Source organism: Neoarius graeffei, chromosome 13 (assembly GCF_027579695.1).
Source record: "Neoarius graeffei isolate fNeoGra1 chromosome 13, fNeoGra1.pri, whole genome shotgun sequence".
Lineage (NCBI taxonomy): Eukaryota > Metazoa > Chordata > Actinopteri > Siluriformes > Ariidae > Neoarius > Neoarius graeffei.
Genome location: NC_083581.1, coordinates 2,151,942 through 2,282,911, shown reverse-complemented (window position 1 = coordinate 2,282,911; position 130,970 = coordinate 2,151,942). Strand labels below are relative to the sequence as shown.

The following is a 130,970-nucleotide window of genomic DNA, read 5'->3' as shown; positions in this document are numbered from 1 at the left end:
CGTTCCAGTTAGAACCCTTAGCTAATTATTCACTGAATCAGTAAAGAACCCCTGAAGAACCCTAACCCTGTATCTGATCATACGTTTTTCACACCGAGTGATATTTGATCACGTGAAGAACACGTGAAACTCCATTTCATCATGTTCTACCCTGAAAGTTCACATGAACTTAAACCATCAACTGGAGAAAACATGGACTTCATTCTACAGGAATGAAGCTAAAATTCCTCCACCGTGGTGTCGACTTCGGAGCCCGAGTCTGCGCAGTAGAGATGAGAGCTGAAGTCAGGTCCACCCACTCTTTTCTTAGCCCCACCCCTTTTTAAATCAACACAGTGGTTGAAATGATCAGATGAATACGGGCGCATTCTCACATTCTCTTTATTGCGTCGATCCTGAGAGATGAAACAGTTTCAGCTGGAGAGATTTCATTCATACAGATGTGCTTGCACCTTATTCATATTTAGTCATAATTGTGTTAGATTATGCAATGAGAATTGCATGAACGTATCCTAAACCCATGGGCGAGGACCCATTGGAGGGCAAGTCTGGTGCCAGCAGTTGCGGTAATTCCAGCTCCAATAGCGTATATTAAAGTTACTGCAGTTAAAAAACTCGTGGTTGGATCTCGGGAGTGGGCTAGCAGGCCGCCGCAAGGCAAGCCACTGCCTGTCCCAGACCCTGCCTCCCTGGCACCCCCTGGATGCCCTTGGCTGAGTGTCCAGTACAACCACCTCCTCCTGGAGGCAGGGCCCGGAGTGTTTACTTTGAAAAAATTAGAGCCTTCAAAGCGGTTTAAGGGGAATGAGGGTTCGATTCCGGAGAGGGAGCCTGAGAAACAGCGAACACATCCAAAGAAGGCAGCAGGCACGCAAATTCCCCATTCTCCTCACGGGGAGGTAGTGACAAAAATTGGATTGCTCTTGAATGAGACTAAAACAGAATATATTGCTTGCAATCAACCACCATCAGAACTTTTCACCTTAGAAGGCCATAAACGAAAAGAAGTGACTGAGTTCCAATACTTAAGATCATAGATCTCCAACTCAGAAAAAGACCTCAAAGTTCGGATCACTGAAGCACGGGCAGCACTGAAGAAAATGAGCACAATAAGGAAATCCAACCTCAAGAAAGAATTAAAGATAAAATTCTTCTGCTCAACAGTGAAGAGTGGATTGATGTACGGAGCTGAAACATGGATCCTAAAAAAAATCATGACAAAAACGTCTGGATGGTGCAGACACCAAGCTTCGAAGAACAGCACTAAATATATTCTAGAAGGAGCATAAAACCAACAATAAATTAGAAGAAGATTTACCACCAATAACAGCATTACAGAGCTTCGTTGGTGTTACTTATGATGACTGTCTTTCCATGAAGTTCCACGTAACAGCTACTTGTCCAGTTGCATTTTATCATCTTCGAAACATTGCAAAGATCAGAAAGTATCTTCACCTGATGCTACTAAGATTGTCATCCATGCGCTAGTTACCTCAGAGCTTGATTACTACACTGCCCTGATGACAGAATGCTGCTGCACGTCTTGTCTCATTGTCTTCCAAAGTTTGATCATGTAACACCAATCCTTAAGGAGCTTCACTGGCTCCCTGTGGATTATCATGTAAAGTTTAAAATTCTGATTCTGACCTACAAGACACTTCATGACATGGTTCCTGACTACCTCAGGAATCTAATTACTCCTTACAAGCCGTCACGTCCCCTCCATTCCTCCAGTAGGAATCTCTTAAAGAAACCTTGATTCAATCTCAAGACCTGTGGAAGTCATGCTTTTTGTGTTGCTGCTCCTGAACTGTGGAGCAACTTACCAGAACACATCAAGGACTGGACTAACATCAAGTGCTTTAAATGAAAGCTCAAGACGCATTTGCTTAATCAGGCCATTGCTTCCAGTGCTATTGAACTCACGGAAATGATGCTTTATACAGTAAGTCTGTTATCATCATCATCATCATCATTACATGAGCACAGATCGAAATTTATTGGGCATTGCTGGAGACACAAAGACACACTGCTGCTGCGGGAACCGTTGCATGGGACGAGATCAAGAGGCAGAACTCTTCTCATGTATATCGATCAGCTGGTACAGGATATGGGCATTCCAAAAGAAGAGCTGCCTGCTGCAATGGAACATCGGGGGTTTTGGAAAATTCTTGTCCTGAATGTGCGAGCGAGCTTGATTTGATGATGATGATGATGACACTGTCCATGTTTCTGAAGTGGATGATTCAAATAAGTAGGTGAATAACGTGATCATATGTGGCAAATAATTCTCCAACGTGATGTGAAAATAAAGGAATCATGTGGAAAAAAAAAACATGTCTTATGTGTCAAAAAATGAAAAGGTGTAAATAAATAAATTATGGTGAAAAAAAATCACACGAGAAAGAAAAGAACCATGTCAGAAAATCAGATGTTAAAATTAAAACCTGTGTATTACATTCAGAAATGAAGATAAAATAATAAATTGTGAGGAAAAAAAATCACAAATCCGACATGTGAGGAATGTGTGTAACGTGAAGTGTCTAAAAAACCATGTGATTAGTGATTATTAACGTGTCAAGCTCTTGTGCTGAAATGTAATCAGTCAGGGTTGATATCGTCTTTAAATCCAGTGAGCTAGGCCCATGTGCTGATTTCTGACTCACGTGAAATCTCCTTATCTCACCTTTAATTTGCTTTTCCTCACATTCAAACAAGGACGATGCAGGAAAATAAACCACACAGCACTCATTACATCATCGTCTCAACCCTATAAACATTAAAAATAATGTGGAAAAACTTGTCATAATTATGAGATGCTTTTTACAAAATCAGTGCCTTAGTTCATTCTGTTCTTCTCTTTATTACTGAAGAAAAAGGAATAAAAGCCCTCACGTGTCAGAGCTGCTCCAAAGATGTCGCTCTGGGGTAAACACAAACAAAACAAACCCACGGCCCGAGTCCTGTCCAAGTCAGACGTTTCTTTTTGTTGGAAGACTACACAGGATCTTCCCACAGAGCCTGAGGGAGAAAAGAAAGAAAGAAAGGAGAAAAAGAAAGAAAAGAAGAAAGTGATAGTTAGACTGCGGTCACCGAGGTATGCAGACACCCATGAAAGGCCTGCGTGCCTGTTGCATCTTGCAAAATTCACTTTATTAAACGTGGCTTCGAACTCAAACACTTATTCAGAGCTCAGCCTCTGTTCATTAACTCACTGAGTCATGAGAGAGCAGAGGGACTTCATCAACCCCAGCATTTTTATTCATAAAACATCAGGGGGTAATTTCAGCTCACACTTCTACACTGTAATTTACTGTAACTTACGCTTGGACTGATTCGCAAATCATCTCGTACAAGAAAGCGATCAAATAAGACATTATGAAGAAGAGCTTGTGACTCCGCCCATTGGTACTACTGATGGATGGGGTACAGGGGTGCCAATACTTTGTGCAGTGCACACACACATATCTCATCTCATCTCATTATCTCTAGCTGCTTTATCCTGTTCTACAGGGTCGCAGGCAAGCTGGATCCTATCCCAGCTGACTACGGGCGAAAGGCGGGGTTCACCCTGGACAAGTCGCCAGGTCATCACAGGGCTGACACATAGACACAGACAACCATTCACACTCACATTCACACCTACGCTCAATTTAGAGTCACCAGTTAACCTAACCTGCATGTCTTTGGACTGTGGGGGAAACCGGAGCACCCGGAGGAAACCCACGCGGACACGGGGAGAACATGCAAACTCCGCACAGAAAGGCCCTCACCGGCCACGGGGCTCGAACCCGGACCTTCTTGCTGTGAGGCGACGGCGCGAACCACTACACCACCGTGCAATATATATATATATATATATATATATATATATATATATATATATATATATATATATATATATATATAGTTTGATGCAGTTCTCTAATCAGCCGATCCCTTGACAGCAGCACAACGTATAAAATTCCACAGATCCAAATCAAGAGCTTCAGTTAATGTTCACAATGTTCAAACATCAGAACGGGAAAAATTGTGATCTCACAGTGTGACTTTCTCTCACTGTGGTATGGGTGTTGGTGGTTTGAGCCAGATGAGTGTGAGGTTTGAGTATTTCAGAAGCTGCTGATCTCCTCCTGGGGTTTTCACACGCAACAGTCTCTAGAGTTTACACAGAATGGTGCGGAAAACAAAAAACACTGAGCGAGTGAGCGACAGTTCTGTGGGTGGAAACAAACGCCTTGTTGATAAGAGAGGGTCAGAGGGGAATGGACAGGAAGGATATAGTAACTCATATCATCACTCTTTACAACCGTGGTGAGCAGAAAAGCATCTCAGCATGCAACAGCAGAAAGAAGAACACAACAGGGATCTTAGACTCAACAAGTTCCTATTAAAGTGGACGGGGAGTGTAGATTAATTTTAATTATATGTTAACAAAAGTTAAAACAGTGTCCACACTTGTAAAAATGTATAATGACTGGAAAATTACAAAGGTAAGAGTTAGGGGCGAGGCCAGGGGCGGAGTTAGTGGTGAAGATGGAGCGGAGTTACAACCCCGATTCCAAAAAAGTTGGGACAAAGTACAAATTGTAAATAAAAACGGAATGCAATTATGTGGAAGTTTCAAAATTCCATATTTTATTCAGAATAGAACATAGATGGCATATCAAATGTTTAAACTGAGAAAATGTATCATTTAAAGAGAAAAATTAGGTGATTTTAAATTTCATGACAACAACACATCTCAAAAAAGTTGGGACAAGGCCATGTTTCCCACTGTGAGACATCCCCTTTTCTCTTTACAACAGTCTGTAAACGTCTGGGGACTGAGGAGACAAGTTGCTCAAGTTTAGGGATAGGAATGTTAACCCATTCTTGTCTAATGTAGGATTCTAGTTGCTCAACTGTCTTAGGTCTTTTTTGTCGTATCTTCCGTTTTATGATGCGCCAAATGTTTTCTATGGGTGAAAGATCTGGACTGCAGGCTGGCCAGTTCAGTACCCGGACCCTTCTTCTACGCAGCCATGATGCTGTAATTGATGCAGTATGTGGTTTGGCATTGTCATGTTGGAAAATGCAAGATCTTCCCTGAAAGAGACGTCGTCTGGATGGGAGCATATGTTGCTCTAGAACCTGGATATACCTTTCGGCATTGATGGTGTCTTTCCAGATGTGTAAGCTGCCCATGCCATACGCACTAATGCAACCCCATACCATCAGAGATGGTATGATGGTATACCATCAGAGATGGTACCTTCTGAGCTGAGCGCTGATAACAACTTGGGCCGTCCTTCTCCTCTTTAGTCCGAATGACACGGCGTCCCTGATTTCCATAAAGAACTTCAAATTTTGATTCGTCTGACCACAGAACAGTTTTCCACTTTGCCACAGTCCATTTTAAATGAGCCTTGGCCCAGAGAAGACGTCTGCGCTTATGGATCATGTTTAGATACGGCTTCTTCTTTGAACTATAGAGTTTTAGCTGGCAACGGCGGATGGCACGGTGAATTGTGTTCACAGATAATGTTCTCTGGAAATATTCCTGAGCCCATTTTGTGATTTCCAATACAGAAGCATGCCTGTATGTGATGCAGTGCCGTCTAAGGGCCCGAAGATCACGGGCACCCAGGATGGTTTTCCGGCCTTGACCCTTACGCACAGAGATTCTTCCAGATTCTCTGAATCTTTTGATGATATTATGCACTGTAGATGATGATATGTTCAAACTCTTTGCAATTTTACACTGTCGAACTCCTTTCTGATATTGCTCCCCTATTTGTCGGCGCAGAATTAGGGGGATTGGTGATCCTCTTCCCATCTTTACTTCTGAGAGCCACTGCCACTCCAAGATGCTCTTTTTATACCCAGTCATGTTAATGACCTATTGCCAATTGACCTAATGAGTTGCAATTTGGTCCTCCAGCTGTTCCTTTTTTGTACCTTTAACTTTTCCAGCCTCTTATTGCCCCTGTCCCAACTTTTTTGAGATGTGTTGCTGTCATGAAATTTCAAAATGTCTCACTTTCGACATTTGATATGTTGTCTATGTTCTATTGTGAATACAATATCAGTTTTTGAGATTTGTAAATTATTGCATTCCGTTTTTATTTACAATTTGTACTTTGTCCCAACTTTTTTGGAATCGGGGTTGTAGAAGCAGAATGCTTGTTCATAACATTTCTTAACTTAAAAAAAAATTTTTTTAACTAATGCTTTCTCTGTAGAACTCTGTATTCATCCAGGGGACACTGTTAGTCACATGGACACTAACCTCCTGCAAAGCATTATGGGATCTCATGACAGCGCTGGATATTTATAACCATTATATTATGCTGTGGGTGGCATGGTGGTGTAGTGATTAGTACGGTCGCCTCACAGCAAGAAGGTTCTGGGTTCAAGCCCCGTGGCCAGCGAGAGCCTTTCTGTCTGGAGTTTGCATGTTCTCCCCGTGACTGCGTGGGTTTCCTCCGGGTGCTCCGGTTTCCCCCACAGTCCAAAGACATGCGGTTAGGTTAATATGGGACGGCCTTGGGCTGAGGTGCCCTTGAGCGAGGCACCGAAATCCTGACTGCTCCCTGGACGCTGTTAGCATGGCTGCCCACTGCTCTGGGTGTGTGTGTGCTCATTGCTCACGTGTGTGTGCATGTGTGTATTCACTGCTTCAGATGGGTTAAATGCAGAGAGGAATTTCACAAGTGTGTGATGAATAAAGTTGTGCTTTCTTTCTTACACCCTAATGAGGCACAAATTTCAGTAAATTAGTGTGAACAGGGTGTAAACATGAGTGTGTTGATAAAAACCCAGAAAATGAACAAAATTTTGTAGGTTTTGCAGAAAAATTGTCCCACAGAAGTACAGAGAAGGAAACAAGAGGACACTCAGGAGTCCACGCTCTATTACTTTATTATAACCTTAGTAAGATCTGAGCCATTTCCAAAATCACTGATTTAGTTTCAGTTTCCAACAAAATCCCAAAAAACCCCCAAAACATTTATATATTAAATGTAATTATAATTATTTTTGTACGAGAATTTAAAGATAGGGCGGCATGGTGGTGTAGTGGTTAGCGCTGTCGCCTCACAGCAAGAAGGTCCGGGTTCGAGCCCCGTGGCCGGTGAGGGCCTTTCTGTGTGGAGTTTGCATGTTCTCCCCGTGTCCGCGTGGGTTTCCTCCGGGTGCTCCGGTTTCCCCCACAGTCCAAAGACATGCAGGTTAGGTTAACTGGTGACTCTAAATTGAGCGTAGGTGTGAATGTGAGTGTGAATGGTTGTCTGTGTCTATGTGTCAGCCCTGTGATGACCTGGCGACTTGTCCAGGGTGAACCCCGCCTTTCGCCCGTAGTCAGCTGGGATAGGCTCCAGCTCGCCTGCGACCCTGTAGAACAGGATAAAGCGGCTACAGATAATGAGATGAGATGAGAATTTAAAGATAATTTTAACATATCCCTTAACTGCATGGTGTTGCCACATGGCAACAATTAATTTATTGCACTTTTCTAAGAGGCAGTACCAGGAAACCTAGGTTTTACAAGTTATTTGTGAAAAGAGGGACTTTTCTTTGGTATGAAACATAATTATCAGGTCACATGACCAGGAAATGCTGGTTGAACGTTCCTTTTCAGCAGATCCTTGACACCATTAAGGTCATCACTCCACTTGAGGGCTGTCAAAATCGATGCTAAGTATTTAGACAAAAAAAAAAACCTTCAAGAAAAAAATGAAAATACTATCTGTCAAAAGTAAACATTCATTTCTTATCATTAAAATAAGTTTAGATGTCATGAATTGTTTGTAAAATGGTAAAGTGTAATTGTTGCCATATGGCAACAACATTCAAATACTGTATGTAACTGAAGTTTGTTAATTCAGCTGAGTGGAAAGCAGGAGGTTTATATAGAACGAGGATATTCTAAGAATAAATTTACAACTTTTGATAATATACTGAAGTTAAAAATATTGTAATTGTTTGCTAGTTTGCTAATGAATGGAAATATGGTCAGGATAATATGATAATTAGGACAGTGTTGTTTTTATTACCATACAGCACCAATTACAGTTGGATTTATATTTTATTAGAGTAAATATTTGGTTATGAATTTCATTGATTACAATTAAGATTTTTAGGGAAAATCTTTGATTTTACAGCTCTTTCCACCATTTTCCATTGTTGCCATATGGTAATAATTTACCATCTACACTCTTTAATTTGTTTTTTTTCCCCAAATAATTTTTTACCCTTGTTTAACTCATATTAAGTAAAATAGATTTATAGTCAAACCTCGGGTCACAAACGTCCCTATTCACGAACAAATCGGGCTACGAACACCATTTCCAAACAAATTTTGCTTCGATTCATGAACGATGCTTCGATGCACGAACGCACAAACTGGCGGGCTTCCACACCATGTGAGGCATATGGCAGCATCAGTTGTACTCAAGGTGGCACGCTGTGAACATTGTTCGTCATTGTGTTGTGTTGATACGATTTCTTTTTTGCTTTTTGCATTACATTAACCCTCATTATGGCTCCCAAGAAAGTGAAAAGTGTTAGTGCTGTTAAGAAGCCTAAATGTATTACTGTTGAAACGAAGAAGGAAATAATAGTTAAACATGAACGTGGTGTTCGTGTTTCTGATCTCGCCAAGCAACTATCAACCACAAAGGTAAAGTGTACTGTACAATTATTATGTTTTATTTTAGTATTACTGTATTTTTCTATAATTAAAGTTATCTTTAATTCCTTTCTGTATTTTTTCCACACATAAGCCCATAAAAAGTTACAAAAAAATCTTTGTTTCTGGGGCCGGTGAATGGATTAATTGGATTTACATTAATTTCAATGGAAAAAATTAATTCAGTTCACAAACTTTTCGGTAAGAAATTCTGGCAAACCGTCCGGCGCCTCAGGAGGGGGAAGCAGTACTCTGCCAACACTGTTTACAGTGCGGGTGGGGAGCTGTTGACCTCGACTGGGGATATTGTCGGGTGGTGGAAGGAATACTTCGAGGATCTCCTCCATCCCACCGTCACGTCTTCCATCGAGGAAGCAGAGGCTGATGACTCAGAGGTGGGCTTATCCATTACCCAAGCCGAAGTCACTGAGGTGGTTTGCAAGCTCCTCGGTGGCAAGGCACCGGGGGTGGATGAGATCCGCCCTGAGTATCTCAAGTCTCTGGATGTTGTGGGGCTGTCTTGGCTGACACGCCTCTGCAACATCGCGTGGCAGTTGGGACAGTGCCTCTGGAGTGGCAGACTGGGGTGGTGGTCCCTCTTTTTAAGAAAGGGGACCGGAGAGTGTGCTCCAATTATAGGGGAATCACACTTCTCAGCCTCCCCGGGAAGGTTTACTCCAGGGTACTGGAGAGGAGAATTCGGCCAATAGTTGAGCCTCGGATCCAGGAGGAACAATGCGGTTTTCGTCCTGGTCGCGGAACACTGGGCCAGCTCTATACCCTTCATAGGGTGCTCAAGGGTTCATGGGAGTTTGCCCAACCAGTCCACATGTGCTTTGTGGATCTGGAGAAGGCATATGACCGTGTCCCTCATGGTATTCTGTGGGGGGTGCTTTGGGAGTATGGGGTTCGGGGCTCATTGCTAAGGGCTGTCCGGTCCCTGTACAAATGGAGCAGGAGTCCTGTTCTCATTGCCGGCAGTAAGTCAGACCTGTTCCCAGTGCATGTTGGACTCTGGCAGGGCTGCCCTTTGTCACCAGTTCTGTTCATAATTTTTATGGACAGAATTTCTAGGCGCAGCCAGGGGCCGGAAGGAATCCTGTTTGGGAACCACAGGATTTCATCTCTGCTTTTTGCGGATGATGTTGTCCTGTTGACTTCTTCAAACCAGGACCTTCAGCATGCACTGGGGCGGTTTTCATTCGAGTGTGAAGCGGCTGGGATGAGAATCAGCACCTCCAAGTCCGAGGCCATGGTTCTCAACCGGAAAAGGGTGGCTTGCCCTCTCCAGGTTGGTGGAGAAGTGCTGCCTCAAGTGGAGGAGTTTAAATATCTCGGGATCTTGTTCACAAGTGAGGGAAGGCTAGAGCGTGAGATTGACAGGCGGATCGGTGCAGCCTCCGCAGTGATGTGGTCGCTTTACCGGTCCGTCGTGGTGAAGAAGGAGCTGAGCCAAAAGGCGAAGCGATCGATTTACTGATCGATCTACATTCTGACTCTCACCTATGGTCATGAGCTTTGGGTAATGACCGAAGGAACAAGATCACGGATACAAGCGGCTGAAATGAGTTTCCTTCGCAGGGTGGCTGGGCGCTCCCTTAGAGATAGGGTGAGAAGCACAGTCACTCGGGAGGAGCTCGGAGTAGAGCCGCTGCTCCTCCACATCAAGAAGAATCAGCTGAGGTGGCTCAGGCATCTCTTTTGGATGCCTCCTGGACGCCTCCCTGGGGAGGTGTTCCAGGCATGTCCCCCCGGGAGGAGGCCCCGGGAAAGACCCAGGACACGCTGGAGTGACTATGTTTCTCGGCTGGCCTGGGAACGCCTCGGTGTTCTTCCTGAGGAGCTGGCCGAGGTGTCTGGGGAAAGGGAAGTTTGGGCTTCCATGCTCAGACTGCTGCCTCTGCGACCCGGCCCCGGATAAGCGGATGAAGACAAGACAAGACGAGAACTTTTCGGTTTGCGAACGGAGTCAAAGAACGAATTACGTTCGTAACCCAAGGTACCACTGTAATTTTTTAACATATAGGTAAGGATTCATGCAGTAGAACAATATTAAAATGCAAGTTCATGAATTCAAGTTTATGATTCTAAGTCAAATTCACAATAATTTACAGTCTGTGATTAATTTCTGCACATTTTCCCTCCAGATTTTGCTCCTGTTTTGGATTAAATCCAGTGAGATAATGATTTAATCAAATACAGACGTCAAAATCATACTAAATTCTTTAAAACCTGCCTCTAATTGAGACTTTAAAGCCAAACAAATCCATAAATCACTCAGACAGCAGCTATTAAATCAGCAGTAAAGCTTTTCCTCTGCTCACGATCCCATCTGTGAGTTTGGAATACTGCATCAGGAATAAAACACACATGGAGTCTTATTTCACTGCCACTTTTACATATCACAACCAATAATTCCTCTCAGGCGAATTCCTCTGCGGTCTCTCTCTCTCTCTCTCTCCCGGAGCTCAAAGGCACACCTAATTTCTCAGAGGAAATGTTTGTGGTTAAGGAAATTAAACTGAGTCCTTAGCATCACTTTGACTTTGACAGAGGTGCTGAGTGTGTAATTCAGATGCAGTTATTTCTGGTGTATGATGTGCTTTTCATATCACATGTGATTACAGGCTGCAGCATGAGTCTTAGTGTGGAGTGGGACAGAAAAAAATATCTTTTTTTTTTAACCTCCAAAAGAATGTTAGAGAGAACTGTGTGTGTGTGTGTGTGTGTGTTTCTGTTCAACTCGGCAGTTCAACAACCATATCATATAACTATATAAATAAACTCCATCAATATAACAATATTATTACGTTACACCACAGTGCTGCTGGATTCTGACTGTGATTGGTCAGAAGGTGTTGATTAATTTTCTAGAACGGCAGCTCTGACAGTAGTGCAGAAGCAAGTCACAGGTTTATATTAAGAGGTAAATTTGCAGGTTTGGCAAACTTACTTATTTGTTGTCTTAGTAAAATGAAGAGAGAGAATGAAGAGAAACTGGTGAGGGAGTCAGTGTTTAGTGCTAACGTAAGTGTCAACAGGAACGTGGTGCACCGTCAGGAATCTGGAACCAGACAAATGTTTGGGAAAAGCCCCCCGATGGCCCCAATCAGCACAATTTGCAATGACAGTTATACTGTAAACCCCCTTAAATCTCCCGTAAAGCTATTATACAGTGCACCGTCGCTGCCCCAAACCCCCTTCAGTGGATACTGTTAGTCATGGATACCGGCTAGCTACCTGTACTGTCTTACGTACATCATTAGGTGAACCATCAGCGCAATGAAACAAAATATAACAACTTCTAGCCTGTATGCTCAGAGATACCACAAATTGTTGTGTGTCTGTTTTGTTATTTATTGATTTGAAATGATTATTTTGTAGAAAGTTACTTGTTTTGCTTGTGTAAGACTTGTGGATGGGGGCGTCGTGGCTCAGGTGGCTAAGGCGCCATACCATAAATCCGGGGACCCGGGTTCGATTCCAACCCGAGGTCATTTCCTGATCCCTCCCCGTCTCTCTCTCCCACTCATGTCCTGTCTCTACACTGTCCTATCCAATAAAGGTGAAAAAAGCCCAAAAAATATCTTTAAAAAAAAAAAAGAATCTTGCTCACTTTCCAATTTGCACGATTACCGTTAAGCATCTAAAAGCCGCGCCCCTAAAATCTACCTGCAGCTAGGTTAACCATGGTTTCAGGAAAATCAGCTACAACAAAACAAGTATTTTCTGCTCTAAATATTATCTCAAAGAGTCAACATTTTTTCATATCGTCCACCGAGAAAAGACTGTTTCAAGGACGACGAGTTACAGTCAGCAGATAATGTTTCATCAGTTGTGGGTAATGTTAGCTCCAGTGTTAGCACACTCAGTGTCAGAGAAAAACTGAACAATTTAACACACAGTTGGTTAAATATTTGCTGAGGCTGTTTTCATGACCAAGCCAATATGTTTATGATTTGTAGGTGCTGTCAGGTGTCAGGTGAAACACTGGCAAAGAAAGTGCCTTGCATAACAGGCAAATAAATTTTGAAACAGTAAAAGGTGTATAAACAAAGCCTGGATGCTGATGCTGGAAACAGATGGTGAGTCAGGCCCCAGTGTGGAGTGCCAGGGTAGAGGTTTGCGTTTGGGGATCAGGGGTCTCCATGGGCTTCTTTGCCCATGAAAAAAAAAAAATCACACTACTAATTTAAGGCCAGACAATTGAAGTAACCCAGTAGTTAACAATAAAACTGTATCAGATCAGCAATTAGAATGTTTTAGTCCTCTTAGAGAAATTGAACTAACTTCATTAATTTCCTCATCAAAATCTTCGACTTGTGTACTAGATCCCTCACCTACACGACTCTCCAAACAGATAATACTAGAAGCAACTGAAGCTCTTCTAAAAATAATAAATTCTTCTCTTAGGCTTGGCTATGGGCAGCACGGTGGTGTAGTGGTTAGCGCTGTTGCCTCACAGCAAGAAGGTTCTGGGTTCGAGCCCCGTGGCTGGCGAGGGCCTTTCTGTGCGGAGTTTGCATGTTCTCCCCGTGTCCGCGTGGGTTTCCTCCGGGTGCTCCGGTTTCCCCCACAGTCCAAAGACATGCAGGTTAGGTTAACTGGTGACTCTAAATCAGACCTGGGCATTTTACGGCCCGCGGGCCGCATCCGGCCCTTTGGTTCATTCTGACCGGCCCGCGTAAGGTTAATTAGAAATTACAAAATAAACGTATTTCCTAATTTTACCTCATGCATGGACTGAATGTGCATTGCTTTTATTTTGAAGTTGTGTTCAACAAAAACGCAATGCGCACGACATGAACATGATATGAAATCCCATGAAACCTAATCTCGCGATAACTACTTCCGTAATTTGTCCAGACCAACCACAAACTTGTACGTCATCCTTCAAACGGTCCAGCCAATCACATACTGTAGTGTGATGTCACCAGCAGGCGCCGGAGCCCGAGCCGATCTGTAGATCTGATACCTACACCGAATCGACTGATGATCATCTGTCAGCTGTGCTTCGCATCTCCACCTCAGACATTCAACCTGACTCTGATGCACTCGTTAAAGACCAACAGAGACAAGATTTCTCTCACTGAACAAATAAAAAACTGAAAAACACCAAATGAGGTGATTAGACTACAAATGTGGGGATCATTATTATAATATGATGTATCTTGTTTGATATTTGGAGTAGAAAGACAATATTGTGATGTCTTTATTGTGTTTTGGGGTGAATGTGACTGAAAAAAAAATGGTACAAACGTTCACATTTTGTTAACCACTGTTTTGGCAAATTTGATTGAATAAATGACATTTTTTGTAAGGCAACCTCGTTTCTTCCATACTCTTACCAGTCTTAGCAGCTTGTAAAAACAATGTTATTTACTGCTTTATATGAAGAAATACAATTAATATTATGCAGAATTTAGTTCAGTCTTTTGGTCCGGCCCTCCACAAAATTTTCTGTTTCTCATGTGGCCTCATGGAAAAAATAATTGCCCACCTCTGCTCTAAATTGAGCGTAGGTGTGAATGTGAGTGTGAATGGTTGTCTGTGTCTATGTGTCAGCCCTGTGATGACCTGGCGACTTGTCCAGGGTGTACCCCGCCTTTCGCCCGTAGTCAGCTGGGATAGGATCCAGCTCGCCTGCGACCCTGTAGAACAGGATAAAGCGGCTAGAGATAACGAGATGAGATGAGGTGAGGTGAGGTGAGGTGAGGTGAGGTGAGGATCGGCTATGTACCCAAATCCTTTAAACTAGCAGTTATCAAACCCCTGATTAAAAAACCTGACCTTGATCCCTGTCAGCTGTCCAATTATCAGCCAATATCAAACCTCCCCTTTATCTCCAAGATCCTTGAAAAAGCTGTGGCACAGCAGTTATGCTCATATTTACATAGGAATAACATCCATGAAATGTATCAGTCAGGATTTAGACCTCATCACAGCACAGAGACAGCTCTGGTTAAAGTAGTAAACGACCTACTGTTGGCATCTGATCAGGGCTGTGTCTCGCTGCTTGTGTTGCTTGACCTTTGTGCAGCATTTGATACCATTGATCATTCCATTCTTCTGGATAGACTAGAAAATGTTGTGGGAGTTAAGGGAATGGCCCTCTCCTGGCTCAGGTCTTATCTAACTGATCGCTATCAGTATGTTGCTGTAAATGGCGATTTTTCTAGACATACTGAAGTAAAGTTTGGTGTTCCACAAGGTTCTGTCTTAGGCCCACTGCTTTTTTTCCTTATATATGTTCCCTCTGGGTGATATTATTCATAAGCATGGTATTAGCTTCCACTGTAAATGCTTCACTGTTCCAACTTTTTTTGAAAAGTGTTTGCAAGAACCAAAATTAAAATGTGTTTATTTTGAAAAAAAAATCAATAATGTGCTGTTGTGTTGTTTCGAGTGTAATATAGGTCAAATATTATTTACACATCATTGTTTTCAGTTTTAATTTCAATTTCAACATACCGTCCCAACTTTTTCTGATTTGGGGTTGTGTATGTATGGGTTTTATTGTATGATCATCATGAAGTTGAAAAGAATTTATTTCTTTTGTTGTAATTTCAACCAGAACCTGAGATTATTTATTATGCTTCAGTATCGATCAATGAAAAACCCAGTCTTTTAAAATTTGAGCAACAAATACCAAAAACAGTACAAATGGACCCTTTAATACTTGAACCAGTTTCCTGGTGCCATAACTTATGGTAGTTTACTTTGTTAAATAAAAGGCACCAAAAAAAAAATCACACTAACTGTAATTATGACCTGGCGACTTGTCCAGGGTGTACCCCGCCTTTCGCCCGTAGTCAGCTGGGATAGGCTCCAGCTCGCCTGCGACCCTGTAGAACAGGATAAAGCGGCTACAGATAATGAGATGAGATGAGACTAACTGTAATTTTTAAAGCAGCAGTATGTAATGTTTAGTGCCCTCTGTTGGCTGGGAAATAAAATACAATAGTAACAACTTTCCAATTTCACAAATTGACTCCGCCCCCTCTACTGAAACTTCATCTGTCCTGTGAATGAGTTGCCTTTTGCCTTTCAGGGGAAAAGGGGGTGGGGCTGAGTGACTGTCCACAAAAAAAAAATGTGAATAGAGGCTTGAATTGAAGAAAAGAACCAGGTACCTGGAACATGGTAATGTCGTGAGTCATTATCAGGTTTTGATGGGTGGGGCCAAGTGTCAAGCTGCAGAGAACATAGTGGGCAGGGCTAGATATTATTTTGAATATATTACAATATTGTGGTAATGAATTTGATTGTTTTTTTTCCTTGAAATGATGTGATTATTATGGTTTTAGAAACAGTTTTTCATTTCATTTCATTGCAACATTTCAACCTGCACCTGTATCTCTAATATTTTAAATAAATCAGGGCTGTCTGATTGGTTAAGGCTTTTTGCTAATTAATTAATACATTATTTCAAAAATTAGCAAGTCCATACTTCGGTATCACACACAAGCTGCATTACTGTAAAATGTTTATTTCTGTTTTAGTATTAAATGCAGCAGAATGAAAAAAATACTGAAATAGTTTTAAACTTTATACAGCCATTTAATATTTAAATAAAAGTAAAATGTTATCATATTTATTTATTAAATCGCACTTAGACGCACACTGTTAAATTTCTGTTCATTTATTTGAGCGGTCTTTATTCAAGGCTTTCAAGGAAAACAAATAACAAACTGAAACAACGTCTTTGAGATTTTCAGTGTAGAAGCTCATTATAGTTTCCACCACAGCAGCGCTGCTGAGTTCTGGACTCTGATTGGTCGGAAGGTGCTGATTAGTTTTATATAACAGCAGCTCTGACAGTAGTGCAGGTTTATATTAATACATTCTAATACATTGTTTCTATAGTAACAGCTCATTCACAGGGGTGTGCCCAGTGGACACGTGAAAGAATTGTTGCCATGGTGACACACTCTGTAACGTTTCTGGAAGGAGTCTCCAGTGTCAGCACTTTGTGAAGCTGGAACTTTAAGTTTTCCGACATCTTCAGGACAGAGGAGTTTACACTTCTTCTTCTTGACAGTTTCTCGGTAACGTATGAAAGTTGTTGGGAGTAAATGGTCATTCGTAATTTCCACATGAACATTGTAATTATGCAAATTAGGCTTGCAGGTTTGTTGTTACACATTTATGAATCTGATTACAACTTTCTAACTCAAAAAAACAACAAATGTATCATGACAATTATACACTATAATCACGTTCAGCCAAAAAACAAGTCGTTAATTTGTATCTACAACTCGTAGCACTTTTTTATTTTTATTTCAGCTCCACCCTCTCTGGTCTTTGCAGTGATACACTTGGCCTGGCCCCACCCACTTACCACGATACAGCTGTGAGATGCAGAACGGGTGATTTGTGAACACAGTGTGAATGTTGTAAGTGCATAAATTGTGAATCGTAATCGTATCACAAAAATGTTCAATTATGTACATTTGAATTTGTAGCTGTAATATACTCACACAATTTGACTGAATTTGCAAATTAAAAATGATCATTCACATACGATTTCTTTGAGCAAAAAAAATTGCTTTGGGAATAATAACAGATAAAATGTTAATTCAGTGTGCTGAAACTCAATTTCCTGAAAAACGTGTGCACTTTATGCACAGGTCAACTTCATTAAGTGACTATTTGTGAGTTTGTAACTTTAATAATTCAGTATCATTTTAATTTAATGTTTTATCTGTTTTAACAAACCTAATAACAATATAATCAGTGTTTTGAGTTTATAATAATAATAATAATAATAATAATAATAATAACTTTAAATCACTGACTAATTGTGAATGCTGGGAGTGTAAGCAGTGCACAAGTCCAGCGTTAGACGACATTAGCCGTGATGAAGATGTAGATCCGGGCGAGGAAGGTGGTGAAGGTGCCCTGCCTCAACAGCTTCATTTCCACGTCCAGCAGGAAGTCATGTGGCTGCGGGAGCTGGCGCTGCAGGTAGATGGCGCCGGTGTATGCGTTCAGCTTCCTGGGGCTGAAGTAGCCGTCCTCGTTACCGCTGCTGATTCTGATAATGATGTTGTCGCCAGAGTAGGCGGGAGATGGACCCATGCGGAAGATGAGCGCTGGGACGATGATGTTCGTCTGGAAGCTGAGCTGGTAGTAGGTGATTCTCAGCGGCGAGTTCTGGCACTCCACAAAGTTCAAGCAGCTGATTCGCTCACAGCGTCTGCCAGAGACAAAGAACAGAATACTTTCATTTGATTTCATCACATACTGTGGGCGTTAGCTAGTCACAGTAGCTAGTTAACTTTTTTTTGTCCTAAATCGCAGCTAAATTTTAAAGTCATAGTGTATTTTTAATTAAAAAATATCCATGCTGATAAACAAAACATATGTATCCTGTATTTGGATAAAATAGCTGTTAAATTAAGAAAACACCTAAAATACTGTCTTTAAAAATCAGTAATACTCGAGCTGTGATGCTAATTATACGTAAGGAATAAAGCATTGTGTGTGGTGCTGTTATAGGAAAATTATCAAAAATGTTTTTATTCCTTTATACCACAAGAATTTGCCTACAATTATAATTTTTTTATTTATTAAAGAATGGCACATTGTACTTTTTAAGCATTTAAAGTTAAATTAAATGTTGTGGTATGCCAGAGAAACTAATTAGCTCTTGTTGTCACTTATGTTATAGCAGCTATAAACATTCATTCCCTCACCAATCTCTCTTTATTCTCTCTCACAGTTAACAAAAACAATAATAAAAACGGAACTTGTTATATTTCTGTGAAACAACAAAAAGTAAACTCCTCTGTCCTGAAAATGTTGAAATAGATGAGGGATGGTGTGTGTGTGTGTGTGTGTGTGTGTGTGTGTGTGTGTGTGTGTGTGTGTGTGTGTTACGTGTCAGAGATTCGCCGGTAGTTTGTGGGACAGCTGAAGGACAGACAGCGAAATCCACCGTGAATGTTGTAGCATGTTTCCTCTGCTGTACAGTTATGAGCTCTGACTGCACACTCGTCTATGTCTGAGACACACACACGTGAACAGAGACACACACGTGAACAGAGACACACATGAACAGAGACACACACGTGAACAGAGACACACGCATGTGAACAGAGACACGCACACGTGAACAGAGACACACACATGTGAACAGAGACATACACGTGAACAGAGACATGCACACGTGAACAGAGACACACATGAACAGAGACACACACACGTGAACAGAGACACACGCATGTGAACAGAGACACGCACATGTGAACAGAGACACGCACATGTGAACAGAGACATGCACACGTGAACAGAGACACACATGAACAGAGACACACACACGTGAACAAAGACACGCATGTGAACAGAGACATGCACACGTGAACAGAGACACACGTGAACAGAGACACATGCATGTGAACAGAGACATGCACACGTGAACATAGACATGAACATGTGAACAGAGACACACGCACATGAACAGAGACACACGCATGTGAACAGAGACACACACACACACACACACACATGAACAGAGACACACGCATGTGAACAGAGACACACGCACGTGAACAGAGACACACAGACGAACAGAAATACACGCATGAACAGAGACACATGCATGTGAACAGAAACACACACATGTGAACAGAGATACACATGCATGTGAACAGAGACATGCACGTGAACAGAGACACACGCATGTGAACAGAGACATGCACACGTGAACAGAGACACGCACACGTGAACAGAGACACACATGTGAACAGAGACATGCACACGTGAACAGAGACACGCCCATGTGAACAGAGACACACACATGTGAACAGAGACACATGCACATGAACAGAGACACATGCATGTGAACAGAGACATGCACACGTGAACAGAGACACACATGCATGTGAACAGAGACATGCACACGTGAACAGAGACACACACGTGAACAGAGACACACACATGTGAACAGAGACACATGCACGTGAACAGAGACACGCACATGAACAGAGACACACACGTGAACAGAGACATGCATATGAACAGAGACACACACGTGAACAGAGACACATGCATGTGAACAGAGAGACACATGCACACGTGAACAGAGACACACGCACGTGAACAGAGACACACGCACGTGAACAGAGACACGCACGTGAACAGAGACACACACATCAACAGAGACACACATGTGAACAGAGACACACACGCATGTGAACAGAGACACGCACATGTGAACAGAGACATGCACAAGTGAACAGAGACACACATGAACAGAGACACACACACGTGAACAAAGACGCATGTGAACAAAGACACACACACATGAACAGAGACACACATGAACAGAGACACACACGTGAACAGAGACACACGCATGTGAACAGAGACATACGCATGTGAACAGAGACACACACACACATGAACAGAGACACACGCATGTGAACAGAGACACACGCACGTGAACAGAGACACACGCACGTGAACAGAGACACACGCATGTGAACAGAGACATGCACACGTGAACAGAGACACACACATGTGAACAGAGACACACGCATGTGAACAGACACACACACGTGAACAGAGACACACGCATGTGAACAGAGACATGCACACGTGAACAGAGACACACGCATGTGAACAGAGACACACACGTGAACAGAGACACACACATGTGAACAGAGACACACACACACATGAACAGAGACACACACGTGAACAGAGACACACGCACGTGAACAGAGACACACGCACGTGAACAGAGACACACGCATGTGAACAGAGACACAAACGTACGTGAACAGAGACATGCACACGTGAACAGAGACACACACACACACACACACACGAACAGAGACGGCAGGCAGCCCAGAATTCATATTAATAATAATTTAATTAATAATAATTAAAGATTTATATATATAGAATAAAGAGAAAAATAAGGGAAAATATTATTACTGAATAGTATTTGTTTAAATTATTTATGTTTAAATTATTTTAATGTAAAGAGCAGAAGTAAGTCACTGCAGTTTCATTTATAACTATAGAGCTGATTCAGATCAGTCTGATTCAGTTTAGACCTGATTCAGTCCAGCATGATTCAGTTTAGACCTGATTCAGTCCAGTGTGATTTCAATTTAGACCTGATTCAGTCCAGGATGATTCAGCTCATTTCTGATTCAGTCCAGCATGATTCAGTTTAGACCTGATTCAGGCCAGTGTGATTCAGTTTCAATGTGATTCAGCCCATCGTGATTCAGTTTAGACCTGATTCAGTCCAGCATGAATCAAGTTAGACCTGATTCAGTCCAGCATGATTCAGCTAATTTCTGATTCAGTCCAGCATGATTCAGTTTAGACCTGATTCAGTCCAGTGTGATTCAGTTTCAATGTGATTCAGCCCAGCATGATTCAGTTTAGACCTGATTCATTCCAGCTTGATTCAGTCCCGGGTGATTCAGTTTAGACCTGATTCAATCCAGCATGATTCAGTTTAGACCTGATTCATTCCAGCGTGATTCAGTCCCGGGTGATTCAGTTTAGACCTGATTCAGTCCAGCGTGATTAAGTTAAGACATGATTCAGTCCAGCTTGATTCAGTTTCGATGTGATTCAGTCCAGCTTGATTCAGTTTAGACCTGATTCAGTCCAGCGTGATTCAGTTTCGACGTGATTCAGTCCAGCTTGATTCAGTTTAGACCTGATTCAGTCCAGCGTGATTCAGTTTTGATGTGACTCAGCACAGTGTTGTTCAGTTTAGACCTGACTCAGTTGAACCTGAATATTGAGAAATATTGAGATAATTCTGGGAAACTCAATCACAGTCTGAACACATTCTCGATTCTCTAAAGAATCTCAGACCTTGGCAGGAGCGTCGGTTGGGAGCCATGCTGTATCCGTGTTCAGGACAGGCGCAGTTGTAACTTCCTGGGACGTTCACACACTTGTAGGCACAGAGATGACCAATGCTCTGAGAACATTCATCAGTATCTGTGCAGCAACAATGTGGAGGGAAAGACAGTCAGAAAATTACAGCACATCTCATCTCATTATCTGTAGCCGCTTTATCCTGTTCTACAGGGTCGCAGGCAAGCTGGAGCCTATCCCAGCTGACTACGGGCGAAAGGCGGGGTTCACCCTGGACAAGTCACCAGGTCATCACAGGGCTGACACATAGACACAGACAACCATTCACACTCACATTCACACCTACGCTCAATTTAGAGTCACCAGTTAACCTAACCTGCATGTCTTTGGACTGTGGGGGAAACCGGAGCACCCGGAGGAAACCCACGCGGACACGGGGAGAACATGCAAACTCCGCACAGAAAGGCCCTCGCCGGCCACGGGGCTCGAACCCAGACCTTCTTGCTGTGAGGTAACAACGCTAACCACTACACCACCGTGCCGCCCGACAGCACATCATTTACCTTTATTCTATAAATGGGTACAATTAGAGTTAATAGTGTTCAGGATGAAGTTTTCAGACCCCAGGAAAAAATAAAGATAAACAAATGTAATTTATAGAATGAGACATTTAAGATAACAGAGCTTCATTTTTTTTATTAAATTGTGGTAAAATAAAGTGTGTTATACTGTTGATAGTGAAAACAATTGGATTAAAAGGTCCCCTAGGATAAAAAGTCTCGAAAAACTTGCCTGCCTGAATCTTATCGTTATTTCTTCCTTTTTTACTGGTCAGTTTTGATCTGATTCATTTCAGCCTGATTCGGTTTAGACTTTATTCACTTCAGCCTGATTAAGTTTTGACTCGATTCGGTTCAGACTGATTCAGTTTAGACCTGATTCAGTTCAATTCACATTCAGAACACAGGAAGTAGCCACGTTTAATTTGTAACATTTTGGAATGCATTGTTTTGTTGAGAGTGGTACTTTATCCCTTTTTTCCTTCAAAATAAAACATGGGGGGCGTAAAAGTTTGCACTCAACTGCAACCAAACAGTAAGGAATTATTACCACGTAGCATGCAGTATACTCACTTAAACACAATTGTATAGTTATTATAGTTAATCACTAAGCTATGCTAATATACACTACCGTTCAAAAGTTTGGGGTCACTTTCAAATGTCCTTATTTTTGAAAGAAAAGCACTGTTCTTTTCACTTTAAACTAATCAGAAATCCACTCTATACATTGCTAATGTGCTAAATGACTATTCTAGCTGCAAATGTCTGGTTTTTGGTGCAATATCTCCATAGGTGTATAGAGGCCCATTTCCAGCAACTCTCACTCCAGTGTTCTAATGGTACAATGTGTTTGCTCATTGCCTCAGAAGGCTAATGGATGATTAGAAAACCCTTGTACAATCATGTTAGCACAGCTGAAAACAGTTGAGCTCTTTAGAGAAGCTATAAAACTGACCTTCCTTTGAGCAGATTGAGTTTCTGGAGCATCACATTTGTGGGGTCGATTAAATGCTCAAAATGGCCAGAAAAATGTCTCGACTATATTTTCTATTCATTTTACAACTTATGGTGGTAAATAAAAGTGTGACTTTTCATGGAAAACACAACATTGTCTGGGTGACCCCAAACTTTTGAACGGTAGTGTACATAACTAAATATACAAGAAATAAGACTCGGAAATGTGATGATTTATGGGAAAAGTGTGGCGTGTGTGTTACCTTCACAGGTGTGCGCGTCCTCGCGCAGGTAGTAGCCCTGTCTGCAGTAACACTGGTACGAGCCGTAGATATTAAAGCACTCCTGAGTACAGGGACTGCTCAAACACTCATTCACATCTGCATCATGACACACACCCATTCAGGAGGCGTTAACAGAATTCTGAACTGAGATCCAGGATACAGAATCAACAATATCCAGCATCCATGTTCAGTTCAATTGTCATTCCTCCTATGCTAATTCCTTGTGATGCTAACTCATCGGAATTGTGATCTGACACTCGCTGGGATCTGCTAGCAAACTTGACTAACAATAACTGGTCTAGTGATGTTAGTTAATTTATTAGCAAACCTGGATACTGCTTTTTGATAGTTAGCCTAATGTTATTGAGCTTGCTAGTGCTTGGTTGTTGTTGTTGTTGTTGTTAGCTAATATCAGCTGGTGTATTTGAGATCTTGGAAAGCTTTTAAAGCCAAATAGCTGTCTGCACACTGTAACCATGACAACACTCTTAGCATTGCTAGCTAGCATGGGCTAACTAACTAGCCTAGCTTGCACTTTCTTATCAGCATTGTTGGTCTTCTCTGGAGCTTTGCAGCCAGAAAATCAAGAGTAGCTGAGCTGATTGCATGATTTGTCCCGCATATTTTTGACTCGCACGCCTCCTGAGCCGTGACCTGATTGGTCAGGAGATTTTAAGAAATGAACATTACCTCACTCTGTGCATTTTTGAAAAGTTCAAAGTGTGAAAGCAGCCTATCAGAGAACCTGACAAAATTTCCTCTGTTAAAAAAAAAGTGCTAGACTCAGCAGGAGTGTTCATCACAGTGGTGTTTTTCCGCCCCCACTTCCTGACACACATCTTCTCCTTATCAGCTTGTACCTTCACAGTTCTTGCCATCACTGGATAAAGTGAATCCTGAAGTGCAGGAGCAGCGATACGAGCCTGGAGTGTTCTCACAAGTCTGAGCACACAGCCTGCCCGAGTAACGCCAGCATTCATTCACATCTACAGCCAGAGAAAGAACAGAGACGGAAAGAACAGAGAAAGAGAGAGAGCTGGAGGAGACGGTATTCACTCTAGTCTAAACACCGAGCTGAGGCCTGACGCTGAGCCACAACAGTGTGAATCAGCACCTGAGATAAGACTGAATAAAAGCCTGTGGTTCTGCTCCTGATAACAATGTAAACATACACATGAAGCATGACATCACCTGAGGAACACAACAGAGAACATGAACAATCATGTACAATTATCATAAAGTGCAAAAATGGCTGAGGAACATCTCCACACCTGACCCCTCATCTAAAGTCCAGGATTTATGAATATACATTAATATGCAAATTTCGCAATGCCCCATTTCCTCCTGCCATCTCTAACAGCCAAACATCACTATCATTAGCTAACATGCGTATCTAGCTGGTTAGCTAAGTGCGAGCAAACAAGCTTACATTACTCACAGGTGGGATTTCAGTATCGCCAAGTCCTCAACCCAGCGTTACCATGACAACTAAAACAGTGTTACCATTAACATTTCCAATGTTAGCTAGATTAGCACATACATTCTGCCTTCTCAGAAACTTTCACAAAACTTAAAAATTCCGAGAAACACATTGTCATCTTCAAATGATATTGTTTAGTGATTTTATTTAGCTTGTGCACAGCTGCGCCTCCAAAATCAGTTTAGTCTACATGAATGATAATCCATATTTTTCTTTGCATTTTTTGCTAGCCAGCTTGAGAGACAGTGTAAAGCATAAACTTATCGAATGTCATGAAATCTACACTCGTAGCAAACTCACATCGGCAACATAAACGAGCTGGATAAATTGACTAGCCAGCTAGTTAGCATTAACATTAGCCTCTTATTTGGCTGGTAAGTGTTCTCATTAATGCAGAAAACTACTAGCTTTGTTAGCATGCACACACACTGCTGTACGTTTAGAGTGTAGTGTGTATAAATACTTTATACATGTATGAATTAATGATAGCATCATATGATTGTGTATTGATAACATGTCAGACATGATCCATCCATCCATCCATCCATCCATTATCTGTAGCTGCTTTATCCTGTTCTACAGGGTCGCAGGCGAGCTGGATCCTATCCCAGCTGACTACGGGCGAAAGGCGGGGTTCACCCTGGACAAGTCGCCAGGTCATCACAGGGCTGACACATAGACACAGACAACCATTCACACTCACATTCACACCTACGCTCAATTTAGAGTCACCAGTTAACCTAACCTGCATGTCTTTGGACTGTGGGGGAAACCGGAGCACCCGGAGGAAACCCACGCGGACACGGGGAGAACATGCAAACTCCGCACAGAAAGGCCGTCGCCGGCCACGGGGCTCGAACCCGGACCTTCTTGCTATGAGGCGACAATGCTAACCACTACACTACCACACTGCCCAATGTCATACATGATGTTTATGCTAATGATTTTCTTTGTTGTTCATTCCAAAATAATATATTCAAATTTTAATAAATCCAGCATTTTTTAAAAGAAGAACTATAAAGAGTTGTTTCCTGTCTGAGACTCCAACTTCACAATGTGTGCTCTTCATGAGCTGTGACATTTGCTCTTGAGGCACATTAGCATGTCTCACCTACACACATCCTCCTGTACGTGTCGTACTGGTAGCCTGGATGACAGTCACATCGGTACGTTCCAGGGAGATTGTGACAAATCTGACCTTCGCCACAACGATGGACTCCAGTTTCACACTCATCAATATCTGCACACAACGAACAGGAAGGAGATGAACACTGTGAACAGTTTTAGTGCCTAACAATGACAAAGTGAGTCTGAGCATCAGGTCGCACTTTAATTACCAACATATCTGGTCAAACTATGGCACTGTAATAAAAAAAATTGGTGCTGTCAAAATTTTTCATCCGCACACCCAACATACACTACTGATCAAAGGTTTGTACACCCCTGTTCGTTGAATGCCTCCATTTGAATATTTTTTCCTTTTTTATTTTTTCCCAGTTCCCACCCTCCCACCACACAACTACCAAACAGGGTAACCGTGTGCTTCCTGCAAGGCCGCATCTTTTGAACTGCCGCTCAGGCAACGTCAGTGTCAGCCACCATGATTGGTGAAACTATAGTCTGTAAATTACAGCACATCATTTATCTTTATTCTACAGGTTGGTACAATTACAGTTAATACTATTAAGTGCGAAGTTTTCACACCCCAAGAAAAAATAAAGATAAAGACATTTAAGATAAAATATATTATTATTATTATTATTATTATTATTATTATTATTATTATTATTATTTTATATAAAATTATGTAGAATAAAGTATTTTATAATGTTGATAGTGGAAAAAAAACCAAATTGGATTAAAAGGTCCCCTTTTCTCATTGTAACATAAGTATTCTCTAAAAACTTGTTTGTCTGCATCTCAAATTAGATGCACCATGATTGGTTACTGTCACTGACAGCATGCCACCCCTCCCTCCTCCCTCCCTGAGAGCATGGCCAATTTTGCTCTCTTGGACTTCCAGCCATGGATGGCAGCGGCATCATCGAGATTTGAACTCATGATCTCCGTATGATAGAGCAAACATCTGTCAAGTCTTTGGGAACAAAGAATTATGACTTGTGGAAATGTTTTTGATGTTTTTACCACATATAAAGAAAAACACTCATGTCTGCGATGATTTGTGTTGTCGGAACAGATTTTGACGTGTCTTACTGCCCCGATTCATCACAGCTGAGTGATAAGTTTGAGGTTGAAGTTCACTCTGTCTGGAGTCTCTTTGAGATTCGAACTCGTCACGACTCTCGAGAACAATCTCCACACGTACCGGTACAGACCTCATTACCGTCGCCAAGGAGGTTATGTTTTTGGTAGCGTTTGTTTGTTTGTTTGTTTGTTTGTTTGTTTGTTTGTTTGTTTGTTTGTTGGTTGGTTGGTTTGTCTGTTAGCAACATTACGGAAAAAGTAATGAACGGATTGCTCTGAAATTTCTTCCAGAGGTGTGACTGGGCACAAGTAACAATCCATTAAATTCTGGCGGTGATCCGGATCACCTTCTGGATCCCGGATTTTTTTAAAGGATTAATTTTTTCCCCATTGAAATGAATGGCCGCGCGACGCAAAAAACAGTTTTTCCCTTCTGTAGGCCAAACCGTAAGGTGTAAAGTCATGAAACTTGGTACACTGATAGAGGAGTGGACCCTGATTGATTTCATCAAGTTTCATGTTGGTACGTCTCACGCTCTAGCGCCACCAACTGATCACAGTCTTACATGCGTTCATGCACGTAACTTTTGATCCGTATGTCCGATTTTCATAAGTCTGGTGCCGTTGGAATCCTTGGAGCTAGACGATTCCAACACACCCTATGACGTCATTCTCCGCCTAATCAGATTTTCCGCCATTTTGAATTTTGCCCAAAGTGAAGGTAGAGTGACCCTGGCCGCATGTTTTGTCCGATCATCACGAAACTTGGCACACATGATCTCCAGTCCATGCCTAACGAATGATATTTGTTTCGCTCTCATATGTCAAAGTGTTCGCCCGTGGAAGCCAATCAAAATCTATGGCGAAGCCACCAAACAGGAAGTGAGCTCATATCATGGAAACACTTTGACTTATCAAGACCATATTTAGTGGCATGACTCTGGACACCATCCAAACTACCCTCATAAAATATGATGTCATTTGGCCATTGGTCATTGGGGGCGTCACAATTAGCAAAAACGTATTTTGGCTCATATCTCAGAAACGCTTTGACGTAGCAAGACCATATTTGTTGAGATGACTTTTGGCACCAGTTCATGTACCCTCATCAAATTTGGTGTCATTTGGATACTAGGGGGTGCCACAATGAGCAAAAACATGTTTTGGGTCATATCTCTTTACGGATTTAGAATTACATCTACATTTTCATGTTAGTGCTGCTCTGGGATGTCCCTGTAAAGAACCTTGCCAGCCGGTCATCTCCGTATGAGAATCCGCCTTGTGTCTTGGCCAAACTTTCGCGTGTTGACACAAAACTTGTCGTGTGGGCGTGCGGTCGCCTCTCTTGCCGGGTCGCCATGGCGGCGCACCTGAGCAAGCACACTTTCGCATTTTCTCCGGAAATGTATTCTAGTTATTATTATTACCTCCGCCAAGGAGGTTATGTTTTCGGTAGCGTTGGTTTGTTTGTTTGTTTGTTGGTTTGTCTGTTAGCAACATTACGGAAAAAGTAATGAACGGATTGCTCTGAAATTTTTTCCAGAGGTGTGACTGGGCACAAGTAACAATCCATTAAATTTTGGCAGTGATCCGGATCACCTTCTGGATCCCGGATTTTTTTAAAGGATTCTTGGCGGAGGTCTGCGCTCTCTGAGTGCTTTTCTAGTTTAAATATGACTTCCTTCAGCGTGTTTGCATGTGATGTAAATATTTGAAGCAAAAAGTTTACAAACAGCTATTTCCTGTGTAAATGAGGGCGTCGGCTTTGTTCACATCAGAGGACGTTTTAAAACAAGCGATTATAGACCGATTTATTTCAGCTTTAATTCACTATATCTGAATTCCAGTTAGTCAAAAGTTTACATACACCAAGCTGACTGTCTCTAAACACTTCCAGAAAGTGACCTAATTGCATTTAGTACTGAGCTTCTGATTGGCTATTTGTCATAATTCAGAGTTAACTGGGATTAGATCTGTGGCCGTCAACCAAGACCTCAGAAAATGTCCAGTTCCTCCTGAGGAGACGTTTCGAAACTAGTGAAGATACCATGAGCATCTGTATCCAAAACAAAACATCTTGGGAGCACACAGACGCTGCATCATGAGGAAAGTGTGGGATGAAGAACTCTGGTCTGAAAGGTTCAGCTGAACCCCAAGACAACAACAAAGCTACTGGTGAAGGAGTTGGAGGTACAGCACTGCTTGAAAGTTTGTGCATCCTTGAATATTTTTCTGTATTTCTGCATAAATTTGACCTGAAATGTGAGCAGATCTTTGTTTAAGCCCTGAAACTAATCAGTGGATTGGTGGAGGACAAACTTGTAGAGATGGTTTTGTAACCTTCTCCAGCCTGGTGAGCGTGGATTATGTGGATGAATCTTTTTCTGAGGTCAGTTGATCGAGGATTGCTGCACTTCCATAAATGTGTATAGTGAAGACCAGACTTGAACAGTAAAGACCCAAGTTTTTGTTCTTGGAACATGCGCGGTCCGACTAAACTCACGCTGATTAACATGATGGCAATTTCACCCTTCAGTGAACTCATACTCCTTGAGGTTCACATCATTTTTTTTTTTTTTACAGATTTCTTGATGGGGGATTTGTTTTTCTGTGAATAAATTTTTCAATTAATGTTTGGATTTTTCTCATTTTTTCAGTGTGAGATGAAGCGACTTCACCAAAAGGTGGATTTGTTTCGAACCCTTTTTACTAATCTTTACGAGGGGTGCCAATAATTATGAATGGTTCTGTCATTTATTATTATTATTATTATTTTTTTTTTTTTTTGGAAAGAATATACAAATTAGGTCCTGAGACACAATCAGTTTTTTTCTCATTACACTACTTGTGGGCGTGGCTTCTTCTTTTTTTTTTAATCATTATTGTTTTCTGTAACACCCCTGATCCTGTGCCTGAGCTCACTCTGAGGCTCTTCAGGAGTTTTATTTGTGTGTGTGTGTGTGTGTGTGTGTATTACCGATACACCTGCTGCCATCAGGACTGGAGTGATAGCCTCTGCCACACAGGAGGATCTTGCGCTGGCAGGTGTACGAGCCGATTGTGTTGATGCAGTTAAACCCGGGACTGCAGGGCTGTGTTACTGTCCTGCACTCATCAATATCTACACACACACACACACACACACACAGCAGAGATACTGTTACCAACCTGAAGTTGTGTATTTCTTCAATGTTTTATTCCTTTTATCCATCAGCATCACTAACGTAAACAATTATTAATTAATTAAAGAACAACATGTCAGGGGCGGCACGGTGGTGTAGTGGTTAGCGCTGTCGCCTCACAGCAAGAAGGTCCGGGTTCGAGCCCCGTGGCCGGCGAGGGCCTTTCTGTGCGGAGTTTGCATGTTCTCCCCGTGTCCGCGTGGGTTTCCTCCGGGTGCTCCGGTTTCCCCCACAGTCCAAAGACATGCAGGTTAGGTTAACTGGTGACTCTAAATTGAGCGTAGGTGTGAATGTGAGTGTGAATGGTTGTCTGTGTCTATGTGTCAGCCCTGTGATGACCTGGCGACTTGTCCAGGGTGAACCCCGCCTTTCGCCCGTAGTCAGCTGGGATAGGCTCCAGCTCGCCTGCGACCCTGTAGAAGGATAAAGCGGCTACAGATAATGAGATGAGATGAGATGAGACAACATGTCGTACATTTTATCCATGTATAGTCACACTTAATGTCAGTGAGTTCTCGCTTACATTATCGCAGCTTTAAACAGCTATAAACTCTTACTTCAGTGTCTTAATAAGACAAATAAAAATGCAGCTTGTCGTCTTTTTGTTCCTGAGAGACCGTAAAGAAGTGTAAACTCCTCTGTCCTTACAGTTCCCGCTTCACCTCTGACTGTTACACAGCGCTCACACTGGAGACTCCTTCCAGAAACGTTACACAAATCTGCTGTACGACTCCCTGTGAAAGAGCCGTTGCTATAGAAACTATAATGTATTAATAAGACAAGACAAGAGCATTAATATAAACCTGCACTACTGTCAGAGCTGTGGTTCTAGAAAATTAATCAACTTCTGACCAATCAGCATCCAGAACTGATTAGTGAACAGTTTTTAGCTTCCTACAGGAATTCTTACTGGGAACGGAAGTTTAGTGTTGTAAGGTTTGATATCAAATTTGTACTTATTATACATTCATTATTTTAATTAATTATCCTACTTAAAATTAAACCACATAAAACCTGAACTCATGTCTGAAAATGCTGAATAATTGATTTTTCAAAAATATCAGAATCGATATTATATTAGTCCCTCAGATTAAACCCTGAGGATCAACGGAGCGTCACTGCTCACATTCAACTGTAAAAGTTACTCAAGACTCTCAGATTTTTGTTTGATGCACTTCTGAGTTCATCCCTTCGATTTACTCTTCTAGCTTTTACGCATGACGAGAAAAGCAGAGGATATTATTTCTCAACTGACACTTTTACAGCGTTCAGGGTTTTAGGTTTTTTAGTTCATTTCTTCAGAGCAGATCTGAGGCTTGCTGCCTCGACATGTCTCCAGGTTCCTGTCCCTGCGGGCTAATTCCACCAGTTTACAGAGAAATAAAGAGAGAGAGAGAGAGAGAGAGAGAGAGAATCTTATTTCAGCTTTGTGATTCTGCTGCAGCATCAGTTCACTAATAAATTAATTAACTCATTCATTTTTATCTTTCCTCTTGATTAACCACAACATCTGAATACAAGCTCTGCCTTCAGATGTTAGGCCCCACCCCTTGTCTGTGTCTAACACTGGTATGAAGTTACACCAAATTTTCCCATTATAAGTTTCTTATTTTATCTATCTTTGTATATAGTCATGGCCTAATGGTTAGAGCAGCAGCTTTGGGTCCAAAAGGTTGCTGGTTTGATTCCTTGGACCAGCAGGCATGGCTGAAGTGCCCTTGAGCAAGGCACCGAACCCCCACCTGCTCTGGGTGTGTTTTACATTACTCTGGATAAGAGCGTCTGCTAAATGGCTGTAATGTAATATGTAATGTGTCTGATTTACACATTTGTATGTGATTAACACATTCCTCTACCTGTTAGCCACATGAGCCTCTGACTCCAGACACCAAATGTGTCGTCACACACTTTGTTGTAAGTGTAAGCTCTTACCGACACACTGGCCTTGTGAGTCGTGAGCAAATCCTCCTGGACACCTCAGTCTGGCTCTGCAGCTGAACGAGCCGGCCGTGTTGATGCAGTCGAACCCTGGGCCGCAGCTGTGAGCTCCCAGTGTGCACTCGTTAATATCTGCAAGACAGACAAAGAAGCAGATTCACAGGTGAAGTGTAATTTTTAATTTCTAGTAGCGCTGTGGACTGGACCACATGGTGACTCCTGGACCTGGTACTTACAGTAATAATATATCTGACCACTAGGTGGCACTGTGACTCCAGGAACAACTCGAACATCATCTCCTGGACACTGCAGATGTTCAGTTACAATCTTCTCTTTACTCTAAATTTTTTGTCTGAAATATAATCTCTGTAGTGATGTGAAGAAGTGAGAGCTCCATGTCATGGACAGAGACGTGCTGACGTGATCCGGATATTCAGAAGAAAACAATCCAGAAATAAAATTTCTCTGATTTTCACTGACATTAAATATTAGAGGACCACACATAAAAGATATATATATATATATATATATATATATATATATATATATATATATATATATATATATAAAGTTCTAACTGGAACTTGAAAATAATCAATAAATAAAATAATTTTGTTTTACTGATTGTGACGACGTTATCGATAAAAGTGCTGTTTATGATGGATCAAAGTTTGAACAATTGTTTAAGATAGATGTGCATTTATACAGAGAGGCAGGTGTGCAAACAGACAGACAGACAGACAGAAGCCTAAATGATTAATTTTATTCAAGTTTGTTATATGACTCATATGTGATTCTTGGAGACCACTATTGAGGTATTTCACTCACGTGACCAAGTCATGTGATGCTGCCATTTTGGACGTCACGGCTCGAATCAGTTTGAATGCGAGGAAGGCGACAAACGAAAAACATAAAAGAAAAAGGAGCGAGATGCAGAAAACACCTTCACTATCCAGCGACGTAGGGCATTTACAGGGCGAGCAGAGGGAGAGGGATTTGCAAAAATTGAGGTTAGCAGGCTTAGAGAACGACGTTTACCTGCTTCCACCAGGATTGTTCACTGACAGCTAAGATTTGTTCACATTTTCATTTACTTTCGGTCCTCAGGATAAACAAAATGTTATTAAATGTCATTGAAATAACTTCTTAGTCTGTTGAGACATGGCCCGTTATAAGTTTTTCCTTTACTGTATTTACTAGTTTACTGAGCGCGCTCCGGGGCTGGCTGGCGCTAGCTAGCTAGCGCTCCGGGGCTCGCTGGCTCAGTAAACTAGTAAATCCAGTAAAGGAAAAACTTGAGACTGAAAGGTTTTAACAGTCATCCAAATGACTGAACGTAAACATTGCTACAGTAACATACCAGCTACTGTTGTTGACATTAGCTAGCTTGCCGTCCAAAATGGCGGACACTGGGGCGTCACGTGACCCTGTGACGTCAGGTGAAATACCTCAATAGAAATATTATTTAAAAAAAATCAGTGTGAATTATGAGTATAATTCTATACTAATCTATAAGTTTCAAAAGGGATGTAATATTAAATGAACCATTTCTATCGAAGTCTTTCCATAAGAATTATTGATTTTTCATTAGGGGACTTTAAGAACAGTGTATTTCAGTCTTATCTGAGCATCTACAGCAGACTGTACGAGTTCCTTCAGCAATTTTAAATTAATCTAAATGAATCTTTTCGTTTCAGTCTATAGGTTTCTTTACAAGTTTTAAAACTGATTCATATGAATCATTTATGTTAGATTCTTGATGAATCAGTGAACTTTAAATGGGTCTACTTCAATTATTTTTGATTCTTGAATCAATGTATCATAATTAAAATGCAGGAACAACAGTTCATATGAATCATTTATAACTTTCTGTAAGAATCTGTAAGTTTTTTTTATTTTCCCTATAAATTATTTGACTCCTTTATCTTTACATTTTGCTGTTTTTATTTTACTGTTCATTTGAATCCCACGAGCCTTTGTATCAGTCTATATGACTCATGTATTTCAAACGGGTTTAACTGAATCATTTATGTTTGTGTTGTGAAATGTGAGTGTTTAGGGTGTGTGAGCTCTTTATATGTATCTGTCGTGATTGTTATGAATCCTGTATGAGGTTCTTTAACAATGTTTGCGTTCTGAAGTGTTTAATAAGAGGTTATAAGGTTTTATGAGACATTATAAGCGGTCACTGCTGAACAGGAAACAGCATTTTTCATAAATAATTCATTGCTGAGATTCGTCTTTATGCTTTGCATGAATTTTTGAAAGCCGGACCTGGAGTGTGTTACTGTAAAGGAAATTGGCAGGGACAAGGAACACACACACACACACACACACACACACACACACACACACACACACAGAGATGTGTGCTGTTATGTTTTCTGTTCTGTAATACTGATCTTTAATAATGTTACTGTTTTTAATGAGAACAGTTTAGTAACACAGAAGAAAAAGGGTTTATGGCTGTTTAATTGTCGCTTTATTAAAACTTAATCACTCAAAAGCACCAGATATCTTTTATAATATAAAGAAATACTGGCATACACAGCTGTCTGTCTGTCTGTCCTTTTGTCTGCGTGTCCACTCATCTGTCTAATTGTCTGTTTATGTCTCTTACCCATCTGTCTCACTGTCTGTGTACCCGTCTGTTTGACTGTTTCTCCAACCGTCTGCCTGTCTGTCTGTATACCCATTTGTTTGACTGTCTGTCTGTCTGCTCGCTCATTTTTCTATCTACCTATCATCCCTCTATCTGTCTCTCTGTCCATCCATACATTTGTCCCTGTCCTGTCTGCCTGTACATCTGCCTATCTATCTATCTATCTATCTATCTATCTATCTATCTATCTATCTATCTATCTATCTATCTATCTATCTATCTAGACTGTCTGTCTGATTTTCACTCTGTCTGTCTGTCTGTCCATCCACATGGGTCACATTTGTGTTTCTATTGAGGTATTTCACCTGACGTCACAGGGTCACGTGACGCCCCAGTGTCCGCCATTTTGGACGGCAAGCTAGCTAATGTCAACAACAGTAGCTAGTATGTTACTGTAGCAATGTTTACGTTCAGTCATTTGGATGACTGTTAAAACCTTTCAGTCTCAAGTTTTTCCTTTACTGGATTTACTAGTTTACTGAGCCAGCGAGCCCCGGAGCGCTAGCTAGCTAGCGCCAGCCAGCCCCGGAGCGCGCTCAGTAAACTAGTAAATACAGTAAAGGAAAAACTTATAACGGGCCATGTCTCAACAGACTAAGAAGTTATTTCAATGACATTTAATAACATTTTGTTTATCCTGAGGACCGAAAGTAAATGAAAATGTGAACAAATCTTAGCTGTCAGTGAACAATCCTGGTGGAAGCAGGTAAACGTCGTTCTCTAAGCCTGCTAACCTCAATTTTTGCAAATCCCTCTCCCTCTGCTCGCCCTGTAAATGCCCTACGTCGCTGGATAGTGAAGATGTTTTCTGCATCTCGCTCCTTTTTCTTTTATGTTTTTCGTTTGTCGCCTTCCTCGCATTCAAACTGATTCGAGCCATGACGTCCAAAATGGCAGCATCACATGACTTGGTCACGTGAGTGAAATACCTCAATAGAAAGGTGTGTGTGTGTGTGTGTGTGTACCTTCGCATGAGCGTCTATCAGCCATCAGAGAGAATCCTGGGAAACAGGAGCAGTGAGCTCGACCCTCCACCGGGTGGCAGTGCTGAGCACAGTGGCCATTTCCTGCAGAAGGACATTCGTCATTAAAGGAAAACGTGCACCATCCTGCCAGGTGGATAGGCAAGTGATTTACAGCCCTGTTTCCCCCTGACCTTCATCCTCATACAACATCTGTCTGACGTCAGGGCAGTAAAGAGACACGGAGACACCCGACAGAGACAGACGGAGAGAGACAGACACAGAGAGAGACAGACAGAGATGCAGAGAGAGAGAGAGACAGACAGATGCAGAGAGACAGGCAGACAGAGATGCAGAGAGAGACAGACAGAGAGATGCAGAGAGAGAGAGAGACAGAGATGCAGAGAGAGAGAGAGAGACAGACAGATGCAGAGAGACAGACAGAGATGCAGAGAGACAGGCAGACAGAGATGCAGAGAGAGACAGACAGAGAGATGCAGAGAGAGAGAGAGACAGAGATGCAGAGAGAGAGAGAGAGACAGACAGATGCAGAGAGACAGACAGAGATGCAGAGAGAGAGAGACAGACAGAGATGCAGAGAGAGACAGAGACAGACAGAGAGATGCAGAGAGAGAGAGAGAGACAGAGATGCAGAGAGAGACAGACAGAGATGCAGAGAGAGACAGACACAGAGAGAGACAGACAGAGATGCAGAGAGAGAGACAGACAGATGCAGACAGAGAGACAGACAGACAGAGAGATGCAGAGAGAGAGACAGAGATGCAGAGAGAGAGAGAGAGACAGACAGACAGAGATGCAGACAGAGAGAGAGAGACAGACAGAGATGCAGAGAGAGACAGACAGAGATGCAGAGAGAGACAGACACAGAGAGAGACAGACAGAGATGCAGAGAGAGAGAGAGACAGACAGATGCAGAGAGACAGACAGACAGAGATGCAGAGAGAGACAGACAGAGAGATGCAGAGAGAGAGAGACAGACAGAGAGATGCAGAGAGAGAGACAGAGATGCAGAGAGAGAGAGACAGACAGATGCAGAGAGACAGACAGACAGAGATGCAGACAGAGAGACAGACAGAGATGCAGAGAGAGACAGAGACAGACAGAGAGATGCAGAGAGAGAGATAGAGATGCAGAGAGAGAGACAGACAGACAGAGAGATGCAGAGAGAGAGACAGAGATGCAGAGAGAGAGAGACAGATGCAGAGAGAGAGAGACAGACAGAGAGATGCAGAGAGAGAGAGACAGACAGACAGAGAGATGCAGAGAGACAGAGATGCAGACAGAGAGACAGACAGAGAGATGCAGAGAGAGAGAGAGAGACAGACAGAGATGCAGAGAGAGACAGACAGAGATGCAGAGGGACACAGACACAGAGAGAGGCAGACAAAGATGCAGAGAGAGAGAGACGCAGAGAGAGAGACAGACAGATGCAGAGAGAGACAGACAGAGATGCAGAGGGACACAGACACAGAGAGAGGCAGACAAAGATGCAGAGAGAGAGAGACGCAGAGAGAGAGACAGACAGATGCAGAGAGAGACAGACAGAGAGATGCAGAGAGAGAGACAGACAGAGAGATGCAGAGAGAGAGACAGAGATGCAGAGAGAGACAGACAGACAGAGAGATGCAGCGAGAGCAAGACAGAAACAGGTGGATAGAGAGGCAGAAAGAGAGAAAGATACAAAGAGAGTGAAGAAACAGTAAGAGAGAGAGAGGGAGAGAAAATGGACAAGAAGGTTATGAGTTTAAATCCCATTATTTGGACTGAATCATCTGCCAAAAAAAGAAAATTAAAATCTAGACTTAAACTAGGGCGGCACGGTGGTGTAGTGGTTAGCGCTGTCGCCTCACAGCAAGAAGGTCCTGGGTTCGAGCCCCGTGGCCGGCGAGGGCCTTTCTGTGCGGAGTTTGCATGTTCTCCCCGTGTCCGCGTGGGTTTCCTCCGGGTGCTCCGGTTTCCCCCACAGTCCAAAGACATGCAGGTTAGGTTAACTGGTGACTCTAAATTGAGCGTAGGTGTGAATGTGAGTGTGAATGGTTGTCTGTGTCTATGTGTCGGCCCTGTGATGACCTGGCGACTTGTCCAGGGTGAACCCCGCCTTTCGCCCGTAGTCAGCTGGGATAGGCTCCAGCTCGCCTGCGACCCTGTAGAACAGGATAAAGCGGCTACAGATAATGAGATGAATGAATAAATGAGTAAAGAATAAAGCACACTGTGTCACGCAGTTAGAGGAAAATAATGAACAACGGGGTGGTTTGATGCGGTTTGATATGCAGCGCAGTGATGTGAGTAACTGTGCAGGTTCTGGAGGAGGTTCTGGGGTCGAGGCGTTACCTTCACAGGGGTCTGGCAGGTCAGGAGGTGGAGTGGTGGTCGTCTCCGCTGGTCTCGGGCTGGCAGTGGACACGGCGTCTTCTTTCAGTCTGCTCTCATCATCATCGATCATCACTGTACACAGGAACGCTTTATTAACAAGAGCCTTTCAAACCAAACACAGCAGCAGTGTACACAACACACACCGACTGTAGAGCGAGCACGTTAACGTCAGCCTGCATTTATGTAAAGCTGCACTACAGAAATTAATCAACACCTTCTGACCAATCAGGAGCCAGAATTCAGCAGCGCTGTGGGGTAAGAATAAATAAAAGAACCTTAAAGTCATCAGTGAGGAAGCTGATGTGGCTAGTTAGCTAACGTGCCTGATTTATATTATACTTTAACAAACCTCACCTGAAACCTGTGTGAAGAAGAAACTAGCCAGCTAGCGCTATATAGCTAGGTAACATTCTTACTGAAGAGTTGCTACATTTAGCTAGTAGATATTAGTTTAGCTAATAAGTTTATATAATGTTTTACATCCTTCATGCTGTAATTGTAAAACTGTATATTTAATGTTCTTACACATAGCAAAGAAACTTGTACATCTTCGTTTTCTTTATAAACACTCAGAGTTTCTATGAGATGTAGATACGATCGGTTACTACAGGCTTGTTCACCGCCTGGCCACGTATGATCATGCATGACCACGCCTAATGGCAAGGCTGAAGTAAGCCGGATGGTGTTCCATCTCCGATCTGTTGTACCCATGTCTATCATGGACGCCCAGGTGGTGTCTTCCAGCCTGAGACGGGACGACTTTTGGCTTTTTTATGTGACTGCAGCTGCTGAGGCACCATGACCCGGGATGGCGGTATCTTGGCGTGCTACATGGCCAAAGAACGAGACTTAATCAGTTCCAGACCAGTGCTGGAACCTCCATCCGGGTTCCACATATGATGAAACCAGAGGATCCGGAGTATTTGTCGCTGGCACCGTAGGTGGATTGACTCGAGCCTTGGTCATTCTGAGGAGGTCCAGGTTTCTGAGCCATGGAGTAAGACTGGCAGTACGCAGGTCTGATAGAGTCTGATGTTGGTTGTGAGCCGAATGAAGCCTGATGGTTGATGCCAGAGTTACACCATGTGAAAGTGGCAGTTTAGCTGAAAAGCACTTGCCATCTTTTAGTGCTAATCCATAATAATAATAATAATAATAATAAATGGAGAACATTACAGCTAACATCAATCCCATTCCTAAATATAGTTCTTCATGGATTCTTTTACATGATAACTAATTAGCATCAGATTGCAGCGACTCGAGTCTTAACGGACCCAGGTCATGCACACGCCTCTTTCTGTTTACAAACATTCAAGGGACCTATAGTTTATCTATAAAACATACTGAGAAGCTTTAGTGAGTACAGAGGCTTCAGAAGGAGAGAGAGTCAAGCTTCAGATCAGAACAAAACACTAAAATGAAATGTTGAGCTTCTTCTTCTTCTTTCGTCTGTTCCCATTAGGGGTCCCCACAGTGGATAATGTCCCTCCATCTCCTCCTGTCCTCAGTATCTTCTTCTGCCACACCAACCGTCCTCATGTCCTCCTTCACCACATCCATAAATCTCATCTTTGCTCTTCCTCTTTTCCTTCTACCTGCCAACTCTATCTCCAGCGGTTCTTTTCCCCATTGAGCTTCTGAATGAATAAATGTGGGTGTGGTCAAGCACCGGGCTGTGAACAGGAGGAGTTGCGGAGAACGAGTGTGGTGATGGATGAATGGGTGCACCAGGGTGTGGTGAGTGAGGACCTGTATGTACAGACATTTTCCGTGTTTCAGTGAAAGGCTTCATCTGCACAGAAGAGATCCGGCACTGATGAGATGTTGTCCTTGAACAGACTGAAAACAACGGCAATGTTGTGTCAGCCGTTTTTGTTTTGTTTCTTCTTAAAGCCAAGAAAAGCGCTGAAAAGAGTGTTGAAATACAAATAAATTAAAAAGTAAGCGCCATGCTCTCTGAAGCCCATCTCCAGGTTCCTCATTCCCATCACTGACTAGCAGGGTTCTACAAAAACACGCAGAATCCACGAGGGACGCCGCAGCATACGGTCGCAATAAAGCAAAAGAAAATATCAATATTATTGGAGAAAATGGTGGTGTGTTACGCTGCACTAAATCCTTCCAGTTATTACAGTTTCTCTTTCCAGCATGAGCATGAGGCAGAAACGCTCAGCTGTGTGTGTGTGTGTGTGTGTGTGTGTGTGTGTGTGAAAATCAGTCGGCAGCTGCGATCGGAAACGCTGTTAAACCTGGAGAAAGCTGCTTGTTTTTCCAGCATCGCTGCAGTATTTTAAGCCTCTCTATAATTTCCTGTGAAGGTGTTTTTCCTTTTTTTCCTGTTCAAACTCGCCTGTGTAAAGCAGCACTGCACCGAGGAGCCAGTTTCAAAGAGGACAAAGATAACAGTTCCATCCAGCGTACACCGAGGTCTCGCCAGAAGTCTCTTTAAAAAAGGAACCAATCATTTTTCTTGGCAAGAGTTTACAAAAAATAGTTCAGCATCACATCACAGTATTAGAGTATTACATCTGCACAGAGCCGAGCACAAAAAGAGAATGTAAAGAGCCTGAAAACAACAAACGATGAATCATTATTAATCCAAGACGGATGATAGTTTATTCACAGTCGCTGTACCAGAATGTATGAAATAATTTTATGAACTCTGTGTGACTCAGCAATCCATTCAACAGGCTGCAGAATAAAGTTGGCTGTTTATCATAAAATGCTACTTAAATTGGACTTAAATAAATATTTCAAGTGATGTTAATGATAATCAGGCTGCTTTGGTTAAAAATCTTGGTGTTTTCATTGACAGCGAGCTAAACTTTGACAGTCACATGAAAGCAATCACTAAAACGGCATTTTATCACCTAAAAAACATTTCCAAACTAAGAGGACTTATGTCAAAAAATGATCTGGAAAAACTGATACATGCCTTCATCTCTAGTAGGGTTGATTACTGCAATGGCCTTTTCACAGGCCTGCCAAAAAAGACCATCAAACGTCTTCAGCTGGTTCAAAATGCAGCGGCTAGGGTTCTCACACGAACAAAAAGAACAGAGCACATTACTCCAATTCTAAGGTCCCTTCACTGGCTTCCAGTAAGCTACAGAATTGACTTTAAAGCATTGCTGCTGGTGTACAAATCTCTAAATGGTACAGGGCCCAATTACCTCTCTGATATGTTGCAGCGGCCTAACCCAATCAGATCTACCAAATCACAGCAGCAAAATTTACTATTAAAACCAGTTGTTAAAACAAAGTGTGGTGAAGCAGCTTTTAGCTACTATGCAGTACAGCTATGGAACCAACTGCCAGAGGACATTAAAAATGCTCCTGCTGTTGGCAGCTTCAAATCTAGGTTAAAGACCAAGCTGTTCTCAGATGCTTTCTGCTAAATTATTAATATTGTCTTCTTTACATTCTTTATAATCTTTACTTCTCTGCATGTTTTAAATTTACTTTAACTTTATCCTATTTTATTCTTTATTCTATTCTGCTGGGGTTTTTTTTCTTCTCATCCTATTTGAACTACTACTTCATTTTATTATTTTATTTTTACTATTGTTTAATTCTTATTTTCTTTTAATTCTTTTAATTCTTTTAATTAATTGTTTTAGAATAAAAATAAAATTATTTTATGTAATTTTATTTCTCTATTGTTTACTGTTTTTGTTTTTACTTCTGTAAAGCACATTGAACTGCCATTCTGTATGAAATGTGCTATATAAATAAACTTGCCTTGCCTTGCCTTTGGTGATAAAACTTTCACACTCCTTTAGGTTAAGAGTGAAAATGTAAATGTACAGAACTCACTCATTACTGCAGATGATAGAAGACGCACACGTGTGTGTGATGTTATTGGGAGTGTAACAGCGATGAGTAATTTAACTCAAATAAAAAATGTCGACACTGAATGGCTTCGAGTTCATCATCATCACCATGACTTTACTTTTAGAAGAAGAAGAAGAAGAAGAAAGCCTTTATTTATCACATATACATTACAGTACAGTAAAAATACATTTCTTCACATATCTCAGTTCATTTTTTTTAGTTTTCCACACATCTTTATTTTAGTATATCAGTTCCTCGAGGTCTTCATTAGAAACCACGACACTGAACTGCAGGTCGTAAATATCGCTACCTCGTGAGCTGCACACATTCCTGAGTCATTAAAACAGGGTCTGTTTATCATTCGGGTCGGGTTCCAAACTTAAAGGCAGGGAAGATAATGGTTTATTTCGAAACATTTTTGTTATAGTCCTTAACATTCTCTTCATAACCAGACAGCAGTGAATGAATCAAAATCTCTGACAATAAAAAGAAAGAAATCCATCATCTGTGGCAGTCGCAGGATTGTAAAAAGTCTCTCCAATCATTTTACTCGGTCTGAATGAAATGGTCGGATGGCCGACCTGCTTGTCTACCTGCGCGAGGCAGACATGCTGCTAAAGCTAGTGTGCTAGTCAACAGCTATGAGAACTAACACTCGCCATGTTCTTTATAATAATGTTCAGTGTTTTATTCGACGATGACGCTACATTCCTCCCCTCAACACTCTCTCTCTCTCTCTCTCTCTCTCTCTCTCTCTCTCTCTCATGGACTCGTCCTCCAGCAGGAGTCAGGCGGTGTGCGATCATGTGGACTGGAGGAGTGGGTTTGAAGGAAAAGGGTGGGGTTTTCAGTTGGATATTTTTTAAATCTATCTTACTCTTACTGGTTTCTCTAAAATTCCCTTATCTATAGGGGTGTTCACACGGCACATATTTGCATCGATGCTGCACCGATGTATTTTGTTGCGATATATCTTACACCGGTGTAAATTTTGTGGAGCGTTCACATGACACAACAACGCTTACTAGAGAGAAGCGTGTTAGCACCGGTGCAGCCCCACTTGCGTTCACACGGCAGTTTTTGCGACCGTGCTATACGATAGTAATAATGCGGAAATGAAATACGTGCATGTGTGAAAATGTACTTCCTTTTCCCGGTTGTCATGGCGTCACCAAGCGCCGGGAAAACAACGTGGATGAAGACACCAGTGTTGCCAGATACTGCTGACGTTTTCCAGCCCAAAATATGTTCAAATCCACCAAAATGCACTTAAAACCGCCCAATCTGGCAACACTGGAAGACACGCAGTTCTGTTGTTGTTGATATTCGCCATTTTGGAAGCGCAAAATACCAGGATGCAAATTATGCAATGCCCGTATGTAATCAACTCTCCTCACGCGTAGTGAGTCTACCCCTGTAGCGTTCAGACGTCCCAGTTTATATCGATGCTGCCCCGCAAACTAGCATTTACTCCGGAGTAAATTTCTTAAACCGCCTCCCGAGCAGGGTTAGATTCGCACCGGTTTAAGCAGCTTTCAGGGGCGACACCGCTATAACTTTGTACCGTGTGAACGCTCTACCAGGGCAGCCCCGGTGCTACACCGGAGTAAAAGTTGCCGTGTGAACACGTCTAAAGTTTAAAAAAGGAATCTGAAGTTTGTCAGTGCAGCACACTGTGTCAGGAAGCTTCAGCATGTTTTATTTGGGTGAAACACATCGGCAAGGAAAACCTCTAGCCATAATAAACCATAAAGTGAAGATAAATAACACACACACACACAGTTTCTGTCTCTCTCAACGTTCCTCTCCTCACCTTGTTGCAGGCACTGGATCCCGTCCGGCTGCAGGACGAATCCAGGGAAACACACACACACGTACGATCCCTGTGTGTTGACACACTGATGATCGCACAGCTGCCCAGCGTACACACGACACTCATCCACATCCTCCAGACCCTCCACTGTCTCCACCATGTTCTCCGTGTCCTCCACCTCCTCCAGAGAAAACGGCTGGTGCTCAGGACCTTCAGAAACTACACACAGCATCACACGATCACTTTTATAACCACAAAAGTGTCCTGGGACGATGTTTAATGGAAATAATTAATTCAGGGAAGTCGACTGAGACGATGTTAACACCCTGATGTTGATTATTTTCCCATATCAGCACAAACCCAAGTGTTTTATATCATGTCAGAAAACTTAGAGTTAGAGCTTCACCTCTGACTGTTACAAAGCGCTGACACTGGAGACTCCTTCCATCAGTGATAAGAAATAAAAACGCCTTCACCATATCAGTGATTTTTAACCGTTTATTATCAGTGGAGCGTTCGCTGTACACGTCCCTGTGAACAAGCCGTTACTATACAAACGATAATGTTTTAGAACGAGGGTGTTAATATAAACCTGTGCTTTGGTGTAAGTGTATCTGATAAAGTAAAGCACAGAGAGATTGTGTACGGTGTGCTGTCGCGGCCCACAGTGTGAGCTGTGCGTGAGTCTCAGTCAGGATAATTCTTTTTCAGCTCTGTAATTCTCATTATTATGGTTCTGATCCAGGAGGAAAATTAAAACCAAATGTAAATGCTATGCCTGGTGCGCGCACACACACACACACACACACACACACACACACACACACACACACACACACACTTTACCATGCACCAGAGTGACATTAACAGAGTAAAGCCATGTTTTTCTGATTCCAAACCTCGACCCAAACAGGCGGAAAATTGAAGGCTTCCAGAAGGATCACCTACAGGAGAGATTCACTACAGGAGAGACTCACTAAGGAGAGATTCACTACGGGAGAGACTCACTACAGGAGCGATTCACCACAGGAGAGATTCACTACAGGAGAGATTCACTACGGGAGAGACTCACTACAGGAGCGATTCACCACAGGAGAGATTCACTACAGGAGAGATTCACTACGGGAGAGACTCACTACAGGAGCGATTCACCACAGGAGAGATTCACTACAGGAGAGATTCACTACGGGAGAGACTCACTACAGGAGCGATTCACCACAGGAGAGATTCACTACAGGAGCGATTCACTACGGGAGAGATTCACTACAGGAGAGACTCGCTACAGGAGCGATTCACCACAGGAGAGATTCACTACAGGAGAGATTCACTACAGGAGAGACTCACTACAGGAGAGATTCACTACGGGAGAGACTCACTACAGGAGCGATTCACTACAGGAGCGATTCACTACGGGAGAGATTCGCTACAGGAGAGATTCACTACGGGAGAGACTCACTACAGGAGCGATTCACTACAGGAGCGATTCACTACGGGAGAGATTCACTACAGGAGAGACTCGCTACAGGAGAGATTCACTACGGGAGAGACTCACTACAGGAGAGATTCACCACAGGAGAGATTCACTACAGGAGCGATTCACTATGGGAGAGATTCACTACAGGAGAGACTCGCTACAGGAGCGATTCAACACAGGAGAGATTCACTACAGGAGAGATTCACTACAGGAGAGACTCACTAAGGAGAGATTCACTACGGGAGAGACTCACTACAGGAGCGATTCACCACAGGAGAGATTCACTACAGGAGAGATTCACTACAGGAGAGACTCACTACGGGAGAGACTCACTACAGGACAGACTCACCACAGGAGAGATTCACTACAGGAGAGACTCACTATAGGAGAGATTCACTACAGGAGAGACTCACTATAGGAGCGATTCACAACAGGAGAGATTCACTACAGGAGAGACTCACTACGGGAGAGACTCACTACAGGAGAGATTCACTACAGGAGAGACTCACTATAGGAGAGATCCACTACGGGAGAGACTCACTATAGGAGAGACTCACTACAGGAGAGACTCACTACGGGAGAGACTCACTACAGGAGAGATTCACTACAGGAGAGACTCACTATAGGAGAGATCCACTACGGGAGAGATTCACTACAGGAGAGACTCACTATAGGAGAGATTCACTACAGGAGAGACTCACTATAGGAGCGATTCACAACAGGAGAGATTCACTACAGGAGAGACTCACTATGGGAGAGACTCACTACAGGAGAGATTCACTACGGGAGAGACTCACTATAGGAGAGATTCACAACAGGAGAGATTCACTACAGGAGAGATTCACTACAGGAGAGACTCACTATAGGAGCGATTCACAACAGGAGAGATTCACTACAGGAGAGATTCACTACGGGAGAGACTCACTATAGGAGAGATTCACGACAGGAGAGACTCACTATAGGAGAGATTCACTACAGGAGTGATTCACTACAGGAGAGATTCACCACGGGAGAGATTAACTACAGGAGCGATTCACTAAGGGAGAGATTCACTACAGGAGAGATTCACTACAGGAGAAAGTCACTATAGGAGAGATTCACTACAGGAGAGATTCACTACAGGAGAGATTCACTACAGGAGAAAGTCACTACAGGAGAGATTCACTACAGGAGAAAGTCACTACAGGAGAGATTCACTACAGGAGAGACTCACTACAGGAGAAAGTCACTATAGGAGAGATTCACTACAGGAGAGACTCACTACAGGAGAGATTCACTATAGGAGAGATTCACTACAGGAGAAAGTCACTACAGGAGAGATTCACTACAGGAGAAAGTCACTACAGGAGAGATTCACTACAGGAGAAAGTCACTACAGGAGAGACTCACTACAGGAGAAAGTCACTATAGGAGAGATTCACTACAGGAGAGATTCACTACAGGAGAGATTCACTACAGGAGAAAGTCACTACAGGAGAGACTCACTACAGGAGAGACTCACTACAGGAGAAAGTCACTACAGGAGAGACTCACTACAGGAGAGACTCACTACAGGAGAAAGTCACTACAGGAGAGACTCACTACAGGAGAGATTCACTACAGGAGAGACTCACTATAGGAGAGATCCACTACGGGAGAGATTCACTACAGGAGAGATTCACTACAGGAGAGACTCACTACAGGAGAAAGTCACTACAGGAGAGACTCACTACAGGAGAAAGTCACTACAGGAGAGACTCACTACAGGAGAAAGTCACTACAGGAGAGACTCACTACAGGAGAGATTCACTACAGGAGAGACTCACTATAGGAGAGATCCACTACGGGAGAGATTCACTACAGGAGAGACTCACTATAGGAGAGATTCACTACAGGAGAGACTCACTATAGGAGCGATTCACAACAGGAGAGATTCACTACAGGAGAGACTCACTATGGGAGAGACTCACTTCAGGAGAGATTCACTACGGGAGAGACTCACTATAGGAGAGATTCACAACAGGAGAGATTCACTACAGGAGAGATTCACTACAGGAGAGACTCACTATAGGAGCGATTCACAACAGGAGAGATTCACTACAGGAGAGATTCACTACGGGAGAGACTCACTATAGGAGAGATTCACGACAGGAGAGACTCACTATAGGAGAGATTCACTACAGGAGTGATTCACTACAGGAGAGATTCACCACGGGAGAGATTAACTACAGGAGCGATTCACTAAGGGAGAGATTCACTACAGGAGAGATTCACTACAGGAGAAAGTCACTATAGGAGAGATTCACTACAGGAGAGATTCACTACAGGAGAGATTCACTACAGGAGAAAGTCACTACAGGAGAGATTCACTACAGGAGAAAGTCACTACAGGAGAGATTCACTACAGGAGAGACTCACTACAGGAGAAAGTCACTATAGGAGAGATTCACTACAGGAGAGACTCACTACAGGAGAGATTCACTATAGGAGAGATTCACTACAGGAGAAAGTCACTACAGGAGAGATTCACTACAGGAGAAAGTCACTACAGGAGAGACTCACTACAGGAGAAAGTCACTATAGGAGAGATTCACTACAGGAGAGATTCACTACAGGAGAAAGTCACTACAGGAGAGATTCACTACAGGAGAAAGTCACTACAGGAGAAAGTCACTACAGGAGAAAGTCACTACAGGAGAGATTCACTACAGGAGAAAGTCACTACAGGAGAGACTCACTACAGGAGAAAGTCACTACAGGAGAGACTCACTACAGGAGAAAGTCACTACAGGAGAGATTCACTACAGGAGAAAGTCACTACAGGAGAGATTCACTACAGGAGAGACTCACTACAGGAGAAAGTCACTATAGGAGAGATTCACTACAGGAGAGACTCACTATAGGAGAGATTCACTATGGGAGAGATTCACTACAGGAGAGATTCACTACAGAAGATATGCACTACGGAAGAGACTCATTACAGGATAGATTCACTGTGGAGCTCGAGAGTAAAATAAAAGACACTGGAATGGGTTTCGAGAACACAGATGGAGCTTTAGAACTCAGAGGCACTGCTGAAAAATCATTTATATAAAACTGGAGCCACAGAGAGAGAGAGAGACAGATAGACAGAAAGATAGATGGACAGATAGATAGAAAAATAGATTGATAGTGAGACATACAGACAAAAAAGAAAGAATGACAGATAGAAAGAAAGACAGAGGACAGACAGACAGACAGACAGACAGACAGACAGACAGACAGACAGACAGACAGATAGATAGATAGATAGATAGATAGATAGATAGATAGATAGATAGATAGATAGATAGATAGATAACCAGCCGACAGACAGATAAACAGAATGATAGACAGACAAAGAGACAGTGAGACTGTGTGTGTTGTGTGTATATATATATATATGGGGCGGCACGGTGGTGTAGTGGTTAGCGCTGTTGCCTCACAGCAAGAAGGTTCTGGGTTCGAGCCCCGTGGCCGGCGAGGGCCTTTCTGTGCGGAGTTTGCATGTTCTCCCCGTGTCCGCGTGGGTTTCCTCCGGGTGCTCCGGTTTCCCCCACAGTCCAAAGACATGCAGGTTAGGTTAACTGGTGACTCTAAATTGAGCGTAGGTGTGAATGTGAGTGTGAATGGTTGTCTGTGTCTATGTGTCAGCCCTGTGATGACCTGGCGACTTGTCCAGGGTGAACCCCGCCTTTCGCCCGTAGTCAGCTGGGATAGGCTCCAGCTCGCCTGCGACCCTGTAGAACAGGATAAAGCGGCTACAGATAATGAGATGAGATGAGATATGTGTGTGTGTGTGTGTGTGAGAGAGAGATAAATAAAATACCTCTCCTTGGTGGGCTGGTGGCTTGAGGGTGTGTCCTCTCCCTGACCACGGTGTGATTGGTCATGCCTGTCCCCTCACAGCAGGTCAGGAGGGCGTGGCTACAGGTTTCACCCAAAGCTCGTGGAGGGTCACATGACTCTTGCTGTGCTCGCAGATGCAGACCCAGTGCACAACACGTACAGCACTCCTGAACATACAGACCACCATGTTACCCACAATCCCCTGCTGCTGCATGATTTTTTTCACATAATAATTTCTTTTAATTTCATTTACAGTAAAAATTAAACCCATCTTTTACTTCTCAAAAATCATGACCTCGAATATTTCCCCCTTTGCCTCACATTTAATTCAGTCTTTGTTTATTTTTATTTATTAACTATTTTTAGAACATATTCACAAATATTTTATAGTTTTTAAACGATATTTATGTATTATATTTAATTATTTACTTTATTTTTTTACTTTTAATTTCTTTATGTTATTCTTACTTGGCTTTTATGCTTCACTTTAATTAAAAAAAAGTCTGATTTCATGAAAAAAATGTGTAAACTGAAAAAAATAAACAAAAAATGCTGATGAAATTGAGAATAAAGTTGAAAATATGAACCAGACCCCATAACTCCTCCCATAACTCCTCCCATAACACCACCCATAACACCACCCATAACTCCTCCCATAACACCACCCATAACTCATCCCATGACTCCACCCATAACTCCTCCCATGACTCCACCCATAACTCATCCCATGACTCCACCCATAACTCCTCCCATGACTCCACCCATAAAGTCTCTCTGGGAACCTTAAAGCATATACGCAGAGCCATTGCCTCACTTTTTGTTGATAAATGCCTTGAGACCTCAAGAATGGCACAGGAATAGTTTTAAGCGTTAACAATAAATCTAATATAGTAATTTTTATGATTAAAGTGATTTATATAGGTAGCGGTCTGAGTGAATGACCTTGATATCCGTAACGTCACAGCAGGAAGTCTATCGGTCTCATCGCCATTTCCGCTATACTAAAACACAGAGCTGACTGCAACTCCGATCCTCCATTTTGAGCTAATTTATCGCCATGCCACGGAGATGTGTTGCTGGCGGGTGCAGCAACATGACAGAAGGTGGATTTACGTTGCATTCATGGCCCAAGAATGTTCAAACTGCAAAGATTTGGACGCGTTTTACGAGAAGTTCACGGACACATTGGGCGCCTATGAAGTGGTCTCTCCTCTGCTCTGCACATTTTACTGAAGACTCGTACGAGACCTCTGATCTGTTGAGGAGCGTTGGCTATAAGCCCGGATTGAAAGAGGGTGCAGTACCAACAATTTAAGAAAAAGAAAACTACAAGAAAAGGAAAGTATTTATTTTATTTATTTATTTTTTTAAAAAGCAAAGTTTAGTTGCACCAGTCCTCCCAGAATGGGCTCAGGCAATTACTAAAACCCGGGATGGAACGGGACGGAACATATCGCTCGGGCAGTGACCTCCCCGCGGTTGTTGCTAAAACCGGTGACGTCCCGTTCCATCCCGGGTTTTAGTAATTGCCTGAGCCGAGCAGTAGTGGCGGAATGCACAGTATGAAGAAAAGTGAAAGAGTGGAGCAGCCGTCTGATTTCTAAACTGGATATCGCTGCCATCTCGCCCTGACGTGGAAGAAGCGAATGAACGGAGAACTGAACGAACAACTGAAAGTCAGATTGTTTCAAAAACAATCGGCCACAAGATCGGCCTTCAAGAAGCGAGAACGCAGACGGGTAAGCGCCGACTCGCATTTGGATACAAAACAACAAAAACAACTCGTTGTTTACCTGCATTTAGATTAATCCATGTAACCTGTATTGTGTGTTTAAGTTAGCGGTATAAGCAGGGCTTTGAACCAGAATTTTTTTTCCTATTGGTTCATTCCGAACAGAAACGGAATTTTAACGTTTCCGGTTTTGGGTTCCACCATTAAATAGACGTTCCCGAACCGGTTAGAACAAAAAAATTTCGTTCCCGGAACGGTTAATTACGTTCCCTGTCAGCTGTTTAACAAATGGCAGCTTAAGCCAAATGTAGGCTAATTCTATTACAACCTTCATTAAATAAGACAAGAAATAATTCAAAACAATTATTATTTCAAATGTTGGCGATTTGGATTCTCAGTATGTCTTCCCATCTACACAAACAGAAAAAAGTGCCAAAAATGAAAGATAATTCGTTTAGTGTGTTACCAAAGGCTAGTCAGGCCCTATAGAGGGCTACCGCATGACGTCACCGCGCCGCGAGATTTTGTTAGGCGCCATATTGGAAGACCAAGTACACATCTATGCAAGTACATACATACATAAAACAAACTACACCTGAAATGTAGCCAGAGCCGGTTCTGCCCTAATCTGGACCCGGGTGCAACATTGCAAATCCCCCCCCCCCCCCCCCCCCCCAAAAAAAAAACAAAAAACACCAGTCTAAATCAGGACAACCATCACATAACTATAACTATAAACATTTTATATCAACTATTTTAACTAAATGGGCTATAATAAATAAGCCTGCAGGCAGCCACGGCGGGCTGCCTCAGAAAACTAACCATTTGTCCTACCTTAAAACTCGTTTTGCATTTTCTGCCTCCTTTTTTGTATTTTCGACCCTCCGTTTATTTTCTTTCCTTTTCTGAAAACCCGATTTGTGTCCAGACATTTTGTTCTGCTACCAACGAACTAACTCGTCAGGTCTCGTCTCTCGAGCCCGCGATGATTCCCGTGGGAAGGGCAACAATTGATACATTTTTACAAACAGCCAATAGGGAGGTTGCAACGTTCAGGCTCTTCTTTGCTCAGACACTCAGTAATGCACTTACTCACTTATTATCACGTGGAGACGTGATAGTAGTCCACCTTCCCGCTCTCTCCATTCAGTCAGCAAACGTCACACAGGAAGTGAACCCCAGCGGGTCATAGAAACTTGCGCAGGAGAAGAATGACTTTTTTATTTGTAGGCTACGGAAACTTTAAGGAACGAAATAAAAACCGGTATTAACCGGTTACCATTATTTTTAATAAGCATTTCTGTTCCGGAACATAAAAATTAATAAAGTTTCTGGTTTCGTTTCTGTTCCATGTGAAATAGAAAAAGTTCCTGGTTTTCATTTTCGTTCCTTGAACTGGTTCAAAGCCCTGGGTATAAGATTATTTAATTTGCTTCAGAATGTGATTGTCTCAGTTTATCTGATTATTTAATGAGCCTTTTACGTTTTATCAGTGAAAATGCATGCATGTACATGTATGTTGCATAAGTTATAACACCCATCCTGTTTTAATGAGAGTCAACCCACAATCAGTGAAGTCAAATCAGTCTTAGTTGAGCAAGTCGGTAACGGTATTTCTTACTTTCACCAGAAATTTTTATTTATAAGACTTTGGTCTATAGCTGGGGCGGCACGGTGGTGTAGTGGTTAGCGCTGTCGCCTCACAGCAAGAAGGTCTGGGTTCGAGCCCCGTGGCCGGCGAGGGCCTTTCTGTGCGGAGTTTGCATGTTCTCCCCGTGTCCGCGTGGGTTTCCTCCGGGTGCTCCGGTTTCCCCCACAGTCCAAAGACATGCAGGTTAGGTTAACTGGTGACTCTAAATTGAGCGTAGGTGTGAATGTGAGTGTGAATGGTTGTCTGTGTCTATGTGTCAGCCCTGTGATGACCTGGCGACTTGTCCAGGGTGAACCCCGCCTTTCGCCCGTAGTCAGCTGGGATAGGATCCAGCTCGCCTGCGACCCTGTAGAACAGGATAAAGTGGCTACAAATAATGAGATGAGATGAGATGGTCTATAGCTGTAAAAGGCCTCGGCCTTAAAACCGGTTCCCGCTGTGACATCACGCGCTCGGGGCTGGCTGGCTCAGTGGGGCAGCTCCAATCACAACTTTGCGGTCGATTTTAACTCTCAAAAATATATATTTTTTATTCCCATTTATGCAGCATACAAGAGTCAGGGATGGAGATACTCTCCACTCAGAAATGTATTTAAAAATAAAGGCTCTGCGTATCTGCTTTAACCTCATGATTGACACAAATTTGCTAATGTTCAGCGAATAAAAATGTATTTTAACCTCTAATTTGAGTTTTAAATACTTAAATATGTTTAAATTATATAATTTATTTTAATTCAAGGATAATTCTGATTTTCTTCTATTTCTATATTTTATTTATAATTTGCCTATTACACTCTCTCACTTCTTATATTATAGTTATTTTCATTTAACAATCTGAAGGTGATTTAATTTTAAAAGTGTTTGATTGCTGAATTTTTCATTTTGAAAATTTCATACAAATGAAATCAAAAGAAATTGGGCAAACACTAACCCCGCCCATAACTCATCCCAACTTTGAAGTGCATATCACGGGTAAATTCTGGAGCAAGATCAATGTAATTCTCCTATTTTATATTAAACTTTGGTCAAATATCTGTCACATTTTGCATTTTGTGCAATTTTTTTACCTTGCGCAATACCAGAAAAATTCAGTTGAAATCAAGCCATTTGAGGCGAATTGGTCCGCCTCTGAAAAAACTTGGCATTTGGATTTCCCGGGAAACATTGATTTTCGTGACGTCGCATGCGGGACGCCTCCCTCTGAATCCTACGTCAGCGTTGGTTTGTTTATGAGAAAACGACCTGGTGGTTTTCTGCAAATTTCTTCAACGTTATCGTGTAATTATTAAAATGGTTAACAGATGTATCGTAGGAGGGTGTAGCAACACCAATCTTGATGGGATTAGTACTCATCGTTTCCCACATCGCGCTCAGGTGACAATTCCATATTTCAATGCAAAATCGCTAGCTGCTAAACTTGGTCTACACAGGCTGTGCACTGAAACCGTGCAAGCTCTCTCAGCCTGCTGGCGCTTCCGCAGGTGACGTCACGAATCTGGCTCCAGACTCCCTTGGGATTTTTCCAGATGCGTTTTGTTATTTTATTTTTTTCTGCTGTAGACAGATGGCCTTGTGCAAAATTACCCTTCTGGATGAGTGTGTAAAGGGACATACTTTCATATAAAAAAAATGAATTTGGTCCAGGATATACACTTTAAACTTTATAAAGGCGTGGTGTAAAGGGGAAATGAGTTTATTTCCACTCACAACAAGAACCATTTAAAGATGTGATTGTATTTAAATTACAATTTATTTTCACTCAAATATAATTTTGACTCGGGGCGGCACGGTGGTGTAGTGGTTAGCACTGTCGCCTCAGAGCAAGAAGGTTCTGTCTGGCGCCTTGTCCAGGGTGAACCCCGCCTCTCGCCCATAGTCAGCTGGGATAGGATCCAGCTCACCTGCGACCCTGTAGAACAGGATAAAGCAGCTACAGATAATGGATGGATAATTTTGACTCACTTTTAGTAAAGATTTAAAAAGTGTAAATTTTGGGAAGTATAAATTTTCCCCTTTTCTTCATTGCTGTCTTGTTTTCATCACGTTGAAGTTTTGGTGCAGGTGTGAAATTAGTTTATTTCCACTCGCAACATGAGCCACTGAAAGACGAATTGTTGGACTGCACTCGCTTGGACACGGTGAGGAAGAGTCGAGGTGAGGACAGAAAACCTCTGGCACAAATCCGCAAACTGGATTGACTGACACTTTTCCATTTCCACATTCCCACTGAGCCCAGTGTACGCATGGCTCAGTCTGAGGACACAGAGTTCACAATGCTGTCACTGGCTGAGTGTGAGGATGTGAACCAAAGACATTCTCTTAGTGCAGTAGAGCCACGTTTTGAAAACTCTTTAATTCACTTCTCAAAGTGACATGATTCGAAAATAACACAACACTGGACCCAGGATCCGGATTCAGAGAACTGGAGCAGGATGATAGTGTGATGATCTGTTCACTGTATGAGGACTCTCACTGTATCAGGACTCTCATTGTGTCAGTACTCTCACTGTATCAGTACTCTCACTGTATCAGGACTCTCATTGTGTCAGTACTCTCATTGTGTCAGTACTCTCATTGTGTCAGTACTCTCACTGTATCAGTACTCTCACTGTATCAGTACCTTCACTGTATCAGTACTCTCACTGTATCAGTACCTTCACTGTATCAGTACCCTCACTGTATCAGTACTCTCACTGTATCAGGACTCTCACTGTATCAGTACCCTCACTGTATCAGTACTCTCACTGTATCAGTACCCTCACTGTATCAGTACTCTCACTGTGTCAGTACTCTCACTGCATCAGTACCCTCACTGTATCAGTACTCTCACTGTATCAATACCCTCACTGTATCAGTACTCTCACTGTATCAGTACCCTCACTGTATCAGTACTCTCACTGTGTCAGTACTCTCACTGTGTCAATACTCTCACTGTATCAGTACCTTCACTGTATCAGTACTCTCACTGTGTCAATACTCTCACTGTATCAGTACTCTCACTGTATCAGTACTCTCACTGCATCAGGTCTCTCAATGTGTCAGTACTCTCACTGTGTCAATACTCTCACTGTATCAGTACCCTCACTGTATCAGTACTCTCACTGTGTCAATACTCTCACTGTATCAGTACTCTCACTGTATCAGTACCTTCACTGTATCAGTACTCTCACTGTACCGGTACCCTCACTGTATCAGTACTCTCATTGTATCAATACTCTCACTGCATCAGTACTCTCATTGTGTCAATACTCTCACTGTATCAGTACTCTCACTGTATGAGCACCTTCACTGTATCAGTACTCTCAAAGTGTCAGTATTCTCACTGTATCAATGCTCTCAGTGCATCAGTACTCTCACTGTATCAGGACTCTCACTGTATCAATACTGTCAATGTGTCAGGACTCTCACTGTATCAGTACTCTCAATGTGTCAGTACTCTCACTGTATCAGTACTCTCAATGTGTCAGTACTCTCACTGTGTCAGTACTCTCACTGTGTCAATACTCTCACTGTATCAGTACCTTCACTGTATCAGTACTCTCACTGTATCAGTACCTTCACTGTATCAGTACCCTCACTGTATCAGTACTCTCATTGTATCAGGACTCTCACTGTGTCAGTACTCTCACTGTGTCAATACTCTCATTGTGTCAGTACTCTCACTGTATCAGTACTCTCACTGTATCAGTACCCTCACTGTATCAGTACCTTCACTGTATCAGTACCCTCACTGTATCAGTACCCTCACTGTATCAGTACTCTCACTGTATCAGTACCCTCACTGTATCAGTACCCTCACTGTATCAGTACTCTCACTGTGTCAGTACTCTCACTGTATCAATACCCTCACTGTATCAGTCCTCTCACTGTGTCAGTACCCTCACTGTATCAGTACTCTCACTGTGTCAGTACTCTCACTGTGTCAGTACCCTCACTGTATCAGTACTCTCACTGTGTCAGTACTCTCACTGTGTCAATACCCTCACTGTATCAGTACTCTCACTGTGTCAGTACCCTCACTGTATCAGTACTCTCACTGTGTCAGTACTCTCACTGTATCAGTACTCTCACTGTGTCAGTACTCTCACTGTATCAGTACCCTCACTGTATCAGTACTCTCACTGTATCAGTACCCTCACTGTATCAGTACTCTTACTGTGTCAGTACTTTCACTGTGTCAATACTCTCACTGTATCAGTACCTTCACTGTATCAGTACTCTCACTGTATCAGTACTCTCATTGTATCATGACTCTCAATGCGTCAGTACTCTCACTGTATCAGTACCCTCACTGTGTCAATACTTTCACTGTATCAGTACTCTCACTGTATCAGTACTCTCATTGTATCAGGACTCTCAATGTGTCAGTACTCTCACTGTGTCAGTACTCTCACTGCATCAGTACCCTCACTGTATCAGTACTCTCACTGTATCGGTACCCTCACTGTATCGGTACTCTCACTGTATCAATAATCTCACTGCATCAGTACTCTCACTGTGTCAATACTCTCACTGTATCAGTACTCTCACTGTATCAGCACCTTCACTGTATCAGTACTTTCATTGTATCAGTACCCCCACTGTGTCAGTACTCTCAAAGTGTCAGTATTCTCACTGTATCAATGCTCTCACTGCATCAGTACTCTCACTGTATCAGGACTCTCACTGTATCAATACTGTCAATGTGTCAGGACTCTCACTGTATCAGTACTCTCAATGTGTCAGTACTCTCACTGTATCAGTACTCTCAATGTGTCAGGACTCTCACTGTATCAGTACTCTCAATGTGTCAGTACTCTCACTGTATCAGCACTCTCAATGTGTCAGTACTCTCACTGTCAGTACTCTCACTATATCAGGACTCTCACTTTATCAGTCGTCATCGGCTGTCCATCGCTAGTGATGATGCCTGCTTCTTTAGGATGTGCAGAAATGCAGATGGGCCATGAGACCAGCACCAGCGCGACAGAGTCGTCCGCAGCGGTGGCATGAACAGACTGGTTGAGTTGCCATGGAATGTCTGGCTTCATGAGCAATCGTATTCTCCCTTTGATGCTTATCTTCAATTGCGGACACTGAGTTTTTAACTATGCTTCACCATTTCGCTCTAACCGAGGCGTCCCTTTCCCACGTCTGATCAATAATTCCAGCATTCTTCATGTTCCTCTTGAAGGCATCTTTGTACCTCAGTTTCTGTCCTCCTTGTCTCCTCTCTTCTTAGCTCAATTCTCAGTAGAAAACGGCTTTGGGTAGTCGCGTGTCAGGCATGCACCAGATGTGTCCAGCCCAACGAAGTTGGGCGACTGTGATAAAGGCTTCCAGGCTTACTGTATTGGCTCGCCTGAGGACTTCTACATTGGGGACCTTGTCCTGTCATCTTATTTTGAGGATTTAACGCAGGCGTCAGAGTTGTAGCCTGGTCAGTTTCTTGAAGTGTTGACGGTAGAGCATCATGCATTCAGTGGCATAAAGCAGAGATGGTAAGACTGCAGCATTGTAAATGTTCAACTTCGTGGTTCTCTTGATGTCATGGCGAGACCATGGTTGCTTTTATAATGCATCGAAGGCTTTGGTGGCAGCTTGAATCCGGCGGTCTATATCCAAGTCTGATATGTTTCTGTTGGTAACTGCACTGCCTAAGTAGATGAAACTCTCAGAACTCCTAAGAGGCATTCCATTGACCAAAACAACGTTGTTTAACCTTGCCTGTGGCTCAGGTGAGGGTTGGTACAGGAGTTCTGTTTTCATGGTATTGATTTTCAATCCAAAGAGGGTTGCAGATGTAGCAAAGCAATCAACAATTTCCTGCATGTCATCCAAATCTGTTGCTACAAATGCAGAGTCGTCTGCGTACAGCAGTTCTCACATGCAGATTTGGCAAGTTTTAGTTGAGGACTTGAGTCGGGCAAGATTGAAGAGTTTGTTTTCTGATTGAGTTCTGATATTGAGTCCTTTATCAAGATTAGTGCCCATAGTCTCTAGGACTGCTGTAAGGTAGAATATAAACAATGCCGGGGCAAGAACACATCCATGTTTGACACCATGATTGACAGGAAAAGCTTCACTAATGTCTCCTCCGATTGAAACCGTCCCAGACATGTTTTCATGGAAGAGCTTAATGAGCCATATGAGTCTTTCCAGGCATCCATACACTTCTAGTATCTTCCAAAGCGTCTCTTGGTCAATGGGGTCAAAGGCCTTTGAGAAGTCTACAAAAACCACGTACAGAGGTTGACGTTGCTCGATGGCTTTCTCTTGGAGTTGTCTCAGGGTAAAGATCATATCTGAGGTAGATCTGCCAGCCCTGAAACTGCACTGACTTTCTGGAAGTACATCTTCTGAGATATTTTTAATTCAGTTTAGAACTATCTTGGCCAGAATCTTGCCTGTAATGGAAAGCAGAGATATGTCATGGTGGAACACACTCACTCCTTTCTCCTTTCTTTTTGTAGGTGATCACAATTAGTGTATCTTTGAAGTCTTGGGGAAGACACATGTTCTCCTAACATGTATTGTACAGTTTTAAGAGTGCAGCTGTTAGGCCGGGTCGCCTCGTTTCAACACGTCAGCTGGGATGCTGTCTTGGGTGGGTGCTTTGCCACATCTAGTATCCTTGAGTGCTTTCTCAAGCTCATCTGATGTGATGGGTACACACAGATCTTCTCTTGTTGGTGTCCTCTCAAGCCAGCAACATGCCTCAGGATCGGCTGACCCTTGCTGGTTTAGAAGATTGGAGAAATGATCCTTCCACCTTCTTTATATGTCTTCCAGATTTGTGTGGCGTATAGTACCATCAGCACTTTTCACTGGTGCCACTACATTGCTTCTTGGTCCATAGAGAATCTTCAGTCTGGTAAATAACCCATGATAGTCCTTCATGTCTGCCAGTTCCTGTAGTTCCTCAGCTTTCTTGCACCACCATCTGTCTTTCATGGCTCTGATTTCTCACTGCACTTTCGCTTTAATATCTTTGAAAGCTTTAAAGCTTCTATCAGAGTTCTCTTTTAGATGTAAGTTGTAAAATTTGCGTTTTTCTTCTAACAAAGCTTGTTTAGAATCAGCCTGTTCTTGAAACCAGTCTGGTGTACTTTTTTTCTGCTGTCCAAGTATATCACTTGCAGTTGTGGACACAATATCTTTCAGCCACTGCCACATGTCCTTAACATTTTCTGTCTTCTTGATCAGGGACATTTTCCTGTAGAGCAGTTGTAATAGCTACTTTGAGTTTGCGCTGTCTCATCATTCTTCAACTTGTCTATGTCTAGTTTCTTATTTGATGTAGAGGCTGCTCTCTTGCATCTAGGAAATACAAGTCTGAGTCTCAGCTTTGACTGGACCATATAGTGGTCTGTTGAGCATTCAGCTCCTCGCATTACCTTTGTTGACAGAATCTCTTTCATGTTGGATCTGTGAGTCATGACATAATCAAGGAGATGTAAGTGTTTAGATCTTGGGTGGCACCATGTGAAGTAATTTTTGTCTGGTTGGCGAAAGTAGATATGAGTGATGCATAGTTCACGTTGAGGACAAAAGTTGAGCATGAGTTCGCCATTTGTGTTCCTATTTCCCTTGCCAAATTTCCTAATAGTACCTTCGTATGTTATATGATCATTCCTTACTCTTGCACTGAAATCTCCCGGGAGATTCCCAGCAGAAGCTTCTCTATTTGAGATACCCTGTCTACCACATCAGCTAATTCATGATAGAAGGCTTCTTTTTCTTCATCAGGATAGGTCATGGTAGATGCATACACATTGATCAGGTTTAGGTAACAATCATTTCCTTTGGGTACACATAAACTTATGATTCGCTCATATGTTCCCACTGGGAGTGATGGCAGTTTGCTGGCCATCTTATTCGAAATGGCAAAAGCAAGTCCTGCATTTTTTCTTCTGTCCCATACTACATTTCTTTCCTTAACAGTCCCATTACTTTACCATGTGCGAGTCACAGAGGTCCCCGTCGTCAGCTCCACAGTCGCTCTCCTGTCTCGCCGTGTTTATTCCAGATGAACACCGACTCGCTCTCAGCAAACTCAAACAGCACTGCCTCTGAACCGACCTGAGACACGACGAGAAGAACAACCAACACTACAATCAACATCACAATTGTACTATGATTGGTCAGAAGGTGTTGATTAATTCTCTATAACAGCACCTCTGTCATTAGTGCAGGTTTATATTATTGCTCTAGCTCTGGTGCATTATCGTTTCTATAGTAACAGCATTTTGCTTGTCTTATTAACATCAAGAGAGAGAATAAAGAGAGACCGGTGAGGGAACGACTGTTTATAGCTGCTGTAATGTAAAGGAGAACAGAAATTTTTCTTGTGGAGCATTAACTGTAACTATAAATGGATAAAAAGTATGACATGTCAGTTCTTTAATCAAAGAAAAATTGCTATCATTGACGAATTGTTGTGGTGTAAGAGGAATACAACATTTACCGTAGGAATGTGCTTTTATGGGAAACTAATCAACTGTTTGATTTGGTATAACAGAAAAACACACAGTATTTATTACTTACTCGTTGGTACTTTCATAAATGTGTATCCATGACAACAGGAAGCACTGTTACAAACACTAACGTGACAGTGAATAAATACAGGTCAGAGTTACCAGCAGGTAGAACTCAGTTCTGTCTTCATGGGTACCATGTTGTTGCAGTGGCCATGAGCAGAGGCCCAGTTCTCACCAGTCACACAGCACAGACTAACCTCCCTGGAAGTGACTGCACACACACACACACACACACACACACACACACACACACACACACACACACAAATATTAGAGTGCATGTGCATATAAAGAGACGTCAAGTCAAGTTTATTTGTAGAGCACTTTTAACAATAAACATTGTCGCAAAGCAGCTTTACAGAATTTGAACGACTTAAAACATGAGCTAATTTTATCCCTAATCTATCCCCAATGATGAAGCCTGTGGCGACAGTGGCAAGGAAAAACTCCCTCAGACGACATGAGGAAGAAACCTCGAGAGGAACCAGACTCAAAAGGGAACCCATCCTCATTTGGGCAACAACAGACAGTATGACTATAACATTAACAGTCCTGACATAAAGTCAGCTTCGTTGATACTATAAACCCCCCACCGATAGAAACCCGAGCGCAAAACCCTTCACGACAACCGCAGTCCCAAAGTCAGCAAGTCAACTGCAGTCCCCAGCCACAAAAGCACCACTGCAAGAGTCCAGAGCGTCCTCCAGGCGTGACCCCCAACTGTCCACATGGGGCCGCCATCCATAGGAGCGATGTGATGAGACTCCAACCAGACACAGGGCACCAGGATGGATCAGGCAGGTCTGAGGAGCAGAAGAGGTTCAGCATCTCGATCTCAGGACCGACATGTAACTCAGAGGGACAGATTTGGGGGGGGGAGAGAGAAAACACAGGTTGTTAGGTATGCCCAATGTCACCTGAATAAGTAGGAACAGTATACATATTGCACTGAGTGCAAGCAGGGACTCCGGCAACTAACTATGACAGCATAACTAAAAGGGGAGAGCCAGAAGGTAACACAGGCATGAGGGGCCCCGGGACATAAAGCAGCAGCCACTACACCGTCAACAAACTCGAGTGAGCAAGCGAGTGGGGACTGACAGCATCCATACATCCCAGTTTACCAAAACACTCTGTCTGAGGATCCTCCAGATCTACACCTTTACCTCATAAACACCATTAACACAAGGCTTGACTAAACAGATCTGTTTTCAGCCGAGACTTAAACACTGAGACTGTGTCTGATTCCCGAACACTACTTGGAAGGCTGTTCCATAACTGTGGGGCTTTGTAAGGAAAGGCTCCGCCCCCTGATGTAGCCTTCACTATACGAGGTACCAGCAGATAGCCTGCACCTTTTGATCCAAGTAGGCGTGGCGGGTCATAGAGGAGCAGAAGTTCACTCAGGGACTGTGGTGTGAGACCATTCAGTGCTTTAAAGGTCAATAGTAGTATTTTATAATCAATACGAAATGTGATTGGGAGCCAATGCAGTGTGGATAAGACAGGCGTGATGGGGTCATATTTTCTAGTTCTAGTAAGGACTCTTGCTGCTGCATTTTGAACTAACTGGAGCTTGTTTATGCACTTATTGGAACATCCAGACAGTAAGGCATTACAATAATCCAACCTGGAGGGAACGAAAGCATGAACTAGTTTTTCCGCGTCATGTAGTGACATTAAATTTCTTATCTTAGCAATATTTCTGAGATGAAAGAAAGCTATCCGGGTAATGTTATCAATGTAGAGATGAACATTACCCATTTATGCAACATTACATTTATGCAAATGAGGAACCCCTCCCTTCTGTTTCGAAAATCAACACGAAACAGCTGAACACAATCAGATAACAAGGAAATGATGGAACAGGGGGATGGAGAGGAATATCCCACTCTGCATGTTAACATTAAATACTGCAATAAATCACATCAAAAATCAGCCTCGACTGTAACACGTTTATCAAATGTTAGATATTATAACATTATTATTGTTAAATATCAGGATTATATCAGGATCTCACTTCTGAACAGAAAACTCAGAGCTCCTTTAGAAACTCTACAAAGAACCCGGAGTACAAAAACCACCAAAAATTGTGTATTTTTTTTTTTATTTTTTGCCTTACTTTTGCCGCCACATGAATGTATAAATAGAATAAATTTAAATGTATTTAGATATGTTCATTCTCGTTAAATACCAGTTATGAAATGAAAAATGTATTTATATAATTATTTATTGATGAGGGATTTGTTTTTCTCTGAATAAATTTATTTCAATTAAAGGTTGGATTTTTCTAATCTTTTCAGTGTGAGATGAAGCAACTTCACCAAAAGGGAGATTTTTTTTCTAACCCTTTTTACTAATTTTTACAAGGGGTGCCAATAATTATGGAGGGCACTGTTAATGTTCTATGATGCCTGTGATGTTCGCCACCGAGCCCAGAATAATGACAGGAAGTGAATGTGACCGTGTGTAGCGTTGTGGACCCACTGATAAGGTTCTACGTGGAGACAGAGAACGGAAAACCGTCAGCATAGTGAACACACACACACACACACACACACACACAGTCTCTGGATGTTTTGAGAAAATACTAGCCTCGATTTCAATGCTTTTCACAGAGTACCTCTCACCTATACGAATGGACATTCCAGCATCTGTAAGCAGGTTATAATGTGTTTATGACCACAGGGGTTATAAGCAATTCAAGCATCACAGTGCATGAGTTACATTCTGAGCAATTAATCCAGTTTATTCAGCGCTGTTCACACTGTAATTCACTTTACTGGATTTATACAGTTTTAAAAAACAATAAATTAATTTAAAAAAGTTTTTAAAAACGTATATTAAATTCAACCCCAAATCAGATTTCTAAATTCACTTTCACTTGTATTTCATCACAAACAGAATGAACCCGAGATATTTCATGCTTTGTTGGTCAACTTCATTTCATTTGTTAATATCCATCCATTCCTGCGTTTCAGTCCTGCAACACATTCCAAAAAAAGTTGGGATGGGGAAATTTAGGGCGAGTAATGAGGTACAACAATTAAATAATGATGTGATTTGAAACAGGTGATTTGGTACAAAATCAGTATCCAGGAAAGGCCGAGTGTTTGAGGAGTAAAGACGGACCGAGGATCTCCAGTTTGTAAACATATGCATGAGAAAATTATTGAAATGTTTAAAAACAATGTTCTTCAAAGAAAGATGGGAAGGGATTTGGATATTTCACCCTCTACGGTGCATAATATCATTAAACCATTCAAGGAATCTGGAGGAATTTCGGTGTGTAAAGGGCTCAAGCCTAATCTGAACCCTCGTGATCTCCGATCCCTCACTGCATCAAGAACCGTCATTCATCTACAGCTGATAGAACCACATGGGCTCGGGATTACTCTGGCAAACCTTTATCAAGCTACAATACAGAGTTACATCCACAAACACCAGTTAAAATTTTACTGTACAAAAAGGAAGCCTTATGTTAACTGTGTCCAGAAGCGCCGTCGACTTCTCTGGGCTCGGAGGTGTCTGGGATGGACCATCACCCAGTGGGAACATGTATTATGGTCAGACAAATCAGTATTCCAGGTCTTTTTTGGAAGAAATGAATGCCGTGTGCTCTGAAGATGAAAAGACCCATCCAGACTGTTAGCAGAAACAATTCCAAAAGCCATGGTGTGTCATGGTATGGCGTTGGGTCAGTGCCCTTGGCAAAGGTAACTTACACTTCTGTGATGGAGCATTAATGCAGAAAAATACACTGAGATTTTGGAGCAACATCTGCTGCCTTCAAGATGACTTCTTTTCCAGGGAGATTTCAACAAGACAATGCAAAACCACATTCTGCTCACGTTACAAAGGCGTGGCTGCGGAAGAAGAGGGTGTCCCCCCTCTGTCCCCAGTAGAGAATGTGTAAAGAATTTAGAAATGAAAAATATGACAATGACGACCCCGTACTGTTGCAGAGTTATTCAGTCAGAAAAGATTCCGACTCAGTGTAGAACCCTTTAAGGAATCTAAAAAGCTTAAAATATCCAAGGAACCCTTAAAGAACCTGTAAGGGTTCTAAATTAATTGAGTGCATACAGTGCACCTCTATTATAATACATGTTCAGGGCTCTTCAGTGTTTTCCCTCTGGGTGAATTCTTAAAGTTTCTTCCAACAGAGTCTTTCTGTTTCACAAAGGGTAAGTAGAACCTTTTTTGGAGACCAAGAACTCTTAATTATCCAACAAACCCCTAAAGAATGCTTACAGAACCCTTTTTCTAAGAGTGTACCAAGTACCAGGAAGCTGAACAGGTTCTTGATTTGAAGAAAACCATGAGCAATAATTTCGAGTTTGTTCCACAAATTTACCCAGCAGTTAATACATTTAGAAGAAAGCATTAATACATTAATACAGTGATTCTCAAACTGTGGTACGCGTACCACTAGTGGTACGCGGGCTCCATTCTAGTGGTATGCCAAAGAATCACTTAATTAAATATAAATAAAATTTAAAAAATAAAATAAAACGTGAAATACTATCCATAATATCCGAATGGATGAAAACATCTTGTCAACCGATGACAAGAAAATGAAAGGAGATACAAATTAAGTTAATAATTTTAAAAAGTTTGCAAGTGCTTCTGGGTAGCCATACGTAGCGTACGTACGCATTCCCGCCGGTTCCGCTGACAGACGGTTATCCGCTATTGGTAGACTAGGCTGTGATGGGAAAAGGTGGAGGTGGCTTTGCTAATTATGATGAGTACGACAAAATTACTGTCGTGGCTTAAATCCGCGAATGGGAGCGTGGATCAGGAGAGAGGGAGAACTGAAGAGGACGTGTGTGAGCCGAGCGCAGATGCTAACGACAGTGGCAAAACCAGCCTCAGAACTGCTAGCAAACGGCAGAAACCAGTAAGGAGGAAGTATGACGAAAAATACATAAAACTGGGATTCATTTGGAGCGGGACAGAGGAGCTGCCCAGGCCGCAGTGTGTTGTATGCGGGGACGTTCTGAGCAATGAGTCCATGAAACCGTCGCATCTCAAACGGCATCTTACAACCAAACACACAGCACTAAAGGACAAACCAATGCATTTTTTTTTATGAAAACGTAATGAACTGAAGCAGTCCAAGTCCTCCATTCTGTCCTATGGTACACCTGTAGCCAAAGCACAGGAAGCTTCATATCGTACCAGCCTCCTGATCGCCAGAGCCGGTGAGCCGCACACAATAGGGGAACTGCTGTGTTTACCATTAGCCAAAGAGATGACACGTATCATGTGTGGAGAGAAAGCTGCCAGAGTGTTAAACTTGGTGCCGCTTTCAAATGACACCGTGTCAAGGAGAATAAATGACACGGCTGACGATGTTAAAAAGACACTGATTGAGCGCATTAAGAACAGTAGATATTTTACCATACAGCTTGATGAGAGGGCGGCACGGTGGTGTAGTGGTTAGCGCTGTCGCCTCACAGCAAGAAGGTCCGGGTTCGAGCCCCGTGGCCAGCGAGGGCCTTTCTGTGCGGAGTTTGCATGTTCTCCCCGTGTCCGCGTGGGTTTCCTCCGGGTGCTCCGGTTTCCCCCACAGTCCAAAGACATGCAGGTTAGGTTAACTGGTGACTCTAAATTGAGCGTAGGTGTGAATGTGAGTGTGAATGGTTGTCTGTGTCTATGTGTCAGCCCTGTGATGACCTGGCGACTTGTCCAGGGTGAACCCCGCCTTTCACCCGTAGTCAGCTGGGATAGGATCCAGCTCGCCTGCGACCCTGTAGAACAGGATAAAGCGGCTACAGATAATAAGATGAGATGAGCTTGATGAGACTACAGATGTTGCAGATTTGGCCAATTTATTTGATTCATTATTTAAGTACAGTGTTTTATTTTCCTATATTTAAACACAGTGTTACTGTTCAAAGTACTGTGTGTAATGTTACAGTGGCCAACAATATTAAATATACTTGTTAAATAAAACCTCCGCCTTGTTTTTAATGAATACTTAGGCCTACTACGCTACTGTATTTTAATGTTGGTCATTATGGTGGTACTTGGAGAGCCAAGTATTTTCTGAGGTGGTACTTGGTGAAAAAAGTTTGAGAACCACTGCATTAATACACTTAGAAGAAAGCATTCTTCAAAGGTTCTCTAAGGGTTCCTAGCATCCAAAAACAGTTTCTACTTGGAACCGAACCCTTTCTGGCAGCGTTCAGCTTGTTGTAATGTGTTTCACGGCATATTTACTAATTCCTCCTGAGAGACCTTAAAGGTTTTTGCCTATAAATGATTCTGTGGATCTATCTGGAACTGTGTGTGGTTCTCAGTGTGAGGAATGTAAATCTCAGAGGTTCAGAGTTTAACACCACTCATTAGGAAAAAAGCAGCTTTCCAGGATTTAATAAATGAACCAAAGGTCACAGTTGCAAGAAATAACTTCCGAAGAACATGAAGAGGAAACCCTGAGAGGAACCAGGATGATAAAAGCAGAACCCATCCTTGCCTTGACTCTAGAGAGTGGAATTACAGTAAATAAGGTTCCAAATACAGTCTCAGATACATTGGGTAGATAAGGGTTCTTCAGTTCCTAAAGAGGTTTTAATGGGAACCCTGTCTAAAAGGTCAACTCTTGGTTCTAAGGTTCTACAGGACCAAGAGGAAAAAACCCATGAATGTTGTAGGGTTTTTGATTAAGAGAACATTGAGATTAACAAAGGAAAACATCTCTAGTATATGACGTTAGAAGCCGAGTAGAGAAACTGGTTCTTCTTTAGAAGTTCTTTGGATTTTTTATACAAGTTCTAGCATTTTAAAGAGTTTTTACTTGGAACCTTCTGTGACTGGAAAAGTCTGCAGTCTGTATATTGTGACGACCCTCTGCGTCTCTGTCAGTCTGAACCACTGTGGAGTCTTGGCTGGCGGGAAATGGCAGAGTGGTTGATTGAAATTAGCCACACCTGGCAACCGGCTATAAAAGCCGGGAACAACTTGCCCCTAGACTAGACACTCGGCCCCGCCCCCACACTTAGAGTCTAACACTCACACTCTGTCTCCTCCACGACACACACACACACACACACACACTGCATCTTTCATACACTCCCTTGCTACACCACAATCATTTCCCCTACTCTCACTCTGATCCCTGCCGGCTTTCCACTCACTCATTACTTTCACAAACAGAAGTTCACATCCCCGAGACATATCTTCTGTTTTTGCTGATACAAATACATTTATATTATGAACTTCATTTTGGTGTTTGACTCCATTCGTGTTTGCGGCCCACACGAGCCTGGGTCGTAACCACATTTCAACACAAACTGAAGAACCAAGCATGGACACGCTTCTTAAAGTGCATATCACGGGTAAATTCAGGAGCAAGATCAATGTAATTCTCCTATTTTATATTAAACTTTGGTCAAATATCTGTCACATTCTGCATCCTCTGCAATTTTTTTTACCTTGCGCAATACCAGAAAAATTCACTTGAAATCAAGCCATTTGAGGTGAATTGGTCCGCCTCTGAAAAAACTTGGCATTTGGATTTCCCGGGAAACATTGATTTTCGTGGCGTCGCGTGCGGGACGCCTCCTTCTGAATCCTACGTCAGCGCTGGTTTGTTTACGAGAAAACGACCTGGTGGTTTTCTGCAAATTTCTTCAACGTTATCACGTAATTATTAAAATGGTTAACAGATGTATCGTAGGAGGGTGTAGCAACACCAATCTTGATGGGATTAGTACTCATCGTTTTCCAAAAGACCGGACAATGAGAGAGAAATGGGAGCGCTTGGTCTACACAGGCTGTGCACTGAAACCGTGCAAAGCTCGCGCAGCCTGCTGGCGCTTCCGCAGGTGACGTCACGAATCTGGCTCCAGACTCCCTTGGGATTTTTCCAGACGCGTTTTGTTATTTTATTTTTTTCTGCTGTAGACAGATGGCCTTGTGCAAAATTACCCTTCTGGATGAGTGTGTAAAGGGACATACTTTCATATAAAAAAAAAAACGAAATTGGTCCAGAATATGCCCTTTAATGGGTTCTTCTGATGGTTAGCAGTTCTGTGTTTTTAAAAGAGTTCTGCTTGGAACTGTTATAGGGCCCTTTGTAAAACTTTTACTGGTCTCTCAGGAACCCTTTAGTGTTCCTGATGCTCCAAATCACAGTTATTGTCTGAAAAGGAAACAAATTCAGGATATGCTGATATTTTTTAATTAATTTTTGTGCATAATGTTGCTTACAGTGTAATAATTTATTTAATATTTTATGCTTTTGAAAATTAACATTGAAAACAATAATTAATTCATCAATAAATTAAAGGGGAAATGAAGGCCAATTTTTTATCATCAAAATTCTATTTATCTCATTTTATTAAATATAGGAATGCATGTTTGATCGCTATTCTGTCACTGCTATAGCAAGTTATGAGTGTTTGAAAAATGCTGTGTAATATATCAGTCCATATGTCAAAGCAATGGCCATAAACGAGATTCATTGAGACCTGTGCGAGACATCGTAGGACGGAAGTAAAACGTACAGTGGAAATCAAAGTCACCAACATCTGCCAACGTTGTCAAAAGACACGCGCGCCCTCTTTCAAATGCTGATGTAATCAAGCCGGAAGTTTGGTTTGTTTTGATAACAATCAGGAAAGTTTGAAAAAAGTAGGCAGTAATCGTCATTTAAACTCGTTTTTGTGCAATACTTCGTTTGGAAAACAGTTTTCAAAATGGCGGCACTGACACCTGGCTGACACTTCACATTTCGAAGTCTCGCACAAGTCTCGTGAAGATCGTGCAGATAAGCGACGCCTGCCGTGGACCAAACGAACTAAATTCAACACGGCTAAAAACCCAATAGGCCGATAAGTATAATATTTAATTGCAATGAGTTTCCAATACGAGTCACGATATAAGGTTACTAAAACCAAAAACATAATTGAATAACACGTTAATTAAGAAATAAAGCAAGTTTAAAAATGACTTCAGTTCTCCTTTAATCAATTAATTAATTGCTAGAACTTGTTCAAAAATCCAAACTAATAAATTGGTCTAAAAATGCTGCTACTATTACTAATAATAATAATAATAATCTCGTCTCGTCTCGTCTCGTCTCGTCTCGTCTCGTCTTCTTCCGCTTTATCCGGGGCCGGGTTGCGGAGGCAGCAGTCTGAGCATGGAAGCCCAAACTTCCCTTTCCCCAGACACCTCGGCCAGCTCCTTGGGAAGAACACCGAGGCGTTCCCAGGCCAGCCGAGAGACATAGTCCCTCCAGCGTGTCCTGGGTCTTCCCTGGGGCCTCCTCCCGGGGGGCCATGCCTGGAACACCTCCCCAGGGAGGCGTCCAGGAGGCATCCGAAAGAGATGCCCGAGCCACCTCAGCTGATTCTTCTCGATGTGGAGGAGCAGCGGCTCTACTCCGAGCTTCTCCCGAGTGACTGTGCTTCTCACCCTATCTCTAAGGGAGTGCCCAGCCACCCTGCGAAGGAAACTCATTTCGGCCGCTTGTATCCGCGATCTTGTTCTTTTGGTCATTACCCAAAGCTCATGACCATAGGTGAGAGTCGGAACATAGATCGACCGGTAAATTGAGAGCTTCACCTTTTGGCTCAGCTCCTTCTTCACCACGACGGACCGGTAAAGCGACCGCATCACTGCGGAGGCCGCACCGATCCGCCTGTCAATCTCACACTCCATCTTTCCCTCACTTGTGAACAAGATCCTGAGATACTTAAACTCCTCCACTTGAGGCAGGACTTCTCCACCAACCTGGAGAGGGCAAGCCACTCTTTTCCGGTCGAGAACCATGGCCTCGGACTTGGAGGTGCTGATTCTCATCCCAGCCGCTTCACACTTGACTGCAAACCGCCCCAGTGCATGCTGAAGGTCCTGGTTTGAAGAAGCCAACAGGACAACATCATCCGCAAAAAGCAGAGATGAAATCCTGTGGTTCCCAAACAGGACTCCTTCCGGCCCCTGGCTGCGCCTAGAAATTCTGTCCATAAAAATTATGAACAGAACCGGTGACAAAGGGCAGCCCTGCCAGAGTCCAACATGCACTGGGAACAGGTCTGACTTACTCCCGGCAATGCGAACCAGACTCCTGCTCCGTTTGTACAGAGACCGGACAGCCCTTAGCAAAGAGCCCCGAACCCCATACTCCTGAAGCACCCCCCACAGAATACCACGAGGGACACGGTCGAATGCCTTCTCCAGATCCACGAAGCACATGTGGACTGGTTGGGCAAACTCCCATGAACCCTTGAGCACCCTATGAAGGGTATAGAGCTGGTCCAGTGTTCCGCGACCAGGATGAAAACCGCATTGTTCCTCCTGGATCCGAGGTTCGACTATTGATCAAATTCTCCTCTCCAGTACCCTGGAGTAAACCTTCCCGGGGAGGCTGAGAAGTGTGATTCCCCTATAGTTGGAGCACACTCTCCGGTCCCCTTTCTTAAAAAGAGGAACCACCACCCTAGTCTGCCACTCCAGAGGCACTGTCCCCGACCGCCACGTGATGTTGCAGAGGCGTGTCAACCAAGACAGCCCCACAACATCCACAACAATAATAATAATAATAATAATAAAGTTGTTATTCTTCTGAAAATTAAAACTCAAAGCATGAATTCATTAACAAACTCACTAACTAATTAATAAATGTATTTATTTATAATAATTATGAAGTTATACATTATTAATGAATTAATTAATATTAATAGACAAAATACAACCAAGTGAAAAAAACCTACAGTTTATTAACAAGAATGAGTCGGTTTATTAAGGACACAACATCCAACTTTCATTAATTAAAACAAATAATATCAAATATTATTATTTTATAAAATATAAATCACTGAATGTGCTTCTGAGTATTTTGAGGGATGTCATGCTGCTGAATTAAACCTGAAGAGTTTTTAAAATATCTCCAAGGATGACACAGGAAAATGTTTTTAAAGATTTCATTTTTACTTTTTCTTTGTGAAATATAATTAATTATAAATGTGGCTCGATGAAATCATTGGAGTCCAACAGAATGGATTTAAGGCGTGATGTCAGAATGAAAACAGGAAGAAGTTTATATTCTTTCTTTCTTTTTTTTTGCCACAACACAAGCTTGCATAACTTTTTAAAATCCTCTGTCCTCAGAAATATGTGATGTTTTTGTCTCAGTGGTGCCATTATCAGATTTCATTTCCCGTTTTTTCTGAAATTAATGGGGAATCAGACCTCCTGACAGTCAGCGCTGCAGACGTCCAGCAGGACGAACTCACAGGCTGAGAAACGTCTCTCTGTTGGGTGCCAGGATTTCCCTCAGTACACAGGAGTCGGCTTCTGGTTTCTATGAAGCTGAATTTGAAGACGAGTTTTAAAATTAAAATGAAATCAAAAGCACAAGCGGTTTTGGAGTGTCTTAGTCAAAGTCCTGACCCGAACCTTATCAGGACGGTGCAGGCAGTTTGCACTCAAAAACATCTCTGATGGAGCTGAATTAAAGAATTCTACAATGACTTCTGGAGTGGACCTGAATTCTTCGATAGTGATGTCAAAGAAATGATTCTGTTGTTCAGGAAGTATGACTAAAACAAATCTGAGATGTTTAAACAAACAAACAAAAAAAACCCAGTAAATTATTAAGCAGAATTACTTCAAAGCTTTAACAAAGTTAATTAATGCCAGAGATATGTCTTTGGCGTTGACGCTGGAACAGGCCGTGCTTATTGCTATTTATTTTGGCGAGTTAAATCCTTGAGATTTATCTTTGCTCACACATTCTTCTCTCTGTTTAAGGAAGGTTACTTTGACCAGTAATGTCTTTCTTCTTTCATAGCATTATGATCCTGATGGGTGAGGTATTGGTACACTCTCCGGCCACTTTAATAGGAACTTGTTATTGGTTCTAAGATCCCTGTTCTTGGCTGCAGAAGTGGAACCCAATGTGTTCTTCTGTTCTGCTGTTGCTTTTCTGCGGAGATGCTTTTCTGCTCACCACGGTTGTAAAGAGTGATTATATGAGTTACTATATCCTTCCTAGAAAAAAAAGCTCAAACCTCCTCAAATCTGTCCATTTCCCTCTGACCCTCTCTTATCAACAAGGCGTTTGTTTCCACCCACAGAACTGTCACTCACTCACTCATACATGTCAACCTTTGGTCAATCAAACCTGTATAACCAACCTCCAAAATCCGTATTTCCCTTATAAAATCCGTATAAGATGCAAATTAAAATAATTTACCTAAAATTTGAATGATAATTAACAATGATATATCCCAGTTACTTTTTATTCAATATTAATAACAATAAACCTTCAGAATGAATACAAAGCTCCAATGTTTGACAAAAACACAAAGTGTCACTCTAATGTTCTGAATTGTACTCCATGACAGCTTTTTTAGCGCTCTGCACCAATACCTCACGAGGCTGCACGTCACAGCAAGTGTCTGTGTTGATCTTGCCGGAGTGCCCATTCAGAATCTTTTCAGTCGCTAGTGAAAGTCGCTCAGGTGGAAATATGCGTTTCAAACAAAATGTTACTTCCCGGTTGGCGAGATTCTCGCAATGCAGTGTGCGCTAGGGGTGTGCAAAAATATCGATACGGCGATATATCGCGATACTTTGTCTTCCGATTCAATATCGATACTCAAAATTTGAATATCGATATTTTTTCAAATAATAAATCATGTTTCAGACGGGTTGTAAATCCAGTACGACTTCCGCACCTCCGCTCCGCGAGGTGTCGCTGTGCTGCTCCCTCACTGTAAGGCACTCTTCGTCTTCTCTTTTTTCCCCGGCAGTTGCAGTGAGGAAAAAAAAACAAGCAAGCATGGCTGTTAACGTAAACCTAGAGACGCCGCCGAACTTTAAGGCAGATGTTCGGAGGCACTTTGGATTCCAAAGGAAAGGAGAAAAAAACAGTGAGCCAGACAAAGAGTACGCACTCTGCAAAACCTGTTTCGCTCCAATTAGATATTCAGGTAACACAACAAACTTGCGAACTTACTTAGCACGACACCACCCCGACATATTAGCTCAGCCGGAGCCGCCGAAACCCGACCCGAAGCAAACTACACTGGACAGCGCCAAAGTCCTCCCGTCTACTTCAGTGATGTGTGACTTACTGTAACTGTGAACTTAATTTTGTCATTTAAGGCCAAAGGCAAGAAGCTGCACTTTATTTTGCATTTTCAATTTTAGTGTGTGTGAGACGCTGCATTTCATTTTGAGTATTTACTCAAAGTTCAGAAGAAACATGATTCACTGAGGTTTCAGTTCAGTTTCAGTGTGTGGACGCTGACCCACACTGCACTTTGTTTCAGCATTGTGCTCAGGGAGACTAAGATGCACACTGCACTTTTCAATGTGTTCCAGACAGTGTGCTGTTCCTGCAAAATAAGCACAAGTTAAATGTTCTCAGGTATATGTTCTCAAGTTTACAAAGAACAAATTGATATTAGTGTTGGCACGGTGGTGTAGTGGTTAGCGCTGTCGCCTCACAGCAAGAAGGTCCTGGGTTCGAGCCCCGGGGCCGGCGAGGGCCTTTCTGTGCGGAGTTTGCATGTTCTCCCCGTGTCCGCATGGGTTTCCTCCGGGTGCTCCGGTTTCCCCCACAGTCCAAAGACATGCAGGTTAGGTTAACTGGTGACTCTAAATTGAGCGTAGGTGTGAATGTGAGTGTGAATGGTTGTCTGTGTCTATGTGTCAGCCCTGTGATGACCTGGCGACTTGTCCAGGGTGAACCCCGCCTTTCGCCCGTAGTCAGCTGGGATAGGATCCAGCTTGCCTGCGACCCTGTAGAAGGATAAAGCGGCTAGAGATAATGAGATGAGATGAGATATTAGTGTTAGCACTGAAATGTATGTGCAGTCTGCAGTGCAAGTTTTCATAAAACAATTTGATTCTGCTTGTTAAGTAGCACTGATGTGTCCATGCTTACAGAAAAGTTGATAATACTAGCACAGAAATGGGAATTTTCTGTATGTTGTAGTGAAGCAACTCTTGGTTTTGCCAGCAGTGGAATAGAGACAAATATATGTCTGGCAAGAGTGTGTAGTTATGTATGTGAAATGTAATTTTACAGTGGTCAATAAATTCTGATTTTCTTCAGTGACACAGATATTGTGATGTGGTTGAAATTTCTTGCAATATATCGATTATCGCAGAATCGCTGTACTGTGATATTATCGTTATCGTGGGCAAAATATGGCCATAGTATCGTATCGTGAGGTATCTGGTGATACCCAGCCCTAGTGTGCGCATGATCAAAAGTGGAACGAAGTCTCGCTACCACAAGATAACGCGCGATTTCATAAGACTCTTTACTGGCTGTTTGTGCTTTCTGTGGTGTACAGTACGTTTGTAAATGTTATGCGCTCTTTTATCATCGTGGGAATTGATTATAGCTCTAAATAAATATTGAAGTTTTTTAAAAGAATCCGTATAACTTTATTTGTACGCCTGTATACTACGTTTATTGAATCAAATCCGTATAAAATACGGACATTCCGTATAGGTTGACATGTATGCTCACTCACTTGCTGGGGTTTTTTTTTCCATCCATCTGGCTCAAACCAACACCCATACCACAGTGAAAGAAAGTCACACTTCACTGTGAGATCACAATTTTTCCCGTTCTGATGTTTGAACATTGTGAACATTAACTGAAGCTCTTGATTTGTATCTGTGGAATTTGATGCATCGAGCGATCGGCTGATTACAGAACTGCAGGAAACAGCAGGTGGATGTAGGGGTGTTCCTTATAAAGTGGCTGGTGTGTGTAATGTCTCTCTTCTTTCATTAAATAGTGTAGTCTAAAGCAGTGATGTAAGGCTTCATCACCCATTTCCATTACCCTGTCATACGCAGCTAACTTAGCTTCATCAGTTAAATCATTATCATCCAATCACTTCGCTATAGCACACTCCTGAATGTGAATATATCCTCGTGTTCGTCCGACAATAAACTGAGAAACATCTCTGAGCAGCTGTGTCCGTGTCAGTGACTGTTTGCTCCCGGATCGATCTGTGAGTCCGAATCTTCTAGGCGGCAGAGGGTCAACATTCCGGCATCGTCCTTTGTCAATTTGACCTCCTTCATTACAGACAGATCAAAACCGATCAGTTAATGAATGTAGATATGTTGCTGAAACCTAAAGTGCATATTTTACTAACATTTCTGGGCTCAAATAAACATAATAAACATAAAAACATAATTTTGCAAATGCTCATAAAACTAAAAAGAAACAAAAGTGTTTTTTGGCCTCAATTTTTTAGAACTGTAAACAGATTTCATTTGGAGTTTTCTGGACGAGATTTTCAATATTTTGTGCTTGGTGTCAGCTTTAAGACGGTTATGAATCTTTACAAAGTTGCTTTAAGAGCATTTACTTATTGCTGTGCTACTTCTGACTGGAACCATTAAAGGGTTTAAGTGTAATTGTAGTAGTTGTAGTAGTAATGATTACTCAAATTTGATTAAAATGTTTTTATAGAATAAGAACGCTGCTCATTAAATGTACTTTTTACATGAATAATCCTTAACACCATCCTTACTTCATCTTCCTTAAGACATGCTTCATTAAATTTACTCAGATTTGTTTGTGTGGAAATTGTGACTACGCTTTTCTTCAGTAAATTTGGTTCCAGTAATTTTGCAGTGTTGTAATCAGAGGTGTTAATTTCACTCGTTGCAGCTGAACGGGGCACAATCAGTTATGAAGTTTAAAGGGTGCAATTACTTTTTCACAAGGGTGATATATAAGATTTTTCCTTTCATAAAGGAAATAATAATTTAAAATCCACGTTTCGTCACACGTTTCATCTTTGTCTTCCGTTCTCGTTCTGTTTGAGGATCTGAAGCATTTATTGTGCAGAAATAGAGGGAAAAAATTGAAGGGTGGGAGCAAATACTTTTACACGGCACTGTAAATGAACTTATCTGTACTTTTTTTTCTCCAGGAGACGAGTCAGCAGAAAGTTTCTATTAATACTGATGTTTTTGGGAAGCAGTCACAGTGATGTCATGTCCAGCTTTCATTTCCTTCTCTCTTTTTTCTCTCGTTTTATTTCTACACTACAGATAACAGACATGTCCACTCACTGCACAATAACACAAAATTACATTTGCATTTGTCATCATTTTTAGTCGTGTGTGTGTGTGTGTGTGTGTGTGTGTGTGTGTGTGTGTGTGTGTGTGTGTTCATGGACTCCCCCGCTGCCCTTTACACAGGGGTGGAGGCTGAAAGGGGGCGAGCATGAGGTCATTCTCTTTAATTCCTGAAGCTCGCAGTAATAAAGCTGGATGGAGTTTTTCAGGAAGACGGATAACATCATAGGTAGTGATGAGGTGAAAAAAGAGAAAAAAATCAAGTATCACTTCTCTCTCTCTCTCTCTCTCACTGATCTTCTAATTTCCTTCATTATGGCTTCAGATATTTCTCCTTTTTGATTTCTGTGAGAAAATAAAATCGTGTCCGAGTGTAAATAAGTGCCAGTGACCCCATGGGCCTCGGCATGGAGCCGACACAAAGTCATTACTCATGGAGATTATCACCAACGCCTTTTCCTGCTCCACAGGATGTCATCACTCTGGAACTCTTCCATTTACTCACTGACCCTGACCACTGAACTCAAACTGTACCAACTCGTCCCATAATAAAATTCAATTAAAAAAAAAACCTGACGGAGGCAGAGCTCGTCTTCACACAGCTGCACTTTTACTAATGAAGAAAAACCCAGACTGCAAAAAAAACTCTGATTATGTTGTGTATTTAATTAAGCATCATTAATCAAGCTCTCTAATATTTCTCATTGCGGTGGCACGGTGGTGTAGTGGTTAGCGCTGTCGCCTCACAGCAAGAAGGTCCGGGTTCGAGCCCCGTGGCCAGCGAGGGCCTTTCTGTGCGGAGTTTGCATGTTCTCCCCGTGTCCGCGTGGGTTTCCTCTGGGTGCTCCGGTTTCCCCCACAGTCCAAAGACATGCAGGTTAGGTTAACTGGTGACTCTAAATTGAGCGTAGGTGTGAATGTGAGTGTGAATGGTTGTCTGTGTCTATGTGTCAGCCCTGTGATGACCTGGCGACTTGTCCAGGGTGAACCCCGCCTTTCGCCCGTAGTCAGCTGGGATAGGCTCCAGCTTGCCTGCGACCCTGTAGAACAGGATAAAGCGGCTACAGATAATAAGATGGATGGATATTTCTCATTATAAGGATATTATAACAAACAGAAGTCCGTGAAGCACATCTATAAACACTTCAAGCTTAAAATGGTCTCACACACTATTGGCAGATCATTTTTAAAAAGTATCAGACAGAAATGAGAAAAAATGTAGAGAAATATGAATAATGAGACCGTCAATGATGGTGTAGCTCACTCCAGCCCCGTCTAGTCCAGAAGGAACGATCTAAAATGGGCCACCTTGCGCAATAAATGTTGTAAGCTATATACATTATATACAAGCTATATATAGAAGCGATTACAAACCCTAGGAATACCAAACTATTTACCAGAAAGAATCCAAAATGGCGAGGAATTGAACGAGAAGAAGTGATTTGGGTGGAAACTGCTCATTAAGGCTTAATTAGTCTATATCTTCATTATTAATTGCAGTTATGCAAATTTGGCTAGACGCTATATGCACCCCGGGCAGACCGACCTTTCTGCCAAAAAGGATAAAAATTGGGGAAGAATTGAGAGAGAAGTGATTTTTGTGAAATGTGAACGCCGCCGGCCGGACAACGGACAACACATGATGGTATTAAACTCATCACCTGTCGGCTGAATGAGCTAATAATCTTATATTTATTTAAAAACAATCTAATAAAGAGAAATGAGAGGTGAATTAACTGATATTTAAGACACCTTTACGTGACAAGATATCACTGCTGTATGTGATTTACATTGATTTATTTATTTAAAGTTTATTTTCTGAGACAAAATTCAACTCTTGATGATCCAAAGGAAAATTCAAAGCAGCAGCGAAACATCACCACTTTTTGACAGTTATGTTGCTCCACACACACCAATATTTTCCTCACATTTTTGTTCATTTGTTGCAGAAACATAAAACACCGGAAACAAATTCACAAAGCTTTAATTAAAGGATGAATGAATAACACAGAACGAAAACACACACTAGAAGATAACATAGCGAGTAAATATAACTGGAAACCAGACATACGTCCTGCATACGTCACGTGATTCAGTTTAATAACAGGATTAACTCCAGATGAGACAAGCGACAGAAAATACACAAAACTAATGAATGAAAAAATAGAAGAAAACAAACTCATCCTAACAATAAAAGCTGTTCAGAGTTCATATCATGGTGATGTGTGTTACAGTGATGATTCCACAACGAATAAACCTGTTCAGACGAGTGCTGAGGAACGAGTACTGGGGAACGAGTGCTGGAGAACGAGTGCTGAGGAACGAGGGCTGGGGAACGAGTGCTGAGGAACGAGTGCTATGGAACAAGTGCTGAGGAACGAGTGCTGGGGAACGAGTGCTGAGGAACGAGTGCTGGGGAACAAGTGCTGAGGAACAAGTGCTGAGGAACAAGTGCTGAGGAACGAGTGCTGGGGAACGAGTGCTGAGGAACGAGTGCTGGGGAACGAGTGCTGAGGAACGAGTGCTGGGGAACGAGTGCTGAGGAATGAGTGCTGGAGAACAAGTGCTGAGGAACAAGTGCTGAGGAACGAGTGCTGAGGAACGAGTGCTGGGGAACGAGTGCTGAGGAACGAGTGCTGGGGAACGAGTGCTGGGGAACGAGTGCTGAGGAACGAGTGCTGGGGAACGAGTGCTGAGGAACGAGTGCTGAGGAACGAGTGCTGGGGAACGAGTGCTGAGGAACGAGTACTGGGGAATGAGTGCTGGAGAACAAGTGCTGAGGAACAAGTGCTGAGGAACGAGTGCTGAGGAACGAGTGCTGGGGAACGAGTGCTGAGGAATGAGTGCTGGAGAACAAGTGCTGAGGAACAAGTGCTGAGGAACGAGTGCTGAGGAACGAGTGCTGGGGAACGAGTGCTGAGGAACGAGTGCTGGGGAACGAGTGCTGGGGAACGAGTGCTGAGGAACGAGTGCTGGGGAACGAGTGCTGGGGAATGAGCACTGGGGAATGAGTGCTCAGGAACGAGTGCTGAGGAACGAGTGCTGAGGAATGACTGCTCAGAAACGAGTACTGGGGAATGAGTGCTCAGGAACGAGTGCTCAGGAACGAGTACTGGGGAACGAGTGCTGGGGAACGAGTGCTGAGGAATGACTGCTCAGGAACGAGTGCTGGGGAACGAGTGCTCAGGAACGAGTGCTGAGGAACGAGTGCTGGGGAATGAGTGCTCAGGAACGAGTGCTGGGGAATGAGTGCTCGGGAACGAGTGCTCAGGAACGAGTACTGGGGAATGAGTGCTCAGGAACGAGTGCTGTGGAACGAGTGCTGAGGAACGAGTGCTGGGGAATGAGTGCTCAGGAACGAGTGCTGTGGAACAAGTGCTGAGGAACGAGTGCTGTGGAACGAGTGCTGGGGAATGAGTGCTCAGGAACGAGTGCTGGGGAATGAGTGCTCAGGAACGAGTGCTGGGGAACGAGTGCTGAGGAATGAGTGCTGGGGAATGAGTGCTCAGGAACGAGTGCTGGGGAATGAGTGCTCAGGAACGAGTGCTGTGGAACGAGTGCTGTGGAACGAGTGCTGTGGAACGAGTGCTGGGGAATGAGTGCTCAGGAACGAGTGCTGCTTGTACTCGGTGCAATATGTATACTGTTCCTACTTATTCAGGTGACATTGGGCATACCTAACAACCTGTGTTTTCTTTCCCTCCCCCCCACCCCAAATCTGTCCCTCTGAGTTACATGGAGTCAACAGGAAATCTTTTGGTGGAGAGGGTGGAGACCTCGACTGGCTATCGTAGCCTGCAGGGAATCGGCCGTCAGACATTCTGTCGCATGTCCCAGACCCGGTGAAATGTAACTGAATTGTCTTGGCCAGCCCTAAGGGTCCCATCTGCATCCCATCATTGCTGAGGAGTGTGCTCCCATCACCCAATCAAGCATCCAGCCAGAGCAGGTCATGATATATTTTTTACCATATTAACATGCCATTGTGTGTTATGCCTGATGTAAAGACTCTCGTCTCTGCGAGCCTACCACACAGATTTAATACTTGACATTTTTAGGGCATACCTAACAACCTGTGTTTTCTTTCTCTCTCTCTCTCTCTTCCCCCCCCCCCAATCTGTCCCTCTGAGTTACATGTTGATCCTGGGATTGAGATGCTGGCCTCTTCTGCCCCTCGGACCTGCTTGATCCATCCTGGTGCCCTGTGTCTGGTCGGAGTTTTATCGCACCGCTCCTGTGAAGGACGGCCCCATGAGGACAGTTGAGGGTTATACCTGTTAAAACTGTTAATATTATAGTCAGGCTGTCTGTTGTTGCCCAAATGAGGATGGGTTCCCTTTTGAGTCTGGTTCCTCTCGAGGTTTCTTCCTTATGTCGTCTGAGGGAGTTTTTCCTTGCCACGGTCACCACAGGCTTCATCATTGGAGATAGATTAGGGATAAAATTAGCTCATGTTTTAAGTCGTTCAAATTCTGTAAAGCTGCTTTGCGACAATGTTTATTGTTAAAAGCGCTATACAAATAAACTTGACTTGATTTGATTTGATTTGATTTGATTTGATTTGATTTGATTTGATTTGATTTGATTTGATTTGAATGAGTGCTCAGGAACGAGTGCTGTGGAACGAGTGCTGGGGAATGAGTGCTCAGGAACGAGTGCTGGGGAATGAGTGCTGAGGAACAAGTGCTGGGGAATGAGTGCTGAGGAACGAGTGCTGGGGAATGAGTGCTGAGGAACGAGTGCTGGGGAATGAGTGCTGAGGAACGAGTGCTGGGGAATGAGTGCTCAGGAACGAGTGCTGGGGAATGAGTGCTGTGGAACGAGTGCTGGGGAATGAGTGCTCAGGAACGAGTGCTGGGGAATGAGTGCTCAGGAACGAGTGCTGGGGAATGAGTGCTGAGGAACGAGTGCTGGGGAATGAGTGCTGAGGAACGAGTGCTGGGGAATGAGTGCTGTGGAACGAGTGCTGAGGAACGAGTGCTGTGGAACGAATGCTGGGGAATGAGTGCTCAGGAACGAGTGCTGGGGAATGAGTGCTCAGGAACGAGTGCTGGGGAACGAGTGCTGAGGAATGACTGCTCAGGAACGAGTACTGGGGAATGAGTGCTCAGGAACAAGTGCTCAGGAACGAGTGCTGGGGAACGAGTGCTAGGGAATGAGTGCTCAGGAATGAGTGCTGGGGAACGAGTGCTCAGGAATGAGTGCTGGGGAACGAGTGCTCAGGGATGAGTGCTGGGGAATGAGTGCTCAGGAATGAGTGCTGGGGAATGAGTGCTCAGGAATGAGTGCTGGGGAACAAGTGCTGGGGAACGAGTACTCAGGAATGAGTGCTGTGGCACGAGTGCTGAGGAACGAGTGCTGTGGCACGAGTGCTGAGGAACGAGTGCTGGGGAACGAGTGCTGAGGAACGAGTGCTGAGGAACGAGTGCTGGGGAACGAGTGCTGAGGAACGAGTGCTGGGGAATGAGTGCTCAGGAATGAGTGCTGTGGAACGAGTGCTGAGGAACGAGTGCTGGGGAACGAGTGCTCAGGAACGAGTGCTGTGGAACGAGTGCTGGGGAATGAGTGCTGGGGAATGAGTGCTGAGGAACGAGTGCTGAGGAACGAGTGCTGGGGAACGAGTGCTGAGGAACGAGTGCTGAGGAACGAGTGCTGGGGAATGAGTGCTCAGGAATGAGTGCTGTGGAACGAGTGCTGAGGAACGAGTGCTGGGGAACGAGTGCTCAGGAACGAGTGCTGAGGAACGAGTGCTGGGGAACGAGTGCTGAGGAACGAGTGCTGGGGAACGAGTGCTGAGGAACGAGTGCTGAGGAACGAGTGCTGGGGAATGAGTGCTCAGGAATGAGTGCTGTGGAACGAGTGCTGAGGAACGAGTGCTGGGGAACGAGTGCTCAGGAACGAGTGCTGAGGAACGAGTGCTGGGGAATGAGTGCTCAGGAATGAGTGCTGAGGAACGAGTGCTGAGGAACGAGTGCTGGGGAACGAGTGCTCAGGAACGAGTGCTGTGGAACGAGTGCTGAGGAACGAGTGCTGGGGAAACGAGTGCTGAGGAACGAGTGCTGGGGAATGAGTGCTCAGGAACGAGTGCTGGGGAACGAGTGCTGAGGAACGAGTGCTGGGGAACGAGTGCTGAGGAACGAGTGCTGGGGAACCAGTGCTGGGGGATGAGTGCTGAGGAGTGAGTGCTGGGGAAACGAGTGCTGAGGAACGAGTGCTGGGGAATGAGTGCTCAGGAACGAGTGCTGGGGAACGAGTGCTGAGGAACGAGTGCTGAGGAACGAGCACTGGGGAATGAGTGCTTAGGAACGAGTGCTGGAGAACGAGTGCTGGGGAACAAGTGCTCAGGAATGAGTGCTGGGGAATGAGTACTGGGGAGTGAGTGCTCAGGAACAAGTACTGGTGAACGAGTGCTTTGGAACGAGTGCTGGGGAATGAGTGCTGAGGAACGAGTGCTGGGGAACGAGTGCTGGGGAATGAGTGCTCAGGAACAAATGCTCAGGAACGAGTGCTGGCGAACGAGTGCTGGGGAACGAGTGCTGAGGAACGAGTGCTGGGGAATGAGTGCTCAGGAACGAGTGCTGAGGAACAAGTGCTCAGGAATGAGTGCTGGGGAATGAGTGCTGGGGAACGAGTGCTCAGGAACGAGTACTGGGGAACGAGTGCTGGGGAATGAGTGCTCAGGAACGAGTGCTGAGGAACGAGTGCTGGGGAATGAGTGCTGAGGAACGAGTGCTGGGGAATGAGTGCTGAGGAACGAGTGCTCAGGAACGAGTGCTGGGGAATGAGTGCTGGGGAATGAGTGCTGGGGAATGAGTGCTGGGGAATGAGTGCTCAGGAACGAGTGCTGGGGAACAAGTGCTGAGGAACGAGTGCTCAGGAATGAGTACTGGGGAACGAGTGCTCAGGAACGAGTGCTGAGGAACGACTGCTGGATAATGAGTGCTGAGGAACAAGTGCTGGGGAACAAGTGCTGAGGAATGAGCACTGGGGGATGAGCGCTGGGGGATGAGTGCTTGGGGATGAGTGCTGAGGAGTGAGTGCTGGGGAACAAGTGCTGAGGAACGAGTGCTGGGGAACGAGTGCTGAGGAGTGAGTGCTGGGGAACAAGTGCTGAGGAACGAGTGCTGGGGAACGAGTGCTGAGGAGTGAGTGCTGGGGAACGAGTGCTGGGGAACGAGTGCTGAGGAACGAGTGCTGGGGAACGAGTGCTGAGGAGTGAGTGCTGGGGAACAAGTGCTGAGGAACGAGTGCTGGGAATGAGTGCTGAGGAGTGAGTGCTGGGGAACAAGTGCTGAGGAACGAGTGCTGGGGAACGAGTGTTGGGGAACGAGTGCTGAGGAGTGAGTGCTAGGGAACGAGTGCTGAGGAGTGAGTGCTGGGGAACGAGTGCTGAGGAACGAGTGCTGAGGAACGAGTGCTGAGGAGTGAGTGCTGGGGAACGAGTGCTGGGGAATGAGTGCTCAGGAACAAATGCTCAGGAACGAGTGCTGGCGAACGAGTGCTGAGGAACGAGTGCTGGGGAATGAGTGCTCAGGAATGAGTGCTGAGGAACAAGTGCTCAGGAATGAGTGCTGGGGAATGAGTGCTGGGGAACGAGTGCTCAGGAACGAGTACTGGGGAACGAGTGCTGGGAATGAGTGCTCAGTAACGAGTGCTGTGGAACGAGTGCTGGGGAATGAGTGCTGAGGAACGAGTGCTGGGGAATGAGTGCTGGGGAATGAGTGCTGGGGAATGAGTGCTGAGGAACGAGTGCTCAGGAACGAGTGCTGGGGAATGAGTGCTGGGGAATGAGTGCTGGGGAATGAGTGCTGGGGAATGAGTGCTCAGGAACGAGTGCTGGGGAACAAGTGCTGAGGAACGAGTGCTCAGGAATGAGTACTGGGGAACGAGTGCTCAGGAACGAGCGCTGAGGAACGACTGCTGGATAATGAGTGCTGAGGAACAAGTGCTGGGGAACGAGTGCTGAGGAACAAGTGCTGAGGAACAAGTGCTGAGGAATGAGCACTGGGGGATGAGCGCTGGGGGATGAGTGCTTGGGGATGAGTGCTGAGGAGTGAGTGCTGGGGAACAAGTGCTGAGGAACGAGTGCTGGGGAACGAGTGCTGAGGAGTGAGTGCTGGGGAACAAGTGCTGAGGAACGAGTGCTGGGGAACGAGTGCTGAGGAGTGAGTGCTGGGGAACGAGTGCTGGGGAACGAGTGCTGAGGAACGAGTGCTGAGGAACGAGTGCTGGGAACGAGTGCTGAGGAGTGAGTGCTGGGGAACAAGTGCTGAGGAACGAGTGCTGGGGAACGAGTGTTGGGGAACGAGTGCTGAGGAGTGAGTGCTAGGGAACGAGTGCTGAGGAACGAGTGCTGGGGAATGAGTGCTCAGGAATGAGTGCTGTGGAACGAGTGCTGAGGAACGAGTGCTGGGGAACGAGTGCTCAGGAACGAGTGCTGGGGAACGAGTGCTGGGGAACGAGTGCTGAGGAACGAGTGCTGGGGAACGAGTGCTGAGGAACGAGTGCTGAGGAACGAGTGCTGGGGAATGAGTGCTCAGGAATGAGTGCTGTGGAACGAGTGCTGAGGAACGAGTGCTGGGGAACGAGTGCTCAGGAACGAGTGCTGAGGAACGAGTGCTGGGGAATGAGTGCTCAGGAATGAGTGCTGAGGAACGAGTGCTGAGGAACGAGTGCTGGGGAACGAGTGCTCAGGAACGAGTGCTGTGGAACGAGTGCTGAGGAACGAGTGCTGGGGAAACGAGTGCTGAGGAACGAGTGCTGGGGAATGAGTGCTCAGGAACGAGTGCTCAGGAACGAGTGCTGAGGAACGAGTGCTGGGGAACGAGTGCTGAGGAACGAGTGCTGGGGAACCAGTGCTGGGGGATGAGTGCTGAGGAGTGAGTGCTGGGGAACGAGTGCTGGGGAACGAGTGCTGAGGAACGAGTGCTGAGGAACGAGCACTGGGGAATGAGTGCTTAGGAACGAGTGCTGGAGAACGAGTGCTGGGGAACAAGTGCTCAGGAATGAGTGCTGGGGAATGAGTACTGGGGAGTGAGTGCTCAGGAACAAGTACTGGTGAACGAGTGCTTTGGAACGAGTGCTGGGGAATGAGTGCTGAGGAACGAGTGCTGGGGAACGAGTGCTGGGGAATGAGTGCTCAGGAACAAATGCTCAGGAACGAGTGCTGGCGAACGAGTGCTGGGGAACGAGTGCTGAGGAACGAGTGCTGGGGAATGAGTGCTCAGGAACGAGTGCTGAGGAACAAGTGCTCAGGAATGAGTGCTGGGGAACGAGTGCTCAGGAACGAGTACTGGGGAACGAGTGCTGGGGAATGAGTGCTCAGGAACGAGTGCTGAGGAACGAGTGCTGGGGAATGAGTGCTGAGGAACGAGTGCTGGGGAATGAGTGCTGGGGAATGAGTGCTGGGGAATGAGTGCTGAGGAACGAGTGCTCAGGAACGAGTGCTGGGGAATGAGTGCTGGGGAATGAGTGCTGGGGAATGAGTGCTCAGGAACGAGTGCTGGGGAACAAGTGCTGAGGAACGAGTGCTCAGGAATGAGTACTGGGGAACGAGTGCTCAGGAACGAGTGCTGAGGAACGACTGCTGGATAATGAGTGCTGAGGAACAAGTGCTGGGGAACGAGTGCTGAGGAACAAGTGCTGAGGAACAAGTGCTGAGGAATGAGCACTGGGGGATGAGCGCTGGGGGATGAGTGCTTGGGGATGAGTGCTGAGGAGTGAGTGCTAGGGAACAAGTGCTGAGGAACGAGTGCTGGGGAACGAGTGCTGAGGAGTGAGTGCTGGGGAACAAGTGCTGAGGAACGAGTACTGGGGAACGAGTGCTGAGGAGTGAGTGCTGGGGAACGAGTGCTGGGGAACGAGTGCTGAGGAACGAGTGCTAGGGAACGAGTGCTGAGGAGTGAGTGCTGGGGAACAAGTGCTGAGGAACGAGTGCTGGGAACGAGTGCTGAGGAGTGAGTGCTGGGGAACAAGTGCTGAGGAATGAGTGCTGGGGAACGAGTGTTGGGGAACGAGTGCTGAGGAGTGAGTGCTAGGGAACGAGTGCTGAGGAGTGAGTGCTGGGGAACGAGTGCTGAGGAACGAGTGCTGAGGAACGAGTGCTGAGGAGTGAGTGCTGGGGAACGAGTGCTGGGGAATGAGTGCTCAGGAACAAATGCTCAGGAACGAGTGCTGGCGAACGAGTGCTGAGGAACGAGTGCTGGGGAATGAGTGCTCAGGAATGAGTGCTGAGGAACAAGTGCTCAGGAATGAGTGCTGGGGAATGAGTGCTGGGGAACGAGTGCTCAGGAACGAGTGCTGGGGAATGAGTGCTGGGGAATGAGTGCTGGGGAATGAGTGCTGAGGAACGAGTGCTCAGGAACGAGTGCTGGGGAATGAGTGCTGGGGAATGAGTGCTGGGGAATGAGTGCTGGGGAATGAGTGCTCAGGAACGAGTGCTGGGGAACAAGTGCTGAGGAACGAGTGCTCAGGAATGAGTACTGGGGAACGAGTGCTCAGGAACGAGCGCTGAGGAACGACTGCTGGATAATGAGTGCTGAGGAACAAGTGCTGGGGAACGAGTGCTGAGGAACAAGTGCTGAGGAACAAGTGCTGAGGAATGAGCACTGGGGGATGAGCGCTGGGGGATGAGTGCTTGGGGATGAGTGCTGAGGAGTGAGTGCTGGGGAACAAGTGCTGAGGAACGAGTGCTGGGGAATGAGTGCTGAGGAGTGAGTGCTGGGGAACAAGTGCTGAGGAACGAGTGCTGGGGAACGAGTGCTGAGGAGTGAGTGCTGGGGAACGAGTGCTGGGGAACGAGTGCTGAGGAACGAGTGCTGGGGAACGAGTGCTGAGGAGTGAGTGCTGGGGAACAAGTGCTGAGGAACGAGTGCTGGGAACGAGTGCTGAGGAGTGAGTGCTGGGGAACAAGTGCTGAGGAACGAGTGCTGGGGAACGAGTGTTGGGGAACGAGTGCTGAGGAGTGAGTGCTAGGGAACGAGTGCTGAGGAGTGAGTGCTGGGGAACGAGTGCTGAGGAACGAGTGCTGAGGAACGAGTGCTGAGGAATGAGCACTGGGGGATGAGCGCTGGGGGATGAGTGCTTGGGGATGAGTGCTGAGGAGTGAGTGCTGGGGAACGAGTGCTGAGGAGTGAGTGCTGGGGAACGAGTGCTGAGGAACGAGTGCTCAGGAACGAGTGCTGGGGAATGAGTGCTGGGGAATGAGTGCTGGGGAATGAGTGCTGGGGAATGAGTGCTCAGGAACGAGTGCTGGGGAACAAGTGCTGAGGAACGAGTGCTCAGGAATGAGTACTGGGGAACGAGTGCTCAGGAACGAGTGCTGAGGAACGACTGCTGGATAATGAGTGCTGAGGAACAAGTGCTGGGGAATGAGTGCTGAGGAACAAGTGCTGAGGAACAAGTGCTGAGGAATGAGCACTGGGGGATGAGCGCTGGGGGATGAGTGCTTGGGGATGAGTGCTGAGGAGTGAGTGCTGGGGAACAAGTGCTGAGGAACGAGTGCTGGGGAACGAGTGCTGAGGAGTGAGTGCTGGGGAACAAGTGCTGAGGAACGAGTGCTGGGGAACGAGTGCTGAGGAGTGAGTGCTGGGGAACGAGTGCTGGGGAACGAGTGCTGAGGAACGAGTGCTGGGGAACGAGTGCTGAGGAGTGAGTGCTGGGGAACAAGTGCTGAGGAACGAGTGCTGGGAATGAGTGCTGAGGAGTGAGTGCTGGGGAACAAGTGCTGAGGAACGAGTGCTGGGGAACGAGTGTTGGGGAACGAGTGCTGAGGAGTGAGTGCTAGGGAACGAGTGCTGAGGAGTGAGTGCTGGGGAACGAGTGCTGAGGAACGAGTGCTGAGGAACGAGTGCTGAGGAGTGAGTGCTGGGGAACGAGTGCTGGGGAATGAGTGCTCAGGAACAAATGCTCAGGAACGAGTGCTGGCGAACGAGTGCTGAGGAACGAGTGCTGGGGAATGAGTGCTCAGGAATGAGTGCTGAGGAACAAGTGCTCAGGAATGAGTGCTGGGGAATGAGTGCTGGGGAACGAGTGCTCAGGAACGAGTACTGGGGAACGAGTGCTGGGAATGAGTGCTCAGTAACGAGTGCTGTGGAACGAGTGCTGGGGAATGAGTGCTGAGGAACGAGTGCTGGGGAATGAGTGCTGGGGAATGAGTGCTGGGGAATGAGTGCTGAGGAACGAGTGCTCAGGAACGAGTGCTGGGGAATGAGTGCTGGGGAATGAGTGCTGGGGAATGAGTGCTGGGGAATGAGTGCTCAGGAACGAGTGCTGGGGAACAAGTGCTGAGGAACGAGTGCTCAGGAATGAGTACTGGGGAACGAGTGCTCAGGAACGAGCGCTGAGGAACGACTGCTGGATAATGAGTGCTGAGGAACAAGTGCTGGGGAACGAGTGCTGAGGAACAAGTGCTGAGGAACAAGTGCTGAGGAATGAGCACTGGGGGATGAGCGCTGGGGGATGAGTGCTTGGGGATGAGTGCTGAGGAGTGAGTGCTGGGGAACAAGTGCTGAGGAACGAGTGCTGGGGAACGAGTGCTGAGGAGTGAGTGCTGGGGAACAAGTGCTGAGGAACGAGTGCTGGGGAACGAGTGCTGAGGAGTGAGTGCTGGGGAACGAGTGCTGGGGAACGAGTGCTGAGGAACGAGTGCTGAGGAACGAGTGCTGGGAACGAGTGCTGAGGAGTGAGTGCTGGGGAACAAGTGCTGAGGAACGAGTGCTGGGGAACGAGTGTTGGGGAACGAGTGCTGAGGAGTGAGTGCTAGGGAACGAGTGCTGAGGAACGAGTGCTGGGGAATGAGTGCTCAGGAATGAGTGCTGTGGAACGAGTGCTGAGGAACGAGTGCTGGGGAACGAGTGCTCAGGAACGAGTGCTGGGGAACGAGTGCTGGGGAACGAGTGCTGAGGAACGAGTGCTGGGGAACGAGTGCTGAGGAACGAGTGCTGAGGAACGAGTGCTGGGGAATGAGTGCTCAGGAATGAGTGCTGTGGAACGAGTGCTGAGGAACGAGTGCTGGGGAACGAGTGCTCAGGAACGAGTGCTGAGGAACGAGTGCTGGGGAATGAGTGCTCAGGAATGAGTGCTGAGGAACGAGTGCTGAGGAACGAGTGCTGAGGAACGAGTGCTGGGGAACGAGTGCTCAGGAACGAGTGCTGTGGAACGAGTGCTGAGGAACGAGTGCTGGGGAAACGAGTGCTGAGGAACGAGTGCTGGGGAATGAGTGCTCAGGAACGAGTGCTCAGGAACGAGTGCTGAGGAACGAGTGCTGAGGAACGAGTGCTGGGGAACGAGTGCTGAGGAACGAGTGCTGGGGAACCAGTGCTGGGGGATGAGTGCTGAGGAGTGAGTGCTGGGGAACGAGTGCTGGGGAACGAGTGCTGAGGAACGAGTGCTGAGGAACGAGTGCTGAGGAACGAGCACTGGGGAATGAGTGCTTAGGAACGAGTGCTGGAGAACGAGTGCTGGGGAACAAGTGCTCAGGAATGAGTGCTGGGGAATGAGTACTGGGGAGTGAGTGCTCAGGAACAAGTACTGGTGAACGAGTGCTTTGGAACGAGTGCTGGGGAATGAGTGCTGAGGAACGAGTGCTGGGGAACGAGTGCTGGGGAATGAGTGCTCAGGAACAAATGCTCAGGAACGAGTGCTGGCGAACGAGTGCTGGGGAACGAGTGCTGAGGAACGAGTGCTGGGGAATGAGTGCTCAGGAACGAGTGCTGAGGAACAAGTGCTCAGGAATGAGTGCTGGGGAATGAGTGCTGGGGAACGAGTGCTCAGGAACGAGTACTGGGGAACGAGTGCTGGGGAATGAGTGCTCAGGAACGAGTGCTGAGGAACAAGTGCTGAGGAACAAGTGCTGAGGAATGAGCACTGGGGGATGAGCGCTGGGGGATGAGTGCTTGGGGATGAGTGCTGAGGAGTGAGTGCTGGGGAACAAGTGCTGAGGAACGAGTGCTGGGGAATGAGTGCTGAGGAGTGAGTGCTGGGGAACAAGTGCTGAGGAACGAGTGCTGGGGAACGAGTGCTGAGGAGTGAGTGCTGGGGAACGAGTGCTGGGGAACGAGTGCTGAGGAACGAGTGCTGGGGAACGAGTGCTGAGGAGTGAGTGCTGGGGAACAAGTGCTGAGGAACGAGTGCTGGGAACGAGTGCTGAGGAGTGAGTGCTGGGGAACAAGTGCTGAGGAACGAGTGCTGGGGAACGAGTGTTGGGGAACGAGTGCTGAGGAGTGAGTGCTAGGGAACGAGTGCTGAGGAGTGAGTATTGGGGAACGAGTGCTGAGGAACGAGTGCTGAGGAACGAGTGCTGAGGAATGAGCACTGGGGGATGAGCGCTGGGGGATGAGTGCTTGGGGATGAGTGCTGAGGAGTGAGTGCTGGGGAACGAGTGCTGAGGAGTGAGTGCTGGGGAACGAGTGCTGAGGAACGAGTGCTGAGGAACGAGTGCTGAACCTCATTCATCAGTCTGTGTTGTGTATAAAGTTGTGTGTGAATGTTTTCGTGGCCAAACTGAACTAAAAATTCTTGTCAGATTTACAAACTTCACTGATTCGCTCTGTGATCATGTGACTGTCCTGATAAACACCAATCAGCTGCAGCACACAGTGATGCGTCATTCATGAACGATTCGTTCTTTTTCTACGACTCAGGAGTAACGAGTCGTCTCAGTGAGTGAGTTGTTCGTTTTTTTCCTGGACCAAGTACGCACGCCGTTCAGACTCAGGTTCGTTCACGATTCGTTTTTCAGGACTGAGTCTTCTGTTCACTTGTCACATGACCTCTGCATGTTCTCAGTGAACAACTGATTGCTTCACGAATCATAACTACGGGTCTTCAGGTCTGAATTTCTCGTCTGTTATTCATGTGGTTACATCAGTCACATGACCAATGCTATTATTATTGGAGAGGAGAGTTTGCTGAAGGTATCTGATGAACCAGAACGTACAAGCAACTGAACCTGAAGCAACCAGTCATTTCAACTGAATAACTCAATAGGCTATCATCATCATCATCATCATCATCGTTAATCTTTGAGGCTTAACCTCACGAGTCTGAGGACTGTGACCACCCAGAGCAGCCATGAATCCATCATTTGAATTCAAATTATTCCCTCACCGGCCTAAGAAGCTGCCCCTTGTCCATTTCCGTCGTTCTTTCAATCCTTGTACATCTGTCCAGCTGTTGTCTCTTCCCTTCGCTTGCCGTAGGAACCATGAGCAACATCTGTTTTTGTAGTGTCGCGTGAGTTGTCCATTCGCACACAATGTCCCAGCCACTCTAGATGTTGTTTATCTTGGTACTTGTGGATTGTGTTGTGTCAGTAAGTCTGTGTATGTCTTCATTGGAATATATAAAGGCATAGTCCCAGTTCGCTGCTGCTCTCTCAGCTTCAGACCCGCCCACAGGTGGTGCGTTATGTTGCTCGAAGGCTCTTCATACTATTTCCCATAGCAGATGTATCTACTCAACCTGTAGCTCATCCATAATGCCAGCATTCAAATAGCACGTGTCTGCATTGTACATCAACTTTGATCTTAGGAAGGCGACTAAGAAACAAAATGAAGCCAACCATGTTGCTCTTCGTGTTTGAGAACCATGTCCTAGTCCCAATGAACAAAAAGAACAAATGATTTGTTCATTTTCCTGAACAAGTTTCAAAGATCTGAGTCAGTGAAAAGATCTGAACACCTCTCCAGTACAAACACATTCACAGCATTTACATTTAGCCACGCCTACAACAAAGGCAAAGAGAGCTGAAAACGACAACATGGTGATTAAATGCGAAATCTTCCAGTAATGCAGCTCAGCCACTGCACTGCACCGGCTTCCACAGACGCACACTAACTCCTCTTTTTATAGGGTGCTATTACTTTTGTCCTGATTGAACAGCTAGTTCTACTTGTCTTGATTTATGGAATAATTTTGAAATGATTTTATATGTTCAGGATAATCTAAATATATAAAATCAAATCACAGTAACTCATTGATGATCATACGATTTGAAGACGACCCTCAGAAGATTCCTCACAAGACGGCCGACTCGGACTCCGTTTCCCATCAGCCCCCACCACTGCCTTCCTGTGATCCTCTGACTCCTGATGATGCGCTGATACACACCTGCTCTCAGTTTCCCTCTTCATTAGTTTGCTTATTTCTACCTTGTGTTTTTTAAACTCTTGGTTGTGAAGGCTGAAGTACAGAATAAATAGTTTGCACATGCAATCTGCTTAAAAACATTTTTTACAACTCACGACATTTTAATGACCCGCACATTTCCTGTGTAAATGCTCCACAAATGATTTACGAATAGATTTGTTCGTATTTAGTGCAATAAATGAAGCCCAATGTTCAAATGTTCTGTGCTACAGATGTGAAAACGTCTCATCTCTCATAATTACAGCGAGGAATCTGCGTCACTCCCCGTCACTCCTCTAAACCACATCACGGTGCTGAGTAAAGTGCGGTGAGTAAAACCCCGTCTGATGCGTGTAGAGAGCCGAAGCCCTGCCTCGAGGCCGACACTCAGCACACCCCATCAGTGTAAAGCGTAAATTCTGCTGAGGAAATGTCACGCGTTCCCATAAACTCCAGGTGCTGGAGCAGGTCTGAACAACGTCACCGGGCTGGAGAGCAGATCAGCATCCAGCTGCAGTTCAGCGCCGAAAAAATACAGCGGGATAAAAACCCTACAGCAGAGTTCAATAAAACTCAACACGTTCTGATTTACTGCACAAATCATGCGTCTGAGACAGGCAGAGTGAGACATAAAAAGAGTGAGACAGACAGAATGATAGAGTGAGGGTAAGACAGGCAGAGTGAGAGTGAGACAGTATCAGATACAGAGAGGGAGACAGAGGGAGAAGGACAGTGTGAGACAGAGTGAGACTGATAGAGTGAGACAGACAGAATGACAGAGTGAGAAAGACAGTGACAGAGCGAGACAGACACAGTGAGACAGACTGAGACTTACAGAGTGAGAGTGAGACAGAGAGAATGAGACTGAGAGAGAGAGAGAGAGAGAGAGAGAGAGAGAGAGAGAGAGAGAGAGAGAGAGAGAGACAGTATCACACAACAAGACAGGCAGAGTAAGACAGTATCAGACAGAGTGAGACAGAGTGAGTCACTATCAGACAGAAAAAGACAGACAGGGTGAGACAGACAGTGGGACAGAGTGAGAGTGAGACAGACAGAGTGAGACAAACAGGGTAAGACAGACAGTGAGACAGAGTGAGAGTGAGACAGTATCACACAGTGAGACAGGCAGAGTAAGACAGTATCAGACAGACAGTGAGACAGAGTGAGAGTGAAACAGTATCAAAGTGAGACAGACAGAGTGAGACAAACAGAGTAAGACAGACAGTGAGACAGAGTGAGATTGAGACAGTATCAGACAGAGTGAGACAGACAGAGTGAGAGTGAAACTGTCAGAGTGAGACAGACAGGGATATAGACAATGAGAGTAAGATGGTATCACACAGAGTGAGAGAGTGAGACAGTATCACACAGAGTGAGAGAGTGAGACAGTATCACACAGAGTGAGACAGATAGAGTGAGACAGAGAGTGAGAGTGAGAGAGGATCACACAGAGTGAGAGTGAGACAGAGTTGATGAGTTTTCTGGAACAGCGGCGGTGACAGTGCCGCTGCACATCGCAGGTTTATTTGAACTTCCTGCTGAACAGATTCACACCGACACTGAACGCATCAAACAGGAAGTTCATCCTGGATTCTGTTGCTTTATCCACGTTTTAGGACCTTCATATTTCCAGCATGACGCTGTCGAGAACAGAAGAGCCGCACATCTAAACCGCGAGGAATCCAAACGTCATGTGCTTTCTGCTCTAATGAAGGATAATTACGGAGGGGTTGAGGAGCTGAATCAGATGTTTGAACGTGAGGAGGTGCTGTGATCTCGTACAAACCCAATTAAATGGCAAACTCACGTCTGTGTCGCGCTCTGGATGGCATTAATCCCTCACAGGCACACACAGGACAGGTTCTCACGTGGGTTTCATTCACTTCGTTTTGTGTTCATAATAAACTAATTTTAAAAAAATGTCTGTGTAATTGTTACGGTGAAGTTTCCTGAGGAAGATGGAAGGAGTCTCCAGCGTCAGGGCTTTGTAACCGTCAGAGCAAAAGCCGTAACTTCACTGTTTAATGTGTTGAATTAAATCAAAGCATTTTATTTTTGATTCAAAACCAAAGAATCATGAAACGAGTTGATTCAATTCACCCATCTAACACACCACTGAAGGTCTGTTGTTATTTTTACCCACAATCCTCTGCTCTGGATCTCCAACATCTCAGCTGAAGATGAAATCAACTGTCATGCAGTGTGATACAGCTCAGTTTCAGAATTGTTTCATAGTAAAAAACAGACTTGCTTCACTCACCTCTCTGGTTGTTGGACATTACATGGAGGTCATTTCTGTCCTGGTGGTATCTACCCAACGTTTCAGGCTGCCTGTGATCTTCACGTTCCCTCGCGATCACTGGTAGTGAGGTGGTGGAGCTGAACTGCAGTTTAGGGACAGGGTTGAGTTCTGGAATCGTGTCCTGAAGGTTCCTGCGATCTTCCGGGTTTTTCTCAGTTCTCCTGATGTCATCTGTGGTCTTGGGTGTGGTTTCTTTTGAAGGAACCGGAGTGTGTCTAACAACGGTTTCCATCTGAGATGATAACTTCTCAGAAGATCTTGAGTCCGTCTTAACTGTAGTAACGTTTGGTGAGTCCTTGGTTCCTTCTTCGCTAGATTCCATGTCATACATTCCCTGTGTCTCTCTAAGCTCCTTCCTGGTGTTTTCATGTAGAACATCATGAGGATTTTGAGCTTGAGGAGCTACAGAAGATGAAATGAAAGCATCTGGAGTTGTGGTGGCTTCTGAAAAATAGTCGTATTCTTCACTTTCGTCAGTCTCTGACATGTTCTCGGTGTAAATGGGGACAGAGTTACTCAGAAACGTGTGATCTTTGCTGGAGAAATCTTCAGCGTTTTCATGTTTGGAGATATGTAGGTCATTCTGCTTTACCTCAGGATTCTTGAATGTTTCTGAGGGGCAATCAAGAATCACTGAGCACATCAGGTCACCGCCGTCGTTGGGACAGTGACACACCTGACACGGATCCATGTGGAACGAGTGACCCGCTTCGTATTTCTGGTTGTTGTAGACGCAGCCGATGCGCAGGCAGTGAGGACACGCCTCGGTGGAGTCGGACAGCTCGATGCAGTCAGGAGGGACGTCAGGGCACGGGATGAAGCGGCAACTTATCCTGCCTCCGCCTGCGGGACACAAACACTCTGTACTGCCCGAGTCCACCAGGTACAGCTCTCCTTCAGGAACCTTCCCGTTTTTAAATCCGGCATTAATGCAGTCGTAATACTGATACCCTTCACACGTGCACCCTCGACGTAAACACGTGGCACAGCACGCATCGCTCTCCAGGAATTCCTCAATGCAGTTGTCCAGATGTGGACAGTCCACTCCGGTGCAGTCTTTCTGCCCAAGACACATGTGGAGGAGTACGAGAACACACACAATGACGGTCCATTTCACCCAAACTCGCTCGTTCATTCTTTCAGGTCGAGGTTAAACCTTCCTGCTCCGACCACCGCTGACCTGAAATCAGAGGAAAGTGTGTGTGTGTGTGTTATTACAAACATCATTACTAATATATCTGGGTCTGTCTCAGAAACTGGGTACTGTGGGGGTACCCCACTAAATATACTCACAGTCAATAAACTATATGGGTTTGAATGGTGATGTTGGTTTTAATTTGAAATAAAATGATGAAAGAAATAATACAGATAAAACTAAATCTTTGATGTGAATACTCTATTCAGAATTTGGCAAAAATTCTGCAAATTTGTGGAAAAATGGCGGCTTGATCTGGGACATGATAAACGGTCGACTACATCGCATTCCCTTAAAAAGGCTGTAGTCCACTGAAAAGTCTACAGTTATCACTAACTGTATTTTAAGTTGTAACTTTATCCACCTAAGGATTGGTGCGCTCACAGAATAATCATAACCGTAATAAAACATCACGCAAAATGTTTGATCACCGTCGTAACTCCATTTTCCGCAAAACCAATACGATCGTGTGTTTTGATCTAAACGGAAAGCCTCAGGGTCGAGGTCACGACCTCACCAAAAGTAGTAACTTACAATCACTACACCATATAAACATTTAGTTATAAATCTGCGATTTTGTTTTTTAAAACGAAAGCTGAAAGTTAGGTATAGAATACGTTTCTTACAGAATATGTTCCGATGGTAGCTGGTCTTGTATGAATTTCTGAGCTATAAAATGAGTTGTGGTCTATTTTTTACCGTAGCGTGTTATTTGTGTGCGGGGAAGGACACACATTAACAATTTGCATGTGTAGAATGGAATTTTCCACTCCAACAGTTAGAAGTTGATCGTGCTTCCATTTGCGGTCTTTCTGTTACGCGAGTGATCTGTTCGGACGTTATCGCTGAAAAGGCGAGTTTTGTTTTGTTTTAGTCTTGCAGTATAAAGCAATAGAATGTTTCTTTTTCATCTTACTTTCATATTTCGTAGTGTTTGCGTATTTTTGGCCAATATTTTGCAATCATGGTCAATTTAGATCGAACTTTTGATAGAATCTACGGCCAGTCATTTTGCCCCGCCTCACGCTCCGTCCGGTGCGGTAGTGATGTCCCGTTGCTCGCGCGCCGCAGCAGAGACCCGCGTGACCTTCAGCCGGTACAGTCGCTGTTCTTTTACCACCGCCGTTATTCTCATCTTTCCGGTGTGTTCTTGATTTTTCCATTGTGTCCTATTTCACCATATCAAATCCCCAAACTGTATCATATTATTCATATTTAAGTGAAAAATCAATTCAGTCATCATAACTTGGCATTTTTAACCCAAGCAATCAAAAAGAGGAAATTTATTCAATATTTTCACTCATCTGTGAAGGAGCGGCTTTAATTCTTCATGATGGAGTTGTTTTATATGGAAATCAATTTTACAAAAGCATTTTAATTGGAATCAAAAAAAATTTTCCACAGTGGAGGCCAGATAAAGCAAGATACTATCTTTATTCTTATTAAACATGACAAAAGAAACATTGAGTGGTAGGGAAATGCAAAAAAAAAAATAGCAAAATTTGAAAATTTATTTTTTTGACCATAATGTCCCAAACGAGATGAGATGGACCCGTATATATATATATATATATATATATATATATATATATATATATATATATATATATATATATATATATATATATATATGTGTGTGTGTGTGTGTGTGTGTGAGACACCTCATCAGGGGCGGTTCTAGCCATTTTGGGGCCCTAGGCGAAATACAGAGGCGAAAAAAAGATAACAAACTGCCACTAACAATGTGCCCTAAGTAAGCTCCACACTGAAACAGGTTTGAGATTACTCCAGCATTTGCCAAAATTCAGACAGTCTTTATTGCTCAGATCAAACCAGAAAGAGAGAGAGACAAGGCAAACAACAGAAGAAGAGACAGTAGAGAGAGAGAGAGAGACAATTTTGGGTCAATCTCCATAGTTTAATAAAACAAGGATATCTGAAATCCAATTATTATTTTTACTCCACAGATACATATTACCAGATATAAAATGATCTTATTCTTATCAGAAGTAGAACACAAATGGATCCATATTACCAGATACACGACGATCTTACTGTTATCAGAACTACAACACAAATGGATTTTACTCTATCGAAACCTCTACATTTCAATGGGATAAGACTGATGCCAAGATAAATGTACGAGAGAGAGAGAGAGAGAGAGAGAGAGAGAGAGTTTGTGTGTGTGAGAGAGAGTGAGTGAGGGAGGGAGTGAGAGAGAGAGAGAGAGAGAGAGATATTTAGTGACAGGCAATCCAGTGGTTGAGAGACAGATACAGAGGGATTGTGAGTTTGTAAAGGATGCAGCCAGTACATTATTGAAATGTCCTTAATCTTCAAAATTCCATTGTTCATGTATTCCATCACCATTCCATAATGGGGTGTGTGTGTGTGTGGGGGGGGGGGGGGGGGGGGGGGGGGGGGGGTAGAGAAAGAGAGAGGTATGAGTTTTTAAAGGTTGCAGCCAGTACATTACTGAAAAGTCCTTAATCTCCAAATGTCCATTGTTCATCATAATCATATGAGAAAGAAAGTCCTACTTGTTGCTGGCTTCTCCAAAGTCTTCATAGAAAGGTGGTGTGCAGAGGTATGGAACCCAAACTACAATAAACAACACAGCATTATAACAAAACAACTCATTCCTCAACAGAGTCAACAGCGGAGGTTGAGGCTGTAGCAGACTCAGGCGATTTGAAAAATGTAGTTAGTTTCAGAAGTGCAGCTGCATTCTTTTTGCTTTGTGCCATTTTTTTCGTTTAGCGCAACCACTCTCATAACTGCGCTTCATGTTGTTTACAGTTCCCTCTGCTTTGGTTTGAATTTCCGTCACGCACCTGTCTACGCCGTCAGATCATGGACTAGTCCAATGTAAAACAACCAGGGTGTGTGTGTGTGCTGGGACAAATACTATATACACATGAATTCGATATTCTGATGCTATTTTGGTGTGTTTTTCCATTTATATCGTTGACTACTTAATGTCAGAGACAAATTAAAATTACATATATATTGTTTGGTGTTTACCGTGACGGGGCTGACTGTTAGGGGCCCCCAAATTTTGGGGGCCCTAGGCAACCGCCTTGGTTTGCCTAATGGTAAGTCCGCCCCTGCACCTCACCGAATCCAGGGACGCATGTTGGCCGAAACGAATCCGAGATAATCGCAAAAGAAGCAATTTTTTTTCGAAATTTGTGATTTTCGTTTTTTTCCATCATGTGCAAGTTGAGATCTTGAAGAATGCAATCAGTATTTCAGATAATAGATTGTTTTGTTGGAAAAGCATACATTTTTTGTTACAAATTGTCTCGTTTTTGTCAGGACTGTAGCCTGCTGGGGGGTGTGGCTAAATTACCATATGGGCCATTCACATGATGATTTAAGTCTTTTGTCTTTTTTTTCACGAATCAGCTGTATGATACGAGCTGAGCTCGTGGCTACTTAAGCTGCATACAGGCGTTTAATTTCACTATGGAATGAGCAAGCTAAACAGAGCGCAGAGGAGCTGAAACACCGCAAAGCAAACAGACGCACGGAATTTATATCGGAGATCACCATTTCTAGCAAAAAAACCGCAACCAAAAGGAAGTGTTCTAGGACTACATTCCATCGGAGGCATTGGTGTGTGCAAGGTGATGTTTCTCTTTCTGATGGGGTGAGTTTATTAATCTAAGGCTGTGTGGTTATTTTTGCATGTAACGGAGAGTGTTGTGGTTTGGTCACATGAAACTAGTGTTGTGTTAGTTGTGTCATCATCGTGCTATCTTTCTTTCTTACGGTGTGAGTAATTTTTCAACCACAAAGCGTTAAAGTATACTTTAGGACTTATTTTTGTACTTCATAATTGTGTTGGGCATACTTTGCATGGAAGGAAAATTGACGTGGTGATCTTTGTTTACATGAAAGTAGTATGGTGCTAGCTCGTAGGGTGTAGGGCTTTCCTTAATGTCATGCAGATGAGCAGCATTATGTGCCCGCCCTGCACCCAGAGTAGCTGAGATGGAAAACTTTGAGGGCGATTTTCTCCCTTTTCTGTTTTAAGAGGTATGCACTTTCAAAAGGCCACACATTCTTCAAATATTGTCAGATCTCCACATGGAAGGCATCATTGGAAAGCTTAGAAACTGTGCTTTCTGAATCTGCCAATAACTCAAAATGCCCCCGGGTGGACATGTGTCCCTGGATTCTGTTATCTGACACATATATATATATATATATATATATATATATATATATATATATATATACACACACACTGGCCACTTTATTAGGAACACCCCTACATCCCCAAGCTGTTTTCTGCAGTTCTGTAATCAGCCGATCCCTTGATGCTTCAAATCCCACAGATACAAATCAAGAGCTTCAGTTAATGTTCACGATGTTCAAACATCAGAACGGGAAAAATCATGATCTCACAGTGAAGTGTGACTTTCTGTCTCTCACTGTGGTATGGGTGTTGGTGGTTTGAGCCAGATGAGTATGAGGTTTGAGTATTTCAGAAGCTGCTGATCTCCTCCTGGGGTTTTCACACACAACAGTCTCTAGAGTTTACACAGAATGGTGCGGAAAACAAAAAACACTGAGTGAGTGAGCGACAGTTCTGTGGGTGGAAACAAACACCTTGTTGATAAGAGAGGGTCAGAGGGAAATGGACAGATTTGAGGTGGAACTGTGGTGAGCAGTAAAGCATCTCAGCATGCAACAGTAGAACAGAAGAAAACACTGGCTTCCACTCCTGCAGCCAAGAACAGGGATCTTAGAATCAACAACATGTTCCTATTAAAGTGGCCGTGGCTGAGGAGCGTATACAACACACACAATACATCACACCACGCTGCTGCTGAATTCTACATTGTGATTGGTCAGAAGGTGTTGATTAGTTATCTAGAACAGCAGCTCTGATAGCTGCGCAGCTGCAAATCGTTTTTGTGGAGAAAAAAAAATTTAAACAGTTCTTATAAGAATTGGAGTAAAATTTTAATCATTGTGTGATGTTTAATTTGATATTTTATTTTTCTGCCCATTTTTAGAAGGGTGCCAATAATTATGGAGTTGACAGTTTATTAGCTAATAAACAGATAAAAGTTTAAATTAAATGAACAGATTTTAATTACACTCACAATAAACACCACATTCTATCATTAAGTGTTCGTGCTCATGATGGTGCGGTGAAACAGTGCGGGTTCTCTGGATATCGGCATGTTAACTCACTGACAGAAGCATGTACTAGAGGTGCTGCAGAGGTCAAAGGTCATCTCGCGCTGTCTTGTACTTTCACCAAACAATAGTGTGTTCATGTGTGTGTGTGTGTGTGTGTGTGTTAGTGAAATGTGATGAAACTCACCCTCGGGTTCTGGATTACAGCTTCCATCACCACACACACACACACACAAGTAAATTTAGTGATAATATGTGATGTCACTGTTTATCTTCTACTTCTCTGAATCACATTAAAGTCAGTGATGATGATTTTACTAAAATTTTATTAAAACTGACACATTTATTTCTGGCGGCACAGTGGTGTAGTGGTTAGCGCTGTCGCCTCACAGCAAGAAGGTCCTGGGTTCGAGCCCCGTGGCCGGCGAGGGCCTTTCTGTGTGGAGTTTGCATGTTCTCCCCGTGTCCGCGTGGGTTTCCTCCGGGTGCTCCGGTTTCCCCCACAGTCCAAAGACATGCAGGTTAGGTTAACTGGTGACTCTAAATTGAGCGTAGGTGTGAATGTGAGTGTGAATGGTTGTCTGTGTCTATGTGTCAGCCCTGTGATGACCTGGCGACTTGTCCAGGGTGTACCCCGCCTTTCGCCCGTAGTCAGCTGGGATAGGCTCCAGCTTGCCTGCGACCCTGTAGAACAGGATAAAGCGGCTAGAGATGATGAGATGAGATAATGAGATGAGGTGAGACATTTATTTCTCCTGAAACAATCTGGGGTGCTAATACTTTTACAATTAAGTCCCGCCCACTTACTCAGTCAAACCAATGGGGCGGTTTATCAGAAACAATCCACCTACTGGCATGCTTTTGACAAGTGGGAAGAAAACGGAGAACCCAGAGGAGGAAACCCAAGCAGACAGTAACCTGACTTCTGGACAACGTTACAGTTTTTTTTTTTAGATTGAGCCTTTGTTTTGATGTTTACCCATATTTACTGGAAGAGAACATTCATTCAAATACAGCTAAGATATTTATTAAACAAGATCAGCTAATCAAGGACAGGAGGCGAGCTAATGGGACCAGACGACATGATATTTTTTCTTTCATGATGGCCACTGTGTCTGATGAGTCAATCACAGTGCCATAAATTCTTGCAGTGTCTTGGTCAGGAACCTGGCAACGCAACAAGTTTCACCCCAACTGATCATCATTCACGTCCTTATGTGTTGTCAAGAACTTGTTAATCATGGCTATGGAGGAACGCACTGCAGTAGAGCTTCAGCTCTCCACGCTCAAAGCAGAGCCCCAGACTTCAGAGAATATGATCACGCATCAACGTGAATTTTTGATGGCTTTTGTCCGTACAATGTCCATATTGTACGTGCAACATGCGTGTCCCACCACAGGAAAGCCGATCGAAAGTGTAAGGCAATGTATCTCATAAACACCTGACCACTGGACAACGAAATTTATATCTTTATTTCCATCAGATAGATGGGTTTTTATCCAGTGCTTATTTTTAATTTGCTTTTTTTTTAAATAACATGGGATTATTATATTTACTAACACACTGTACAGAAAATATTCACGACAGTTTCATATAAAACGAGTTAAAACAGTTTTATTCGTCCACTCGCTGGTTGGACAGGTGACAGTCTGTGTCGTGTAAGGGCGATAGACGGATGTAATTGCAGGAAGAGTTTCATTGAAAACATGCAGCAAACAGATCCAAAACGGAGACAAAACCAGGCAGTGGTGGAGTGAGGCCCAGACAGGATATCAGAGGGATCCAACACTCACAGTCCAAACACACAAACCAGAAAAGAGACACAAAATACAAGGCTTTCAAAAAGTCTGTGTGTTACTCAGAGTCCTTATATAAATGTCTGCGCTGTGATTGAGCTCTAATCAGGAACAGGTGCATGGGGATTAGTCCTTATGGTGCTGTGTGTGTGGATGTGAGAGATGAAGCCAGACAGCTGTGTGGCGTATGGAGTGTGATATTGGATGGTAACTCTACAGTAGTGGTGTAAAGTGAAAGCGCTGGTTCACTGCTGTCCCCCAGGCACCCAGCAGAGTCGCACCATAATAAATGTGCTGGTGTTGTTTCTGGCGCAGGGAATGCGGCGTCAAAGAAAGGAATAAATCTGTATCGTAACTGTGATGCGTCTCTCCTTATTGGTCTCACTGTCACAAGACAATGCAGCGATTTATTGAGGTGAAAAACACGACATGACACAATTCGATGGTTCATTCATGGTGCTGTAATATTATTATTCTATTCAGGGGGATTCTGTGCTCTTGGAGATATTTTGCTCATAAACTCATCTGGAGCTCTGATTTTAGGCAGCGACTAAATTTAAATATATTAGGAGCTGGCAAACTAGGTGAAAAAATACAAATAATGCTGACATGATAGGCTTTTCGTTGGGTTGTCGTGGGGTGTTCCAGAAGCCACAGCTGTTTGTTGTTCTTGACTTTCATTTTCAGCCCTGACGCTGGAAGTTCATTGGCCACAACAAAACCGTGTCAAAACTGTGTTGAATTCATGGAGTCTGATCCCAGTATAATAGCACTAACCAACCAAACTGAGCTAACAAAGGCGATGATGCTAACTGAGTGAGTTCCACTCAGCTAATAAAGGATATAAAGCCATAATAAACACTTTGATGCTCAGTAATCAATTTGTACAAATACAGTGCCTTGCAAAAGTATTCATACCCCTTGAACTTTTTCACATTTTTCCACCTTACAACCACGAACTTAAAAGTTTTTTATTGAGATTTATATGTGATAAACCAACACAGAGTAGCACATAATTGTGAAGTGAAACAAAAATGATAAATGGTCTTCAAAATTTTAAACAAATAAAAATCTGAAAAATGTGGTGTGCATTAGTATTCAGCCCCCTGTCCTCCGAAACCTCTAAATACAATCCAGTGCAATCAATTGCCTTCAGAAGTCATCTAATTAGTTAATAGAGTCCTACTGTGTGTAATTTACTCTCAGCATAAATACACTTGTTCTGTGAAGGCCTCAGTGGTTTGTTAGAGAACACTGAAGAACAAACAGCATCATGAAGACCAAAGAACTCACCAGACAGGTCAGGGATAAAGTTCTGGAGAAGTTTAAAGCAGGGTTAGGTTATAAAAAAATATCCCAAGCTCTGAACATCTCAAGAAGCACTGTTCAATCCATCATTCAAAAATGGAAAAAGTACGGCACAACTGCAAACCTACCAAGACATGGCCGTCCACCTAAACTGACAGAGCGAGCAAGGAGAGCACTGGTCAGAGAAGCAGCCAAGAGGCCCATGATCACTCTGGAGGAGCTGCAGAAATCCACAGCTCAGGTGGGAGAATCTGTGCACAGGACAACCATAAGTCATACACTCCACAAATCTGGCCTTTTTGGAAGAGTGGCAAGAAGAAAGCCATTGTTGAAAGACAGGCATAAGAAGTCCCGTTTGCAGTTTGCCAGAAGCCATGTAGGGGACACAGCAAACATGTGGAAGAAGGTCCTTTGGTCAGATGAGACCAAAGTTGAACTTTTTGGCCTAAATGCAAAGTGCTATGTGTGGTGGAAAACTAACACTGCTCATCACCCTGCACACGCCAAACCTACTGTGAAACATGGTGGTGGCAGCATCATGCTATGGGGATGCTTTTCTTCAGCAGGGACAGGGAAGCTGGTCAGAGTTGATGGGAAGATGGATGGAGCTAAATACAGGGCAATCCTGGAAGAAAACCTGTTGGAGGCTGCAAAAGACTTGAGACTGGGAAGGAGATTCACCTTCCAGCAAGACAATGACCCTAAACATACAGCCAGAGCTACAATGGAACGGTTTGAATCAAAGAATATTCATGTGTTCGAATGGCCCAGTCAAAGTCCAGACCTAAATCCCATTGAGCATCTGTGGCAAGACTTGAAAATTGCTGTTCACAGATGCTCTCCATCCGCTGAGCTTGAGCTATTTTGCAAAGAAGAATGGGCAAAATTTTCAGTGTCTAGATGTGCAAAGCTGGTAGAGACATACCACAAAAGACTTGCAGCTGTTCAAGCACTGTTCAATCCATCATTCAAAAATGATGGTCTACTCTGTGTTGGTCTATCACATAAAATCTCAATAAAAAACTTTTAAGTTCGTGGTTGTAAGGTGGAAAAATGTGAAAAAGTTCAAGGGGTATGAATACTTTTTCAAGGCACTGTAAAATGTTATGCTGCTAACTAAACAAGTTCAGCACGATGAACTTTACAGGATGTCAAAGTGATCTGAGGCAGGTATAAATGCAAAGCCTGGACTTCCAACTTATTAGAGAACTTTTAAGCTAAAACATAAAATTATTTTCATGATTAACATTCTAATATTTCATGATTTAACCCTTATCTATAATGATGCAGGCTGTACAAAACCCAACACGTGAAACGTCCTGCTGGTGTAAATTCAATGTCCTACATTTGTCATTTTTACTAAAGGGTGTGTAAACTTTTGCACTTTGCTATAAAAGAGAGATAGAAGTTTATGCCATAGAAATGTGTTCAACAGAATCAGGTGACTGGATTTAAACTCATTCCAACTCACACGTCATTATACTGAAATAAATCAGATCTCTAATGAAATAAAGTACACTCAATTTTATAGAATTCTATATTTTAATCAGCTAGTTGATGGACTAATTAAATAAACCAAAATGCTGTGAATTCTGCACAGTTCGGACTGAGCAATATAACGACATAGTATTATTGGGATAAACTTCATCATGATACAGCGAACACAGAGAGCTGAGCGGACATGAAAATCAGGATGCTATTATTATTATTATTATTATTATTATTATTATCCCACATTTATGTACTAATATTGATGATACTCACATTTTTAGCATTTTTCTTTTATGTTTATGAGTTTTTATTAGCATAACTTCTATCTTTTTTTAACAAAATAAAGCCTCTATAATAATAATAATAATAATAATAATAATAATAATAATAATAATAATAATAATTCTCCAGGCTTTAGGCATCTGTTCTGTCACCAAAATTAGACCAGATGTTTAGAAAAATGAACCAAAGATCAAACAGAATTCATCTATTTATGTCACTTCTGTAAAAATGTGATGATTTGTACTTCTAACATGTGAGCTCACGTGAAAAAGTGCACTGTACTGTACAGTGATTTAAATCATTAAAATAACATGTTTAAGTTAAAACAGGATTGTTCTTTATCACTTTTAACATCAGTTTCACAGTGTAGATCAGTTTTCTATGTCTGAAACTTGTGGCACATCACTGATAAAGAGAAAAAACACAAATCCTACTGATTCACATCACACACAGCTGTTTATCAGCACTGCATTATTCATGATAATGATCAGTGTCATGAAAAGAAAAGGAAAAAGAAAGAAAGGATGCAGTGTAAAGGTGTTATTTATCTCAGGAATGACAGAAAGGCGATTTATTTCTCAGCCACTGAATAGAATCGACCGATCTGCTGTTCAATGAATCGCGATACAGAAATCCGACAATCCAGATGTTTCTCCATTTGATCTCCCTGTTTATTGCAGGTACTCGAACTTCTCCACTTTCACTCACTGCTGCTCCTCACAACGCAAAACGGCACCAAAAACTCAAAATCACAGAGAATTGAGCATAAAACCCTCCAGTCCAGACTCACCTGAGTGTTGATTCACTTCCCGAATCTGCGCGTTTCTCTGATTACTGACGCGTCAGGAGGCTCCGCGCGCGCGAGCTCTGATCTAACACACACACACACACACACACACTCCGAGTCTCCTCACCGACTCGTTCAGATGGAATCGACTCCAGAAATGTGACTCCGGTTTAATGAATCGAACTGCTGGAGATTTGATTCGTGATTTGATTCACGAAGATTCATTAGAGTTTCCATTCACATTCACACGGCATGTGTAGAGGATAATATATTCTATATTCACACAGTGGTGTGAAGATATGAAGTTTATCCCTGAGTGGTGAGTGTATATATCACGAGTGAGCGAAGTGAATGAGTGAAAATATTTTCACTACAAGAAGATAAATGTCATATCTTTGCTCCACCGTGTAATGTTCTTTATATTATTTGGACACATCCACAAAAAATACACAACTTATCAAAAGAATTTTAATTTTGAACCGATTCGCCATTGGTGGCACGGTGGTGTAGTGGTTAGCGCTGTCGCCTCACAGCAAGAAGGTCCGGGTTCGAGCCCCGTGGCCGGCGAGGGCCTTTCTGTGCGGAGTTTGCATGTTCTCCCCGTGTCTGCGTGGGTTTCCTCCGGGTGCTCCGGTTTCCCCCACAGTCCAAAGACATGCAGGTTAGGTTAACTGGTGACTCTAAATTGACCGTAGGTGTGAATGTGAGTGTGAATGGTTGTGTGTCAGCCCGCACAACCATTCATAACCTGGGATAGGCTCCAGCCCACCTGTGACCCTGTAGAACAGGATAAACGGCTACGGATAATGGATGGATGGATGGACGGCTCGCCATTTTCACAACACACGTCTAGTCAGCGGGAAAACACTGGGAGTGACATCATCTGAGTGAAATATCAGGAATTATTATACATACAGGACACTTTTTCAATGGAATAAAAACATGTTCTATTCCCTTCTAGCGGGTTTCATTCATTTGGTTTGATAGCATGCAATATTGTTAGCATATCGCTTATCCTACGTGTATTACGTTACTCTACCCAGTGGAGAATGAGCATTGAATATGGTTTACGATATTGCATGGTTGTCAAGACTGGCGACTTGTCCAGGGTGTACCCCGCCTTTCGCCTGTAGTCAGCTGGGATAGGCTCCAGCTTGCCTGCGACCCTGTAGAAGGATAAAGCGGCTAGAGATAATGAATGAATGAATGGTTGTCAAGACAACATCACGTCACACGTCAGAGACGTAAAACTTCAGCGCTAGCAAGCGACTGGGACAATTTGTAAATAAACAAACATGGCCACCAGGTTTGCTTCGTTAAATACAGAAGATTTTGAGAGACTTTTGAAAGGGAAAGATGCGTTGAACACCCGAAAGGAATGTGTATGTATAAGGTGAAAGATACATCTTACTGATGCGCTGGGACACATCATCAGTGATGTAACCTGGGGTCACTGGGTGTTTCGGGTCTTTCAACATCAGACACCCTTGCCCAGGCGACCCGACCGGAGGTGATCAGAGTCCGGCCTGTATCCCAGCAGCATTCGTCCACGGATCAGCCCTCTTGATCCAAAGCCATCTAGTGGCTCTTTCTGCGGCTTCAGTTGCAGACCTGATGGCCTTCCTCTTTGCCTCACCAGTGAGGCCCAGCATGGTGAGGACTTTGCAGAGGGACCGCACTGCAAATCCTCGGCATCCAACCTCCAGGGGTTCACAGTAGGTCTTCCAGCCTTGGCTCCTGCACTCCTCCACCAGCTCCTGGTACTTGGCACGCTTCCTCTCATTTGCCTCCCCCATGCGTTCTTCCCAGGGAACTGTGAGTTCCAGAATGATCAATTGTTTGGTGGCATCTGAAACAATGATCATGTCTGGTCGGAGCCGTGTTGATGTTATTCTAGCTGGGATCTTCAGCTGTTTGCCCAGATCCACTTCCAGCTGCCAGTCTGCGGCAGTGGTAAGGAGACCTGACCTGGCCCCTGCTTGGATGGGGGGCTTCTCTCCGGCTTTGTGGAACCTAATGGACTTAGGCTTGCTGTGGCCCTTGGTGGTGTTAATGGCCTTGGCTATACTCTCAGCAATCGCTTTCAGCACTTGGTCATGGCGCCAGCGATAACGCCCTTCTCCAAGGGCTTTTGGGCAGCTGCTGAGGAGGTGTTCCAGGGATCCCCGTCCTGGACACTGGGGGCAGGATGGTGACTCTGCTTTGCCCCAGACATGAAGGTTGGATGGACTAGGTAGGACATCATAAACAGCTTGGACTAGGAACCTGATGTTAAGGGAGTCTGCTCTCAAGATGTTGGGCCAGGTTATCTTCCGTTGCAGAACATTCTCCCATTTAGTCCATGCTCCTTGTTGTCTCATTCCCGCCATCCTGCTGGCTCGTTCCTCCTCCACGCCTTCCCGCACTTCCTCCTGAATGAGGTGTTGCCGCTCTTTTCCCTGGGCCTTGTCCACCCTGGTTGATGGGAAATAGCCAATGCCTGCGCGTCCTGAGGCTATGGACCCGACCAGTACCTTCTGCCTCAGTCGTGACTCTGCCACTTCCAGAGCCTCGTCAGCCCTCCATTTCCGGCCTTTCCGCACCTGGATGCCAGCCGCCGCCACCTTCTCATCCCTGGATTCCCTGTACTGCAGGGCTTCCCGAGTTCTAGTCACCTTGAATTCTTCAGTGAGTCCACTGAACGGAAGCTGCAAGGTGTTACTCCTGCCGTACAGGGCAGCACTGCTCAGGCTTCGGGGTAAGCCAAGCCATCTTCGCAAGTAACTGCTGATCTTTCTCTCCATGGCCTCTACAGTTGTGATGGGTACTGCGTACACTAGCAGAGGCCACAGGATGCGGGGCAGGATGGAATGTTGGTAAATCCAGGCCTTGAATCTCCCTGGCAGGCCAGATCTGTCAACACATCTCAACACATCTCAATAATAATAATAATAATAATAATGGCTTTTTTGTGGTCTCTCAGATATATTCCGTTCAGCTACCCGTCTTCGACTCATTCACTATCATGCTTGCTGAATGGAATATATCTTGATAGACCACGAAAAAAAGCCAGCCAATATTATTTAAATATGTTACTCAGATCTGTGATGTATTTCGTATGAAAAATGTGAGTTTTTCACCATGAGAAGATAAACTTCATATCTTCAATCTAGTGTGTGATTTTCTTTTTATTATATCGACACATTCACAAACAAAAAGTCCCAAAATTTATCAAAACAATTAATCAATTTCATCACAAGTGACAGATAGTTGTGTCTATAGCTTTCTTTCATCTCAGAAATATTGCTAAGATAAGAAATTTAATGTCACTACATGACGCGGAAAAACTAGTTCATGCTTTCGTTCCCTCCAGGTTGGATTATTGTAATGCCTTACTGTCTGGATGTTCCAATAAGTGCATAAACAAGCTCCAGTTAGTTCAAAATGCAGCAGCAAGAGTCCTTACTAGAACTAGAAAATATGACCCCATCACCCCTGTCTTATCCACACTGCATTGGCTCCCAATCACATTTCGTATTGATTATAAAATACTACTATTGACCTTTAAAGCACTGAATGGTCTCACACCACAGTCCCTGAGTGAACTTCTGCTCCTCTATGACCCACCACACCTACTTGGATCAAAAGGTGCAGGATATTTGTTGGTACCTCGTATAGTGAAGTCTACAGCAGGAGGTGGAGCTCATTAGGGATAAATAAATTTATTTGGGATAAAACTAGCTTATAAGTTTAAAGTCTTTAATTTTCTGTAAAGCTGCTTTACCACAATGTCTGTTGTTAAAAGTACAATACAAATAAACTGACTTGACTTGCGGGCAGCACGGTGGTGTAGTGGTTAGCGCTGTCACCTCACAGCAAGAAGGTCCGGGTTCGAGCCCCGTGGCCGGCGGGGCCTTTCTGTGTGGAGTTTGCATGTTCTCCCCATGTCCGCGTGGGTTTCCTCCGGGTGCTCCGGTTTCCCCCACAGTCCAAAGACATGCAGGTTAGGTTAACTGGTGACTCTAAATTGAGCGTAGGTGTGAATGTGAGTGTGAATGGTTGTCTGTGTCTATGTGTCAGCCCTGTGATGACCTGGCGACTTGTCCAGGGTGAACCCCGCCTTTCACCCATAGTCAGCTGGGATAGGATCCAGCTTGCCTGCGATCCTGTAGAACAGGATAAAGCGGCTACAGATAATGAGATGAGATGAGATGACTTGACTTGCGGGTATAAATACAGGTTAAGATTGTTTCACCACAGCACTGTTGAATTCTGTATTCTGATTGGTCAGAAGGTGTTGATTAATATTCTATAAAGTAGTGCGGCTAAGAATCACAGGTTTATATATATATATATGTGCTCGTTCTAATACGTTGTCATTTCTATAGCCTAGTAACAGCTCATCACAGAGACGTGTAACCTACAGTGGGCGCTCTATTAATAATAAACAGATTAAAAACATTGTTTTGTGTGTTTGTGTTACATCTCTGGAAGGAGTCTCCAGTGTCAGCGCTCTGTAACAGTCAGAGGTGAAGCTGGAACTTTAAGTTTCCCAACATCTTCAGGACAGAGGAGTCTGAATCCACACAGTCTCACGGCTTTACTCGTCTCATGGACAGAAGGCTATGAAGAAAGTGGTGCAGCAGTGAAAAAGCTTCCCACGTGAATTTTCTGTCTGTATTTTACCCGATTGTACATGAAATACTGGTGTTCGGTAAACATAGTGATTCCTGCATGCCACACTGCAGGGCGGTTCCTCGCTCCAGGGGGAAATATTTTAATAAAATGAGATAACAGGGTTCCAGAGGTCTAACCAGATGTGGCTTTTCTAAATCCTTCTCAGATCTTCTTTAACTGATTTGTCTGGCTGTTGTGCAACATGTTCACAGGATTTACACATAAATTAAAAACACATCTTTCGAAATAAATGAAAATCACAACACTCACAAAAAAAGTAAAAAAAAAAAAAAAACCACACATACAGACTTATTATAGGAACTTCAACAAATCATGTTCTTCACACGTCACTGATCAAATCATCGCACAATTACCCAATTAACACCACTTAGAGCAAAGAGTTCTCCAAGAGTTCTTCAGTTGTCCCTCTGTAGATCTCCACTCCAGTGTTTTCTATTGTAACACAATGTAGAACCCTTTTGGGAAGCCTTGTTTCCCTCAAGAACCACTGAAGAACCTTTTTTCTTCAAAGGTTGAAGATGTTTACCATGTCATGGTGTCACTGCTGTGGCAAAACGTTCTTGGTGCTTGGGAGACTCTAAAAAAGTTCCTCAAAGGTTCTTGAAGGGTTCTTTTGATCAATTAGGAGTTCATAGCATCCACAAAGGGTTCTTCTTGGAATCATTTCTGACAAGGAAACAATTTATTTTTAGAAACAAAAGGTAAAATCTAGAACTCCTCAGGGTTGTCCCTCTGGTGGAACCCTTAAATGTTCTATGTAGAACTCTATAACAGGGTTTAACATACTGTAACTTGGGTTAGAACCCTATAAGGAGGCCTTATTAATCAAGTGAATACTTGAAGAACCATTGAAGAACTCTTACATGACCAACACAGTGTCACTGCTGTGGCAAAACAATCTTACTTTTTAGTATACACTTAGAAAAAAGAAACATTCTTCACTGGTTCCTTAAAGGGTTCTATATTGTGTTCCATGAAGGAACTCTTTAAGGGTACTCTCCCCCCACAAAGGGGTAACTGGAGAACTCTTAGGAACTCTTAAGTGTTTCTCTTTCAGAAGTGACTCCAATTCAAACTCTTCTGTGGAAGCTATGAACCTGTAATTATCCAGAGAACCTTCTGGCGAGTTCCGTGTGGCTCGTGTAAATGTTTGTTAAACCTTAAAAGTCTGTGAATGCACCCACGCCATGATACATCACATCTTATGTTTTACAAATAGCTTTTTTCTGTTATTTTGTTCAGATTATAATCCACACTCTTCCTTCCTCTCTTCCTGTGTCATCTAATGAGCTTCCAGAAACATGTAGAAGAGTCTGGATTTTATTTTTATGTTCTCATTGTTGTGCACGTGGACGTCCTCTTCAGTTCTCACCACCAGGTTTCATCAGGGTTCAAATCTCTCACAAGCATTTCTGTGTTGATTTTTGTTAAAAGTAAAAATTTCCTCTTAAAAGCTCCATCAGTGGTCAAGTCTGAACCTCCTGGTACGACATCCTGGTACATATAGGAGAATTTACAACGACGCAAGTCTTCAACAGCCCCAAAACATTACTGAAAGCATCTTTCTCAGGAGCAGGTTCAGGAGCTGTAACGTGTTCAGTATTTAATTCTCTTCATGGACAGAATTTTGATTTCATTTAACCATAAAACTCTGAGTGTATCTCCAGAGGGGTTTGGTGAAGTTCAGGAGCTGTGTTTTGTGGGTTGTGTCTCAGGAAGAGCTTCTTTAATGCAAATCTTTCATTCAAACACAATCTTCTAAAATCTGTGTTTTACTGTATGTTTGCCTTCTTTTGTTTTTATTTAAATTCTTCTTCATCCCATGAAGAAGGACTGTAGGAGCACCACTGATGACATTTTAACAGTCCATCATTGGTGTGTCTCGGATATTTTAAACTTGGCGGGGCTCATCCCTCTCCAAGCTTGATCAATGGGCAATTTAGAGTCGCCAGTTAACCTAACTGCATGTCTTTGGACTGTGGAGGAAACTGGAGCACCCGGAGGAAACCCACACAGACACGGGGAGAACATGCAAACTCCACACAGAAAGGCCCCCGTCGGCCGCTGGGCTTGAACCCAGAACCTTCTTGCTGTGAGGCGACAGTGATAACCATTACACCACCGTGCCACGGTTATTCATGCCAACTTCAAGTCCTCCTCAGATGGCATGAGAAAAGATCTTTCGTATTTATTTATTTTTGTATCGTCAGTGACAAGTTTATTTTGCTTTACTGGAAAAAGATGAAGAACAATTAACATGAAGAGTTAACAGTGAGTGTGAAAGTTATGAGTTCCTGAACTGTAATTACGACACTGGGATGGCATTCAAGTGAGTTCCTGGTAGTAATTTGATGACATTTGCTCAGACTTGAAAGCAGCATCGGTTTCTACACCAATCATACGCATGCATCTGGTCCTCCAACAACAGATTTATGTGCGTTATTAATCCATCTGTGCTGAAAATGATAGAAAACACACACACACACACACACACACACACACACACACACACACACACACACACACACACACAGACCTCTGAGTACTATCTGTCAATGCTGTAGGTCTCTGATGAAGGGAAATGACAGGAAGTAGTTTTTCCTCCTAAAGAGATAATGACGTGTGGTTGGTTGTGCTGCAGGGAAAAGCTGAACATCAACAACATGGTTAAAAAAAATCCAACATTACAGAGCAGCGTTCTGCTCATGACCAGGAGTCATAACTTAAAAGGCTTTAATTTTAAAGGAAAGGTGAGAACAGGTCAGATCAGACACACATCAGAAGGTTTTATTATTATTATTATTATTATTATTATTATTATTATTATTATTATTATTATTATTATTATGTGATACACAAAGCTCTGAGCTGGAAAAGGAAAAATTCGGAAGTGGAGCTCAGATTCCTATCAGCCGACAGCTTCCTGATGATATTCCAGGAATCAGGATGTAAACCTGAGGTGCTGAGACACGTCTCCAAAATCGTATTTTACGAGAGTTGTCATGCAGGAATCCTTTTTCTGTCGTGTCTCAGTAAAAGGATTCAAGATTCAGTTTCATGATCAACTTGAGCACTTTTGATTTTTTCGTCTCTTCAAAAAGCATCACCTCCAGGTTCTACAGCAGGTTCAGGACCTTTAACATGTAGTCAGTTCTGAGCTTCTTTAATGCAAATCTTCCAAAAATCTGTCCTGTTTGGCGTCTTCTAATTTGTTTAAGTCAAATACTGACAGCATGTCTATTCATCTTCCTTGTGAACTTTTCCATATTGTGTCGTGTTACAAGCTGGAACTGAATTGGACTTCATTGGGATTATAAGATAAGACATGAATCTACACGAAATATTCCATAATACGGGACAACATGGCGTGCTGGAACCTCATGTGGGAAAGAAGATTCTTTGGTTTGCCAAGATAAAACATGTTAACATGCTGATCACGGAATCAACCCTCCATTACTCAACACCCTGAGAACATCACCCCCGCTGTGAAGCATGGTGGTGGTTGCATCAACACTTTCTCTCAGCAGGGAAACTGGTTAATGTTAAAAGGAGATGGGTGGAGCTCAATACACAGCAATCCTTGAAGAAATACTTCACATTGGAGGGCTCAACTGAATGTGAATCTGAATCTATTCGAACGAGCCAATCAAAAAACAGAACACAATCTCATTTCAAATCTGTGGCAAGAGAAGAAACTTGCTCTTCAACCAATTTCACAGCGTGAGAACAATTTTACTTAGAATGGACATAAAGATCAGACTGGGGTCACATTAAAATATATATTTTGCACCTTCAAATGTTAGACAGTTAAATGTTTGAACACTACACTCTGTTGCCAGAACCTTTCTAATGAAAGAAGCTAAAACACACTCGAAAACTCATGAAAAGTTGCTAGATGATGTCATAGCCTGATTTGCATATGAATATATTCATCATTATCAGTGGCATATCAAATTAAACTTAGACTACAATAATAAAATTGACTACAATAGAGATTTTTCAGATTAGAAAATACAACGTAATAGACTATAATTTATTCCATTAATAATTATTTTTCCTATAGAAATAATAAATAAGAAATCTTTGGTCATGGCACCACAAACTAAACTGATACACTTTTACAAAATACGAAACTTTCTGTCAAGAACGCAGACACTGAGCGTCATGGAAGGTGATTAGTCAGGAAACAGTTACTTGCTTGTATTATTAAATTTCAACAAAAAGAGTTTAAAACGAATGAAGAAGTGTGAGAGGGACAAACCGTGCTGGCCTGAGTTTCCCAAAAGCACAAAGATCATCGTTAAATGGTAGCGCGAGCAGTACAATGAACACTCTCTCTCTCCTAGTAAAGATGTTCTTAGCGTTAAGAGGCTTTTGAGAAACTCACCCCTGTCAACACCGTCAGGCCGTGACACACTGATGAACTCATACAGGTTGTATTCTGTCATGTGACTTTTGCTTGTGAGTTTACTTCCGGTAAATGAAGTGGTGGTCAGACAAACCAATTTGGCTGCTGTTATGTAAAGAGCTAATGAAAACGTCTCTGACTATTTTCACAGTTTAGAGGCCAATGCACGGTCAAGATACCTTCAGAAAATTGCTCTTTGCAATGGGATAGATCCTTACACGTTATCACAGAAGGATTTTTCCGATGAGTTGAGTTCCGTTGAGTTCCCCGACATCTCAAACTACCTGGTGCTGCAGACATTGGTCTACACGGACACACAGATGAAAACCTGGAAAAGCATGGAGGAGAAAAGCTTTTTTTATTCTATCTAAATTCACTGGATATGAGCAGTTGCGCGCTCTGATTGGCTACTCTACTACTATGCTCATATACCATGAGTAGAGAAAAACAAAATGTCGGAGCGTGTTGCTGAACCAACCGAGGACGAAATAAAAACAAAACCCCAAAAATTGTTATCAAGTATTTAAAAGAAACAGAAATAGCTAAAAGAATATAGTTTTCTGTCCCCCACCCCAAGATCTCCTGTTCCATGCTCCAGCCCAGTCGGTGGTGGTAATGCACCTTTAAGTTGGTTTGCCAACCACCTAAAGACTCTAAAGAAGAAGAAGAAGAAAACTCAAAAATATACAAAAAAAGCAACAAAATATGGAATGAAAGTATTTGATGGTAAGAATGTATCTTTTTTTATTTTTCAAGAATTATTATCACATTTTTCACAAATTGCTCCTGTCATTTCGCAGGTTTGTTTACATTCTAAGTGGAAATGATTTTGTCGGACGTTTTGTATATTTTTATTTATCAAATTTGCAAAAAATAAAAGTGATCTGTTTCTCAAAATCCAGTGAATGTGAATAGAATAAAACAGTTATTCCACTCCATCTCGTCGTACACGGATTATAGACAACTCGGTGCTACATGCCTCGTCACCTATCAGCTCATGTACGACTCGATTTCGGGGAATAACTGTTAAATATGTGGCTGGGTTAAAGATCTGGGGATCAGGACACTACAAGATAAATCCTGTATCGTTTTCACTCAGGTAAGTAGCATTTCTGGGCTTTTTGTACGCGCCTTTGTGATGTTTGCTAGGACGCTACAAGTTTTAGTATCGGTGTAAACAAACCACAGCCACTTGATTCCCAATCCTCCTGCTCTTCTCTTCCAGCTAAATCACTCACATAGATCCACAGAAACCCGTTTAAAGACCTGGGGATTACACGCATTATACACGTGTTAGTTTACAACATGGCAATCAAACAGGAAACAAAAACCCATCAGAGGACTGAAGCATCTCCTGAACTTCAAAACATCACAAAATAACGGAAAATGGTGAGAAAAGTGGTTTGGGAATCCAAATGAAATAAATCAGAGGAATTTACAAACCTTCATGAACTGATCACTGCAAACTTGAGCTTCTTATTTTTTTTTTCTCCATGCTCTCACGGAAGGCGGTTGCATTTTTCTGCTCTCCTCTCCTTTTTTCCCTGCTTGTGCTCTTTGTTTCGTCTTGTCTGCCTATACTTTTTTTTTGAGAGACTTTCTCCGCATTGAATTTCTAAACTAAAAAAGCATGGATTTGATAAACTGGTCTCCTAACGAAATTGACACTGTTTCTGGGTTCGGGGGAACCCACCTGTCCTGCCGGAACGTCTGTAGAGGACATTGGAGATATCTACCTATTCGGAGCCATGATTACCAGACTTTTGCTGATTGGATTAGGTATTGCCCTGGTATATCGAGGAAATCAGACAATGGTGACAGCTGTTCAAAGCCCCACAAAGCTGCTCGATATGATTGAAGCGGTGGGCAAAGCTGTCGGCAGTCAGACTGTGGGAGAACTTGAACCACAACATGGTTGTCATCTGGAGATGCTTTTGGCTTTGCAAGGAATAAGTATTTCGGAGACCAAATGGAATTGAATTGAACAGAAATGGACAGATATGGACGAAATGGACAGATATGGACGAGTGGTGTGGACGTGTAAAGACTGCGTCTGTTCGAAAGACCAAACAATCTCTATCTTATCGACATTCAGCTCCCTGAACAACACTGGCCTCGATCAAGGCCATTGCTGGGGCAACATTTCCCCCAGAAGGTCACTGCTGGGAGACACTCTCGCTTCGCATTCCATCCCCAATTTTCCGCGGTCGCTGTTTTTCACCCCCAGTGTGACAAGCGGGTGCGTGACCAGCGCCGCTTGCATGAGTGGACGGCTGCTTGCTTGCGCTGGGTTATCTCTACCTCCTCCCCTCCCCTCCTACGCCCTTCCCCCTTCCCCCCACCCCTGATTGCCCCCTCCTTCCCCCCTTTCCTCCCCTCAAGTCCCATGTTTTAAAGTGTACTGTGTTATTGTGTGCTTGTGCAGAGGTTTTTTAAATGCTCCCACACTGTACTCCTGATAGGAGCATAGTGGGGGGGGGTCTTTTTTTCCTCATCTTTTCCTCATGTTACTACTGTATTTCTTTTTCTTTTATCCCTGTCATCCTGTCCTGTTCCCCCTCTGTAAGGACAAGTTGATGGTCAATTTCACTGGTAACAGTGACAATAAAGGGTTCATTCATTCATTCATTCATTCTTCGACTTGGCTCCCTTCCATCGCTGCAAAAGGTTCAAGAGCCACCTTTCTCATCATCTTTTGGTAAAATCCTTTGCTCTTTCACCCTTTATCATGTCATGGAGAACCAGGAAGAAACTTTTATCAGTTTCATGGTCTCTTTGATTCGAGCAGTCCAAAGCAATGCAAGCGTAGGGTATTTTAATGACTAGCGAGGCATCCCAGTGATAGTAACGCTTTGTGAACAGTGAGCTCAGCTGACCACCACTTCATGTCTTGCATATCTAATGAAGTGGATATGATGTCGGATGCAACCCAGCTATAACAGAGGCTGTGATGTGAGCTGGAGAGCCATATTGAGTTCAGGACAGTCACCAACGTCTGTTCAGAAAGTTATGAGATTTATTGCGAGGCTCTTTTTTGAGTTAGAGTCAATAAAGGTGTCGAAAAAGTCACCAAATCTAGAGACCAACTCTCTAAGTTTGCAACACTGATGACAAACAGAGGGGGCAAATACTTATACAAAGCACTGCAGGTTTGTCAAACATGTGTTAAGATGTTGTTGTCATGAGAATTACTTTTTTTTAGAGGATCAGTTCTTTATTTGTACAACTGGAGAAGTGGAATAACTTCGTTCCATATTTTTCTGTGTAATTTATCTGAAATAAACACTGCTGAAAGGGTGCGCTGATTTTTTATCAGTTTATCTCGTCTTTCATTTTGGCATCTTTATGTCAGCTTTGTTGACTTAAACTGGTCTGAGTCAGATTACTGGAAAATAAGAAAAGGGTATGAATTACACCCTCCACCCACCCCCGCTCCAGCTCCTCGTCCATGAGGTCAGTTTTTACGTCAGGTCCTTCTGAGTCACGGGTGTTTCACTCAGTTTGATCATTTTAATGCGTTCCAACTTCTTACATCACCTCACACACACACACACACACACACACACACACATGCACACATGAAACTCCTTCCATAAACGTTAAACGAATGCATTTCATCATCACAATGCAGACTTCAAACAAACAAAATGTCAGACATCACAATGATCTGGTTTCCAAATCAATCTTTAACCCATTCAGAGCCACTCAGGTGCTGCTTTAGAGATCTTATGATGTCACTGATGTTTAATTCAGCTCCAGTCCTGAGGACACATCAGCTTTTACTTCAAAAACACGTCACTCGGTTAAGGAGAGGCTTCAGAATGAGACGTGGAGTTCGCAAAAACTTAACGCCGGCTCATTGGTGATACCTGGTCAGGTTTCTATTCAAATTCAGGAAGCTAGGATTACATTTCTGAAAACAGGATGCGAACCAACAACAGCCGACCAATCAAATCAGATCAGGTCAAGACAGTTTATTTGTATAGCGCTTTTAATAAGAGACACTGTCACAAAGCAACTTTACAGAAAAATATACATATGCGTTAATAAATTTATCCCTAATGAGTAACCCTGAGGTTACGGTGTTGAGGAAAAACTCCCTCAGACGACATGAGGAAGAAACCTCGAGAGGAACCAAACTCTAAATGGAACCCATCCCCATCTGGGTGATAACAGATAGCGTGATTATAAATAACTCACTTCTATAACTGTGTCCTATAGAGTCACAAAGTACAACTGTGGAACCAGGAAATTCATTACAGTTTAACAGGAAGTCTGTTTTGTTGAAGTTATAAACTGTTCACTGATGGAGACTTGAGTGTAAAACTGTTCATGACAACTGCAGTCCTAAAGTTCTCCTGGGGATTGGAGTCCGAAACCATCGGAGCAGAACTATAAGTGTCCAGAGCATCTTCTAAGTGTGTCTTTAGACTGTCCATACGGGGACCGTCCTCCACAGGAGTGATGTGATGAGACTCCAGCCAGAAGTAGGGCATCAGGATGGATCAGGCAGGTCCGAGAGCAGGAGAGGTTCAGCACCACTGGGGTCTCAGGAGTTACGTGAGTGAGAGAGAGAGAGAGATAGAAGCACAGGTTGTTAGGTTCGCCCAGTGTCACCTAATGGTGAAGAACAGTGTACATTGTGCGCTGAGTGAAAGCAGGGACTCCGGCGAGACTAACTATGACATCATAACTAAAAGGGGAGAGCCAGAAGGTAACACAGACATGAGGGAGCTCTGGGACATAAAGCAGCAGCCACTACACCGTCAACAAACCCCAGTGAATGAGTGAGTGGGGACTGACAGCATCCATACATCCCAGTTTACCAAAACACTCTGTCTGAGGATCCTCCAGATCTACACCTTTACCTCATAAACACCATTAACACAAGGCTTGACTAAACAGATCTGTTTTCAGCCGAGACTTAAACACTGAGACTGTGTCTGATTCCTGAACACTACTTGGAAGGCTGTTCCATAACTGTGGGGCTTTGTAAGAGGACAGATGTGAATACGGTATAACGGCTCTTACTGACCTCTAGAGGCAGCTGGAAACAATACATGCGTTTATTACCAATATTATTATCTTTCTTTAATAATAGGTTAATGAGAATAATTATGCAATAATAATATAATAAATAATTATAGAAATAATACTAGCATTTTGTGCAACACTATGAGCATCCAAAAATCTACATGAACTTATATAAAAATAATAAATGTCCAGAATAATTAAAGGTTTACAGGATACTGTTTAGTGATTATATTTGATATACTGTCGGTATAATTTCATCATGAAAGAAAACTGCAGAAAATTTATAATAAGAATAACAAAGATGAAAAAACAAGATGTTCTGAAAAACTTACAGTTGGAAAGCGGTTATTATTATTATTATTATTATTATTATTATTATTATTATTATTATTGATTGTTTTACCTGCTGTATATATTATCCTGGCGTAACCAGTTCTCGATAGCGTAAGGCATTCTGCTGAACTAATCATAAAAGACTGTCAATTTTTAGGTTTATATTCAGACACAATACAAGATGTTTTTAAAAAAAATGTGATATTATTTGAGATGTAAATATCCCAGAAACTACAGAGTCCAGGCAAATGAAACTGAACAGGCTTAATGTTGCACAAGATCAGATGAGAAATTCAAAGATATGTGGATTCCATGAACAATTTCACAAATTTTCCAATATGCACACTGCCTGACACACACACACACACACACACACACAGCCTTCCTTTTTGAACTTTTTGTGCCATGTCCAAATCTGCATTGCAGTTGGTGTATTTTTAGAGAATTCTCTCATAAACGCACGCTGTACAGTCTTGTTGGACTGTGTTCAAGTGAACTCTAACACACACAATGCCTTTTCTTTTCCAGTGAATGGCATTTCTATACCTAAAAAGATAAAAACAAAAAAACATTAAACATAAAATTTTGACCTGTTTCCACACATGCTGTTAAAATTTGAGGTCAATTGAACGAGAATTGGCAAAGTTATTAGATTATTAAATGACATCAGTGACATTTTTTGAAGCACCCTGTATAATAAATGTTTAGATGGGTGAACTGACCAATTTTCTACAAATTCTGGCTAAATTTGAAAGCGGGTTTGCCGTCGATAGGAGCCTTTCACATGATGTCATCGTAACTGGCGAGTGATTGTAAGCCCAATTTAGTAAACATCTACAGATAAACTTGTAGACGTTCCATCTAAATGAACAATGCCAGAGAGCTGTAGTGCTTTTGGATGTAATAACAGATGTGGAGATAAGCCTGATTTAACTTTTCACCACTTCCCAAAGAACCCAGAAAGGCGAGAAAAATGGAGAGCTGCAGTTAAACAGGAACACTGAATGATAAAAACATCCCTGTGTGTGTGGAGAACTTTTTTTTTTCAAGTTAGCGTGAAAGCTCAGTGCAATGTTAAAATGTAGATCTGGAAGTGGGCTTTGGATGCGATATATTCTATTTTGGACACAATATATTTTATTAGACCTAATGCTCAGTGAGACTAGCAGCATGTTTGTTATGTACTGATCATGTAGATGTTAGGACTGGGACTGTTTTGGCCTCTAGAGGCCACTGTTTTTTCCTTTTCTGGTCATGTTTGTTTTGGGCCTCTAGAGGTCACCACTGTGTTCTGTGTTTTGTTTTTGTCTTATTGCCTGTTTCCTGCCCCGCCCTGTCCTTAATTAGTTTGTGTATATATACCCCTCTGTTTGTTCCCTTGTCATGGAGTCTTTTTCCTATGTTATGCTGTTAGTGCTAGTTCCCTCTGTCCCATGTACCTTGCCTGTGTCTTTGTAGTCTTGGTTTTTGCTTCTTTCTTTTTGGACTTTGTGGATTTTGTTTTTGACCTTTTTGATCTTCTGAGCGTTTGAGTTTTGCCTTTTTTCTTATTTGGATTTTGGACTTTGTACCTTTGGATATTTCTGGTTTATCTTCTGAGCTTTGGATTATTCTTTTTTCCTTTAGATTGTACATAGTGTAAATAAACTGTTTTTGATACCTTTCTACTTCCGCCTCACGCCTCTGCACTTGAGTCATTCCCCTGGTGGCCTAGTGGGGGTTTGCTGGATTATCACACCAGTGAACCAGGTTTGAATCCCAGCAAAACCCTAACAGTAGACTTGGAGAAACACCATAAAATATGCTAGATCTTGGCCCTGGCTTGTTTATTACTATTAGAAGTCCATGTTTGAGCTTACCTTTGTCATAATAAGGTATTTTTCTGTATCTGGAAGCTTCCGGCACAAAACCTGCCTCGAAATATTGGTAGGCATCTGTACTTTGGTCTGCCTTTAGCATCTCTGGTGTATTTAGCAATCCTGAATACTAAATAGTTCAGAATGTCGTAGCGTCCCAAATCCGGTAGCTGGTTTGCTGAACACTTTAAGTGGAATAAATACACTTGTAGGTAAATTATATGAATCTGTGATGCCTGCATGTTTCAGTTTTTGGATGTAATGCGATCTGCTAGTATAATGTAAATTTTTAATAGTTTCAGAGAGATTGTACTGACTGCAGTCGTCTCAATTTTCATTATTAACTGTCGCGGCTGTTTCTTTGTTTGCCTGGCAATATGGCAGACTCTCTGTGATAAACAAAAGTCTGTGACATCAGTGAAAAGCCCCTATACACATGCTATCTTTCTGGTAGCTAAGAAAATGGGGTACGAGTTTTTAATAATGACAAATACGATGTCATAGCTGAGGGGATTTTCCGAGAAATGGGATTTCCCAGAGATTAGAGTGTTCTGTTCCGTGTTACTACTACATATCTACACAGGGACAAACAATACCACCCAGTTTATATACAACCCCGATTCCAAAAAAGTTGGGACAAAGTACAAATTGTAAATAAAAACGGACTGCAATGATGTGGAAGTTTCAAAATTCCATATTTTATTCAGAATAGAACATAGATGACATATCAAATGTTTAAAGTGAGAAAATGTATAATTTAAAGAGAAAAATTAGGTGATTTTAAATTTCATGACAACAACACATCTCAAAAAAGTTGGGACAAGGCCATGTTTCCCACTGTGAGACATCCCCTTTTCTCTTTACAACAGTCTGTAAACGTCTGGGGACTGAGGAGACAAGTTGCTCAAGTTTAGGGATAGGAATGTTAACCCATTCTTGTCTAATGTAGGATTCTAGTTGCTCAACTGTCTTAGGTCTTTTTTGTCGTATCTTCCGTTTTATGATGCGCCAAATGTTTTCTATGGGTGAAAGATCTGGGGCCTCATGTACAAAGCTTGTGTACACACAAAAAAGCTATGTACATCACTTTCTGCGCAAACATTCGTATGTACAAAGATTGACTTGGTGTGGAAAAGTGCGGTACTCTACGCAAACCTCATGGCTGGCGTACGCACATTTCTGGTGCATCTTGGGAGTTGGCGACACTTAGAGGCAGAGCAACGCAACTACATTTAGGCCTACTCGGTCAAGAGTCATGACATGGCGATAAGAGGCATCCAAAAATGCATCGGAACATCAGGATGCGTGAATTGAAATGTATGTCAGTCATACGACATTGTCGAGACACATAATGCGAGACTATTGGGTAAATGCCAACAGATCCATCAACCATCCCTTCCATATTGTAATTACGGGAAATGAGAAACCCCAGCAATATCATTTCGATATTATTCCCATTGACTATTGGTTAATTAATTAAATTAAAGAATACACATGCAGGACCATGCATTGCAGCTAGCTTAATAGATCTTCCTCGCGCATTTGCTGCGAGGTGTCAGACTGAAATATTATTAGTTGATGTTGCGTGGGGTAGCCTTATCACATAATTACCAAGTTCAATATATGAAACGATTTCCAAGTGTGTACAAATCAGACACAACCGCGGTGTGTGGCGTGTTACACAATGTGGCGCAGCGGCACGGCGTGCCAATAATGGAGCGAGACCTGCCGGAGGACCCAGACCCTGGGCCTCACAACGAGGTGCCACAGCGACATGGCATACAAACCCGGCAGCGCTTAATAGCCACAATGTGAAAAGGTAAGGACAGATGGGACACGGGACACCATTCATTTTTTAAGATATTCTTTTAATGTGTTATTCAGTTCCTTCAATTCCTCGCGGATTCCCTCGAGGTTGTCGTTAATCGCCTCTATCCCCTTTAAAATTTCCCCCTGCGACTCGAGGACCGCGCGCGCGTCAGCACCCGGCCTGTGGACCCGGCGACAGGGGCAGGCGGTGGAGAAGGGGGGCAGGTGACAGTGACGCTGGATCCGCTCGGCTGGGGGTCCTCTTCCTGCTCGGGTGGGATGGACTGGGGGCCTCCTGTTGTTCCCTGGCACCCTGCTAGAATACATTTGTCATTAAAATCCTATTGTGGAAAATATGTGCACATGTTTTATTTCTGGTTACATGTGGCTAGGAATATTGGGCCTACTAAGAGAGGAAGACATTTCCTCAAATACAGGGTGTCCCCGAAAAAATGTACACATTAGAGCACTAAAGGTGTTTTTTTGTTTTCAAAACCCATGTAACTCAAATAGACACTCGTGGCGCAGGCACTGCGGACGATGCGAATCATACCGTTATCTTGGTATAGGCTACATTCACATTCAGTGGCATACAATCAGTGACCGTTGCATGTCTCATAGCATACACTTTGAACATCACTTTAATTGGAGGTGACAGAACAATTAAGTGATGTATGTGAATTCTATTACACTGTGCTAAAGGCAGGGATTAACGCGAATAAATGTTAATGTTAAATGTTAATAATAAATGTTAAATGTTAATTTGATTAACGCGAGATTTCTAACATTTAATTAACATTAACGCGTTAGTAAAAGTTGCCATGTCTTTTACCTAACGCGGGCCTTACTGCAGGTCTATTTATACTAATTAACATATTCAGTGTGGAATAATTGAGGGAGGAGACGGGGCGGGGAACGGGGCTCGTGCATGTGCGCCGAATTCCACGTTGATTGGGATGTACAACAGGAGAGTGCGTGGAAACCTTCGTACGCACTGATTGATACATCCGGATTTTTTTGGTCGTACGCAAATTTCCCGATTTTGACGTGCGCACATATTTAGTGGGAAATCCACGCAGGTCTTTGTACATGAGGCCCCTGGACTGCAGGCTGGCCAGTTCAGTACCCGGACCCTTCTTCTACGCAGCCATGATGCTGTAATTGATGCAGTATGTGGTTTGGCATTGTCATGTTGGAAAATGCAAGGTCTTCCCTGAAAGAGACGTCGTCTGGATGGGAGCATATGTTGCTCTAGAACCTGGATATACCTTTCAGCACTGATGGTGTCTTTCCAGATGTGTAAGCTGCCTATGCCACACGCACTAATGCAACCCCATACCATCAGAGATGCAGGCTTCTGAACTGAGCGCTGATAACAACTCGGGTCGTCCTTCTCCTCTTTAGTCCGAATGACACGGCGTCCCTGATTTCCATAAAGAACTTCACATTTTGATTCGTTTGACCACAGAACAGTTTTCCACTTTGCCACAGTCCATTTTAAATGAGCCTTGGCCCAGAGAAGACGTCTGCGCTTCTGGATCATGTTTAGATACGCCTTCTTCTTTGAACTATAGAGTTTTAGCTGGCAACGGCGGATGGCACGGTGAATTGTGTTCACAGATAATGTTCTCTGGAAATATTCCTGAGCCCATTTTGTGATTTCCAATACAGAAGCATGCCTGTATGTGATGCAGTGCCGTCTAAGGGCCCGAAGATCACGGGCACCCGGTATGGTTTTCCGGCCTTGACCCTTACGCACAGAGATTCTTCCAGATTCTCTGAATCTTTTGATGATATTATGCACTGTAGATGATGATATGTTCAAACTCTTTGCAATTTTACACTGTCGAACTCCTTTCTGATATTGCTCCACTATTTGTCGGCGCAGAATTAGGGGGATTGGTGATCCTCTTCCCATCTTTACTTCTGAGAGCCGCTGCCACTCCAAGATGCTCTTTTTATACCCAGTCATGTTAATGACCTATTGCCAATTGACCTAATGAGTTGCAATTTGGTCCTCCAGCTGTTCCTTTTTTGTACGTTTAACTTTTCCAGCCTCTTATTGCCCCTGTCCCAACTTTTTTGAGATGTGTTGCTGTCATGAAATTTCAAATGAGCCAATATTTGGCATGAAATTTCAAAATGTCTCACTTTCGACATTTGATATGTTGTCTATGTTCTATTGTGAATACAATATCAGTTTTTAAGATTTGTAAATTATTGCATTCTGTTTTTATTTACAATTTGTACTGTGTCCCAACTTTTTTGGAATCGGGGTTTTGTATATATGAAGGTAGTTGACATTTTATGGTGATTTTTTTTTGCTGAAAAAGGAAAAAGAATATGTACAGTGCCTTGCAAAAGTATTCATACCCCTTGAACTTTTTCACATTTTTCCACCTTACAACCACGAACTTAAAAGTTTTTTATTGAGATTTTATGTGATAGACCAACACAGAGTAGCACATAATTGTGAAGTGAAACGAAAATGATAAATGGTCTTCAAAATTTTAAACAAATAAAAATCTGAAAAATGTGATGTGCATTAGTATTCAGCCCCCCTGCGTCAATACTTTGTAGAGCCGCCTTTTGCTGCAATTACAGCTGCAAGTCTTTTGTGGTATGTCTCTACCAGCTTTGCACATCTAGACACTGAAATTTTTGCCCATTCTTCTTTGCAAAATAGCTCAAGCTCAGCCAGATTGGACGGAGAGCGTCTGTGAACAGCAATTTTCAAGTCTTGCCACAGATGCTCAATGGGATTTAGGTCTGGACTTTGACTGGGCCATTCGAACACATGAATATTCTTTGATCTAAACCATTCCATTGTAGCTCTGGCTGTATGTTTAGGGTCATTGTCTTGCTGGAAGGTGAATCTCCTTCCCAGTCTCAAGTCTTTTGCAGCCTCCAACAGGTTTTCTTCCAGGATTGCCCTGTATTTAGCTCCATCCATCTTCCCATCAACTCTGACCAGCTTCCCTGTCCCTGCTGAAGAAAAACATCCCCATAGCATGATGCTGCCACCACCATGTTTCACAGTAGGTTTGGTGTGTGCTGGGTGATGAGCAGTGTTAGTTTTCCGCCACACATAGCGCTTTGCATTTAGGCCAAAAAGTTCAACTTTGGTCTCATCTGACCAAAGCACCTTCTTCCATATGTTTGCTTTGTCCCCTACATGGCTTCTGGCAAACTGCAAACGGGACTTCTTATGCCTGTCTTTCAACAATGGCTTTCTTCTTGCCACTCTTCCAAAAAGGCCAGATTTGTGGAGTGTACGACTTATAGTTGTCCTGTGCACAGATTCTCCCACCTGAGCTGTGGATTTCTGCAGCTCCTCCAGAGTGATCATGGGCCTCTTGGCTGCTTCTCTGACCAGTGCTCTCCTTGCTCGCTCTGTCAGTTTAGGTGGACGGTCATGTCTTGGTAGGTTTGCAGTTGTGCCATACTTTTTCCATTTTTGAATGATGGATTGAACAGTGCTTCTTGAGATGTTCAGAGCTTGGGATATTTTTTTATAACCTAACCCTGCTTTAAACTTCTCCAGAACTTTATCCCTGACCTGTCTGGTGAGTTCTTTGTTCTTCATGATGCTGTTTGTTCTTCAGTGTTCTCTAACAAACCACTGAGGCCTTCACAGAACAAGTGTATTTATGCTGAGAGTAAATTACATACAGTAGGACTCTATTAACTAATTAGATGACTTCTGAAGGCAATTGATTGCACTGGATTGTATTTAGAGGTTTCGGAGGACAAGGGGCTGAATACTAATGCACACCACATTTTTCAGATATTTATTTGTTTAAAATTTTGAAGACCATTTATCATTTTCGTTTCACTTCACAATTATGTGCTACTCTGTGTTGGTCTATCACATAAAATCTCAATAAAAAACTTTTAAGTTCGTGGTTGTAAGGTGGAAAAATGTGAAAAAGTTCAAGGGGTATGAATACTTTTGCAAGGCACTGTATATTATCATGTGATTAAGCCTAATTTCAATAGCTCACATCCATGCATGGATGTTTTGGTGGGTTAGATGAACTTTGGATCCCTCTTCAATGTAATGAAGTTTATGAATACATTTTTTGGTGAAAGTTTTTTTTCAGAAATCGTTTTGTTTTCCAGCTTCAATCACTTTTGCTGGAAATCCAGCCACTGAGGTGCACAAGCCAGTGTGTTCTTAATGTGTCTTAATGGGGAGGGTTGTGTGAGGAAGGGTATCTGGCGTAAAACTCATGCCAAATCAACTATGCGGATGATGAAGAGGACTTTCATATGGATTGGTTGAGGCTCGGGTTAACAACGACCACCACTGGAACTGTTTCCCAGCAGGGTACCAGTGGAAACTACGCTACTGGTGGGAAAAGGAGGAGAAAGAGAGGTGGGAGGTGAATTCAGAAGAAACATGAGAATAGAAAAGGTAGGAGAGTGGAACTGAAAGTTGGAATATTAAATGACTGGTAAAGGAAGAGAACTGGCTGATATGACGGAAAGGAGAAAGATTGACATCCTGTGTGTACAAGAAACGAAGTGGAAGGGAATTAAGGAAGGTTAGGAACATCGGAGGTGGTTTCAAGCTTTTCTATCAGGGTGTGGATGGGAGGATAAATGGTGTTGGGGTAATCCGGAATGAAGAGTGTTAAAAGTGTGCTGGAGGTAAAGAGAGTGAGGGACAGAGTGATGAGTGTGGAGCTAAAAGTTGAAGGGGTGATGATGATGAACACTGTCAGTGTGTACCGTATGCCCCTCAAGTGGGGCGCGAGATGGAGGTGAAAGAAGAATTCTGAAGTGAGTTGGATGAAGTGGGTGAGAGTTTACAACAAAAGGAAAGAGTGGTGATTGGAGCAGACCGAAATGGGCTGTAATCAGTTTCCAAATTTCAAATTAAATTCAAAACACAAAAGCTCAGTGGAAGAAACACTGAACGCAGTCAAAAAACTTTCAGAAGCCATACACCGCAGTCATGAATCACTTTGAACAAAGATTTAATGAACGTTTTTGTTGAGAGGCAAAAAAAAAAAATAGTGGCGAAGTGACGCGTGTTCATCTAAACCTGAGTTCAGTTTAAAAAAAAAAAAACACTTCTCACAAGAAGTGATGTTTTCATGATTATATGAAGAATATCTGGCCAGCGCAGGGTTAATCTGTGACGTCACGCAACCGGAAGTGGAACAGAAATTGATCGTTATCAAGAACAGGTTACACTGCGATACTTTAATCATGTTTAAACATGTCTAAAGTGTTTTACACAGCAGTTTCAGGCAGTTACACAGAAAATAAAAAAGCTGGCATAGTCAACCATTTATATCACATACAGGA

At 43.4% G+C, this 130,970-nt stretch overlaps 1 protein-coding gene across 2 annotated transcripts; it reads right to left on the bottom strand.

Annotated features, from left to right (window-relative positions):
- Positions 1–16,312: 16,312 nt before the first annotated feature.
- LOC132896352 (fibulin-2-like) lies at positions 16,313–107,654 on the bottom strand. Of its 2 annotated transcripts, XM_060937117.1 has the most exons (17): positions 107,541–107,654; positions 99,259–99,319; positions 95,482–96,703; positions 61,116–61,227; positions 60,435–60,558; positions 49,095–49,281; positions 43,795–44,013; positions 38,106–38,219; positions 35,754–35,855; positions 32,121–32,258; positions 29,984–30,127; positions 25,913–26,041; positions 24,182–24,307; positions 23,301–23,417; positions 21,518–21,646; positions 18,554–18,677; positions 16,313–17,870 (listed from the first exon to the last, which is right to left on the bottom strand). In XM_060937117.1, exons 3-17 carry the CDS (start codon positions 96,656–96,658, stop codon positions 17,513–17,515), a joined length of 3,300 nt encoding a protein of 1,099 aa, XP_060793100.1. In that variant the 5' UTR covers positions 96,659–96,703; positions 99,259–99,319; positions 107,541–107,654; the 3' UTR covers positions 16,313–17,512. The 2 variants fall into 2 exon arrangements, with proteins under 2 accessions (XP_060793100.1, XP_060793101.1); XM_060937118.1 differs by lacking the exon at positions 99,259–99,319.
- Between the last annotated feature and the right edge of the window lie 23,316 nt (positions 107,655–130,970).

Bases quoted from the DNA above. Each gene is read 5' to 3' on its own strand.
- LOC132896352 (XM_060937117.1), bottom strand. From the start codon at position 96,658: ATGAACGAGCGAGTTTGGGTGAAATGGACCGTCATTGTGTGTGTTCTC. The intron at 61,228-95,481 runs GTGAGTGAAGCA...GTGTGTGTGCAG, and splicing joins AATGTCCAACAACCAGAGAG to TCACTTCCAGGGAGGTTAGT. The intron at 30,128-32,120 runs GTAAGAGCTTAC...GTGTGTGTGTAG, and splicing joins CTCACAAGGCCAGTGTGTCG to ATATTGATGAGTGCAGGACA.